At 43.7% G+C, this 133,811-nt stretch overlaps 2 protein-coding genes across 3 annotated transcripts; one reads left to right on the top strand and one right to left on the bottom strand.

The window, feature by feature from the left end:
* Window positions 1–34,548: 34,548 nt before the first annotated feature.
* On the bottom strand, window positions 34,549–82,281 carry RPRD1B (regulation of nuclear pre-mRNA domain containing 1B). Of its 2 annotated transcripts, none has more exons than XM_079128332.1 (7): window positions 81,697–82,281; window positions 76,228–76,357; window positions 68,219–68,352; window positions 60,780–60,889; window positions 59,348–59,474; window positions 55,025–55,200; window positions 34,549–37,132 (listed from the first exon to the last, which is right to left on the bottom strand). In XM_079128332.1, exons 1-7 carry the CDS (start codon window positions 81,845–81,847, stop codon window positions 36,983–36,985), a joined length of 978 nt encoding a protein of 325 aa, XP_078984458.1. In that variant the 5' UTR covers window positions 81,848–82,281; the 3' UTR covers window positions 34,549–36,982. The 2 variants fall into 2 exon arrangements, with proteins under 2 accessions (XP_078984458.1, XP_078984457.1); XM_079128331.1 differs by having other exon boundaries at window positions 60,780–60,892; window positions 81,697–82,280.
* Window positions 82,282–82,334: 53 nt separating this feature from the next.
* TTI1 (TELO2 interacting protein 1) lies at window positions 82,335–126,612 on the top strand. The gene is made up of 8 exons (XM_079128132.1): window positions 82,335–82,385; window positions 98,061–100,388; window positions 104,701–104,886; window positions 108,169–108,317; window positions 111,134–111,274; window positions 113,277–113,481; window positions 113,767–113,854; window positions 125,909–126,612. The coding sequence occupies exons 2-8, from the start codon at window positions 98,093–98,095 to the stop codon at window positions 126,090–126,092; spliced, it is 3,249 nt and encodes a 1,082-aa protein (XP_078984258.1). The 5' UTR covers window positions 82,335–82,385; window positions 98,061–98,092; the 3' UTR covers window positions 126,093–126,612.
* Window positions 126,613–133,811: the final 7,199 nt, after the last annotated feature.

The raw sequence follows: 133,811 nt of genomic DNA, 5'->3' as shown, positions 1-133,811 counted from the left end.
CTGAGAGGGCCCAGTTCCTCCCGACAAGCTCCTCTCCCCTCCACCCCTCGCCAGGGACCAGGGTTCTTGGGCCAGAGGCCTTCAAGCAGGCCCTGGCAGCCCTTCTGGAGCGTGGTTCCAAGTGGGTCCAACCTCCCACCCACTAAAAGCCTTCTACTCCCCAGCTGCTCTTGTTTACCTGGGATGCCCGCCAGCTCACCCCTCAGCCTCAAGGCATGTCCAGAACAACAGAAAGAAAGTTGACGGAGCCCAGGACGGAGGGGCTGAGGACCAAGGGCTGAGGGGGGCTCCCGGCAGCACGTCCACCGGGGGCCATGGCCGCGGCTGGGTCTGAACACACTCCTGGGCCTCCCTGCTTCCTCGTGCAGTAGACGTGGGCAGGTGCACAGAGACGCGTGCCTGAGAATCCCTGAAGCCCTGCGTTCTGTTTCCAGAGGGAAAAGAAATATCCCATCTAAAGCAGAAGTGAAAGATGACAGTATGTCTTGAAAACAGGCACTGCAATGACATGTGACACCGTGAATCTCACTTTTTGAGCAAAAGAGGCAGATTCAGAGTTCAAGGGCAGTCAGTGCTGACCCACCGTGTTAGAAGTCAGGATGGCGAGCTGAGCTGGGCGCAGTGATGTCCGCCTGTTATCCCAGCGGTGTGGGAGGCTGAGGCAGGAGGATTGCAAGTTTGACGCCAGCCTTAGCAACTTTGCAAGCCCCTCAGCAACTTATGAAACCCTGTCTCAAAATATAAAATAAAAAGGACTGGGGATGAGGTTCAGGGCTGAGCACCCCTGTGTTCAATTCTTGGTACAAAAAAAAAAAAAGAAGTCGGGATGATGTTGGCCCTGGGAAACTAAGATGTGGAGATGTAGGACAGCTCCCTCAGAGTCCCCCGCAAGCTGACAGCTGAGCAGCACTTGTGGGTGGGATGACTCTGCAGAAGGACCTCAAAAATAGAGGGAGGGCTTGTTCCCCAGGTGATTTTCTGCCTACCCCACCCCATTCCCAAGAAAAGCCTGAGCCACAGAATTGCAGAAGGGACATGCCTCCGGGATGTGCTGAGTGGCCTTGGGTAGATCTCTTTCCTTCTGGGTCTTAGTGTCCCTGCTGTCAAATGAGGGAGGAGAGGGCGGGGCACAGAGCTCGGGTGCCACTGACTTGGGCATGTGATCACACTTTCACGCCAGTTGTCCGTGATCCTGCCTGCTCCCTGCCCACCCGCTAGCAGCTTGGCAAACCCCTAATCGTAATGGAGATCTGTGCAGTTACCTCTGGGACAGCCACCTGCAGGTCGCGTTTCACAGAGGTGCTTCAAAAATGGCCAAAGCCTGGGCTGGGCCGGGGCTCAGTGGTGTTAGCACAAAAAGACCGGGCAGGACGCAAACCTCACGTGTCTTCTCAGCCCTTTATTGGGGGGAGGACGTGGTGCCGGTGGACCCACTCTCCTGGTAGAAAATGAGCCACTGAACAAAGAAAGGCACTGGGTTTATATAGGTTATTTTGAGGGTGGTCTAGTGAGCAGATGTCAGTTTTGCTTAGTCAGGAACGTGAGCCTTTCGGTCAAGGTCTGTGGACAGAGCAAGAAAGGATTTTGCTCTGAGGAGATGACGCCTCCTGGAGACTGGTTTCTTCCGAGGATGATAAACACCTCTTGGCCGGCAGCCAGCATCTGGCAACACTCATCTTGGGAGATGGAAGCTGTCAATGTGTGGCCTTCATTCTTACTCCCTTTCTTGTCCCCGGGCTTCGCTATTTTGGGAATGTTATTCTCCATATCCATTAAGTGGTGCACATTCCTAGCACTCGTGAGGCACTGGATTCGATCCTCAGCACCACATAAAAATGAATAAATAAGATAAAGGCATTGTGTCCATCTACAACTAAAAATAAATACATTAATTTTTTTAAAAAATGGCCAAAGTCCACCAGGCATCACGGTGCATGCCTCCCAGCAGCTCGGGAAGCTGAGGCAGGAGGATCACGAGTTCAAAGCCAGCCTCAGCAACTTAGTAAGGCACTAAGCAACTCAGAGAGATCCTGTCTCTCAGTACAGTACAAAAAAGGGCTGGGGATGTGGCTCAGTGGTTAAGCACTCCTGGGTTCAATTCCTGGTATAAAACAAAACAAAACAACAATAACAACAACAACAAAAAAAAAAAAAACAGAAAAATCCCAGCAAATTGGAAGGCTGACACAGGAGGATCAAGGGGGCTGGGGACATGGCTCAGGAGTATAGTACCCTTGGGTCCAATCACCAGTACCACAAACAACAAGAACTTCAGGAGAAAGGAATCTGAAGCTTAAAACATTCCAGCAATGTTGTGACTTCTTTTACATTCTCAGTAAATATTTACTTTTGTGCCCAATTTTATATTCATTGTTTTACTTTGATCTGGCCTCTCAAATTAAAATTAAAACTATGATCACACAGCTGCTTCACCAGAATGACTAAAATTTAAAGCTTAAATATATGTATATTATATTTTATGTATAACATATGTCACACTTTCGATGGGTTCCATCCAATAGGCCTATCATAAATAAGTTAAAAATAATCACGTCAAGCCAGGCACAATGGCACAAGCCTGTAATCCCTGTGGCTTGGGAGGCTGAGGCAGGAAGATCACTAGTTCAAAGCCAGCCTCAGCAACAGCAAGGCGCTAAGCAACTCAGTGAGACCCTGTCTCTAAATAAAATACAAAATAGGGCTGGGGATGTAGCTTGGTGGTTGAGTGCTCCTGAGTTCAATCCCCGGTACCCAATAAACAAATAAATAAATAATCATGTCAAAAAACATTTATTACCAAAATCTACCAAACATCAGCCCAGCTCTCATTAAGCATGCTCAGAACGCTTGCCCTGGCCCATAGGTGGGCAAAACCACTGAACACAAAACCCATTGGATAATGGAGTGCTGACTGTCTGATATCATTTGTTGAAAACTGCACTAAAAGCAAAAAACAGAACAGCATGCTTTTGCAGCGTGGTAAAGTCTAAAAGAGCAAAGTCAAGCCACTGAGTCTCACACACTCACACATACACTCACACACGCACACACATGGCGTCGGGGAAGATGTGGGACGACAGGAGCTTTCATACTTGCTAGGATAATGCAGCCCGTTGGTACAACACCTTGCCAAACAGTTTCCAGGACCTTCTGAAGCGAATGCTTGCCCACCCTGGTGAGGCCCAGGTCCCCACGAGGTGTACAAGTGCACGTCCTCCAAGAGACGCAGCAGGAATGTCATGACACCTTTCCCCAAATATCCCAAAGCTGAATACCCTGCAAGTCCAACACTGGTGGAACAGATATGCAGGTTGTGACATACTCATCCAAAGTGACACCATAGGAATGAGAAAGAAAAACTGTGGGGAGCCCCGACCCAGCTGAACCCCGGGTGCCAGACTCCAGGGTCCACACCCAACGACTACCACAGCAAGTCCCAAACCAGGCCAAACCAGCCTGGATGTCCCAAGCCGCGAGGTTTACCTTTAAGGGGTGGGTAGGGGGTGACTGGAAAGGGGTCCCGTGTGCCGGGGGCTTCTGGGCGCTGGTAATGGTCTGTCTGGAGCTGGGTGCCGGTTCACACGGATGGGTTCAGCTTGGGAAGCGTCACCGAGCCGCAGACTTGGGATCTGTGCCTTCTCTGTAGATGGGTTTACTTTGAGAGTCCACCTCAGAGTGGGGGCGCTCGGGCCCCTCAAACCCTGGCCTGCCTTGGGACCAGCAGAAGGGTGGGCCTCACCTCCTGCCGTTCCCACGGGGGGCGGGAGCAGCGGGCGGCGCCACCTCCGCGGCCACTCCAGCTCCCCACTCCAGCCGCCCCAGGAGGGGTGTGGGTGACCAGTGGAAAGAGGAGGGGGCTGCAGCCAGGAGAGGAGGGCCGGCGTCCCCCTCGCTGGGGCCTCGCGGGGGAAGGCCGACGGGAGCGGGGTGGGGAGAGGCTCCTGCGGGCGCGGACGGGAGGCGGAGGTGAGCAGGGCGCGGGAGCCGCCCCGCAGGCAGGCCAGGTTGAGCACCAGCGCTGCTGAGCACAGTGCCCGGTGCCGCCAGGCCCTGCTCCCGGGAGCCCCCACTCTGCCGACTCCCGCTCATTCCTCGCCGGGCCTGGCGGCTCTGCTCAGCTCTGACGGGCCACCCCACGCCTGACTGGCAGCAGCCCAAACCCTCAGAGCACCAACACGGTGTCCCTACAGTCCCGACTCTGGTTTTCCCTTTCCTGGGTCACTGAGAGCCTCTGAGGGCTCCCTGAGGCAGACTGGAGGCTTGACAACGCTGCGCCTTGCCTCCTCCAGGGAGGCCCTGGAGGTGAAGTGGTGGTGCTAGCCCCTTGTACAGATGAGGAAAGTGAGGTCCCACGAGATGAAGTGGCTTGGGACCAGTAAGGGGCAAAGCTGGACTTTTAACAACAATCCAGTAACCACTCCTGTGTGTCAGCCCTATGTGAGCCTCAGGGCTATGCACTGTGCATGCATCTGCCCACTGGCCCTCACAACCACCAGCAGAGGATGCTGACATCACTATCACCCCTTAGACACTGCCTGGGGCCTGGGGTTAAAGCATGTGCTCAGAACATGCAAGGCCCTAGGTGTGATCTCTAGCATGCAAAACAAAACAAAGCAAAATCCGCTTATTGAAGTCATAAGTGTGCAGAAAAATGAGCAACGTAACAGTCATGCCTAATGAATTTCCACAAACACACACACCCATCAGGCCAACACCCAGGTTAAGAAATAGAACATACACTACAACACCAAAGCACAGGTATTGAAAGAGAAGATTCAAAAATTGGACTCTGTAAAAATTTAATTTTTTTTGTGGTTCAAAGGATGCCATAAAGAAAGTGAAAAGACAATGCACAGGATGGGGAAACGCTTGCAAATCACATGTCTAGTTAGAGTTTAGGATCCAAAATATATAAAGAACTCCACAATTCAACAATAAGAAAGTAAATAAACAGATGAAAAATAAGCAAGGAATTTGAATAAACATTTCTCAAAAGAGATATGCAAATGACTATTAAGCCCATGAACAGATGTTCAGCATCATTAACCATTGAGAAATGAAAATCAAAACAACAAAGCGGGCTGGGGATATAGCTCAGTTGGTAGAGTGCTTTCCTCACAAGCACAAGACCCTGGGTTCAATCCCAAGCACCGCAAAAACAAACAAACAAACAAACAAAAAAAAGCACTTCATACCCACATGATGGCTATGATTCTAAGATAGATAATAACAAGTGTGGATGAGGATGCAGAAACACTGGAAATTTCCATATACTGCTGCTGGAAACATTAGATGGTGCAATTGCTTTGGGAAACAGTTTGGCAGTTTTTTAAAAGGTTAAACACAGAGCTACAATTTGACCCATCTCTTGGTGAATGAAAACATGTGTGCACAAAAGTCATACATGAATGTTTGTAGCAACATTAGTCAGAGCAACCCAAAAGTAGAACCCACCCAAATGTCCATCAACTGATACATGAAAACATGGTAGATCCAAACACTGGAATATTACTCCACAGTAAAAAGGAACCAAGTAATGGTATATGCTACAATGTTAAGTTATCCTCAATGAAAGAAGCCGGTTGGGAAAGACTACATATTGTATGATTCCACTTAGATAAACTTTCTAGAATAGACAAATAGTTAGAAAGCAGATTGGTAAGTAGTTGCCTGTGGTCATGGTGGTGGGGGCGGGCAGGGGGAGGAAGGGAGGGGCTGCTCATGAGAACTTCCTTTTCAGGATGATGAAAATGTTCTAAAATTAGATTCTGGTGATGGTTGCGCAAGTCTTATATATATTTGAAACCACTGGATTGCACACTGCAAGTGAGCGAGTTTTGTGAATCCACTTACCAAAGCATTTTAAAGTAGGAAGATTCTCTGTGCCTTTATTCAAGCCGTTCCCTTACCTGATGTCCCTTACCTCCTGTTTCTCTGAATGACCAGAAGTAAGTGAAGTAATTTTCTTACCTTTGAATTCAACACACTTCATTCACTCAGAGAGGACTAAGGCGCCATCATGGCCTTGGTGTTTATCACAGCTCACGTGACTAAGTACCCACCTCATCTATGCCCTCTTCTAGGAGCTTCCGAAGACAGAAGACTGCATCTTCTTACCTTCTGGGCACTCAGAACCCAGCAATGTGACCGGCACACAGTAGGCTTCCAAAAGAGGTGTGCAGAATTCATTCTAAATGTCCTTTGGATCCCATCAGACTGTCCCCAAGAAACAGTTTCTCAATGGAAAGTTCTGGACCTGACTCATAATTCATCCCTACAGAAACAGTCTAGCACTCCGCAGTTTTTTTAAAACAAAACAAAACCACAAAATGATTAAATGAAGATGACTTTGGTTTCCATCATGACGGTCCAGTTTTTGTCCATATATTTTTATTGGTGCATTATAGTCGTACACATGGTGGGATCATTGTTATATGTTCACATGTACACAAGACTGTCCAGTTTTGAAAAGAGGTGGGGCTCGCCTCTAGGCCTGGAGGAGGCGTAGGTGTTGGGTTAAACCTCAGTGTCTGGGAAGGCTTGCCTGGGATGGGAAGGTCTCTACAATGACGTGGTAAGGAGGGAGATGTAGGGGAGCTGGTCACTCCCCTATGTCCAGTCCTTGCGAGAGGGTCTAAAGAAAGTGACCTTGGTTGGAAAGTAAAAGAAGATAGAACACCTGAGAAAGCCACCTGCACGGTGGGTGTGCAAACTGTCCTATATATTCCCACATTGTGTTCTGGTCCACACCACTCAAGAGTGAGTAAGTCATAAAATGTCCAAAGCCTCTACTGAGACCTCCCACTTCTCTCCTTGGGGTCCATTCACATATGCGTGGGGCCTTTGCAGCCCTGTGGTTGAGCAGCAGGGGTGAGTGAGGACCGGTAGTCCAGGTGGGAGGGGCTAGATCTTATAACTCATATAAATCAATCATGAGAAAAGTATAAACTATCCAAAGGCTAGGACATTAAGACATTGTGAATGGTCTAAGAAGAACTGAAAAAACAAGTGAAAATATTTTTCACCAATTGGTAACAAAGAAAGCTCATAATAAAATGTGTTAATATAGGTAAATCAGTACCTAGAGGAAAATTTATAGTCTTAAATGCATACATCAGAGAAGCTAAAAATTGATAAAATAAATATTCACCCCAAGAAGTTGGAAAAATAATGTAAAAAATGTAATAAAGTTAGGAAGAAAATAATAAAAGCAAGAACAGAAGTTAATAAAATAGGGAAGCAAAGATTAAAACAGAGCTAATCCAATAAAATCCAAAATTGGTTCTTTGAAAAGACCAGTAAAACTGACAAACTCTTCAAAGAAATTGGTCTACAGAAATGAGAAATGGCACAAAAAAACCCAATGTTGGAAATAAAAATGGGACATTATTACAGATGCTGCCAACTTCATTTTATTTATTTATTTATTTATTTATCTATTTATTTAGTTTATTTTAATACTGCCAACTTTAAAGAAAAAAGAGGATGTTCTAAATAACTCTGGTTCTATACATTTGAATATCTAAGTGAAATGGACAATGTACTAGAAAGGAATATGTCAATTTGACTTAAAATAGAAAATCTAGATAATCCTTTAACAATTAAAGGCATTGTGTCAGTTGGCAAAGCCATGCCCACAAAGAAAACTTGAACCCCAGATGCCTTCGCTGGTGAGTTCTAGTTGACATTCAAACAAAACAATTTTGGTCTCTGACAATCTCTTCCGAAGAATAGAAAAAAGAGTGAATAATCCCTAGCTCATTTTATGAGACTAACATGATCCTCGTGCCAAACAGGACAAGGACATTGCAAGAAAGGAGCATCGCAGACCAATTTTATCCAAAAATAAGCATTTAAAATCCTTAATAAAATGTTAGCCAAAAAAAAAAAAAAAAAAAATCTGTCAATATATGTAAAAATAATACAACCCAAACAGGCTGATCCAGAAGCACAGGCTTGACTGGGGCTGGACTGAAACTCCGCCCACTATGCACGAGGCCCTGGGTTCAATCCCCAGCACTGAAAAAAAAATTCAATTAACATCATTCAGCACATTAACTGATTAAAGGACAAAAACTACACGAGCAGGTCAATCATAGTGATCCAGGAAATTACAAACAGAAGGGAATTTCATTAGCTTAATATAAAGGTCATACCTACTGCTCAAATAATTGATGGTAACGTATTAAAAGCTTTTCCTTTTGAGACCAGAAACAAGTATCTTGTGGATGCCCACCGCAGCAGCACCATCCAGCATTTCACTAAAGGTCTTACCCAGGGTAGTAAGGCAGGAAAAAGAAATGAAAGATGTACAATTAGGGGAAACACAAAACAGTCTTTCAAAAGCAATACAGTCATGTAGAGAGAAAACTCAAAATAATGTCTAGGTATGAAAACAGAATTAACAAGAAAATTTTAGCAGTAAATACAAAATAAATGTATTAAAATGTATCTCTATATAATAGCAATAACAAGAAATTTAAAACTTAAATATATTTATAATTGCATCAATAAATATAACAAAAGTCACAAAAGCTCTCTTGGAAAAATTGTTGCACTTTATTGAGCAACACTAAAGAAAACCTGGACTGGGGATATAGCTCAGTTGATAGAGTGTTTGCCTCACATCAACAAGGCCCTGGGTTCAATCTCCAGCACCAGGGGGGGAAAAGCCTAATTTAAAAGGGGAATATGTCAAGTTAATGGATGTTATGGTTTGAATGTGAGGTGTTCCCCAAAAGCTCACATGTGAGACAGTGCAAGAAGGTTCAGAGGAGAAATGATTGGGCTATAACACAGCCTAATCAGTGAATTAATCTCTAATGGGATTAACTGAGTGGTAACTGGAGGCAGGTGGGGTGTGGCTGGAGGAAGGGGTTCATTGGGGGCGTGGCTATGGGGTATATATTTTGTATCTGGTGAGTGGAGTCTCTTTCTGCTTTCTGATCACCATGATGCGAGCTGCTTCCCTCTGCCACCATGATGTTCAGCCTCACCTTGAGCCCCGAAGAATGGAACAGGCCTTCATTGGACCTCTACAGTTGTTCTGGGCAGGTCCTTTAGTCACAGCACTAAAAAAGCTGACTGAAACGATGGATCATTAGGTGTAACACTGGTGTAAGTTATCGATTCTTCCCAAATTGATTTATAGACTCCATTAAACCCCTATTCTGAAAGAGATTTCATGGAATTTGACAAGATGATACCCAGTCATATGGAAACGTAAGGGGTTAAGAAGTCACGATCCTCTTGGAAAACTAGATGGGAAGACTTGCTTTATCCAATATCCCGACTGGGTAGAAGTCAGTACAAACCCCACATTTGTGACATGTGACTTACAACCAAGGTGGCATTGCAAACTGGAGGGAAAAAAATCAGGGCCACAAATACAAAGCACTGATAGAAGTGAGTGCCCACATGGAAAAAATGTGAACATGGACCCCTACCTCACACTGATGTTAGAAGTCAATTCCAGGTGGACCACAGGCCAAAACGTGGCAGGTTTTAGAATATTATATAGGTGAAGATCCTCATGACCTTAGGGTGAACAAAGATTTTTTTTTTTACTTCAACACTGGATGCTGAACTCAAGGGTGTTCTACCACTAAGCAATACTCCCACTCCTTTTTTTGTTTTGTTTTTGTTTTGTACCAGGCAAACCCAGGGGTGCCTAACCACTGGGTTGTCGCTGGCTCTTTGCGGTTCCAAAATCCACGGATATTTGTCACCGCCTGCAGCAACAACTTGCACGGGTCTTATGGGTGGTGGAGTGGAAACTGAGGCACTTCTATCTTTCTCTTTAGTGCACTGCTTTCTTGCTTGTCTGTTTATAGAGGATAGAGGAGATGAGGTTTACTTGCTTTGAGAGGAGAGAGAGAGACCCTGCTTATCAGAGAGAAAGAAACTTTGCTTAAGAGAAACTTTGAGAGAAGGACAGGCTTTGCTCAGAGCCTAGAGGAAGAGACCTGCATCCTGTGAACTAAGGGTACGTCCACCCTGTGCCCCAGTGATGCGTCTCAGTTCTCCATTCCGCCATCTGCCTTCCGCCGCTGCCCCTACTCGCTGCTGTGCCGCTTTTCCCTACTAGCTGCCATCGCGCGTTTCCTAGCTGCTTTTCCCTGCGTGTGTCTTTTTCTACTGCTTTTCTGCTAATGGCTGCTGTCCGTCCCTACAAGCTGCTGTGTTCTTTCTTCTGGCTGCTGCCGCTGCTTTTCCCTACTAGCTGCTGCCGCGTGTTTTTCCCTCTGGCTGCCGCGCGTGTGTCTTCTTCTACTGCTTTTCTGCTAATGGCTGCTGTGTCTCTGTCTCGCTAGGCCTTCGCTTATATCACCTCCAGGAGGCGGAGAGCAGGGCCACGCCTCTTACGCAAAGATTAGGCGAGACGCTCGGAGCAGGCAATTAGTGCTCGAGAACACATGCGTATACATTGTGTGTGTGGACGAGAAAATCACCTGAGTGTGCTTATGTCAATTAATCTCCTCGCTGCCGACGTGATCAGGCGCCATCCCGGCACCGCCAACATGGCACAGCCCCCAACACTGGGTAACATCCCCAGACCTTTTTACTTTTTATTTTGAGACAAGGTCTCCTTAAGTCGCTTAGGGTCTCACAAAGTTGCTGAAGAGGGCCTTGAACTTGTGATTCTCTGCCTCAGCCTCCTGAGACTGGGATTACAGGTGTGTACCACCACACCAAGCCTCCAGTTCTTTTTATTTTTTCTCTTGAGACAGGGTCTGGCTAAATTGCTGAGATTGGCCTCAAATTTGCAATCCTCCTGCCTCAGCCTCCTGAGCTATTGGGATTACAGGCATGTGCACCATACCCAACCACTAAGATTTTTTAAAACAAGGCACAGAGAACATTTATTATAAAGAAAAAGATTTATATACTTGATTTCTTTAAAACTAAAAACTTCTATTTATTAATAGATCTTATAAATGCTGAAAATAGCCACAGAGTGGGAGAGAATACTGAAGGTTATTGGTATAACTGATGAAGGACAGTACCTTAAAAATCAAAAAACTAAAAAGACAACACTAATTTTAAAATGGGCTGGCATAGGCACTTCACAAAAGGGGAAATCTGAATCTGAATGCCCAATAATGTAAGAAATGTTGTTCAATCTTCTTTTTATTTTTATTTTTTTAGTACTGGGGATTGAACTCGGGGGCACTCAACCACTGAGCCACATCCCCAGCCCTATTTTGTATTCGATTTAGAGACTGGTTGTCACTGAGTTGCTTAGCACCTCACTTTTGCTGAGGCTGGCTTTGAACTTGCAATCCTCCTGTCTCAGCCTCCCAAGCCACTGGGATTACAGGCATGCACCACCGTGCCCAGCACTATTCAAACTTATAAACAGAAAAAACATAAATTGAAGTTTTAATGAACTGTAGCAACAAATAACCAATGGAAAATTATATATAGTCACGAACTGGCCAAAATGTAAAAGATTGCCGACCAAAGGCTGTGAAGGATGAGGAGCAATAGGAACTCTCAGAAGTTGGCAGGAGTATAAAATGGTACAATTTAGGAAAGTCACTTTACACTGTCTTAAAACTGAGGTCTCAAACCCCAGGAATACTGCTCTCATGCCCTCGAGAGAGCCATGAAGATGTGCACCACGATGCACGTTCAAGAGCATTCACAGAGTGGTAGAAGAGAGGAATGAGGACAGGAAGTAGGAGGGAGGCAAACCAGAAGGAAGAGGGGCCGGCTTTCAATCCAGCAGCTCCACGCACACCCTCGCCCTCACTCTGTCCGGCTTCCCCCAGGCCCAAGTCCTTAAGGATCCCAATAAGTCTAGAGAACTGTGAATCTCCTTAGTTAGTACCCGGATGCTTTGCTAGTTCACAGAGTGATTACAAGACTGTGAGAGACCCATGGTATGGGTACAGTCCACTTGCTGTTACCCAGGTAATGTCAACCTAAGGGTTCTGAGAGGGACCAGACCCCTCTGATCTGCTCTGTGCTCCATGGGGCTGAGAATCCAGCTCCTTGGACTGATGCACCCAGCATACTCCTCCCATTCTAAGGAAACCTGAGAGCCCACAGGCGTGGGCTCCTCCAGCGCCCACTTCCTCTCCCTTTGAGTGTGTGTCTGCTCTATTGTCTGCTTTCCTGAACAAACCTCCTTGCTTTCCCCGATAAATCTTTGCCTGTGTCTCACAGGACACACCCTGGAATTCCTTTCTGGGGCATAAGTCAAGAATCTGCCAAGGCTGAGTTGAAGTCCCCTTTTCTCTCCTGGGGAACTCCTCAGTCTCCATCTGGTGACAACAGCAACACTGTTCGTAACAGCCCCATATAATCCAAGTGTCCTTTAACACCAGAATGGAACAGTGAATCAAAACGCACTTTTCCTGTGGCACACCAGGTACCAATGAAGGTGGGTGCCCCACAGTCACATGCCAAAGAAGCGACTCTTCACAATACCCAACAAAAGAAGACACAAGAGAACCGGTTCCACCTAGAGGGAGACACTAAACACACCCTCTGTGCACTGCGTAGCTGAGGGATATGTGCACAAGTGATTTGTCAATCAGCTCAAGTTAGGCTGCAGTAACAGCCTCGAAGTCCCAGGAATTTAAAACAACGAAGGTTTCTTTCTTTCTCATAGTGATATGTTTGCAGGCTGCCTGCATTTTCTAGGTATTCTTTATTTGGGAAACCAGGCTAAAAAGATGTCCCTAAGTAGGACATGCCAGTACACTGCTGGGGAGAAAGAGCCACGTGGGGCAGCACTTACAGTTCCTGCTTGCGAGGCACATGTACCTTCTACTCGAGGTCACTGGCTAAGCAGGCATAAGGTCCAGCCTTATACCCGGGGACAAGAAGTACCTGGCCACCAGGAGGGGTCAGTGGACATGCAACCAATGGAGACGGGGCAGAGGTTTTTCTCCAAGGGCCTCTGGGTTGCTAAGTCCAGCAGTCACTTTGCACTGTCCTCTTGCTAATCACGACGCAGCACTGGACAAAGGTGATAGCGCTCTCTTCCCCAGCAGCGCATCTTCACTCGGCTGCCAGGTGCTGCGCTCTTCTGGTCCACCTGGCTCAGGGGCCACTTCTTCCCAGCTTCCTAGGCTGTTCCTCCTCCTCTTCCCATCCCCTACGTGACTCAAGCCCCAAACGCTCCTCTTCCTTATCCACACGCCCCGTGGTGGACTCTTCCGTTTGCGACTTCGATGCCACTGACATAGTGAGGATCCCTCCCAAACCTCTCGGCACACCAGTGGCCCACGCACCTGCCGCTGGGAGGTTCCCCAGACCCTCTGACTTCCCATGGATGAAAGCGCATCCCTGATTTTCTTTTCTAACCTGCTCCCTCTTAGATCTACTCCACCTTAGTAAGTGGCACCTCCATCCATTCAGCTGTTCAAGACAAAAACCTACCCATTATTCCCAACCAGCCACGGTTCCCTTATTTCTGCCGGATCCCTCCAGTCCTATCGACTTGGCCTCCCGGGCACAGCCTCGGCTGTGAGCTGTCATCTAAGATGTTCACGTCCCCAGAATCTCCGGCCTGCGCGGTGCAGCAGCCCCCTCGGTCTCCTTGCTGTTCCTCCTACAGCCGCTGTCCTCTCAGGGGGTCTTCCAGAGGGCGATTGTCGTGTGTCCTCGCCTAAACCATTCCACTCCTTCTACGGCCTGGCACTTCCTACGCCTCTCTTCCACTCCTGGCTGCCACCAAACTCTAACCAAAGACGGACCTTTTGGTTTTTCACATATCCAAAGCTCTTTCCCTCTCCAGGGCCCAGCGTGCAGCCGCTCTGTCTAGGATGCTGGTGTCCCAGTGACGTCTAACTGGAAAACAAGCAGTTCCAGAAACTGGCAACTCAACACGGTACTTATGTGGTTCCAGGGTTGACTGGGTCCAGCTGGCGGGTCCTGCTGCAGGTGCATGCACGTGGGGGCAGGGCTGTGGTCCTCTAAAGGTGCCACTCAGCTGCTGGGAGCTCGAGACAGCTCACTCCTGGGACTGGAAGCTGACCCTGGACATCAGCTGGGAGCCCAGCTGGCGCTGTTACTGGAATGCCCACACACACTCTGCGAAGCTTTGCCTCTCACAGCAGGACAGCTGGGTTCTGAGAGAGACAGTGGCTAGAAGCAGAGTCCCAGGAGACCAAAAGCAAAAGCTTCCTGAGAGATTCCTGGTGCCTTCCAGAAACAACGCAGCCTCACATCTGCCATATTCTATTGGCCAATGATGTCACAGGTCCCAACCAGAACCAAAACGTAGGGGAACAGACTCCTCTCCTGGTGAGGGAGTGCCAAGTCACCCTGCAAAAGGATGAAGGGCACAGAAGATATTGTCACAGCCATCTCTGGGAAAATACAATCTCCCACAGCTAATTTCTTCCTTGCTTACTTCCTCTCTCCTTTCTTCTTTTCTTTTCTTTCTTTCTTTTCTCTTTATTTTCTTGGGGTGGGGGGCAGGTTACTGGGTGGGGATTTAACCAGGTGCACTTTACCCCTGAGCCTCATTCCGAGTCCTCCAGCCCTTTTTGTTTTTTATTTTGAAACAACTTAGTTTCACTAAGTTGCTGAGGCTGGCCTCAAAAGCATGGTCCTCCTGCCTCAGACTCCTGAGTAGCTGGAATTACAGGGGGTGTTGTAGTGCTCAACCACAGCTAATTTCCTCTTGTCGTTATCTCCGCTCTGAAATGTCTCAGAGAGGTCTTCCCTACCCAGGGTATTCAGTCTGTGTCACATCTGTGTCATATTTTAATTTTTGTCATAACAATTATTCTCAACTGGACATTACCTGATATACAGATGGTCCTTGACTTATGATGGAGTTGAGTCCAGATAGATTTGTTGTTGTAAGTTGAAAATATCATAAGTAAAAAATGCATCAAGTACAGAATAGAAGACACAGAGACAGACCCACATAAATACAGGTATCTCATACTAGACAAAGGTGCCAAAAACATTCACTGGAGAAAAGATAACCTCTTCAATGAATGGTGCTGGGAAAAATGGAAACCCACATGCATGTAACAAAATGAAATGAAACCCTATCTCTCACCCTGCACAAAACTCCACTCACTATAGATCAAAGACTTAGGTGCTAGAACAGAGACCCTGGGACTACTAGAAAAAAAAGTAGACCCAAATCTTCATCATGTCGGCTTAGGACAAGACTTCCTTAACAAGACCCCTGAAGCACAAGAAGTTAAATCAAGACTCAATGAATGGAATGGACTCAACCTAAAAAGCTTCTTCTCAGCAAAAGAAATAATAATGTGAAGAGAGAGCCTATACACTGGGAGAAAATCTTTACCACACACACCTCAGATAAAGCATTAATCTCTAGGATATATAAATAACTCAAAAACTTAACACCCCCCCAAAAAAAACCTAATCAATAAATGGGCTAAGGAACTGAACAGACACTTCACAGAAGATATACAATCAACAAATACATGAAAAAATGTTCAGCATCTGTAGCAACCATAGAAATGCAAATCAAAACTAAGATTTCATCTCACTTCAATCAGAATAGCAATTTCAAGAATTCAAGCAACAGTAAACGTTGGCGAGGATGTGGAGGAAAAGGGGCTCATACATTGCTGTTGGGAATGCAAAATGGTGCGACCATTATGAAAAGCCAGTCTGGAGATTCCTCAGAGAACTTGGACTGGAACCACCATTTGACCCAGTTATCCCACTCCTCTGCATATACCCAGGACTTAAAATCAACATACTATAATGTCACAGTCACATCAATGTTTATAGCAGCTCAACTCACAATAGGTAAACTATGGAATCAACCTAGGTGCCCTTCAACAGATGAATAAAGAAAATGTGATTATATATATAGATATATATAATATATATACCTATATATATATTACACCCACATATATATGTATATGATGGAATACTACTCAGCTTTAACGAAGAATGAAATTCTGGCATTTGCTGGTAAATGGATGGAGTTGGAGAATATCATGCTAAGTGAAATAAACCAAACCCAAAAAAAACAAAGGCCGAATGTTTTCTCTGATATGCAGATGCTACTTCACAGTAAGGGGCAGGGCTGGGGAAGAATAGAATTACTTTATATTAGGTAGAGTGGAGTGAAGGGAGGGGAAGGGGTATGGGGGAAGGAATGATAGAGTGAAACAGACAGTACCTCATGTATGATTACATGACTGATGTGATCCTATGATATGTACAATCAGAAAAATGAGAGATTACACTCCATTTATGTATGATCTTTCAAAATGTATAAATGCATTCTACTGTCATGTACAACTAAATCAGAACAAATTAAATAATTTAAAAAAAAAGAATCAACCAGAAAAAAAAAAAAAAATCAAACATAGCCAAGCTACATCATCCAGCTTAGCAGTATCAGTTGTTTCCCTTAATGACTGTGTGGTTGACTAGGTGCTGAGTCCCACCGCTGCTGCCAAGGATCTTAGAGAATCATACACATACCACTGATCCAGAAAAACATCAAAATTCAAAATTTGAAGTATGGTTTCTACCGAATGTGTACTATTTTTGCATCATGATAAAATAAGTTGAGCCATGTAGGCTGGAGATTCTGGGACCTGAGTTGTGTCTGCTTTCCCCCAGATACGCCTGCGCTCCCTGAGAGCAGGGCCTGCAGCCTGCGCCAGGCTGAGTCCTTCCCTCCTCCTGAGAGGCCTGGCCCATGATAAGAGCTCAGAGACTCACTGGATGACTGAAGGAAGCTGCTGGGCAACGTCTGCGCAGGAAGGGCAGAAGCTCTTGCCAACATTCAGAGGTGAACCTTCCAGAACAGCTGCTCCACGTGAATGAGCCACCTGCTGCCGGAAGGGTTCAAGCAGGGACAGGACGGGCTGCTTCCAGGGGCGCTGGAGAGAGAATCTGGACTCCACAGAGAGGCTGGGCCTCCCACGAGCAGAGGCTCAGTTCCTCTTGGCGTCAACCAAGGGAAGCAGCTTCTCTGCTTTCTTTTGGCCCCTCTCAAAGTCAATTCAATCCTTTTGGCACTACCAGTAAATTGAGCCAGGATTTATGGCTCCGGAATTGATGCAACAATCTCTAACCTGATCTCCTGTCCCTTCAAACTCACACACCCACAACGGTTATTTCTCCTCCCTCTGCCCAACCCCACCAGCCTCGTTTTCTTAGTTCAAGTTGTCTGACAGAATAGGCCAAGCCCCGAGTGTGGGGGTGTTGGGCTGGGGGCCTCTCCACCAACGTGAACTTGAGGGGGATCACTCTGTCAGGAGCCTTCGCAGCTTGCTGCCTGGAGCAATGTTTCTCCAACACCACAGCCGCCCTATCTGAAAGCAAACCCTTCCTTGAAAATAGCAACAACACACTGAGCATTCACTACGTGCCTATCTCTGTGCTATGGGCTCTACATGTTTAACCTCCAAGAATCCCCCCCACCATAAATCCCCTACGAGGTGGAGACCACAGTTAGCTCCCAGGTCACATGGTACGTGGGGACTTGGACCAGAACATTCTCAGTTCAGACCACACATTCTGAAACACCATGCTACCTGTTTTTCTTGTTTGGTTTCATAATTCTGTTTTCCAAATAAAATGGTCCACAGGCCCTCAATGGCACAGCGGAACAGTAGAACTGCTTTGTTTAAGTCCAGCCCCTTCGCTCTCCTGCTTCATCCCAGAGCAGCTCCTGAATCACTAAAGCACCAAATCCATAATCTTCACCATGAAGGCACCAAAGAGCCAGCACACAGACTTCAGAGTCACACAGACAGATAAGCGCACAGGCTTTGGAGTCAGACAGTGCTGCAAGGTCCTGCAGCATGGCTGTAGACGTGGTTTCCTTACCAGCAAAGTGGGCTGGTAGGTAAGGTCAAGGTCATTGTGAGGACTGCAAGACAGCAAATGCAAGGGCTCACACCCAGGTGTTCCTCATGGGATGGCTTGGTTATTAGGAGTAGTCCCTCAGGCCTCCCTCTGACCCCTGAGACAGTAGAGCCAGGGCCTGGGGACATGTGCTGGGCAGCTTCGCCAGCTCTACCAGGAACTGGCCTAACAAAACAGATGCAGGGTGGTGAGGCCGTTAATAAATCTGTCAGTTTCCAGGATGCCCCCCAGCAACAAAGTCCCCTCCTCTGACAGACACCACAGGAGGGCTGAGGCCCAGCTGGCAGCAGACCCAAATGTTGTTCGTGCCACTAGGTAAGTGTAATGGAGTGTCCCTCAAGCTGGAGGCCAGAGGGAAACCTGTGCTCCAGGGTTAACCCTTCCCCTCCCAGCCCCAGGGCTGCTGCCAAGAGCACGGCTGTGGGGAGAGGCCCTGTGATGACCTATTGCTGCTGAACAAAGCACCTCAGGACTTAGCAACTTGAGACAGGAAATAATTCTTTCTTGGTTTCTGGGCGTCTGGAATCTGAATGTGGTTAACCTGGGTGGTTGTGACCCAAGAGCTTCTACAAGCCCGCAACCAAGGCCTTGGCCTTCATAACCGCCATCTCAAGGCTAGACTAGGGGAGGAGTAGATTCCAAATTCACTCATGCAGCTGTTGGCAGGCCTCAGGAGGCCCGTTTCCAGGCTCTGTCATGTGGTTTCCCAGCACTAGTAATCAAGAGTGAGCAAAAGAAGGCGCTCATGAAGGCAGCCACAGTCCTTTTATTACCCAACCTCTGCCCCCATCACCCCTGAAGTGTTCATTTTGCTAGATGATTCAAGTCAATAAGTTGACCCCACACCCAGGAGGAGGGGTCTGTAAAAGTGTGTGAAGACCAGGAAGTGGGGATCACTGGGGGCCGTCTTAGAGGTTGCTGGGCATATGGGGCCTGGCTCCTGTGAACGCACACTGACATAAAGGCTGATTCTCCCTTGGGGCACCTACCTGAGAGCCAGGCACTGGCCTCAGCATCCTGCCTGCAGTCGGCTGGTTCCACTTATCACCAACACCACAGATGACCCTCAACCCTGAATAGCTCTCCAGTGTCACCACTCACGCTTGCTGAGTGCCACCACGTGGGCCAGGCACCCATCATGTCCAGACAGGATGTCATCACCAGCCTCTGCACTGGACCTGCTGCACCTGTCAGTACTCCAGTACCCACACCATCCCTCCCCACCTTCACCTGTCTTCTGGGTATTCAGGGGAATCTTCAAAATACAGATCTGGTCCTATCTTTCCTTGCCTGAAATCTCTTAGACGCTTCCCAGGATTCTCAGCACGGAGACTCAAGTCTGGGCGGGGGATGTAACTCAGTGGTGGGGTGCTTTTCTACCAAAACCCCAAGTTTGCATCATGGATCCCACCTCTGCAGGCCAGCTGGCCCTGGGCCTTGCTGGCTTCTCTCACACTACGCAGCTCCTTGCTGGGCTCTGAACACACGTGTGTCCTGGCAAGTCTTTGCCCAGGCTTGCCTCTTCAGGCGACACTTTCCTTGTCCCCCTCGCCTGCGGGAGCCCTAATCACCCTTTGGATCTCAGCTCAGAAGTCACATCCGCAAAGGAATGGTCCCTGACCCGCCCCGATTAGGGTTGAGTCACCGTTCCTGAGCATTCTTCCTTTTGGGACAGGTCACCGAGTCTCGGTCAAGAATGCATGTGCTGAGTGGGCAGAGAGTGGATTCAGTTTTGCCAGCTGCATCCATCACCAGTTGGTGTTGAATTAAAAATAAAAATAAATGAAGTCCATGTACAAAGGCTAAGGCAGCAACTCGGAAAACATGAATCGTTAGAACTCTGGGGCTCAGACACCAGCCAACCTTCTCATTTTCAGAAGAGAAAACTGAGGCCCAAGACAGGGAAGGACCACCTGTGCTGCAGAGTCAGGGAGGTCAGAGATGAGAGGTCAGGCTGCTGATGGGACACCTGACCTGCTATTATCCATCTGTCACAGTCCACCTGCCTGTCATCGGCGAGCCTTGGCCACGGGGGTCTGACAAATGCTAACAGATCACTCTCAGCCCTAACACCTCTGCAGAGAGACTCTAGAAGCTACTGGCAAAGTCCCCCGGCTCGTCAATCCTTTTCTTAGTTCTGGAACCACCTAGCAATGCACAATCTGTCCAGAAAACAACCATTTCACCCAAAACCAAGACCATTTGAGATGGCTGGGGCCTGAGATGTCTTAGCCAATTCCAGAAGATGTAACTGAGGCCAGAGTGGGACAGGGACCTTCCTAGAGTCCCCAGGGAGCTGGTGGTCAGGCTGGGAGTAGCATTTGGGTCTCCCTGCCGCCCTCAGCTGTGCTCTGGCTCTGCACCAGGCTGCAAGCCCCGGGCTGGGATAAGCTCGAAGGTCTGCGCAGGTTCTGCTCTGGTCCAAGGCTAACAGACTCAGCAGAAAGCCACTCTCTCCTTACAGAAGTGGCTCACTGGTATTTCAAAAATATTCACATTGGTTGCCAACATTTAAAATTTGAGAGATTTTTACACAGAAATTCAGATTTCCAGATTCTCCTAGAAATAACAGATCATCTGGCGACACGAGCCGGCTTGCCGACACTTGGCTGACCTGAGGGTGCCCGTTCAGGCAGACGCACTGTCCTGTCCCAGGCTAGCCGGAGTCCCTCTTCTGAGGCCTCCCCAGCCCTGGCTGCCATGGTGTCTGCGCCCTCTTCTACTGGACCTGTAACCTGATCTGGAGGTGCTCACACAGCCTCGCGTTGATGCCTCCAGGGGCATCAACACGAGGTCAAGTGGACAGTGGGACGAGGGAGAGCTTGGTTTGGGCCTTGTCTTATCTGAGGCCATGCGCGACAAGTCACGGTGTAATGTAATTCCAGAGCTAATCAACTTTAATCGCCTCATAACCAGAGTTCTCTGTGTTTATTTTGGCCAAGACAGATAAGAAGGCCACCACTGGGAACGACTTCACAGACCTTCAGTCCACGTTGATGAAGTCCGGACCTCGTTGTATTCTGGGACCATATCTAGATGGGCCTTCTGAAGTCTCACAGGCAGCCAGAGAAAATAGCAAGAGGGTTTGGAAGTCCTACTTTGGATTCTTGGGCAGTGACAGCTTTCAGACAAATCACCATTCCATGAAACGCCAGGCGGGGCTGACTCTGACCTCGCCGGGTGCTGTCCCTACCATCCCTGTCTCAAAATCCATGGGGGGAAAGTGGGGCTGTGGGGGGTCTCATAACAACGTCAGGGTGCTAAGCACTTCATCCGGAGGCATCCTGGGAAATCTGAGCAGAGGCTCTTTATGAAGTTCTTCCCAGCGTCCAACTTTGGAACTTTAAAAGAGCAATGGCTTCGTTCCTACCACACTTATCAGCCATCCGATCTCAAAGCCAACTGAAATACGAGAGTCTGGATTACTGGATCTGGGAGGGGACTTGGACGTTCCATCTCATCCAATTCTCTACCTTAATTGAGAAGCCACTTACAGCCTGCCCTCCAAGAAGGGTCGGCCAGCCTTGGTGGGCACGACTCTTCCTGATAATGGGTCAGAAGCTTTCTCCTCTGAAACTTCTAGCTCCTGCCCATTTCACACACAATATAGGAACCATGTTCATCCCTATTTACATCTGCAGCCACGGGGCACGCCAGGCTAGCTTTCCTCTCATTGGCAGGCTGCACCCAGCCACCTCTAGCAAGCTACCTTTGGATGCCTGCACTTGTGGAGGCCTGGCCACCCTCTGGCAATTGGCCAGTGTCCCTTTTCAGCATCTTCTCACAACAGCTGTGACCTTAACAGGACACAGTTCTTGCTCCAGGCCCTCCAGGGAGGCAAAGCTGTGTTCCAGCTGTACCACACAGCAGGCTCACTCTCCCAGGAGTTTACACACCGACTGGGGTTTTATTTCCTTAACAAATATTGCTCAGTTTACTTGAGCAATATTAATTCAAGTTTACATAATCCTCTGAGATAGTTTATTATCATCATTCCCAGTGTACTGATGATGAAACCAAGACCCAGATAATTGAAGTCCCTGACCCAAGCGCTAGTCACGTGGAGGTTGGGACTTGAATGCAAATCATGAGTCTGGAGCAAATATCCTTGTGACCACCTCAGTGCTGTCCCTGCCCGCTGTTGTTGATGTTAACCACAGGAGAAGGCTTCCGGGGATATCTGGAAATACTTCCTGATAAGTCAGCTCATGCCCCGATGTCATTTGTCCAGTGTCACCAGTTCTACAGTGATAAAGCTGGAACTTCAACCAGATTCCAAATTCAGGGCTCTTTGCTTTAGCCTGGAGCTTGCTGAGTGGACTAATCTGATATAATTGAAGTGAAAATAAATCCTGCAGGATAGCAATGTCACAGAGATCCTATCCAGGGAAGTGGAATGCATTCTAACCTGGCTTTGAGCCTGGATGCATATCTCTCAGGCCTCTGTTATCCAGTAGGTCCCTGGGCCAGGGAGAGGAGGACTAAGCAACCTAAGCCTCTGAGATTCTGGAAGTGCACACTAGGAGATACACGGAGACCTCAACAATGAAAGGCTGATGTGAAGTGCGCATTACACTTAGATACACACTTCCTATAAAGGGTTTTATAAAGGGTGGGGCAGGGGTGCCATGGCTCAGTATTGGGCATTGGTCCCCTGTAGCCAGGGGGGTCTTCCTGGGGGACCGGTGCTCACTCCTGAAGCTGATCATGCTCTGTCTCTTCTCGCTGTGAGTAAGGTGCTGTTCCTTCTGTGCCACAAACGCCATTCTTGGCAACACCAGCACCTGCAAACCAAGCTGCAGATCCCAGCCCAGGGGTGCTTAACCACTGAGCCACATCCCCAGACCTTTTTATTTATTTTGAGACAGGGTCTTGCTAAGTTGCTGAGGCTGGCTTTGAACTTGCAAATCTCCTGCCTCAGCCTCCCAAGCCGTTGGGATTACAGGCATGTGCCACCATACCTGGACATACTATGCTGTCTGCTCTCCTCCACACAGTGGGACTCCTCCCTGGGGGTGAAACAGGTACCATGTCCTTGACAAAATAGTTTAAACTTTGTGGGCCACGCAGCCTGTGTCAACCACTCGACTCTGCCACTGGAGAGTGGAAGCAGCCACAGATGACATGAACATACAGGCAGGGCTGTGTTCCAGCAAAACTTCTCAAGAGTTTTCACAAAAGAAGCCCCAAGGCAGGTTGCTGGCCCCTGCACTGAGCTACAGGAAAGACACAACGCACAAACAAGTCAGGCTCTGACAGATGGCCAAACCCACCTAGGAGAACTTTGCAAACACAATTGACAAGCAATCCTTAGCCATTCATCAAATTAAATATACATATATATATATATATATATGTACATATATACTTGTACATATATATGTGTATATACTCTCTATATATACATAGATTACATATATATAAATATATAGAGAGAGATGGCAATTTTAGCCTGAGTCTGTTGCCGTAAAGACATCTTTGCACTGATCCAGTTCCGTCATCTTCACAGAGCACCCCGGGTACAGCAGAGCCCTCTGATGTGAGATACGAGGACGCTGGGACACGGACACATCCTAGAATTGACTGATAACCATCAGCTGGTGGGAGGCGCATAGCTCAATGGCAGAGTACTTGCCTAACGTGTGTGAGGCCCAAGGGCCGATCCCCAGCACTGCAAAAGATTTACCCAAAAAAAAAAAAGCAATCGACTCTCAATCCACATCTCTCATCTTTATGGAAATGAACGTCCTTTTCCTCGCTCAGCGTTCCTTCCTTCTCGTGGCTAAGAAGAACGCATTTTTTTTTTTTTTTAAAGAGTCCATTGTTTATGCCAACGTTACACCAGATAAGAGGGTGGGACAGACTTTTACTGCATAGGTTCCTTCATTGGCTATCGCTGAGAGCCATAAATCGGGAGGCAAGAGACAGTTGCAGAAACTTGGAGAATTTCTTTCTTGGGACCCATTTTCCCTCCCTGTGAAGCGAGGCTGTGCGTTTTCTATGCCTAGCATCCTCCAAAAGGCAAGGTTGGGTGACAGAAAGAAAGCTCTCTGAGACAAGAGGGACTTGGAGTTGGATCTCAGTTGCATTGCTGGAGCCGAGCGCCATGCCCTTGGGCGAGTCATGACATCTCTGAGCCCCGTTTTCCTATCTGTAAATGGGCTGTTGTGAGATCAGGGTGCCAGCAAGGTGAGGTTCTGGTGAGGGCTCACTTGTCTTGGAGACAGCCGCCCTGCTGTGTCCTCATAAGGACAGGAGTGAGGAAACAAAAACTCTTGTGTCTCTCTCCAAAGACTCTGATCCCATCAGGAGGGCTGCCTCTTCATGCTCTGATTACCTCCCACAGGTCTCATCTCCAGATGTGATCGCATTGGGAATTAGCCTTTTATCATGACTTGGGGGAGGGGCGAATACTTAGTCCTTAGTGCTGTGTCAATTATTGAGAGAACGGTATTGAAATCTCCACTATTACTGTGTACTTACCTATTTTCTTTACAGTTCTATCAGTTTTTGCATTTTGTATTTTAAAGCTCTGTTATTAAATCCTTAAATTATGTACTCTTTATTAATTCATGAAATAATTAATATCATGAAATAACCACCTTTATTACTGATAATACTCTTTCCTCTGAAATATAACTCATATATTATTATCCAGCTTTCTTTTGTCTACTGTGAGCACAACACATATATATGTATGTATATATATAGATATATATTTCCATCATTTTACTTTTAACCTGTGTATTTATATTAAAAGTTTGTTTCTAGTAGACAGTATGTACATTTTGTCTTGCTTTTTTTTCTTAATCCAATCTGTCTCTGCCTTTTAGTTGAGGTGTTTAGACTATTATATTTAGTGTGATTACTGATATGATCAGTTTTTAATTTGTCACCTTGTTATCCCAATATATTTCTCTTCTGTTCTTTACTCAATTTCCCCCCTTTTCAATCATCATCAGGAAAAACTGAATAAAATTTACAATTTTATTGCATTTCCTTTGTTGGTTTATTAACTACAACTCTTTGTTTTGGTATTTTAGTGGTTTAGAGTTCATAGCATACTTCTTTACCTTATCACATTCTAACTTCATGTAACACAACACTTCAAAAATTCGGTAAGAGCCTTATAATAGTAGACTTCCATACTTCTCTTTTGTTATTGTCACACATTTTGCAGTTTTGTACGTATGAATCCCAAAGACATTGTTCTTATTTTTGTCTAAATGGTTAATTTGATTATCTTTTAGAGAGTTTTAAATAAGAAAACATTACATATTTCCCTGTACAGGTTTTATTTTCAGGGCTTTGTTTCTTTTGTGTAGGTCTAGATTTCCATCTGGTATCATTTTTCTTCTGTCTGGGAAACTTCCTTTAACATCTCTTATTTTTCCAATCCAGTGATGATGAATTCTTTCAGATTTTATTGCTATGAAAAAGTCTTTATTTCACCTTCATTTTTGAAAAAAGTTTTTTGAGAAATATAGAATTCTAGGCTGACAATTTTTTCCTGTTAGCACTTTAATGATGCCATGCTATTTGTTCCTGGCCTACATAGTTTCTGGTGAGAAGTTTGGTGTCATTCTTATCTTTTTCTTTTGTATAGAAGGCATCTTTTTATTTATTCCCATGCTTTAGCAACTGGACCATGAGGTGTCTTCTTATGTGTATTTTTTCATATTTATTCTGCTTGAGGTTTACTGAGCTTCTTCAGCCTATAATTTTCATCAAACTTGGGGGGAATGGTAATTATTTCTTCAAATGTGTTTTATGTCTCCTTTCTCTTTCTTCTCCTTCTGGTATGTATTTTTGACACTTGGAATTGTCCCATGAGCTGTTTATTCATTTTTCAGTCTGTCCTCTCAATGCTTAATTTTAGACAAATTCTATTTCTGTGTCTTTAATTTCACTGATTTTTTCTTCTGCAGTGTCCAAATTGTTGTCAATACCAATTTAATTTTGGATATTATATTCTTCATCTCTAAAAACTTTATTTGCATTTAAAAAATAACCTTACATCTTTATATCTCCCATGTCTTTCTTCATTATATTTATGTTTCCCATAGATCTTTAAGTATGTGAGATATTTATAACTGCTGTTCTTAAGGCCTTTGTTGGCTTATTATATCATCTGTGTTACTCTGGGCCTATTGATTCACATTTCTCCTGGCTCTGGGTCATATTTTTCTACTCTATGTGGCTAGGGATTTTTCGTTGAATACCAGGCTTGGCAAATTTCACATTATTGAGGGCTGGGTTTCTCATCTTCCTTTAAATGGTACTGGACTTTGTTCTGTAATGCAGCCAAGTTACTGAGGCATGCTATCTAATTTTTCTTTATGACAGCCTGAGTACAGTCTTTACTCAGGGATTAGTTAGCCCCACTACAAAGGCTTGATATTCTAGAACATATGACCCAGTGCTGTGGGTGTTATAAGGTTTCTTTGTTCTACTTAATGGAAACCTCAACTTTTCTCAGCTGTTTGAGCTCTGGTAATTCTTTGATCTATTGCTTATTGTTTGATCTTGTGGTGTTTCACCCAACACCAATACTGACTAGAACTCATCTAAGGGTCAAGAGAACCTTCTGCAGACCTCCTGAGGTTTGCCTCTGTAAAACTACTTCCTCCATGTTATTTCTCTCTGCAAAGTCCAGCCATTGCAGTATTTCTGAACTCTGACTTCTGTCTCCTCAATTCGGTGGACCTCTGGTTCCCTCTCTCTGTGCTGCAGAGCGAAAGTGCCCCAAATAAATAAAGTGGGATGATCATAGAGCTCTTCTTTTTCTCAGGGTTTCATAGTCCTGTGCTTCCTATTGCTCAATATCTGAACGCATTTGTTTTATACATTTTGTTTGCTTTTCTAGTTGTTGATGGTAAAGGGCAGTTCCCATAGCACTGAATCTTTCATGGGTGGATTTGAAAAATTTTAATCCAGTTGTTATCATTATTGGTTTATACTTCAAAATGTCATATGTCATTTAACAAATATATGATGACTTCACCGAGGGTTAGTAGAAACATTTTTTTTAAAATTGAATTTGGAGTTAGTTCATGAATATTTTCAAGTTTTACAATTCTACCAGGAAGTCAGGCTCTGTTGATGTTTTTGTAAACCGTTGAGCTAGGCAGAGATCTTCAAAGTTCAACTGAATTCATTGAGTCATAGCCCATTATTTAAATAAACTTGTGTGTGTGTGTGTGTGTGTGTGTGTGTGTGTGTGTGTGGTACTAGGGGATTAACCCAGGCCAGGGCCTTGTGCATGCTAGGCAAGTGCTCAACCACTGAGCTCCACCTCCAGCCTTTTAAAGGAACTTTAAATCCACATTTTAAAGTGTTCAAGATTTTGAGAAGAGTTCCAACACCATTCAAGGGGAAAAAAAATATAGGCCCTTCAATAGATGATGCTGGGATGAGGAAACAAAAGCAAAAATAGATAAATGGGATATATCAAACTAAAAGCTCCTTCTGCATAGCAAAGGAAAAAACAGAGTAGAAAGACAATGGGGGAAACTATTTGCAAACTATTAACCCAACAAGGGATTATTATCCAGATTTTATAAGCAACTCAAATAATTCAAGAGCCAAAAAAAGAAAGAATGCAATTAAAAAATTGGCAAGTGATCCCAATAGATATTTCTTAAAAAAAAAAGACATACAAATGGACATGTATATGAAAAAATGCCCAACATCATTAATCATTAGGGAAATTCAATAGAAACCACAATGAGATACCATCTCACCCCACTTAGAATGGCTGTTATAAATAAATAGACAAAAAAATCATAAATGCTGGCAAAGGTATAGAGAAAGGGGAACTTCTATGCACTGTTTGGAATATAAAATGAGTACAACCATTATGGAAAGCAATATGGAGGTTCCTCAAGAAACTGAAAATACAGCTAGCATATGACCTAGCAATCCCACTACTGGACACATACATCAAAGGGAAGGAAGTCAGTATGTCAGAGATACACCGTCCAGTGATCTGGGCTGCCATGTTTATTGTAGCACTATTCAGAATAGCCACGTGTCATGGGGTGAACTTGAAATGTTCCCCAAAGCTCATGTGTTGCAGGCTTGTCCCCAGTGCAGCAGTGTTCAGAGGCGGGGCCTTTGGGGGTGATAGGCTCAGGAGCCCTCTAATGCCATCAGCGGATTAACCAGCTCATGGGCTATGATGAGGCTGTGGAAGCTTCAGGAGGCAGGGGCCAGTTGGAGGAGGTAGGCCATTAGAGCTGTGCCCTTGAAGGGTACATCTGTCCCCAGTCCCTTCCTCTGACTCTCTGCTTGCCAGCTGCAAGGAGGTGAGCAGTTTTGTTCCACCGTGCTCTTCCACGGGCCATGATCTTCTGTCTTGCCCCAGGCCCACAGCGATGGGGCCGAGTGACCATGAACTGAAACCTCAGAAAATATGAGCCAAAATAAATCTCTCCCTCTTTTGTTTTCTTGGGTATTTAGGCACAGTGACAGAAAGCTGACTAACACACCAAGATATGTGAGAAACCTAGGTGTTCATCCACGGATGAATGGACAAGATGTGGTGCTATGTGTTGGATCTACAATGTCATCCAAAGGCCCTTGTGTTGAGGGCTGGGTCCCCAGCTGGTGGCGCTGGTGGCGGAAACTTAGGAGGTGGGGCCTACTTGGAAGGCCACTGGGAGTGTGCCAGTGACGGGTATATTTTGTTCCTGGATCCTTCTTCTCTCACTCTCTGCTTCCTGGCTGCCATGAGCTGAGCAGCTTTTCTCCACCATGGCCCCTCCATGATTTTTTTCTGCCTCACCACAGGTCTTAAAGAAATGGAGCCAGCTGCCCATGGACCGAAACCTCTGAAATGTGAGCCAAAATAAGTCTTTCCTTTCACTCCCGTCCACCCAACACATGTATATTCACACAGGTGAACACACACACAGTGAAATATTACTCTGCCATTAAAAAGAATGAAATCCTGCAACTTGTGGCAACATACATGAACCTGCAAGACATTGTGATAAGTGAAATAATTCAGGCACAGAAAGATAAATACTGCATGCCCATTCCTACGCAGAAGCTAAATAGCTAGATCTCATGGAAAGAGTACAACAGTGGTTGCTAGAGCCTAGAAAGAATAAAGCAGAGAGAGAACAGGCAATGGATGGGTGCAGGGGCACAACTGGATAAGAGGAAGAACTTCTAATGTTCTATGGCACATGGCACAGTGAGATGACTGTGGCTGACATTTAATTGTGTATTTCAAAATAGCTATAGACCACTCTACTATTTTGCATATTTTGAATAGTCCCTCTCCAAAGAAATGAAAAATGTTTGAGGTGATGGTTATGTTAATTACCCTGACTTGATCATTATACGTAGTATGCATGTATCAAAATGTCACACTGTACTCCATAAATACGTACAATTATTTTGTGTCAATTAAAACTAAAAAATAGTGCTGCGGAAAAAATGGTGCTGAGACAACTGGATATGTATATGCAAAAGAAGGAGGTCGGAGTCTAACTTCATATTAGATACAAAATTGACTCAAAGTGGGTCAAAGACCTAAATATACACACAAGCTGAAAGTATAAAATCTCAGAAACAGAAGTGAATCTCTAGCCTCAGATTTTGCAATGTTTATTTGAATCGATCCCAGCCTAAGCAAAAGGAAAAAAAAAAAAAAAACAGATAAATTAGAATTCATCAAAATTAAAAATTTATGCAATTTGTGGCACTACCAAGACACTATCAAGAGAGTAAGAAGGTGGCCCACAGGGTGGGAGAAAATATTTGAAGATCGTAATTCTGATAAGGGCCTCGTATCCAGAATATACAAAGAACTTTTACAACTCACCAACCAAAAAGGTAATTAAAATATGGGCAAAGAACTTAAACAGATATTCCTCCAAAGAAGACATGCACATGAGAAAAGATGCTCAGTCAGTCCTTATCAGGGAAATGCAAATCATGACCATGAGACACCATATCACACCCACTAGCCTGGCCATTGTTATAGGTCAAATTGTGTTGCACACTCAGAAAGGTATGTGGAAGCCCTAATGTTAAGCACCTGTGAACATGACCTGATTTGGAAATGGGGTCTTTGCAGATTCAGTCACGTTAAGATGAGGTCATTAAGGATGGTCTTGATCCAATATGATTGACGTCCTTATAAGAAGGAAGTTTGGGGGGCTGGGGTTGTGGCTCAGTGGTAGAGCACTTGCCTAGCATGTGTGAGGCACTGAGTTCAATCCTTAGCACCACATATAAATAAATGAATAAAATAAAGGTTTATCAACATTTAAAAAAAAAGAAAGTGTGGACACAGACACAAAGGGAAGGTGGCTATGTGTGAAGATGGAGTGGAGATTATAGTCATGCTCCCAGAAACTAAGGCATATCTGGGGCTACTAGGAGGTGGGAGGCAAGGAAGGATCCTTCCCTAGAAGCTTCAGTGGGAACATGGCCCTGCTAACACCTCGGTCTCAGATTTCTAGTCGCCAGAAATATCTGTTATGTTAAGCCACCCAGTGTGTGGTGCTTTGTAATGGAGCCTTAGGACATTAATACAGCTATAATTTTAATAATGGAAAATAGCAAGTGTTGGTGAGTACGATGGTTAATTTTATTGCCAACTAGGCTGCCCAGCTATTTGGTTGAACATTCATGATAGTTCTGCGAAGGTGTTTTTTGAATGAGATTGATATTTAAGTCAGTGGATTCTGAATAAAGCAGGTTAACCTCCACAATCGATTAGTTGAGGATATAAATATGACAAAAGCTGACACCCCCTAGCCAAGAAAGAATTCCCCCAGAACTGCGACTCTGTGCTGAGTCGACAGCTGCCAGACTACTCCAGCTGATTTTGAACTCACCAAGCTTGCGCTGTGTGGTGTGAGCCAATTCCAGTTCCTTAAAGATCTTTCTCATACACACATGAGCTAAAAGTCTAACATCTTAGAGGAAAAACATACCGCTTCGCGACCTTGGATTTGACAATTACATATGAAACGTGGAGAAACTGGAACTTTATATGACGCTGGTGGAAATGGAAGCTAGTGCAGCCTCTGTGGAAAACTATTTGGTGGATCCTCAAAAAGTGAAATGAAATTACCACACGACCCAGCAATTCCACACTGAGGTATCTACCCCGAGAGAACTGAAGACTCATTGAAACCCAAACTTGTCTGAGCATGTTCATGGCAGCACTACTGACTACGGCCAAGAAGTAGAAACAACCCAAATGGCCCTCGACTGAGGGATTAACAATCTGTGGCATGTCCACACAACAGGCTGTCATTCAACCATAAAAAGCAGTGAAATTCTGACACACGCTGCACTGTACATAAACAAAAGAAGCCAGACACAAAAGGTGGTCAGATTACTGGTTGCCAGGTGGTGAGAGTGAGGGACAAGAGGAGTGGCTGCTTATGGATGTGGGGTTTCCAAGATGGGGATGAGAATGTTCTGGAACCTAGGTGGTGGTGAAGGTTGTGCAACATCACAAAGACACTAAATGCCACTGAATTATACATTTTAAGATGGTTAACGTGCTAAATTTGTTGTGTGTATTTTACCCTAATTTAAAAAACTCTCATGTACACAGGATGATTTATTAATTTATGAACTCATTAACAACTTAATGCTGTGGAAATGAACTTTCTAAACAATGAAAACAGAATGGTAAACCAAGAACTAAAGGTCCTAAAATATGAGTGTAACTGTTACAAAATACAAGGTTGGTGGGACTCCAGTCACAAAGCAACTCTGCGTCCTGCGGTTCCTTGAAATCCAAGGTGTGTGGGGGACAATTCTAGAAGGGAACTCGGCCCTCTCCCACTCCTCTTGGTCATCCTCTGTAATTAAAACAAAACCCCCATAGTCACACTTAGGAAATTTCAATGTGCCATCCCATAATGAAAAAGTGTTTTTTTTGCATGTGAAGCCAAAGCTTTTCTGGTCTGTTGCGGGTGGGAAGCCAGCACCAGGGGAGGGGGCCTCCCTGCCTCAGGTTTCTGACCCCTCCATGGACAGAGCAGTGGGGACGAGGAGGAGGAGCCTCCTCTGGGGCTCTCGGAGATGATGACCTCCCCCTGGCTGTGTTCTCTGCTCCTTAGCACCTCCAGCCTGCACTTTGCCTCCTCGGGGACCCCTGGCCTCTTGATCAGGCTCTGAGAACAACTCAGTATGCCCCAGAGGCCACACCCAGCTCCATCCCTTTCCCCGGCTCCCTCACCCAAGCATCTAGTCAGCCACTGGCACCTCATCCTCTGGATTTTTCCAGGCAGGAGTCCATCTAGTCCACAGGGGCACATTCTGAGACATGCTAGCAAGGCCTCTTCCCTAGCATCCAGGGAAGGGGTTGGTGGGGTCTCCAAACACACCAGTGGCTTTCCAGAGCAATTCTCACCCCAAATCCTCTTCCTCTCCCTCTTAACTCCTCACCCTTAGGTTGGGGGGCAGCGTTTAAGAGGGTTGTAGGTTTTTGATGGAAACATTAGACATGGGACAGGTATGTGGGATCTAGTACTACCTCCCTGTGCACATCAATTTTAACTTCTTGTTCCATAAGTGCATACAAGTACCTATATTCATTAACACAGCAACAGCCACCATAGAAACTCTAATTTGTCCCAGACATGGCACCAGACCCTTTTTACAAATATCTCACTTAAAGTTATTAATAGGTATGCTTGTAACTTTCTCAAAACTGAGAATTCACAAAGATAACTGACATTAGAAAATCTATGGAAGTAATCGTGCAGGTAGTGAATTTACTAATAAGAGTCTCAGTAGGAAGAAGTAACTCCAGAAGCCCAGTCGTAGAATTTCAGATCTGGTGAAGAATTCAGAGGTTAGTCAGCCCTACTCATTCCTTTAAGCTGCAGCTGAGGTCCCAAGTGTCTGTGTGACTTGCCCAAGGTCATCAGTGAGAGATCAGAAGACAGTTGTCACTTGCTGCATGTAGTTCTTTTTGCTTGTAAAAAATACTCGATAAATTGATTCATACTGGTAATTTTAATATTTATCAAACCAGTGGTAGAGATGAATTTTTAATGCAAAATAACTATTTCAGTCTGAAAAATTGAACAAACTGGGCTTTCAACACTACATAAAGCTGTATGAATCCCAACCTATTGTGCGGGAGAATAATGGATTCTTAATTGGATCTGTGCCTCAGAGTGGAAGAATGATTTTTAAATGGAAAACCCTACAGAGGAGGTGAGAAATGAGCTTTGTCAGATGAATTATTCTGGGATAAAGTAAGAGCAAAAAAGGCCATAAGATGGCTTTTTTCTTAGATATCCCAAATAGAGCCAATGCAGATGGTATGTACCTGGTGAATTGCTGTGTTCGCCCCCACCTTCCTGGTCTTGCCACTGTCTCCTGCTGCAGTCCTTATGGATCCTGGTCTTCCGGGCTTCACAAAAGCATGTACAGCAGCACTGGGACACTATTCATTATTACTGAGAAGCCAGGATGTCACCCAGAGTTCTCAAAGCCTCTGTATGCAACACAATAATCATAAGCTTTTGAGGTTGGCATGGAGCCTGGAAATATCAGCCCAATACCACATTTCATAAATTAAAAAAAAAAAAAAAGAAAATAAAAGAAAGGAAAGAAAGAAAAAGAAAGAAAGAAAGAAAGAAAAAAAGAAACCCAGAGAACAAAGTACCTAGCCCAAGGAGGTCACACAGGGAGTTAATGGCTCTAATCACAAAAGTGAAACGTTCTGACAGATTCATGAACTCTTGGGTAGCTCCATCTTTAGCTCTGAGACCTCAGTCATTCTGTAGCCTGAAGCACTAATTAAACCAGAGGAGTTATGGATTTACTATTTATAGGTAGTGAAATTAACTAGGCCATGAAACCTAGGGACACAGGAGATCTTATCCCCTCAGATTTGCATATTACAGTCAACCTTTGGATTTTAAGACAGAACATGGGTAGCTCAACTTTCCCAACGCTGGACCTGGGTGGGTTTGCAGTTAGTCTGGATGGAGCCCAGCTATGATGAAGGTGTTGGCGTCATGAAGATTCACAGGGAACCCCAATCTGGCAAACGTTGCCCTCACTCAGTGCTAAGGTCAAAACAATCCTTTGGAACCTATCAACAGCTTCAGAAAGACCTATTTCAAACCTTTTTTACTATTATCTTAGGAGTTTTAACCAATAATACCAAGTCAATATGCTTTCATTGAATGTAAAAGGGAAAAAGGAGAAAGGAAGCCTATGAAAATGTTTTTAAAGGCATGCCACTTGGATTTGCAATTAGCTCACATTTTTCTCCCTTTTACCAGTCAGAGTGGCTTTCCCTGTATTGTCAACATCAAATGGCTCTCAGGAGACCCAGTGGTATGAACAGAAATGCTAAAATCAAGAAATTTCCAATTTTTTTTCTGTGGGAGATTGGCTACATGGTTCTGGGGAAGTCATTTAACCTCTCGCCATCAGTTCCCACCTCTGTACAATGAGGATGGAACTATGTTGGCACCTCTCCTGGGTACTGTGTGGACTGGTTAATTAAAGCTAATTAAGGCCCTGGAAAGAACCAGAAAAGACTATGTAAGTGCCGAGTATTTATGTGCCACTTACAGTCACAAAAACTCCTCAGGGACAATATTCTGTGCAGACAACATATTCTCCATTGGTGATCGCTAATCACTGCTTACAAAGAAAACACTGTGTTTTCCAGAACAGGGTAAGGAAAAGAAACACTACGCAGAGTTGTTCAACAACACCATCTTTATTCAAAAATATATATCTATGAGACATTTCAGAATATACTGCTGCCACCAATGGCAGCCTATACTTCTAAATAAAGTCCTAAATTAATATACAAATTTAAGCTTTAAAAATATTCTTTAAGAAAAACAAAACAAAAGCAAAGGAAGATTGAAGACTTTCTGAGGAATATGACCTAAAGGAAAGGTCCTTTGAGGCCTATGGATGCCCTAAGTAAAGAAAACACAAGCCAAACCACCCACCCACCCCGCAGACCACCTCTTACAGACAAGGAGAAAGGTTCGCTTAAATTAAATGAAGTAAGCACACTTTGGGAGGTGAGGGGAGGAGAATAAAGATTTAAAAAACAAAAGCATTTCATTAAAACAAAACAAAACTAACTTCCTCACAGGAAGTCCACTAGTAACAGGTGTTAAGAGGCCAACACATTCATTTACATAATTGCTACAGGTTCATTTCTTGCTCTTGCTATAATAATTATGCACCAATTGGTGGATAAGAATTAACTCAGGTGGATAAAACATAGCAGTGGGCTAAATCCATCATGTAATATTTGCACCTAGCTGATCAGAGCAAATACAGTCTTTTGCCTGGTTTGTGGCTGATAAAATTTTGCTTTCTGGCGAAAGCAGAGCATCAGAAGCAGGTCTGTTCAGAACAAACTTGTACACAGGAGACTGGAGCAGCACGCCTGGGAAGGATGTGCACAAACAGCAGACTACAATTGATCTTGTAATTTCAGTGAAGTCACCTACTGCCCTGTGGCCTCTGGGAGAAAAACCTTATAGACTCATTAATTTAACAATGACGGAACAGGCATTGCCAGTAAGCCAACCACACACAGGCTGCATCCAAATCTGAAGAACGGCATCAACACTACCAGGTTCTCCAGGGTTAAACCAGGCACCTGACTCGACTCTCCCTCCTTCACGGCATGGGGCAGAGGGGCTTCTGGAAGGGAGACCTGTCATACTGTGTAAAACACAGGCTACGTTTAACATGTAAAATGACATGTGATTTTTGGTGATCCTAAAAACAGCAACTCAAAATGATGGAGATTCTCAAGCCCCCGCAATGAATTCCTTCTTACAGTTTTTGGACCTCAGCCTAGGGGCCACATTCCTATTACACTATTGGGGCAAATTGTTTTCTGCCCTTTCCAATGTCAAAGACAAGCCTGCCAAATGTAAATGATTTACAGTTTGCAGGCCTAACCTTTATGATACACAAGATAAAAATCCTCTCTACATTATTTAGTTGTAATGTCAGCTGGCATGATAATGGAATTAAAAATCAAATCAATATCCCCAACTTTCCCCTCCCCTGCTGAGGTGAGCTGTTCAATAACATCTGATGCAAACGCTCCTCCTCCTCACATGGGGACAGGGAAAGGGACATGGACATGTGCAGTGGCGTGCAGTGATAGGCAGATGGACATGCTCAGTGTCCTATTGGCAGGGGAGATGTTCAAGTTTATTCACCATATTGTGGACAACACCCACACAGTGGATTAAATGATCATTTGTGCCCTGTTCTCAAAAGGCTCAAAGCCACGCCCCTGCAGAGCTCAGACTCAGCATGCCCAGGTGTGGAGCCTTCATCTTTGGGCCCACCAGTGCCATTCCTACCAACTACCTTCACAACCAACAGGGGTCACAAGGTTCCTGTTTTTAGGAACATGGGACACTTGAGAAGTGCAGCTGGGGAAGGTTCAATGTAGGAACCACGCAAGTAACTTGCTCTGTCATCCCCACTACTGTCTCGGAACTGTGACTTTATGTCCCAGATCACCTTTGATCTCATTGTTAGATTCTCTGGTTGGGTCACAAAACGAATGTACCTAACCTTGACTGCAGAGCACTAGTAGAAGTGATTGGGGGCGGGGGGTTTGAACAATTTGGCAAATTCTTTATGACAAAGCTGCCCATCTGTTGTGCCACCAACCTTCTGGGGGAAGATGGTAGACAGGAAAGCCAACATCAGCAGAGAGAACCCCTCAGTGGAGCCTGTACCTCGCCTGGCCAAGCCCAGCTCAGAAAGGAGGTGCTGCTTCCATGACACATGCTATCACAAGGACAGGTTCTTTTGAAAGCTTCCAGAAGTACACATGATTTTCCTAACTTCTTGGTAAGAGAGAGAGTTAAGGATGGAAAAGTAACGGGCATAAAACTCGAAATGGGAGAAAGTGTCTGTGTTCTTTGCAAATACAAATCTAAACTGGACTCCACTCAGGCTCTGAACTGTGCTGAAGATGAGAGGTTGCAGAGGAGAGTCAGAAATTGGAGGCCACAGTTCCTTCTTGAGGCGGAGGGGCCAGGTGGAAGAAGAGCTAGAACCGGGGCCAGAAGGTCATTTCCAACCATGACTTGCCCTCCGCTCTCTGGCACAGACGGGAATCTGGGGCATGACACCTGTCCTAGTCAGTTGAAAAGAGGTCACCAGCAGAGGGCAGAGGGGCCAAGCCACCTGTGACGTTGGGCAGCAGCGAGAGGTCTGGCAAGCTCTGAATATGGGACTTCAGCTCCTTGCGGACCTGGGTGACTCGCGCCAGCTTCTGCTTGTATTCCTAGGAGACAGAGAAGACAATGCAGTGAGCCTCTGTGTAGCTCTCACCCTCCTGCTCTCCCAGGACCCAGCCACCCAGCTCAGCCTCATCGTGCAATAGGGTTCTCAAGTTCTCAAAGGGCAAACTTTATCAAAGAGGAAAGCAGAATGTCATGCTGGCACGAGTGGACTCAATGGTATTCAAGTTAGCAGTTGAGATTTGGGAGGAAAAGCAGCAACATTTAATATTTGCTTTCTCTTTTAACTGGTTCTCAATAGTTTTTAAAAGCCTTATAAAACAAAAGCTCAAATTTTATAATTATTCTGAAGGCTCCAACTAGCCATGGTGAGGAAAATCACTATAAAGCTACATTTTCTACGTTAGAGCTTAGAGAGGAACCCAGATTTGTCACTTTCACAAACGAGCACTACATAAGATCAAAATGCTCCACCAGCCACTACCTGTGTCCAGGACCACCTCGTTCCCTGCTGAGTAACCACAGTAAGGCCCTGACAAGGCCTGCTGAGTCTCCCACTCGTAGTTCCTCTAGACGCCGTAGTTACCTACCCCAAAGGCCCAGCATCATGAGGCCGATGCTGAGGGGAAGCACCGCCCTCGCTAACTCCATGACACAGTTAGAGGCCTTCTGAAAGCTGCTGCTGCTGCTGCCCAAACTCATTTCTCACAACTTCCCACCACTTGTTCAGGATGGCCCTTAAGCTCGGGGCTCCATTTTCTCCCAATTCTGGTGAAGCCCTGCCTCCATCCCTCCACCTGCCTGGGAAAATCCTTCCCTCATCTGAGAGCTGGATCCCAGCTGCTCCTGCCCACTCCATGCACTCCTTGCCAGGCTGCTCTGGGCTCTCCCCAGACACTGGTGATTTCCACATTCCTCTACAGCATGGCTCCCCTGATAGGAATAGGGTAGATTTTTTTCTTTCCTCAGCTCCCAGCAAAGGTATTCTTGATATAGCTGTACAGAAAACTGGGCCACGTGAGGTCTGTGGCTTAGGGACCCCTTAGGGCTTAACTTTTTCCCTTCTAGGTGTTTCTGCAAGGATAAGAAGGTTCTCAGGGCTGTACACTTGCTGTGCAGAACCTCTCCTGCATTAATGTAACCCAAAGCACTGGATGAAACTTGAAGATCTGGCAGCGCTCGGGCTGGCTCTGCTTCTGACCTGCTGTGAGACCAGGGCTGTGGTTCCCTCCTCTCCCTGTCTGAAAGGGAGGGAACTGAGCAGCCCATGCTACAGACTCTAAGTTCTGAATTCCCTGATGCCAACTCCTTTTGCACACTTGGGGAGTCAAAAGGTTTGAGGGCTTGCGTAAATTATTAGCAATGACTCCCCCATTGAACTAGTAAACCCCATAAGGCCAGGGCCAGGCTCACCTGCTTCACCCAGCACCCACCACGTGCCCTGCAGTGCCAAGTAAACTGCACGTGCCTCGCACATTTGCCAAATGAATTACTAATACATAAAACAAACATTATGTATGAGCACACCACATTCCTAGACTGGGTCAACAGTTACCTTTCATTCTTGACACTGAAAGCTGACTTCGAACATGAGGATGGAAAATGCCAAGGTTCCCTTGTCTCTTCTCATGAATATTCAAATGAGGTTAATACAAAGCATGAAGACCAACAATATCTTTCCAGACATGGATTCATTTAATAAACGTCTCCTGAATGCTGACACAAAAAAGGGTAAAAGGTACTGCTTGCCTCCCCAAATTCTCTGCCCAAAGCTCAGAAACAAAAGCTGCCTCAACCCAGTTATCACCCACAGCAACCAAGAAGACTTCACTAGAAGGAGCTCACCAAAAACTGTTTGAAAATCACCAAGTTTCTTGTGAGCTGAGGGATCTTAACCAAGGCTCTTAACACCTGTGGGACTGTCAAACTAAAAACTTACCAAGTCCATCAGCTTAAAAGCAAAGGCAGATGTCTGGATCAGACACCATCCTAAGTCCAAATAACTCACCTAGGCAACTAAAAAAATCTCACCTGCTTGGTAAGGGAGTAAGTGTGAGTGTGTGTGTGTGGGGCGGGGGGGGAGAGGGGAGTCCTGTCATGCTTGGGCTAATATTATATTCTAGACATTGGCAAAGAAATTCCTCAAGAAAGCCCTCTCTTAGGTCACTCTAAAAGCAGATGGACACTGTCCACACCTCCTCCTGCCACCGGTTGCTTTTTACAGGAGGTCTAATTTAAGAACCATCACCCAGGCCCACAAAAAGGTATCCCTAGAGAAGGGCACATATGGCCTGTCACTGACAACCATGAAAATCCATCAAGGCTGTAAAAACAACCAAAAAAGACTTACAGCCAGGAGGTTTACATACCTCAGCAAGGGTGACTTGGTATATATGCTGAATATCCAAACACAGGCAGAGACTGCCTTTAAAACATGTAGCACTTGCCTACCAGAGACAGTCAAATGGCCTAGCTTAAGGTCTTGAGGAGAGGTGAAGAGGTGAAATCCATGGCAAGCCCTGGCCAGGTGAGGCTGCAGCAGGGGATTTTGTAAGCCTTCCTAAATAGACTCAGGAGTGACTTTTAGTGTGACTCAGGTGTGATCTCCGACCTCTTCTTTTTAAAACAGATTAAAGCTTTCCAAATAAAGTCATCTATAAATGTTGCCATGGACTGCCAAAAAACAAGAGTGAATTCAAGCAAAATTATCCTCCAAGTAAAACTTCAGCCTTCACTCCTCCTGTTGCTCCGAGTCGGGTCAGAGCACTCCCTTGCTAGCTGCCTTTCCAGGTTATTCTCTTCAGTTAAGGAGACAGAGTTCAGGAAAATCCAAGATTCTCTTGCCTTTTGGCAAAGTGTGGTCTGTGAGCCGTTCCTACAAGGCTCCAAACAGTGCCCTCAGAAACTCATACACTCTCAGAAGGAATCCAGACCTCTTCCCACAATGCCACCAAAACCAACTTCACATGATGAGGTCCACCCGGAGCCTTCTGCCTCCCTGAAGTGCACCTATATCCCACAACTCTTTAGCATGTCAAGTGCCACTCCTGTAGACAAAGGAAGGAAAGGTGACCCAAGTTCCTTGTTTAGAAGGCTTTACGCTCGTGTGTGATACTTCAGTCTAACACTCATGACGCCCTGCCGGTGCGGGAACTTGAGAGGTCAGGGCCCTCGCCACTGCCATAGCACAGCGGCACTGCTGCAGCTCCTGCCGGCAGCTTCTCCCTACAGTCACTGCATCCCAACCACAGTTAGCATGGCTCCGTCCACACTTCCATCTCCGGACACCTGCCTTTCGTCAAGAGTAGAGAAGGCATACCCAGGAGTGCCCTGCCTTTCCTTTTTTGCTCAGACGCAGCGCAGACCGAGAGACGAGGCAAGTGCACCTCGGGCGGCCAACCCTGCTCACGGCAGGCCTGCGCTGGGAGCCAGGAAACAGGAAGAGTCACACCAGACCTGCCTCTGCCGCCCTGCTGCAGGAGCCTCTAGCTGGGGGCCGGCACCTGTGATGAATGGCCTAGGTGTATCTGTCTGTGGAGAAATGTTTAAATGAGGTAAGGCCCATGTGTAGTTCTGAGATAATGCCTAGAATTCAGCTTCTCGCAAAGCTTTGGAAGTCACCTCACAGACTTTCTAAACTTGCAGGAGAAAATGTGCCTGTTACATCCCTCTGCTTTCCGTGGATCCAGCTGACACTGTGAACTCACACCAGCACGGAGCACCAGGACAGCTCGCTGAGGGAACAAAGCTTACACATTCTTTGCCTTTTATGGTCACAGCAGTGAGCCAGATCTGACATACTGCAGATGAGCTCCGGGATAAGAGGGTCAGAAATGACAGGGCTGACAGGGCAATGACCTCTCTACAGGAATTTCATTTTCAAAACAAGTAAAATTATAAGCATTTCCTCAAGCAACTCATGTAAGAAAAACGCCGATCAAAATGTAAATATTGTCGAACCTACTCTCTTCCTTGCTGGGAAGTACTTACATAAAAAACCATAACAGCAATAACAGCAGGGGTGGGGCTTAACTTGGAGACTACTCTCCAGCATCCAGAATTGGACTTGCATTTCCCTTTAACGTGCCCCGTTGTGCAGTTGGACATATGGTATATAAAAATCACCCCCTGCTCGGTTACCCCCAATTAAGAGTCATAAAGAGTTATTATGCACGAAGCAGTTTATGAAGGCCCTGAATAAAGGTGACCTGCCATGCTGAATCTGAGTGGAAGACGCGCTTCGCTGGATGGAGCCTGGCGCTGCGCCTGATCGAGTAGGCCTTCCCACGCCCACCCAGCACCCTCCAGCCTGCCAGGGGTTTACCCAGAGAGACTAAGGTCCTAGGACCACACTCACAAGTCTTGGTCTCTACTTAAACAACAATTTCATGTGTTCATTCATTCATGCGCTGGCTTACTCATGTCTTTGGAAAATACAACCTATAAATGACATTTGGATAGGTAATAAGAATCCTGCTTTTTCTTCAGAGATCCATGTGGGAACGAAAACCGCCAGTGACCTGCACCTCTCTCTCAGCCAGCTCCATGCTCCACGTGACTTAGTAGCAGCTGTGACATTTCAAAATGATACAATCTGGGGTGTCACAGCAGGGCTGGAGCTGCTGAGTAAGACACTGAGAAGACACAAGGAAAAGAAGCAGTTGAGGCTCCAATCCCAATGCTCTCATGGGCTTCTTGGCTCCATGACCAAAACACACAAAGAACTTCCCAAAAGGAAAAAATGACAAAATAGTTAGAATTAGAGGGGCGTTCTCAGAGCAACCCAACCATCCATCAGAATCATCAAATGCAAATGGGCTTCTTAAACTTGGAACACCACCACAAAATGTTTTCAGGGTACTTCTTTCTTCCCAGAGGTCCCTCTACCCAAAAGGTACTTAAGACAGATTTGACTGCCGTAACAAAAACCCCAATGTGACAAAGACTGGCAAAAGCAAGGGAAGAATAAAAAGTTGTATTTCTACATATAGACTAATACAAATGAAACAAACCAAAGTAAAATCAATTTCAGGGCCAGGCAATTTTTCAAGCACTAATGTAATCATAAACCTAAACATTTAGGTTATAAAGATGTCTATAAAAGACTAAATAAAAGATATTTATTTATAAACAACTACAATGCTTACATACAATTAGGCAGTGGGGTCCCTCATTAATAAAACCAAAATATTAAAGACAAACTATAATTAATTTTTTTTCTCTAAAGTTAACCATCAAAAAGGAATGCTTGGGGCTGGGGAGATAGCTCAGTTGGTAGAGTGCTTGCCTTGTAAGCACAAGGCCCTGGGTTTGATCCCCAGCACCAAAAAAAAAAAAAAAAAAAAAAAAAAAAAAAAATGCTTTATGAAAGGAACAAAGACCCCTATAAACTGGTTTCCTTGGTGATCATTTTAATGAAAAGTCAGGTTCCTGGTGCTGTGGTGCAAACATCAAAGGCACAGACCATTCAAACTGTCTCTCCCTTCGGGCTGAACAGTGGTAGTCAAACATCCTGAAGAGCAGTTGAGAAAAGAAGAAATGAAAAAGACAGTTTTAATACAAAATCATCTTCACCAATGCTTACCGTGACTCCAAGTGCTAGTGGGTCTGCCCAAGCAGCCTACAGTTTACTCCTCTGCATTTGGATATGTCTCTTTTCATAAGCAATGAAAAGACCAATTCCTTTCCATCAACAAACTAAGTAAGAAGGAAAATACATGTGTCCTACCTCCAAAAGCCTGAGTACATCACATCCCTCCCACTGGAGGGAGGTGGCTGTGGTAAAATAGAAAAAACTCTGAGTCAGAAAATCCAAGTCTGAATCCTACTCTCCCACCGCCTATGGTGTGACTTAGGACTTTCCTGCCTCCAAGATGACACAGTATTGAAGGGTGGTCATGAGGCTTGGATGAGACCAGCACCTGCTATATGTGCAGTGTGAATGAATAGACCTAAGGGGAAAAGAACAATCGGTCCTCCCATAACCTATTATTTCATGAGCAACACTTCACCTTCCTGATTTATATGTTAAGATGAGACAGAGTAGAAGAAAAAGTATTGTTAATGGAATACAAAATTCTTCTTTCCACAAAACATTTGGGTGTGTCCTTAAAATTTAGCATATTAACTAGAAGCTTCCTTAAGGACAGAAAGGTCCTTTGGCGCCCTTTCTTTTTTAAAGATCTAGTGTCAAGACTAGAAAATAAGTCCAAGATTTTTAAACTATGTGGCATCATAGTCCAGATCCATCAAGCTACAGGCCCAGAGAGAGAAAGGAATTTGTCTGCAGAGCAAGCCCAGACCTCAAGGGAACACCTTCAAAGTGGAAGGAGTCCCCAGTGAAGTGTACTTTGGCTTGCCCAGAGGTGAAATGAGCTGCCACTGTGCCTGCCACCCCAAAACCAGAGTGCCGGACTAGGTGTCTGGAGAGGACTGAGCATGCGAGAGTGACTACACAGACAGACACAAACACAATGCAGACTAGGTGGAGCTCGGAAGGAAGAGAGCTGAGAGAATATTATAGGGGCGGGGGCACACTTGGTTGTAAGGGGTGGGGGTCTGCGGAAAGACTTCCTTTTGCAAATATGATGTGACTTAAGATATTAAAGATGAACAAATATTAAGTAGGTAAGGATAAACAGGACGAGTACTCTAGGCAGGTAGAGCGAAAGGCATATGTAAAGCCTGAGACTGAAGAAGCAACATGGATACCACCACAGAACACAGCAAGAAACACAGCTGAGGAGGCTTCCAGGGGCCAGGGCAGGAGTAGGGACTGGAGAGGGGCAAGAAGTTGGGTCAATACTTCAGAAGCAAAGAGAAGTCACTTAAATGTGTAAGCAGGGGGATGACAAGCTCAAAGCTGTATTCTCAAGACATCACAGGGGTGCTACCTGAAAGGCTCACGGGGCCTAAGAGCAAACCAATGGATCCATGAATGAAGCTCGGCAGAAGTGCAGGCGGGAGATGAGTCTGTGCTAACATGGTAGAGAGGAGGCAATGGAGAGAAGGGGGACAGAGTGAAGAAAAATAGTGGAGCAAAATCACAATGGCCTGGTGACTAACCAACTGTGGAAGAGGGCTGAGAAGTCAATCTGGCAGAAGTGGGGCAGAGAGACTGAGGAGGGCTGCGACAAGAGAAGGCTGATGTGACAGATCCAGAGGTGGGAAAAATCAGCAAGAAATATTGCATGGGGTCTAGTGTCTGGTTCTGATAACTGGCAATGCCACTCTCTGAGTGAGGTTAAAAGAAGGAAAGGACAGGAAGACAAAGGTCTGTCTCAGTAGTACACCTGAAATGTCTGGGTTACTGACAACATTAGCTTAGGTGGCAACTGAATCCGCTTTAAGTATGAGTCATCAAGGAAAAGGTCCAGCATGAGAAAGAGGTCAATGGCATACACATGCAGGACCGAGACAGAAAAGCTTCCTGAAGCACAAAAAAGTAGACTAGAACCAGCAAACGGTGGTCTACAGAAACTAGAGAAGGAAAACATAAAGGTATTTAAAAAATATACTCTTAAATGCTACTGAGGGGGACCAAAAAGAGAGGGAAACAGAAGACAGAGACTGAGAAGCTCTTTTGGTTTTTGAGATTAGGCTGCCAGATGGGGTGACTGTGGTCAGTGCTTCAGAGGAATGAGGACAAGCACTCCAAGCTGCGACGCAGCAAGGGCAAAGGGATGTGGTGTGGTTGGAAAGGGACAGTAGCATGGAGGACGTGCTTATATGAGTGTGATTACCATTTTTAGTATTAGAGTGGCAAAGTAGGCTGCGAGCTGAGAAGGACCCCCTCAAACAGTCTGCGGGAGGCTTTTTCCACAGGTAAGAAAGTCAACCTGCCCTAAAGGTCCTGTGTGCCAAGGAAAGGTGGAAATTAACGATTTCAGGTGAGGGTACCAGAAACTATTGCCCAACATGAGGGTAAAATTGTTATTTTATAAAAGAAAAAAATCACATCAAAGATAAAAGGTCACAAGGACCAATGGGCCCAGTGAAGAAATCCAGGAAAAGCCTGGCACAGGCAACACAGCTTGTCATTACTGAATCATAATCGGGGTCAACAGTTTCTTTGTGGAAATGACTTCTAGTAAGTCTATGTCCCACAGAAGAGACACAGTGAACAAAAGAAAAGGCCTTGGAGAAGCACCTTTACATCACTCCAGGCATCACAGAGAAGTGAGTGTATCATTCATAACCATGTCCAAGTCCCAGGAAGCCTTAGAAGGTTGCTGGTAAATTTTGTTGAGTTGAAATTTGCAAAGTTATTGTGCTTGAGATTCTCAAAGCAGCTAATGACTGAATTAAGTAAACAGAGTTGAGCACCCTTTTCTGCCAAGATGTTTAAAGATGAAGAACCTAAATAAGGAAGAGAATAAATAAGGAGATAGGCAAAAGAGCAGCTGGGTGGTATCATCTTTTTCGTTTTGGTACTGGGGAATGAACCCAAGGGTGTTTACCACTAATCCATGTCCCCAGTATCAACCCTTTTTATTTTAAGACAGGGTCTCATTAAGTTGCTGAGGCTGGCCTTAAACTTGTGATCCTCTTGCCTCAGCTTCCCGAGTGGCTGGGATTATAGGTGCAGGCCACTGTCTCTGGATGGTACCATCATGTTTATATGAAGCCTTCCACAGTTTTGGGGGTTCATAGATTTTGTCTGCAAAGGTTTCATTTTGACTTATGATAATAAAGGGCATTTCTGCCCTAATCACACCCACACAAAAAAGACTGTTTCTCATCTTATTTCAAGTCCTACATTTTTATAGAGAGAAAAAGATGCAAACTTAAGATTGCAATGTATGCCACCCACCAATTTCACTTTCTCCAAAATCCCTACTTGAAGGGGAGCAAAAGACCTAGTTAAAGATAGCAAGAACATTCATAAAGACTAAAATAGGTCTTTGCTCAAAATAACACATATCCACTGGGTCAAGCAGACAGTTACCTACTGGAGCTCAAATTTCTGTAACCTGAACTCTCCTCTCAAAATTATGCTCACTCAAGTCAATGTTATAATAAGTATCTGCTATTTTCCCACAGCTGTCTCAAATGTAAACAAGATCATTTAAAAGAAGAAGAGATCCCCGTTTGTCTAATTAAACTCTTCAATTTTTACTCCTTCATAAAACAAAGACTAATCCTTAACTTGGGGGGTTATATGAAAGCTTGATGAAATCCTAGAATGCCTAAGATGCTCTGAAAAAGAATGAGAGAGAACTCCTGAGGCAGGAATGCATACTGGTGGCAAAGACCCTTCAGTGGACATAAAGACCAGCAGACCTCTGCATGTGCAGAGCCACTTCTGGAAATCTACTCGAGGGAAATGACCCAAATACTGAAGGTTAGCCCAAAGACAAGAGCGCGCGCAAGATGCTCAAAACGACTACTAAACATCCAGCCACAGGCATGTAAGCAGACATTTAAAATGTTTACAAAGTTTCTGTTAAAAAGGGAAAATAATTACATTAAGTAAAATAAAGCAGGACAGAAAACTATTTGCACATTCTAATTTTAAAGAAAAAATAAAGAAAATATAAAAATTAAAAATAGTTGCTAGATTATGAAAGAGATTATGATTTTTTTTCTTCATATTTACGTTTCCTTTGATATATTGCTTTCATGGTTAGAAATAAAGAAACAACTGAATGTTAGGTAAATATGATCCAATGTCCTGGCAGGCAGGGTTACAAGGGTCCGGATGTTGTTTTAATTGTATATGTACTTTTGTGCTACACATACCAGTTGAAAGTCAGCAGAGCCATTCCAGGAAGCAGGGATTAATGCTTCCTATAATGGGCTAAGGTGTAGCTCCAGGTACACAGCTTGCTGAGGACACACAGGCCCTGGGTTTGATCCCCAGCATAGTCTCAAGGGAAAAAAAAGGAAAGGAAAGGAAGAAGAGGGAGGAAGGGAGGGAAAAGAGTTGGGCTACAAATATGAAAACAATGCTGAAGAGTTTTGAAATCATGTCACTTTTTCTTTTTTCCTTTAGTTGTCAATGGATCTTTATTTTATTTATTTATATGTGGTGCTGAGAATTGAACCCAGTGCCTCATGCATGCCAGGCAAGTGCTCTAAATCTGAGCAATAACCAGGTCTCAAGTGCTGGCAAACTATGTCCTTAGGTCGTCAAGTATGTGAAATACATTATAATGTGGCTTTCCCTACTCCTGGAGTGAAAATAAATATCCCAAAATTCATATTGTAATGAAGCGAGCGCGCGCGCACACGCGCGCACACACACACACACACACCCTGGTAGACAAAAGCTCCAGATGTAAATCTCAAGGGTCAGCAGGGACCAAAATGAACAGAAGGAATCCAAGGATCCAACATACGGCAGCTAAACTTCCTATCACAGAACCAAATGCATCAACTCTAAAAAAGTCCCCACACACTGGAGGAAGGCCTGAGGAAAAAAGACCCTCACCTCAGTGCAGGGATAAAAAGGCAGAGAGCAAGCCTCGGCCTGGTATGTGGAGAAGAGTGGAGTACAAGCCCCCACCATCGCCAGACAGGTGTGAGCAGACCGACCTGATCCAACAACTGTTCTAACTGCCCTTGTTGCTGACAGTGCCGCTGGTCCAGGGAGGAGCACTGGGTGCCAAGCAAGCGTAGTGTGAAGGGCTGGGGACATTGGGCCAGTGTTACTAGGGCCTCTCACCCCCAGGAAACACACTGGATGATCACTGGAGCTGGGGAATTCCAGTATTGATTGGTCTTTGCTGACTTCCTTTGTGTCCTTGGGCGGCTCATATAAACCCAGGCTTAGTTTTCTGATCTAACATGAGGATTAGGCCACCTGCTTTCATCTGCATTTACGCTAAGAGACAATGAGACAGTGGCTCTGATCATCATGGGAGAGAGAACTGACTCTAAAGTTGACAAAAAGGAGCTCTCTATCTCCACCTACTGCCTGTCCCATTACGGAAACAAATGCTTCTAACCATCTGCACCCTGCAGGGAGGTGGGGGATGCTGCCAAAAACAACAGACGGCCATCAGTTTGGTTTAGTACCCCATCAGCTGTAGCCAAGGAATTTCTCAAGTTGTTATAACCACAAGGCAAACAGAAATATGAAGAGTCACAAGGCAATGCTGGATTCTAGATCATTTCCCCCTTCCCAGCTGCGTTGTCAGAAGCAAAGACTCAGCTCTGGGTATTCATTAGAGCCAGGCAAGAGGTGCCAAGCTGGGGAGAAAGAGCAGCAGCCCTAAGTTCACTGAGGCACATCTACCCCCATTATCAGAGCAAGAGATGTCACTGGCACAGCTGCGGTGAGGACAGTAGGAGGGCAGGTCTCCATAGCAGAGTGGGCTCTCTCACACAGAGGTCACTGGAATGCTTTCACACAGTCATTTTAATCTCCCTACATAAGATGTCATTTTTGTGCAACAAGATTCTTGGGAATTGTTTGAAATTGTTTAATTGATTTAACTTTGGCTACTCCTCTTTGCAGGATATTTTCCTGCTGTTTATCTCACTGACTCAAGTTTAAACAAAACAATACAAACCTGATGGGAAGTTACCAGGTGTCTGGTCTGAATTCTAATCTCTCCTCTGGGTCTGAGTTGCTTTGCCAATTCTGAAATCAGGCTACATGATCTCTAAGGTTCCTTACAACTCCAATAATTCTGCAAACCACTTCACTTACTCCTATCCAAGGCCTCTGTGTCAAAGCAGAGGATTAGTGCTGACTACTGCAAGGCCACACTACTGCTCTTGATCTGTGGTCACTGATACTTATGGCACCTAGATAAGGTCTTTATGTCAAATTCAAATGCACCAGTAAGTGAAACTCTAAGATGCTCCTGAAAATCCTGCAGCAGACTTAAATAAATGGAAAGACCTCTCTTATTCATGGATCGAAAGATTTAAGATTGTTAAAATGGCAATACTCCCCCAAATGATTTACAGATTCAATACGGTCCCTATTAAAATTCCAATGGCACTCTTAGTTCTCTTCAGAAATGGCAAGGGTGATGCTCACATTTATATGGAACTGCAAGAGATCCTAAATAGCCAGAACAATACTGAAAAGAACGAAGTTTGAAGACTTGATTTAAAACTTGCTGCAAAGCTATCGTGAGTGACCGTGGTACCATCACAGGAATAGACACAGTCAATGGTACAGAATTGAGAGTCCAGAAGCAAACCTATTTATCTGTGGCCAACTCATTATTGACAAGGATGCCAAGCATTCTGCTGAAGGAAAGAACAGTCTCTTCAACAAATGCTGCTGGGGCAGATGGATAACTACATGCAAAAGAGTGAAGTTGGTCCCCTACCTCACATCATACACAAAATAAACTCAAAATGGATCAACAACCTAAATGTGAGAGAGAGCTCAAACAATAAAGCTCCTCAAAGAAAATGTAGAAATAAAACTTCATGAGCTGGAATTCAGCAATGCTTTCTTAGATGCGACACCAAAATCAAGAGGAACAAAAGAAAAAAATAGATATAGTGGAACTCATCCCACTCCCGCTCTCCCCCAAAAACCCTTAAACTTTTGTGTGTTGAAGGAGAATATTAAGAAATGGAGGGCTGAGGAGATAGGTTGGTGGTAGAGCAGTTACCAAGCATGTGCAAGGCTATACAAGTACCAGCACGAATATAAGGATGGATAGATAGATGGAAGGGGAAGGGGGAAAGGAAAGCAGGCATGCAGGCAGAAAGAAAAGAAAAGAAACCTACAGAACAAGAGAAAATATGTGCAAGCCATCTCTCTGATAAGGACATAATATCCAGAATACATAAAGAACTCTTAAAAGTCAAATAAAAACACTTTTTAAAACAATAGGCAAAGGACTTGAATATATCTGCAATGAAGATATATAAATGGTCAACCAGCACATGCAAAGATGCTCATGGTCATTAATAATTAGGGAAATGCAAATCAAAACCACCATGAGATACCACTTCACATATATTAGGTTGGCTAGAATAAAGACTGATAGTAGGTGCTGGCAAGGACGTGGAAAAATAGGAAGCCCTCTATGTACATTGCTGATGATAATATAAAATGGTGCAGTTATTGTAGAAACATGTTCCTCAAAAAGTTAAACACAGAGCTATCATATGATCTAGGGACTCCACTACTAGATACACATGCCCAAGAGAAATGAAAATGTATCCATACAAAAACTTGTACATAACTGTCTACAGCAGCATTATTCCAATAGTCAAAAAGTGGAAGGAATTCGAATGTCTAATAACAGAGAGAAAGCTCTGAACAAACTGAGGCAGATCTACATAACTATACTTGTTACTCTAATAATTATTAGCAATCAGTCATAAATAGGAATGAAGTACTGATACAAGCTATAGCATGAATAAAATTTAAAATATTATACACTAAATGAAAGAAGTCAGACAGAATTAGATAAAATATCCAGGACAGGCAAATCCATCAAGACAGAAAGGACACTAGCGGTTGCCAGCAACTGGGAGAAGTGGGGAGTAACTGCTTAATAGGGATGGAGTTTTCAATTGGGGTGATGAAAGTTGGAACTTTATAGCTGATAGCTGCATAATATTGTGAAAGTGCTAAATGCCCCTGAAATCAACATTCTTTAAAATGGCTAATTTCACATGAATTTCATCTCAACCAACAAATCTGCTGCTAGGAAGACATTCCCCAGAGCTCTTCCCTGTGTGGCAAGTAATCTACCGGCCTGCACCATGCAGCATGTGTACCACAGAAAGGATGGCCCTTCCAGTTCTAGATCACCAACAAGACCTAAATGCAAACAACTGATATGTTGAGGAGGTAAAATTGTAGGTGCCTGACCCTTCCTGATTTTTATCTTTAATGCCTGTACAAATAGGTCTCTTTCTCACATACACATATCCTTTCGTGTTCTGATGGCTCTGATGAATATACCTCCATCATGCTTTATCCAAAGTGACAAGACAGGAAGTCTCTCCAACCCAGTCAGAATAAGTAAGGCCTGTGGGCTTTAGTAGTCACTTATGATAACAGTCCCATCAACAACAAACCGTTCCTCCTTCTAAGCAGTGACATTTCAGGTTTTTCTGGCATCTTTGGCCTCTACCTTTTTGAACGAACCCTTTTTCAGAACTCCACATTCCTTAACCTCACCTCTGGGCAGCTACACAGACTTCCTTCCACATGCCTCCACTTCTAAGTTTCCTCATGTTCACGACCAAGCATTACAGATCTTCAGCTTTCCCTCTAACCTCGCCTAGAACTTCAGGGAAAGGTGGTAGGCCAATGTCAACCATGACGCCCAGGCAGAAGAGAATGGTTAAAAAAAAAAAAAATTATCAGCTCAAAATGAAACATGGTTCTACCTAAAGGAAAGAAGTAGCACAAAGGAGAAAACCCAGAGGAATTTCTATCACATAGTCACTTTTATTTCCTAACACAGTCTTTACAACCAAAAATTAAATCAGATATGTTAAGCCACTTAATGCAACCTAAAAATAACTTTTTCTTTAGAGGAAAAGTCACACCAAATGATGAATTTCAGTCATAGAACAAGTATTTATTGAGGACCAAATATGTTCCTGGCACTATGAGAGCAGTCAAAGAGCACACAGTCTAGCAAACTTTGGAAGCCTTGCTGAAGGCATATGGTATTCAGGAACAACCCATGCATTTGATAATTCACTTGCATTTTTAATAAATATCTGATCCAATCAATATATTCTTAGCATTTTTCTTGTTCTGTTTCAATTAAGACAGAATGACTTAGAATATTCTCCTCCTTTATAACACTTTTCACATTCTGTGTTAACACCTTGTTTGCTGCAGTCTCCCCTAGTGGGAAATGCATTTGCACAGAGGAAGCACATCTGCTCCTCTTTGTTCGTCACTGACTAACAGGCCGGTGACTCTATGAATGCACATGCAACCCCTTAAAGACAGAGACCCTGGTTCCCACTGGCATCTCCAGCACCTCCTTCCCACACCCTGTCTTTATCTTCCTTCACGAACCTGTCTTGATGAGTCCAGCAGCTGCCCTTTTATAAACACTTCTACAATTGCTATTTCCTTTTAAGAAAGTTTTAATGCCTGACAGGAAGTCTGAATTTACCTTAAGCCACAATCAGAATTGTCACTTGCGTTCTTAATCTCTCGACACTCAGTCAGTTTTGGATCTATGTTCACCTATGCTGTTTATACCAGAATATGATTTCCTTGAAACACAATCTCCTCCTTTGACCGTAACTGCCCCTCCTAGAGCCTAAGCTCTAGGTCAGCATATTTCCCACCTTGAAGTTTAGGAATCACTAAAAATCTAGCACAATATTCTCAAGTGAAAGCAAAAAAGAGGTGCTTATTACATGAAGCAGAATATAAACTTAAAATACAAACAAGCGCAAGCATTAACAAGTAAGAACTGGGGGGAAAAGCGTGCCAAATGCATTACTGTTTTTCCAAAGAATTCCATGTATTTACACACTGAGGGCAATGAAAGGATTAAAATGAGAAGATTTAATTAGCATTCTGATTCAGTAGTTTTAAAATAAGGACTGGCTGTGTTATAAAAATAAGGGTTAAAAAGACATATGTACTATCCCCATCAATAAGATTCTGGATGATTTGAAGAAATTCATAATATTAATGCATCTTTCAATTGCATGTCAGGTTTTACCATCATTTTGAGGATATAATGAAATAAAATCAGTCTATTACAAACAGGCGAGAGAGAATCTCAGATTCTGCAGAGCAGACTGTTCATGATTTTAGTAAGCACAGACAAAGAACTAAAGCCAGCACTGAATATCTTATATTTCAGCTAGTCATTTGCTTTCTTAAATCCAGCACATTTCGCTCTATTTTTACTATGGTTCTGCTCAAGTGGCCTAGCAGACACAGTTCCGTATGAGAACTTTTAGTTCAGACTCCTTGTTTTCCAGTGCTGGGACATTCCTGTCCTGTGTAAGGACTGGGTTTCCAATGTCATTCCACAGCATGAACTATCAGAGGAACCTGGGCTGAAAGTCTACAGAACAGACCCAAATCTCTGCTCCATTTCTGTGCCTCACATGGCACCCACCAAACCACTGGTTCTACCAAAACCAGAATGATTCCCCAAGAAATAGGAAAGTGCGACTATGTGTCAGGGTTGGGCTGGGGTGGGGGGGCAGAACAAAGAGTTACCTAGTTCTACCGAGAGTCTCCTTCTCAAAGACTCTGTCCTCTATGGTAGCTTGCCACGTTCCACCCAATAACAGCTGCTCATGATAATCAATGTCTGACAGATCAGAGAAAGCCTTAATGTGTCGCCAAGGGGCAGTTCAACAGATGGCATGGTGACTTACCACCAGAATCATTAATTACACTCTCTTATTAGTCCCAGGGCACAGTGCTAAAAACGCCTTCTCAGGGAAAGATGAGCATTTCAGATAAATGACCGTCTGGTGCTGCCTGCAAAACTCCCTTTAGGATTTCTGGTCAGCGACAATTTCTGCATTCAAGCCAGACCAATTTTACAGTTGTTTCCCATCTCCACGTTCACGCTGGCTACGGATATGGAGTCCCCACCATCACTAGCCATCTCAGCTCCCACAATCACTGCAGGTAAGGATACAGCAAAAAGTACCATCACCCATTTCCCCTCTCGAGTCAGCTAACTGTGTGGAATGACAAATATAACAGTCACAACCAGCACTAGCTCCACGTCCCCTGCCTAAGGGCAAGAGAACATGCAGGGGTGGGTTGGCTTTCCTGCTCCCTCATCTCCTGAGTGGGCTCTCAGAGTGGTTTCTTATAATATAATGTGACTGGTTTTCCAACTTAGAACTGTCCTCCCTTCACAGAACCACTGGCCACAGCTCTTTTCTATGTATCTTAAAAAGAGAAGAGTAGACACTCCTAACAAAAAGGAGGCCTGCCAGTTTCAGGCAACATAAAAATGCCCAAATGTCCACACTGCTGTCTTTGTTATCCCACGGGACTAGGTACTGTGGACTTAATTATTAAGAAGCATGGTGCATGGTGAGGAAATGCTCCTGAACTCCCTCCGGAGGGCACTCAGACCCATGCCTTCAAGCCAGGATAGCAATGAGTTCCTTCTTGACAGATTGAGAATCTAGCTCCATATACATTATAGAAGCCAGGTGTAATTACTATGGCACACCTGTATTCCCTGCGACACAGGAGGCTGAGGCAGGAGGACTGCAAGTTTGAGGCCAGTCTCGGCAACTTAGAGAGACCTGTCTCAAAACAAAAAAAGTCTGGGGATGTAGCTCAGTGGTAGAGCTGGTTCCAATCTCCAGTACCATAAAAACTAAAAAACAAACAAAAAATTACTGTGAAATTTTAGAACTGATATAAACAGAGCATGGAAGTAGATAACTTAATTGCCTTAGCACAGATATAAAAAATAAACTCCAAAATGACCCAAAAGAAAGAAATTTGTAAGCATTTCCTAAATATCACCACATAAACATTCTTTGGTTATGCTGACCCCTTTCTGTACTGCGATTTTTTTTCAATGTGAGGTTAAAACTAAAGTAATATTAAGATCCTAAATGCTGTGATGAAGAGTTCACTGTTTTCCACACTCCAATTTTTTCTTCCCTGGACACACAAAAACATGACTTTGATTTTTAAGTAGGCTCAAATACCAGTTATCTGATGGATGTTTCTATCTTTTTTTTTTTTTTCCTTTATCTGGTGATCCTAGGATTGAACCCGGGGGTACTATATCCCTAACCCTTTTTAATTTTTATATTGAGGCAGGAGCTTGCTAAGTGCCCCGGTTGGCCTTGAACTTGTGATCCTCCTTCCTCAGTCTCCCACGTAGCTAGGAATACAGGCATATATCACAGCAATCTAGTCATCTTATGAATTTTTAAAAGATAAAAATGTTAATTAAGTCATTAAAAAACAACAACAACCACCCTCCCTACAGGAAGGAAACCTTAGGCAGTCTGGGTCTGCCTTGCAACGTACTCACTTCTAGCTTTTTCTCCTTTTCTGACAACACATCTTTCTGGTTCTGGGTGTACTCCACAAGCATCCGAGCCAGCTGGCGCCTGTCTTCCAGTTCCGCCGCCAGGCGCCCGTTATATTCTGCTAGTAACAGACATGCTTCATCTACTGTTTTTGAAAGACGTTCAGCTGCCTCTTTGTCTGAGTAAAAATGAGACCAAAAAATAGAAACAACAGAAATCACACAGGTACGACTACAAACATTTCTGAGGGGAGATTTGGTTTCTGTCCCATCACACACAGTCCAAAAATAAGCCAGAACCTATGGACAAACAATGAGCTGGCTGGCAAGAAATCCAAAGGCTCTGACTCTGTCAACAAGACAGGACATTTATGAATTATCTGAAGTGAGGCAATTGTACAGGGGTGAAATCTGGCAACAATGTTTAAATGCCCATGCCTGCAAAAGCTCTCTGAACCAAATAAGCAAAAATATACTTAAGGTCATCTATGAAATACTTTTTCCTTGTCTCTGAGAAGTTCTAGTGATTTTGTCTATGTTATTTCATTAAATTTTTTTAAATATCCCTCGGAAATAAAAAAGCAAGCACTCAAAAAATTTTGGGGTGTGAAAAAACAGAAAACACATGATAAGTGAAAGTTTCAATATGTGATCAGTTGAGTTGGGCCTCAAAGTCAGGTCTCTAAATCTACCTATTCAACTATGAAATAGTTGGAATAGTAGGAATACAACTACGAAGGCCTGAAGCCTAAACTCTTTTCCTGCCTTCAGCAAAATAAAGGTTCTGATAAGGAGCAGAGGCTTTTTAAATGTTTTTGAACATGACTCACCATAGAAAGAAAATATAAAATAAACATTTTATAAAACATTACTTACACTTTCTTTGTGCTTGTGTTATTTTATTCTATTCCATTTAAAAAAAAAAAAACTCTTGGTCATTACCTAATGGACATATCTCCTATCCAATAAACAGCTCACAACCCATGCTTTGTGGAGAGGGAAAAAAGAACCTATCCTGAGGAATAAGAAAGGGTACCTGTGGAAAGAATTGGAACAAAGCCCCAACACAAGGAAATGAGAAGAAACAAAAGGAAGATTTGTATTTATAAAGAACTGCTGTAATTAACTATGTGTTGGTGATACCGAGATTAGGATTTGAAACATGTTTCTTCTTATTTTTAAAATAACTTTAAAGATCAAAACAGTAGGTAGATGCTTTGAAACAAAAAGCACCATCCTCCAAAAGTTCCATGAGACAACTAAAAAGTGGGTTCCTGGCAATACACATTGTCGCAGGCTGTCTAAGGTGAAAGACCTTGGCGTTCTTTTGAGTAACTGAGATTTAAGAATTTCAAGCACCATATATCTGTTTGGCAAACAGCTGTCTGGCTCTTAAGTGCCTTCTTAACAAGAATATTGGGAGGTAAACTGTTGAGGTGTTCCCAATTGGGCCTGCTGCCAAAGATCAGGCACTTCCACTTCCTCAGGGACAGGGATCAAAAGGATGTTATGGGTGAAAGGTACCAAGTGAGCAACCAGGACCCAAAGAGAGGGCCTCCATCATACAGGGCAAACAAGACTGACTATTCTTCCAAATCAGTGGGATGGTCTATGAACAAACTGCTGGGGGCAGCAGGCAGGCTGGTTTTAGCTTTATCATTGCTTGACTAACATTTTTTTTTTTAAAGTGGTTAATTCATCAAGATGCTTTAGTGCCTGGGGCAAAAAAAGACAAGGAAATCACTAACTTTTTAAGATTTTTAAAAAATCAATTCTCACCCTCAAGAACTGCACAAAGGAAATAAATCATTTGCCCAAACAACTGCAACTCAGAAAAATAACTCTTTATTGTTTAAGGATTTATAAAAAATTATAGTCCAAATATAGAAGCAAGATCTTGCTTACCTGTGACTGCACTCTGGCACTCTACCCTCCCTAAGGAGCCAGATGAGCACCTGGGAGCCTCCTGTGGCCAGCTCTCCACTTGCCATGGACATGTGGTATGCCATGGACATACCTCAAATGATTAAAAGACTGCTTGACAGACCCATGTTCCCTGCCTAATGGATTTCTCTCTCCTTTCTGAAGCTCTACCATCAGCATACAAATACACAGTGTGTGTTCCACCCACCTAACACTCCAGTCGTTGCCCATTTCCCTGCTCCCCTTTCACAGCAAATTCAAGGGTTGTCTCTACTTCCTGTAACTACTCCCTTTCCTCCTACACCACTAAATCCATTCCAATCAGGATTTTTTTTTTTTTGGTATGGGGGACTGAATCCAGGGGTGCTTTACCACTCTGTAGTTCCCCCTGACTCTTACTTTAGTACCATGTAAATACATGGGGCCCACCTGGATAACCCAGGACAATCTTCCCATATGCAATGTCCTTTTCCCCTTATGTGATAACATTCACAGGTTTTAGGGATTAGGAATCAGAGGGGATTTTGGAGGGGCTATTAGTCTATCTACCAAACCAAGTAAAGAAAGCATTTTCGGTAAGAGAAAACAACATACTGGGTCAATGCTACCGGGGAAAGTTAAGATAGGGCAGAGAAAATACTACAGAATATGGCAGCAAGAAAGGCATCAGCAACTCTGACAAGGTTAGGTGTAGCGGAGTAGAATCAGAGGAAATGGGAGGGCAGAAGTGGGGACAGCAGAAGCAATCCAGTCAGGGTGTTGTGTTGAAAAGAGCAGAGAAAGGTGGCAGTAGCTAGAGAAAGATATGGGATCAAGGAAAAAAACTTTTCCATCAGGAAAAATACAAAACATTATGGAACTGAGGCTCTAGTTTAGTGGTAGAATATGTTCTTAACATATGCAAAGCCCTGGGTTCACTCCCTACTGCGCACGCACACAAATGGTTTTACTATTCAGAATGATCCAGTTGGGGATGCAGGGAGTGAAGAAGAAAAAGGGAACATGGGTTGTGGAATGTCCTTGAGTGAGTGAGGAGGAGCAGGTGTAACACAGGGAGAGAACAGCATGTTTATCCAGAGAAATAAGAGGAAGTCAGCTTAGATGTGCTATTTACTCTTCCCAACTATGTTCAGCTGCACAGGTACAGGAATGGAGAAGAGGAAAAGCTGGATTTAAGAACATGACTGCCAGTGGGTAAGGAAAGGGGAAAATGAAGAGCTATTATTGTTCAATGAGAACAGAATTTGTTTCACAAAATGAAAAGACTCTGGAAACTGGCTGCAACAATGTAAAAGTACTTAACACCACTAAACTGTATACTTTTACATGTATTTTTATCATAATTAAAAATCCAAATAGGCGAAGGGTGCTGTTACCCCAGGGACCCAGGAGGCTGAGGTAGGAGGATTACAAGTTTGAGGTCAACCATAGCAAAATAGTGAGACCTGTTAAAAATAAGAAGGGAGATGGGCAGGGTGGCACACACCTATAATCCCAGAAGCTCAGGAGGCTGAGGCCCTAAGCAACTTAGTGAGGCTCTGTCTCAAAATAAAATATAAAACAGAGCTAGGGATGTGGCTCAGTGTTGAGCACCCCAGGTTCTCGAAATTAAAATTAAATAATTAATTTTTAAAAATTAAACAATGAAAAGGGTCAGGGATGGAACTCAGTGGTAGAGTGTCCCTAGGTTCAATCCCCAGTAGAAAAGATAAATAAAAAATTTAAAAAACGAAATAGGCTAGGGGTGTAGCTCAGTGATAGAGCTACAAGCTACAAGTACTTGCCTAGCAGGCAAGGTTTGATCCTCAGAACTGGAATGAAAAAAAGAATGAGGTGATTCATGCAATAAAAATTCTTAAAAGTTGGAGTTAACCAGTTTAGGGGATTTACCAGGTGACCACCGTGAAGGAGGAAAAAAGATGCTCAAAGTATGTGTGAGGGAGGATAAAGACTCTAAGTTGAGTACAGAAAATGAGGACTCAAAGGCTAAAACGCAGTGCAGGATCAATAGACTGTGGGTATTCCCAGTGAGGCTGAGCTATTGGAGCTTGAGAAGCACAGCTGGCCTTAAGGTTTTTCCACATTCTGTTCCCTTTGCCTGGTGGCACTCTCTTCCCTCTAAGAGCATCTCCGTTTGGTACCTTATTTAGAGTGCCCACAGGCTGTGGCATGCCAGCATTTCTGCAATTCTTAGAATCAGTAGTGACTGACTTGGTCAGTAGTGACTGACTGTTCCAAGAGCTTCTATGTTTAGCATATGAGCTGTTCACAAATCCCAAGATGGCAGAGCACCCAGTATCACATGGAAAATGACATAAGCATGTCCCAGGGTTTGAAGTTCTATAGGGGGACTACATTCAGGTTCCTCTTCCCTCATCTTTCACCCACATTCTACTTTCTCACCTGTTATTTTTTCCAAAAGAGAAACATCCTGCACTTCCTGGGGCAGAGAAGCAATTTTCTGTCGAACAGTAGCATCCCCTGATGCAGCATTTTCCAGATCCTGTAAAGCTTTGATCAGTTCCTCAGTCTATAAAATGAAAATACAAACAACACTACAGTGTACAGACATATGAGGTTTAAAGAAAATTAGCTACAGTTAAATGAGGTGAGGGCTAAATTTAAAATGGTCATTTTTGATTTTTAAAAAATTATTCTTAGTTCCAGAGTGTAAACAGAAGTCAATGACAGTTTATGAGAATGTACAATATTAATTTTTCTAAGTCCCTAACAGGACACAAATGAAATATCACATAACTCTTTAAGGTATAGATACCAAAAGTTCAACAATTGTGCGTTGACTAATTAAATTCTTTCTTGAGTTTGCTTTACAAAATGTCTACCACTCCCCAAATTAAATGTGTCAAACTCACACAAAGGGGACAGAGGGAAGAAAAGCAAACCGATACATATTCAGTGTATAATAAAAGGAGTTTATTAAATTGTCAGAAAAGAGAATACTGACAGGTAAGCCAGTTCATAATGACCTAAGAGTAGCTGCCTGTACAGAGTGCTAGGTGACCCAGGAAGTTGATAATTCAGGCTGCTCTCTTAAAAGATTTTGGATACAAACCTATGTCACCTAATACCATTTTCATTTAATCATTTTAACAAGATGCAAACCAGACACGTGTCCCATTTACTTAAGCTTTGAATGTATCTATGTGTAATAAGAGCTGTTTTAAACAAAACAAGAGGGGAATGGACAATAAAATCAGACAGACCTGGATTCAAATTAAGATACTGGGCAACTTACTTAAAATTGGTTCTCTTGGGCCTCATTCTCTATGGGTATAAATAGATGAAATGAACCAACCGAAGAATTCATAAGCTAACTTGTTTTATAAAGGGCCAAATAATGCAAACACATGGTTAAAGACTAACTCCCTGTTTTAATATTTAATTTGGCTATAGTGTAAAAATTTGCTCTCAGTACATAGACCATTCTAGGTATGAAAGAGCTGCTGACGTACAAAATACCACAACAGAAGACTGAAGATAAGTCAAAGCAGACTTCTGAATCTCTTTTTAACATATCATCTACTCCCCTCAACAACAATCTACTTTTGAATAACACTTTTAATTTCTAGGAGTGAAATACCACATCCAAGTACTTTATAAAACATAAACCCATCCAAGAGTCACAGCAGGCAAAGTCAGAGCAAAGCCTACTGCTGTCTGGCAGGCTTCTCTGGGTGGCATCTTGCATCAGGTGCCCCAAAACTGCCCTCTGGCAATTCCATACAATTGGCCACTAGTGCCACCTTGTGGCCATAATCTTCAACTAGAGGTTACTTCAAACCACTAAGTCCTGTTCCCTGGGGGTCAAACATACCAAGAGGGGTCCTGCAGAAGGATCTTGGGGAGAGTAGCTTCCAGGGTAGTCATCATCCTCCTCCTCCTGTATCTGCTGAAAAGTTCGCTTCAGAGATTTCTTCTCTTCTGCTGCTGGAGGAAATCAAAAAGTGACAAATTTGAGTTGTACACCCTGTCCTGGCAAGTGTCAAACGCTACGTACAATGGGCCATAGGTAAAAACAGGGCAGAAGGGTGTTTGTTTTCAGATGCCTCTTTATGCCAGTTATTCTAAGCTGATTGTAGCTCCTTATACTACTGAAAAGTCAAAAAGATCATCATCTCTTTTTGACTCTCAGAAAAAACACTACTGAAAACAATCATCTAAAAATGAAACATACCAAACTATAATATTTAATTAAAACTTCATATCTTAAGAAAAAAAATTAACAGAAGTTAAAATGGTAAGAAAGTCATTGGACAAAACAGTAAACTACACCAATGTGTGCAAGGGATCATAGAGAACTTACTGCAAATAAAATGAGATATTTCACCCTTTCCAAGGATCATTTTAGAAAACAGGAGAAATTCAACAATAAAACCATGTCAAAAATTCTAGGGCTGGGGATATAGGTCAGTTGGTAGAGTGCTTGCCTGTCAAGCACAAGGACCTAGGTTTAATCCCCAGCACTGCCAAGAAAAAAAGGAAAAAAAAAAAAAAAAAAAAAAAAAAAAGAAAAAAAAATTTTAAATACAAATACTCTTTAAACTATTCCTTTAAAATGAAACAAACCTAATTTTACCTTAAAATTTTAAAAAATAACCATTACTGAGAAATATGATTGATACTACTGGGAGAAATTACTTAAGTTACCATTTTTAGATTAACCACTTTTGAGGCTGACAGGTAACATTTTTTATTATCTGTACTGTATGCTCTTACATTATTATGATAGATGCATTAATTCTAAAATTGTTCCTATTGTATCAAATTGGGCAATATAAAATAAATGCCAAACAACTGGGAAATAAATCTAAATGACAAATTCTGGTTTAGAAAGTAAAGAAATATTGGACACCTAATATGTCTAAGACATTATAATAGCTTCTTTACATTTAATCTTTCCAATAATTCTGAGATGCCATGCCTCCATTTTAAAGGTGAGGAAAAAAAGGTTCAAAGAGGTTCAATAACTCACCTAAAGGTGTGACTCTAAAACCTATGCTTTTCCTACTGCACTCAAATTGCTAAGCACAGAATAAGTCCCCTCTCGTCTGTCAAAAAAGGGAGACACTAGCCACCTGCCTCAGAACTCTGAGTTTCACACAGAATAAACATACACCTTTTTCTTAAATCACTTCTAAGATCAAGCAAGTAGCTCCTGTCCTCTACCTTACATTAACTAACCAAACTATGTTTGAAGTGAATGTCAACTTAATACCACAAATTGTATTTTTTTAACATTTTCTTTATTCTACCAAAATTTTTTTTTAAAAAGGAAGAAGAAACAGAAACATATTCCATATAGGCAGTCCCCCAACAACAGTTCAAATTTCAGTTACCATGCATAGTAGCTCACTCTGAGCACTTGGATAAAGTGAAAAGTTCTTTAAATACTTCAGCCCCCAAAGCGTGATTAGGGGCCAATCACATGACTTCTTCAAAGTCTGTCAGTGACAGATCACTGCATATCTGTTACTCAGTTCACACACATGGCAGTGTGCTAGTAGTGCTGCCTATCCCCAGGGATAAACCCAAGAACTCAAGTGACAGTTCATAAAAATGAGTAATCCAAACAGGGAATTGGCCATGAAGATGAAAGTGCAGCAAAGAAACTAACCAAAGCTAAAGCTGAATGGCAGGAAAGAAGAAAGGGCTAGCTGTGGGAAACAAATCCACCATGCAAGACATTCAAGACTGCAGCCTGAGGAACTCAGTGAAGGCCAGCTGATCAACACAAATGAAGAATGTGGTGACACCCAAAAGGCTGGCAATGTCCTGGAAGTGATGCTGACAAAAACTTCACACTCAAAGAGATTTCAGAATGCTGAACACACAGAGGATAAAATGCGGAAAGTGGATCTATTCACCAAGGCCTAGAAAAGATGCCCGCTCTGTATCTATCATAAACTAGACAAGAAGGCAAGCATTGGTCATACTACCCTTGCTAAGTTTGTTACAAAGAAATCACACAGTAACTCTCAATGTTTCTAATTTTTCAGTTACTGCATACTAAATAACTATTATTTTACTTTGTTGTTTCTCTACCCATAGTGAGTTTTCAACTCTTTGACACACCTCCCCCCCAAAAAAAAAAAATCACAGAAAAAGCAATGGTCTCCTTGGACTATTAAGTTCACTTTGTACAGCTTCAGCTTGCGTGGTCATTTTAGTCTTGCACTATCATGCAAACCAAGGACTGCAGTATTTTTTAAATGGAATTCTATCAGGATATTGTTTAATATGAAACACCTGACAGAACTGCTCACACGCGAGGATATTGTTTAATATGAAACACCTGACAGAACTGCTCACACGCGAGTTGCTTAATGTGTAGTACAGACATATAGACATTTACCCTTTATAGCATCAAAGTGGCCATTATAATGTGAACTCATGATCAAAAATAAATTTATATTTTTGGTTTGCTTCTAAGAGCCCTCAATAAATAACTGTTAAATACACTAAAGGTAGAAAAAAATTATAACTTGAAATAATCTCCAAACTCTTTTCAAACTCTCATACAAAAAAAAAAACCCAAACCATTCCTACCACCAGACACTCTGAATCACTCAATTTTGGCAACAAGAGGCATTAGATTGGCCTTCACTTCCCACACTTCGTCTTCTTGAGGACATCTAGACCCACAGGCTGTGGTTTGCCCTAAGCCAGGGGGCTTGTAAGCGTAAGTCTGGGCCCACAAGCCAAAGCCTTCTGCCTCCACACTCTAGTGGTACAAGACTCAAACTGATAAAAATCATTTTAGGGTCATTTCTGCCCTTTGCCGTCAAGAGGGAAGAGGGTTTAGAGATGCTAAGCCTTCCAGTGTGCTTTTATTTTCAACTGGACAATCAACTGGTACTGCAAACCTAAGATTTCTGGAAATGAATTATTCATCCTTTCCCTCGACTCCTATTCCCTAAGCTACCTATTTCCATCATGAAAACTTCCACTGGCCCCACCGTCCAAGTGCAAAGCCTTGGAGACCATCAGAACCCATCCCAGAGTCCTGACTTCTATTAGATTCCACACCTGAGAGATGTTGACAAAACTCTTACCAGCTCCCCCACATGGCCTCTCACTAGCAACCTTCCCTTTTCTGTCTTACCTGACTTCTAGTGACTCATACTGTCCTCCTAAGCTGGAACCCACTTGTGGCTAATGGTGGCAGCACCATGAGCACGCCCTCAACTCCTGCTGCACTTGGGCCTCTCTTTAGAGCACTTGGCCTTGCTGATTTACGAGGTGGCAAGCCTTCCTCTCTGACAGGAACATGAAGTGTCTTATTCCTCCGCCTCCCTATAGTACCTACAAGATGGGTAACAGACCTCAGCGTACACCCTCATGAAGGGAGGAATCTCGGAGCTTGGAAAGTGCTGGTGCTATGCCAGAAATGACAGTTACAGCTAAAAAGTTAGCAGTTATGATGCCTAGAATTCCCAATTGAGCCAGACAGCCATTAAAAATAACCTAGCAAATCTGCCAGTTGCATTCCTACATCAGAATTTAGGATAAGCCTTCCACAATCAATTCAGCTTCTGACCATGGTATTTACTTACACTCCCTTTTGTACTCACTCAACTACTCCGTAGGCAGGACAGTACTATGGGTGGCCAATGTCCTGTCCTCATGTTTTGTGCTTCTCTTTTATCCTTGGACCTGTCTCCATGTCTCCAGGAGGACTTGTATTCAACTAACCCTCAAGTAATCCTGTTACCTAAGGGGATAGTGTGCCTCCAAGAGGCCTGACTGGTAGAATTTCAGATATTATGGCAGAATGCGAAACTAATCTTAAGGCAAAAAGCTGGCCTGAAAGCTCCCAAACCACCTTATAAAACAGCACCCTACCTGCAAAGATGGATTTTCTGAAGTATACAACTAAAATTTTCTGGGATTAAAACACACACACCCCTTCAGTTTTATATTACTTTTATTTGTTTTTATTTTTTTGAGACTGAATTTCACTATCTTGCCCAGGATGGTCTCCAACTCGACTTCAAGTGTCCCTCTCTACTCAGACTCCCAAGTAGCTGGCACTACCTGAACTTTATGTAGCACCCAGCTTTATATTACTTTTAGGAAAGAAACAGGAAATACTGTTGGCAACAGCTATTTCATTCTCTGTTCCCATCCTGAAAAATGATTTTTTTTGGTGGTAGTGCTAGGTATTGAACCCAGGGCCTTGTGCCTGCTAGGCAAGTACTCTACCAACTGAGCTATATCCCCAGCCCAAGGAATTTTTTTAAAAAGCACATTAGACGTTACTTGTGGAAAAGAAACTGAAACAAAGGGCTAATCCTTGAGGCATGGTTTAAAAAAGTACTCGACCCTCATCTCACTGAATTAAGAAGCCAAGTCTGAACTGGAACCCAGGGAAGCTGGGCCCAGAGCTCTGCTCTTATTGAGTATGCCCTCCAGCCTTGCACAAAATCCAGGGGACTGAAAATACTGCAAGTCCTCCTATTTGTGCTACTGGCTCATATATGGATGCTCATAATATTAGCTGACAGGGACAAATATAAATCATTATCATTGCCCCACTGTTAGGATCTTACCTGCATTATCTGAAGTAATCCTTACCAAAACCCTATGAGGTGCTACTATCAACAACCCTCTTTTATAGTGAGGAACTGAGGCTCAGAGAGGTCAAATGCTGAGCCCAAGGTCACAAGACTTTAGCAGCGACAGAGCTGAGATTCATACTCGGGAAATCTGAATACCTAAACTATGCTAATGTCCAGGCAAATTGGGTAACATGTTCATGAACTCATGTCACAACTCATGTCTCCTGATCCTTGGGCTTTCAGGAAAAAAATACAGTGTAAAGAAGGTCAGCCTTAAAATCATACAGACCTAGGTTTAAAGTTGCCACTTATCAACTATATCCCCTTCAACAAAATTATCATGTGTTCTTGAGCTTTACTATCCTCATCTGAAATATGAAAAATAATACTAAATTCAGAGTAGCTATAAAGATGAAAAATAAATTAACAAGGCAAGCAGCAGAGAAACTAATACACAACAGCTACTTGATAAATGCTGATTTTTTTTGTATCTACCTTCCCTTTTTAAATCCTTCCACAATTGCATGACACTATGTGACTCAAGTACATAATAAAGTTCTATCTAGTTGCACAACAGCTTGAGTATTCCTAAGAACAGAGAGGCAACTTTAAACACCTGGGCTTTGCACCTGTTGAGACAGGTGTATAAACTCAAGAGATCTACAGCTCTAAAACAGAATTCCTAAGCTCATGCATGCTCCTTTGCAGTAAGAATACTCAAAGTTCCACAGGAAAATTGTTATTTCAAAGGTAGACTCTATAAAGTTGTCTGAAGACAAAGAATTACCCAAGAATCAAAGCCAGAATATAAAAGAACTATTCAAATTTGGAAATGAACTTCTGGAGAACTTAATATTTTGCAAGAATTATAGTAAAACCTTCTGATAACTCAGATCAAGACGAGACAGAGTGAATTGGCTGAGACCAATACACACACTGAAACCTTCTGATACATGCTTTTTGTCTTTAAAGAATAGAAAAAGAGAAATTATCTTCAGATTTTCATTACTTCCACATGGATACTGCCTTTGTTTTTGTTAAATGTCTCGACTCTTAAAAAAAAAAAAAAAAATCAGAAACCCAGTGGAGTAATTTTCAATACCACTACTGCCATGAATCCCCCACGTTTCTGGTTGCTCCCTGGTGCAGAAGTGTTTCATGCTTCTCTCCTGCTCCATCCTATAGCACCTAGTACAGCTAGGTTTACCCAAAGCACATGTCCAAATGCTTGAACTGAAATTTGACATGGGCTTCAAGCATTCTTTTTCAGAACTCTCCTGCTTACCCAAAGGTACTTTACAAAACCAGCACTGTTTACTAAATGAACTGTAAGGCAGAGTACAGAAAAGAATGCTGGATAATTTCCCAAAGTTGTACAGACTAAATACTTCCAAAGGACACAATACCAACAGTACCAGAATCCAAATCAGGAAATATCTCGCTTTTTGGCAACGACCACCACAATGATCCTAGAACAATTTCCTAACAACTCCAAGTACAACAACAATAACCTGTAGCCTGAAAACACATGTGTCATCTTAGAAAGTCTCTAACCTTTAGTTTCACAGGAAAGTTAAAAGTTGCTATAAAATCCATATCATTTTAGACCTGGAAGAGATCACAAAGGGAACACAGAAAAGGGCTGCTGAATGAATGATATTGTCATGTGTGCTAATTACAGTAAGTTCTACAGCAGAGCATGTATGTGGTAGCAGAGAATAAGGAGGGAACGGTTACATGTGTCCAGCAAGCAAGAAAGCCACCAAAGCAAGAGGAACACACTTGGAGAATGCATTCACACAGTGAAAGTGGCAAAAGGAAATTTTTAGGCAGAGATAATCAGTAGATGCAGAGGAAGAGGTGCCAGCAGAGTATCCAGAGGGGAAATCTGGTAATTCAGAATAGCCAAAGAATAGGGTGTATGTGAGAGAATGGCAGGAGAACGATCTAGAAAAGTGGGCTAGTTCAGATTAGAAAGGTCCTCAATGCTAGTAGATCTTGGACTTGCTCCTCCAAGCAGTGAGTATATATGCAATCAGATCGGATTGGAAGCTGAGAAACATGTCATGCCAACTACAACTGTAACTAAGCAGAAGTCAAATTATTCAATAACATTTGATCATACTCTTTAAAAAAGAGAAAAAAATAACATAAGCCCTTATGAAGAACTTGGCAAAATTCTTTCTCATACACATACGCACATACACACATGCACGTGCGTGCACACACACGTACTTACTTTCCAAGGATATTCTGGGCTCAATAAAAAATAAAATCATAAGAGTACTTTCCAAACCCACATCTATATTTAATAAAACCAAGTTCTCAAAGGGCTTAGGGACTTATCCAAGATGCTGCAGTAGTTAACAGCAGGACTAGAACAAAATCTAGGTAACCACAACTCTACAACTCTGTTGCTCCTTTCCCTTGTGCAAGGAAAGTCTCTGAAAGACAGGAGAGAGCCAAGGAGGACACACAGCAGAAGTTAGGGAGTGAGAGAATCAACAGCATGAATACTAGAACCAGGCTTGCACGCTGCGAGCACTACGGAAATTCTCACCATCATTCATGATCATCTCTCTCTGAAGAATCATAAAATTGCTCGTGGTTCACAGCAACCCCCATTGCAGCTTTTCATATTTGATTCGAAAGTAGGCAAAGACCAAGAGCTGTAAACATGTGGTGATGTTTCTACCTTTGGGGGGAGGGCTCTTGGAGTCCTCCATAGACAGCTTCAGCTGCTGTATGAACTCGCCGCCATACACACTTCTTTCTTGCCAGATGTTCAGCAATCTTTCTAAAGGTTTTTTACAGCCTTCATCTGCCTCTCTGCCCAGAAAAGATGAAAAGATATATATAAGCTTAAGATTTTTTGCTTTTAATTAGGACAGATATCTTAAAAAAAAAAAAAAAATCAACACTGACTAAATGATTTACATAATTAAAAACAGAAGGAAAAAGTAAAGTACACATTGTGTTACTCGGATACCCAAAACTTGACCCGAAACTACATTCTTCCTGTGGTGAGAGGGAAAGAGAGAGCAATCACATCATGGAAGAAATCTTTTTGCCCCTTTGAAAGATGGGACATATAGGGAGAAAAAAAAAAAAATCCAATGGCCAATTTTTACAGACAGAAAATAATCAAAAATTGATCATATCAAATTCTGATAATTTACTTTTTAAAAGATGTTACTGGAATATAGTGGCAGACATTCTACTGGAAATTAAAATTGGCCAAAACTTTTAAGAATTAAAAAGATTTAACAAAAACAAATCTTTAAAACAAGAAATTCACTAACGCACGCACCAGAACCTCTGCATGTATAAACTGAATTTGTACTTATATATGCCAAGACTGACCTCAACTTTTAACTACATGCTAATTATTTTAACACTGGGCTTAGTCTGTGTTCCAAGCTCACACAGACTTGTATCACTGATAATCTTAGAACACAAGTGCAGTCCTTTATATTTATATCTGAAAGAAGAAATTAGGTAACATGTTACACTCTTGAAATGAAACACAGCTGGCACTCTGAATCTGGTACCCACCATAAAATGTCAACAGAAGAGTAAGAAAAGACTGCTTGGAAGAGAATAGAATTCCCTCATAAGCAGTGGTTCCTGTCACTGGTTCTGTCTAACGAGGCTATGTGGGTGTCGATGATCTACTGAGTAACTTTAACCAAAAAGGGACACCACAACATCTTAGGACCCCAAGTCAATTGCTCTTAATAGGGACACATCAAGAAGAAACTATACCAAGTTCAATCCTGGCAGCACTTTTGTAAAGCTTATGCTAATATTTAAAGTGAGGCAAGGTTTCAGCCTGGCCTGGCCAGACTGTATCACTTATGATTATTAGGGGCAAATTTCACTGAACTGGGATCACAGGTCTAAACTAACATAAATACAAATTAATCCTTTTTATTGAATATTTTCTTTCAAGTTAGGGACTAGGGTTAAGAATAAAGGGAAACACTTTGCTGCATTTACAGAGTTCAAAGATATGACCTACTTATCTGATATTTGTAATAAAACACTTTTTTATTAACTTCGAAATATATCGAGAAATGAGTTCTCACCGTTCCTCTGCTATGGACCGAGTCCGAGCCAGTCACCTTTTGACTGGATTACGATGACAGCCTCATTCCTGGTTTTGTTGCCTCCACCCTTGTCCTCCTCTAATCTTCTCTCATGTTTTAATAACACAACTCTAGCTGCTTGTTTAGGCAGATCACGGTTCTTTTCACTCTCCCTCATTACTAGGTGAAAGTCCTTAGAAAGTCTTCAAGGCCTTCAGCCCAGTCCATTGGTTCCAGGGCTTCATCTTCTGCCCACACCACTTTTCCAGTGAGTCCTTCCCTAACCTCACAATGATGGCCTCTGCCCTTATTAATTCTTCTCAAGACAACTTTTCTTCTCATCTACTATAGTTTGTTTACACTTTCCATTTGAATTTCCACAAAGGCAGGGATTTGTCTCCCCATCACCACTAGACACCCTAGGACAAGCACTAAGTCAATTTAACTAGCCAGAATAGGCTATTTCCTTGAGCATCATAGTAAAGCAAGATTTTATTAGGTAAGTTTCAAAGTTATAGGTACTTATTTGTTGAACTGTAAACTTTTTTTGAAAAAAACTTATGTAATCATAGTTACTTAACTTCCAGCAAACATCTTTCTGCAACATGGTCAATTCACATCAGAAATCAACTAAGTACTCACTAGCTCAATCATTGAAATGGTGTGCAGTATGGCATACCATGCTTGAAATAAGGCTTTAACTCTTGACCTCCAGGGCCTGACTCAGCAGCGCCCCATATCTTTAGCCTCATCTTTCCATGCCCCACTGGGGCTTCACATTCTAGAAGCCCTCAACTATACGTATTTTCTACTCAGAACTTGTTCCTTCTTATGCACCAGGCTTTGCTCATGGAACTCCCAAAATGAAGCAAGGAAAAAGAAAGCAGAAGTTGAGTAATTCAGTTAACTGAAGTGTATAATGCATGTGTGGAAACAGCAGAAGAATCTGGAAAGAGTGGGATTAGAGAGGACTCTGAATGCCATATTGAGCACGTGGCCTGTGGGAAATGTGAAGTCTCAGATGGGATCATATGTATGAGTTTAAAAAAAAAATTGTAACTAGTAGCACCAAATCGAAACAATTAACTGGCTAGTACTTTTACCTTAAAAATCTGTTCTCTGTAGATTCTCTGCACACTTAAAAAAAGAGATACTAATCACAAGAACAAATTCTTGAGAACTGAGTTAAGAGGATGTAATACCCACTCGCCTCCCACATCCACCATTCCTGGGGACATTTAGGATTTAAGATTAAGACTGGTTTTGAATACAGTTTCTGCCACCTTACTAAATAATGGAAACTGATGCTCAATCCTGTTATAAAAACAAAACATTTTCTTTCTTTCTTTTTGATGCCAGGGATTGAACACAGAGATGCTTAACCACTGAGCCACATCCCCAGTCCTTTTTCATTTTTTAAATTTTTGAGAAAGGGTCTTGCTAAGTTGTTTAAGGTCTCATGCAGTTGCTGAGGCTGGTTTTGAACTTGCGATCCTCCTGCGTCAGCCTCCCAAGCCTCTGGGATTACAGGTGTTCGCCACTGCACCCAGCCACAAAACATTTTCAAAGGCTTTCACTATTAAAGGATAAAGCCAAAAAGGAGGTTCTAACTTATTTCCTTACATTACAGTAAAGCAAGATTTTATTAGATGAGTTTCAAAGTTATAGGTAAAATAGTCAGAAAATGTTTTTACTGATGAGGTTTTGCAGTAACTAACTATAGTGAACTGTAAGACACTTTCGCATCTGGAACCAGACACAACTAAAGCAATTTTATAAAAGAAGGGGCACTATCTTTATAGGCTGCACCAACTTCATTCTAAATTGAGAAATCTTTAAGTTAAAAAAGACTAAAATATCTTTGCCGTTAAATCTGTGAATGAATTGGAAGATGACAAATAATTAACTATATACTTCCTACGGTCCTTATCAAGGTTTTTTATGTTGAACACTTCATATATATTTTATTTCTGATTAATTATAAATTCAATCACTGTTTACTTTTTCTAATACAGATGGCAAAACTGACCATAAAAGTAAACAAATGAGTATTACACACACAATTCCAACAAAGGTAACAGAATGCTGAAACCCACTACCTTCAGAGAGGCCTGCCGACAAGTTGGCCCTTGGTGGCCTCTGGAATTTCAGGAGTGTTCCTAATATTTCCTAACTGGTCAGTATGATTTACTGTGTCTAAACTAGTCACAAAAACAATATGGTTCCAAATGAACAACTGCTTTCTTTCTAGGAATCTGGAATTATGGCAGAGGGTGCTCTACATGACTGATCCCAGTGAAAGGTCTGGGTTGTAACTCTAGTGAGCTTCCCAGTTAGACTGCATTACACACATGCTGTCACAATTTAATGCTGGAGAATTAAGACTGTATGACTCCACTGGGAGAGGACCCTTGGAAGCTATGCCTGGAGTCCTGGAGTCTTTACTGCATGTACTTTTTCCCTTTGCTAGTTGTGCTTTGTCTCCTTTAGCTGCAATAAATCATAGTCATGAGTACTCCCAGGGCACCATTAAACCTGGGAGTGGTCTTGGAGACCCATATACAAGTACAATAAATATCATGTGTATGTATGACTTCCAAATTCATGTCTCCAGAGATGAAGTCTCTGCTGAGCTTTAACCATTTTAACCATATGCCTATCCAGCCTCACCCCTTAGACTCTCTACTATCTCAAACTTAACATGGTCAAACACATTTCTTTTCCTCCATCAAATATTTCCCCTAATCTTCAGCTCAGTTAACAGCTCCCTCAGCTACCCGCTTATATCAAAAACCTAGAAATCATCTGATTTCTCTTTTTTCCTCACTACTAGCTCCTACTCAACTCCTATACATCCTATAGATTTTACATGGGGGAAAAGTCTACCTGAAAAGTAAGCACTCAATAAACAGAAGCTAGCTTTTCTCTGCTTTAGTACTAGTCAATATCACCATAGTCTATGTCCTTCTAACTCATGTCTCTGTCCCTTCCTTAGTCTCTATGAGCCATTCTCCACACCAAGCCATTTTTAAAGAGGAATTTTTTTTGAAAAATGATTTAACATAATTTCTTTTTAAAAGATTTAAATTTTTGGTTTTTTTAATTATACATGACAGTAGAGTATAACCTGACTTATTTATACAAACATGGAATACATCTTAATCTAATTAGGATCCCAGTCTGTGGTTGTACACAATGCAGAGATTCACTGTACTATATTCATATATGTACACAGGAAAGTATGTCAGAATCATTCCACTGTTTTTCCTATTCCTGTTCCCCCCACCTGGCTTCCCTTCATTCCCTTTTGTCTAATCTACTGGACTACTCCCTGCCCCCCTTGCTGTGTGTTAGCATTCACATATCAGAAAGAACATTTGACCTTTGGTTTCTGGGGATTGGCTTATTTCACTTAGCATAATATTCTCCAAATGTCATAAAAGTCATTCTTCTCTATGGCCAAGTAATATTCCATTGTGTATGTATGTGTGTGTGTGTGTGTGTATATATATATATATATACACCAAATTTTCTTTAACCATTTATCTGTTGTAGGACACCTAGGTTGGTTCTATAGCTTAGCTATTAAGAAGGATCTTTTTAAAAATGTAGGTCTGAATATATTATTTCCCCACTTAAAATCTTAATTGACATGCCATCAGAATACAATCCTCTTCCAAGGCTCTGTGGGCATACACAACTGGTACTATCCACCTCTCTGATCCCACTTGGGTGCCAATTCTCCCTTTACTCACTGTGTTCTAACCACAATGCTTTCATTTTGTTTCTCTTAAGATGCCAAGATGATTCCTATCTTACGTTCTTTTTAATGGCTGTTCCTACTTTGCATGATTGCCTCAAATGTCATTTCCTTTCTAAATGTGGCTTCCTTTAACCATATTGCCAAAAAGAGCACCACCTATTTGGCTATGCCCACTCTCTGAAAGTGTCACGTTCATTCCATTGTCCTGGCCTGCCTGGTTCCTGCTGCTCCCCTAGGGTTTGGTGGATCAGTACTCGGCACACAGAAGACACTCAAAATGGTCTGTACAATCATCTCCAAACTAAAAAGAAAACAAGACACTCATAGGGATAAGTAGTATACAATCTGGTTAATTAAACTATTAAATCAAATCTACTCTGGTCACAGAAAAATAACATATTTTAGGCTATTCTTAGTTGACAAGGTGCATCAGGATTGAAGTAGTTGCTGGACTTTCTAATAATGCAGTGGGGAAAAGGGCCTTGAAAACATGGGCATCCTAAATAGAAGACCCACGCAGGACCTTGAAAGAACTACAAGAATGCAAAAGAAAAGAATTAGGGCTTTTACTAAGAAAGACCAGGATACATCTGACAAGATGTTTTCAAGTGCCTCCTGTATAGGTTTTGAGTTATTCTCAAGTAGAAAAGAAAAAAAATTTTTTTTGGTACTGGGGGATTGAACCCAGAGGTGCTTAACCACTGTGCCATATCCCCAATCCTTTTTTATATTTTATTTAGAGACAGGGTCTTGCTGAGTTGCTTAGCATCTCACTCAGTTGCTGAGGCTGGCTTTGAACTCATGATCCTCTTGCTTCAGCCTCCTGAGCCGATGGGATTACAGGCATGCACCAGTGTACACAGAAGAAAAGGAATTTTTAATCCTGGTATTGTCCACCCCTCTTCTCCCACCCCTTTCTACCTACTTTTTCTGGTTTGAAAGCAGCTAAAGATTATGGATCCATTTTTTAGTGTTTACTATCTCTATAGGAGATTATTTCAGCCAATTCCCTAGACTAATTTTTCCCCAATGAATCAACATTGATTAACTCAGTCAACAAATATTTACTGAATCCCTACTCTGTGCGAGGGCAGACCACAAAAACTGACCAACTCTTGGGACAACATTTACATCAAGCCTATATAAATGGTATCCCCTAAAGCTATGTAACCCAACAGCTCTACACCAGACACTTGACTAGACCCCTGGCATATAGCAAAGAACAAAAAAGGAAATGGTTCTTTCCTTCATGGAACTTATAGTTTAGTATGTTCTAGTGAACAGGCAAAGAATGCAGAAGAAGCATTATACTATTACTTTTCAACAAATTATCTTACTTTAGCTTCAAAATAATGAAGTGGTGTCCTATCCCCTCTTTTAACTAATTAGGAAACTTGGGCTGAAAAGTTAAATAATACATCCAAGGTCACTCAGACAGTTTTTGAGGCACAACCAGTGCCTAAGAAACTGAAATAAATCTCATCAAAAGAAGAAATTCCTATCTCCAATTTCAGATAGCTACTCTTAATAGTCTATTCTTGAGAATTCAGTCATTAAAATTAGTAACATTCTACTACTTCAGTATTCATGTTCATCAAAACAGCTAGCTATGTAGTTAATAAAAATCTTTTTCTATCTTTAGAAAGTTAAATGTCATTTAAAAATTTTTTTAATTTTATTCCTTTAAATTTTCAGATCCTTTAAGGAATGCCAATTTTTTTTTAATTTTTATTTTTACAGACTGCATTTTGATTCATTGTACACAAATGGGGTCCAACTTTTCACTTCTATGGTTGTGCATCATGTAGATTCACACCATTCATGTAAACATACACATACATAGGATAATTGTCTATTTCAGTCTACTATCTTTCCTTCCCCCACCCCCTCCCACCCCATTTTCCTCTACACCATCCAAAGTTCCTCCATTCTTCTCTTATGCGCCCCCCAACCCCCATGTATCATCATACACTTATCAGAGAAAACATTCGGCCTTTGGTTTTTTTGGGCTTGAGGAATGGCAAACTTAATCTCCCATTTAAGGCCTTTCACTGACACCTTAGACCCTAGAATAATTCTTGTTTGACCTACTAGTCTCTTTTCACTCTTTCCAACTTCCTTTGACAAAGATCTGTGTATTTTTATTCATTTATTTATAGACATAATAGTCTACTGAAAACCAGTTTCCTTTGCTACTCCTGGGAACATAACTTGTGCCACAGAAAGTTGTTTCTTTAAAATAAATAAAAATTATCTATAAAATCTTTAATCCAGCGTATGCTGTATTAACTGTATGTGTACTCTATGCTCCAGTCCTCTCTTCCACAAAACACATCAGTAGCAAATTTAATACAATTTGGCCAGAACACTCACCTATTTTTCCACATTAATAATTACTATTTTTGCAGTCACAGTAATGACTATTTTTAGTAAACCAGACAGCTAGACATTCAGAAGGAAGTAAACAAGAAGGCATAATTAATTTCTGCTATTGAAGATATGTTACTAAAAGACTCTTAAACTTCTTAGCTTTGTTTTTTCATCATAAATTAATGAGACAACTCAGCCAAACAAAGGAAAATACTATATTCAAGAAATAGATTAAATAAATAAATATATCAGGGGAAAAGATGTGTTTCCAGTACCATGCTGAATCTCTTTAATACATCATAATGTTTACATGACTCATAGTTCTTAGGGGTCCAGCAAAACATAAACCACAATCTGGCCTCTACAATACTACTTGTATAGAACAAAGCGGTCAATTTACACAAGTTATCACAAAAGAGAATGAAAACGTGGAAAGGCAATGCATTTAAAAACAAAACAAAACAAAAAACCCAGACAACATACCTGGCAACATGAGAAAAAGCATCCACAAGGACAGATTCAAATTCTCTAGTGAATTCAGGTCCTTTCCTTTTACTGTTCTGGATGACATCGTTCGCTAAGTACAGAAATGTAAGCTTTCTATTTGATTTAGCTGAAAACAGAAAAAAGGATAATTTAACTTACACCAAAGAAATTCTTAATTCACAATTCTTTTGCCATAGGCTATTTCTAAAGAACATTAAGACAAGCATTATCAGTCAGCATAATAATACTAGCTAGCTGAGAGGCTGAGGCAGGAGGATCACAATTTTCAGGCCAGCCTAGGTAACTTAACAAGAACCTTGTCTCAAAATTAGAAGAAAAAGGGCTAGGAGACAGCTCAATGGCAAATCACCCCGAGTTCAATTCCCAGTACCAAGAGGGGGAGGAAAAAAGAAAAGATAAACATTATCTACTCCCAGGGATCTCTGATGTAACAGGTCTGGGAGTATAATTTTAGGGGGAAATGAGAAAAGTTCAGCTTCATTTCTGTATAATTTTAACTAGGGTAATTAATAGACAATAAAAATGAAGATAACTCAAAGAAAATTCCCAAAGGATAAGCAGTCAATATTAATGTTAAAACCAAGGCTTTCAATTATTATACTGCAAAGATGAGTATTTTTAATGCACTCTTAATTATTAAATAATCTAAAATGAAAGATTAAATTAGGTTTCAATGTTAAAATACATTCTTGTAATATATGCTCCTCAACTGAGAATTTAATTTCTCTTTGATACTCCAATAACCACAGTCAATGTTGTCACCTCTACAAATTCACAGAAATCAGTAGATGCATCAAAGGCTGTTTATCTCAAATAGAAATATGCATTAATGCTACATTATTATTAAAAATTTACACACATCTGAAATCTGGGTATGCAAAATTATGGTTCCCACAAAATCCATAATTCTTCTCTGCTATATATACAAAATGTAGTATTTCCTATTACTCTATATGGTACCATATATTAAACCATAAAAACCTCATGCAATATGTCTGAGTTATAGTTGCTTGGGGGAACATTACTGAATTTCCTAGCTTCTATGCACAAAACTTCTCGACTGTGAAGTTACATCACTGCCATTTTTAGCCCCAGTTTTCTTTTAAAAGAAATAAATATGAACATAATTAGATATTTCAAAACATTAAGTTTTCTCCAATGCTAAAGTATCTCAGGAAAGCTCTGTCAACTTTTACACACCTGAATAACCTGTCCTTGCTCTATTGCTCTCAGAAATCACTTCTGTTTCTTTTGAAATGGACACAGCATGTATAAGTTCTGACACAGCAGGCATAAGATCTGACATTTTAAAATGTAACTACGGGAGATTAACCCAAGTTAAAAACAAGATTTTAAAGCACATTATAGTTTAAACTAATGCCTTAATATGCTCATAAAATTAAATATGGATATCTTGAATTGTATTAACCTTCTGGTAATAACCCAGTTTAGATGGCCAACTGATAAGAATATTGGAAACCTGGAACTATCTTTAACTGTTCCAGTTATTATTTAGGAGCAGGGCAAAAGTGTCAATAGTTAAAATACCTGCTCTTGTTACAAAGGTATGACTATGGCAAAGGCTCCTTTTTTAAAAAGCACACCTTGTTCTGGGAAGTTAAACCACCAAGCTTATAATGCTATTAAAGTTAGGGAATGCAACAGAAAACAGAACTCCAGCAAAGCAAATTTAAGTAAGTGAAGCTTTACAAATTCCCTACACTACGTTTTAAAAAAAAGTTAGAATTTAAAAAAAAAATGCTATTGTAAAATATCAATTTGAACATTCAAGATCTAATTTAATTTTCAGTATTGCAAATATTGTATCTGAAAGGTTCAAGAGCCAAGGTTTTCACTATCTACAATGCGAATTACTCTTTTTTTTTTTTTTTTTTTGCGGTACTGGGGATTTGAACCCAGGGCCTTGTGCTTGCAAGGCAAGCACTCAACCAACTGAGCTATATCCCCAGCCCGTGAATTACTCTTCATCACCTCTAAACTTAACAATGGGGATTTCCTTAGGATATAAGTGTAGCCTTCCACATTCAGCATCCTGAAATTCAACATGAGCACCCTATGTGTAAAGGTGCTATAGACAACTCTAGAGCACTAGAACACAGTAGTCAACAATACATGCAACACACACACCCCTCCACCCAACCCTGGGTGACAACTCAACTTCAGATGTCTTTCTAATGTGACAAAATAGATCCTTTCACCAAAAAGCTATGCTTATCCCAAACTGGTAGAACTAGTTGCTGAACAAAGTTAAAATAAATGACGAATCAAAACCTTTCATTTGTTTGGCTGGTTTTGATGTCTAAAGAAAGTCTTAAGTAATTTTTGGAAAAAAGCCTATTTACCTATATTCAGGCCATGATACAAAACACTATTAAAAAATTATTCATCTAAGAAGACTGTACATCAAACTATTCCATAAAGAAGGAGAGAAGTTCTACTTAGAACAGAGCCTAAAGGGATGAATTAAGAATAATTCCTGCTGGGTACAGAGGCACATGTCTATAATCCCAGTGACTTAGGAGGCTGAGACAAAAGAATCACAAGTTCAAGGCCAGCCTCAGCAACTTAGTAAGAGCCTGTCTCAAAATAAAAAATAAAAAAGGCTGAGAATGTAGCTCAGTGAGAAAGCACCTCTAGATTCAGCCCCTAGTACCCCCAAAAGAATAATTCCTTAAAAAGTGTGTGGGGGGGGAAGTAATGTGCTAGGAACAGAAGTAGTATTTAAGTGAAAAAAGTAATTTTTGTAAATCTCAAAATTTTTTGAAGACAACTCAAAGACAGTCTGTAAACATCTCAGGGAAAAATGACTTCACCATAGATCTACATAGCCACTTTTAAAGACTCAAGGTGGGCTAGAACCTACAGAGCTAGTTAATTTGAAGGTAAGGGCACAGAATCCTTTTCCACTTTAGTGTGGGAGCATTTTTAATTCATGAAAGAAGTCTGGATATTAGAGAAGGATATCAATGAAGAATAGCTTTGCAGTGTCCAATACAGTAGCCACTAACCACATGTTGCTACTAAACACTCAAATTGTAGCTAATAACACTTGGGAAATAAATTTTCAATTTTATTTATTTAAAACTTTAGTTTCTCATCACCCATTTTAATAGCCACATGTGGCAAGTGGCTACCTTGTTGGAAAGCACAAATATAACATACTGCTACTGTCATAGAAAACCATATTAGTGCTAGATACTTCACTAAAACTTGGAAATGGCAGCAGAGACCATGATTTGACCCCTAAACTTCTTTAGTTGTAGATGGACACACTGCCTTTATTTTATTTATTTATATGTGGTGCTGAGGATCGAACCCAGTTCCTCACACATACCAGGCAAGTACTCTGCCACTGCTCCACAACCCCAGACCTCCTAAACTATTTTTTTAACTGTATAACAGGCCCTATGCTAAATGCTATTGCATGACAGAAAAACCAGGTAAATTTCTTGCTCCGTGACCTAGTAAAAAAGACATAACCAAGAAAGAATGAAGTAAATGCTAATTGGTATGATGGGTGGGAAAACGTAATTAATTCTAATTAAAAAAACACATTAGGTTTGGTTGGAATCAGATGACCATCTTCACGCATTAAGTAGACTAAGACACTGAGACCGTCAAATTTTGACATCAGTTAGCCCTGAGTTCTTGTCCCAGCTATATGCCCCTGAATAAGCCTCTCAGTCTCCATGTTATCATCTATAAAATGGGGGTAATGCTCACCTACCTACAATATAAGGCTCTATCAAATGAGATTTGGGATAATGAAGCTTCATCAATGAATACACTCTCTAAATTGTTATTTTTCAGTAACTCAAAGAGGGTGGGTGAGGAATCAAGAAGGCTTCGTGAGAGAAGTGCCACCTAAGATGAACTGACAAACTTAAGATGATCAAAAGGATCCTTTCAGATGGAATTCTGCAGAAGCAATTTCATTTTTTTAAACATCTTAACAGAGTGTTGCATGCCACAGTGGGGTACATGAAGCAGACTCTAGGAACCCTAGACTCTACCTCCCAACTACCTACAGTAGTGGGAATCTACAGCGTATCATAATGGGGGAACTGGGTCTCCTGAAAGAATCCCAGAATTTGGTGTCTGAATCTCAACAGATAGAGGACTTGAAAACAACAGTCACTTAATTTTTCTTGTCTGTAAAACAGGTGGCTCACAAAGAGTAAAGAACATTTCCTATACTATAAAGTGTCCACTGCATTACAGGGTGTCCAGAAGAGAGTCATAATAGTTTCTTCTGCCTCCTGTTATGGAATTCATCAGGATATCAAATAGCAGTGTAGGCGCCCATCTTTCCCCACCAGACTGCAAGCAACTTGAAGGCAAAGACCATGCCTCATGCTGAGTAATTTACAGTCCCATATCACCATGATTTACTGAATGCCTACACTGTGCCTGACATCATACTAAATGTTCATTTGGATAATCCTGTTTACTTCTCACCACAATCGGCTTATTCGAGCCTCAGGTTTCTCCCCCATCTGAAAATTCCTACTTCATAAGGCTTTAAGAATTTTAAAAATGGCAATGTATGTAAAGGTACACTTTATCAAGTGCACCTGGCACTTGATAAAGGCACAGTACATATCAGTTATCACTGCCTTCATGTTGCAGATATGAAAGTAAGGGGCAGCCAGTTTAAGTTGCTGGGGCCAGTAAGTAGCAAAATCAAGGCTTGACTTCAAGGCAGTAGGCAGAGGCAAGCTGCAGTAAATTTAGTGTTCAGCATAGTGCCTAGAACATAACAGGCTGAGCCCAATGAATGTCAGTTCTTGAATGGGGGCCTGAAATCAATAGCAGGTGAATGAGGTTACCCAATTCATAAGGTTGTTCTTGAGGACTGAGTGTGAGGATATACGCAAAAGTCTGTAAGTACAGTGGCTGGCATGGAGTCAAGGCATCGTAAGTGGCAGGAAACCTCGTCTGTTTTACGGATGGGAAAACAGAAGCACTGGAAGATGAAGAAGAGCGCTCAGTATCACTCAGCTACTAAGTGGTTGTGTCAGGACACGATCTAGGCAGTGTGACTGCAGAACCCATTGGCTCTTACTCCAAGTACCCTGCACAGAACCTGGCACATCGCAAGACAGGCCGGTACGGGTGGCGAATGCAGCCAGAATAATAGTTACAAGTGTCAGGCGGAGCCTGAGGGAAAAAACACCTTGATAAAATGGAAATCTGGGCACCTGAGCCCTGGTCACTGGAACCTCAGACAAATACCTTATACCTTCCTAGGCCTCGGTTTCCTTCTCCCAGAAATGGGGATAACATTGTCTCCAATCTCAGAAGCACGAGCAGAGACTCAGGCCTGAAAAGCAAGGATCGATTAAGAAGCTAGAGGGGTCTGGGGAGCGGGCGGGAGAGAGGACAACCCACCGCAGGCCCAGGGGGTAGGGAGGAGGTGTTTACCTTTGCGGAGCTCGCGGTGCCACACCGAGACGATGGGTCCTGCGTGCTTGCGGTGGTGGATGAGCCACAAGGACAGGGTCTGCACGCTCTGCTGGGAGTTGCTCAGCTCCGAGAGCTTCTTCTCCAGCGCAGATTCGGAGAAGGAGGACATAGTGGCGGCGGGGAGGCCCGACAGGGAGCGGCCTGGGCCGCCCAGTACGACAGGAATAGCGTGCGGTCGGGGCCTCACCGGACAGACTGCGGGACTCTTCGCCGACTGACAGGCTGCCAGGGGCGCAAGGCGGGGGAGGGGATGGGTCTCCGCAGTAACAGCCGCCCGCGCCGCCGCCACAAGATGGCCACCCGACCTCTCACCCCCGCCGCGAGAGCGGGGTCAAAGGGCAAGGGCCGGGGTACCCAGGCACCGAGCAGCGTCGGAGCTGTAGAAAAACTTTTCTTTGGAAGCGGCGGCCTCTCTGAGCCTTGCTCAGGCCACTTCGAAGGAGCCAGACCCCGGGAACGAGGGCAGTTCCCCCAGCCCCCGGAAGGCGCTTTGACCGCTCCTGCCCGCACGCCGGCGCAGTGAGCCTCACCGGAACCCTTTCTCCCGCTCATCAGAACCTTTCTGGCGCGGTTCGGCGCGCTACTTAGCACGTCACTTCCGGCGGGGCGCAGGAGGCGGGAGAGTGAGGGAAAGACTGGAAGACGAGGTAAGGGAAGAGTGGCGGGAACGAGAGGGGAGCCCAGCAGCTGGAAGCCCTTAAAGGGGGATCCTGAGGGGACACTAAGACCGCGAGATCGTGACCTGGGTATGGGAAGGGGGCTCCTTTCTCACCTGGCAGGCCCAGGGCCGCACCTCCATACGTGTCCTGCTCTCACGCCGCCCCCCCAGAAAGCTGCTCTTTGGGTCTTCCAAGACACCCACGTGCCCTTTTCACTCCTCCACGCCTTGGCTCTTGTTCGCTCTCCAAAAATGACTTTCCCTCTCTCACCTGGTGAGCTCCTACCCAGCTTCCAGAGGACCCCTGATGTCCAGTTCTGACGTTTAGTCTGTGGCAGCACTGCCCCCGAAACACACTTCTAGGCCCTCTGCCCTTCACTGATGACTTCAGTCAAGGGAATTACATCCACCCTTGCCTTCTCTCTTGTCCTCCCAGTGCGTCCATGGACCTCGCTTACGAAGCAGTATTTGAGATATCAAACTCTTATAGTATATATATATACACATATATGTATTTTATGCATTACGTTCCAGTTATCAAATCAGATTTTTTTTTCCCCCTAACTGCTACAGGGATGGTGGTAGATCTTCATAGACAATAGAATTTTAAAATTTCCTGATCATCACTGAATTTCCTAGTTGGGGGCCTGACCCAATTTAGGAAATATTGTTCTAGTTGATACCTGTTTTTGTGCATTCTTATGTGTTGTTGTTCTTTGCTTATATACTTTTATCCCTTCTTCAAACCAGAATCATCATACTCAGAGCTAACATATCGAGAGGTTGCTATGTGCTAGACACTGTTTTCATATAGTAACTCATTTAATCCTAACAACAAAGCCATGAAGTAGGTATTATATTCTCCCTGGTTGACAAGTGAGGCTCAGAGAGGTCATGCCTACCCAAGATTCTTTAACTAAGATTTGTGGGAAGAGATTCCATCTTAGCCATCATTTTAACTCTAGCACTTGATTCATACTTGATTGTGTGAGTTAATATAAAAGAGGGGAATAACCTAAAATCATGGTCAATATCTAGTCATCATAGAGTTTTCGAGTACATATCTAGACCTTTCAGTATTAAATAATGTCATGGACCACATGCTTTTAAACCAAATCACAGGTATTCAGTGCATTACATACATTCTTCTATTTAATTCTTAGAATCCTGTGGGGTGGGGATTATTATCACTATTTGATATATGAGAAAGCATAGAAAACATGGATAAGTAACCAATCCAAGGTTGCTTGGGCATAGCTAGGAAATGGCAGAGTCAGGAGTCTATCAAGATTGATGTATCAATGTATATCCAACGTCTGATCCCAAATTCTTCACTCCTGAGGAGCACCTAAATCTGAAGCACTCTCCTAGACAAAATACCCATATCCTTGGAAGCTTGCTTTCTACTGAGGAAGACAGAAAAGTAAATACATAACTATAAAACGAGTCAGGAAATGATAAGGACATTGAATTAAACAGAGAGTAAAGGAGATTAAGACTGTGTATACACATTGGACAGATAAGAGTCTATCTGTCTATATGCTGGCAGAGAGGGCCTCACTGATCAGACCCTGAAAGAAATGAGAGAACAAACCAAAAGCTATCCTTCCAAGCAGAGGAAAAACCAACTTTAGACTATTGGTGGTTTTTTTGAGGAACAGAAAGCAGGATAGTAACCTGATGTGGACACTTGCAGGCAATAGTAAGGACGTGTGTTACTCTGAATGAAAGGTGAATCTATTTGACAATTTGGAACAGAGGAGGAACATTGTAGCTGTTAGGTAGAAAATAGTCATGATACAAGGGAGGCAGGAAGACCAGTTTGACAACTGTTGTAATAATCTAGGTAAAAGGGTGACTCAAGCCAGGTAAAAATGGTAAGAAAGGGACAGATTCTGGACGTATTTTAGGGAAGACATAACAGGATTTGCTGGATATGAAGTGTAGTGAGAGACAAGAGTTTAATAAATCACCCACGGGTGTTAGCCTGAGCAACCCTAAGAATGATGTTCCCATTTACTGAGTTGCAGAAAGAGCAGGTTTGGGGAGCACAAGCAAGAGTTTGGATTTGGACATGTCCAGTTGGAAATTTATTCAAGTACGATCACTCAGTATTCTTAGGGAATTGGTTCTAGGACACCCCCATCCCCTGGCAGATGTCAAACTCCCTCTGATAACAAATCTCATATAAAGTGGCATAGTATTTGCATATATCCTATACATGTCCTCCTGTATAGTTTAAATCATCTCAGAGTAATTTATAGTACCTAATATAATGTAATAATAGTTGTTATTTTGTATTGCTTAGGAATAATAATGGGGAAAGTCTGCATGTATAGTACAGCTGCAGGGTTTTTTCCCTTTATATTCTTTTGATCTATGGTTGAATTCGTGGATGTGGGACCTATAGAAACAGAGAACCAACTCTATAGATAGGTGTCCAAGAGGCAGTTTGGTTTATGATTCTGGAGTGCAAGGAAGAACTCTGGGCTAGAGAGAGAAATGTGGATATCATAAGGGGAAATAAGTACTGAAAAACCTGAGTCCTAGGACACATCAACATTAAGAGGTCTGGAAGATGAATATGTTATTATTATGTAACTTTTCTTCTTACGTCTTTTAACATTAATTACACTGGTTGATTTTCAAGTATTGAGCCATTCTTGCATCCTTCCAGTGAAACCATCTGGCCTGGAGATTCATATTCTCCTCTGCCCCCCAGTGGAGTTTTAAATGACAAATTTATATGTAGGTTTTGATAGTTCGTGTTTTAGCCATTTTGTCTATACAAAATGGATATGGCTTGCATCCTGAAATCCCTGCACACCTCACTTTGTCATAGTGTATAATTCTTTTTATACACACTGCTGAATTGTATTTCTCAGTAATTTGTTTAGGATTTTTACATCTGTATTCATGAGGGAAATTGATCTGTAGTTCAAAAAGTTTTGTATTATCTTTGAGTTTGGTACCAAAATAGTAGTAGCTTCATAAAAGGAATTGCAAAGTGTTTCTTCCTCTTCTTTTTCTAGAAGAGATTGTGCAGAATTTGTGTTAATTCTTTAAATGTTTGGTAGAATTTTCCAGTGAAACCATCTGGCCTGGAGATTCATATTCTCCTCTGCCCCCCCAATGGAGCTTTAAATGACAGATTTATATGTAGGTTTTGGTAGTTCGTGTTTTAGCCATTTTGTCTATACAAAATGGATATGGCTTGGATATGGTCTGAATGTTCCCCAAGTCTGCATGTGAAATGTAATTCCTCTTCTGAGGCATTAGGAAGGTAGACAATCCAACTGTGACATTTAGAGGTGAGGCCTTTGAGTAATGATTTGGATTATTTAAGTTCATTAGAGTGGAACCCCCCCCCATGATTAAAGTGGCTTTGTAACATGAGGATAAGAGCACATGTGTGGATACTCCCTGCCTCTTGCCCTGTGATGCCCTGTGCCACCTCAGGAACTCTGCCAGGAAGAAGGCTGTCACTTGATGCAACTTCTAGATCTTGCACCTCCAGAACTATGAGCCAAAATAAACCTTTTTTTGTTTTAAGTAGCTTGCCTCAGGTGTTTCCCTATAGTAACAAAAAGCAGATTAATACATTCTAAGTTGTCAAATATATTTTAAAAGTTATTGGTGGTATTCTGTATTACTCTTGAAAAATTTGAACTGATATTGGTAATTTATGATACTCCTATTTCTCCCTCTCTAACTCCTCCCCTCTCCACCAATCTTGCTAGAAGTTTGTCTATTTTATTGATGTTTTCAAAGAACCAGGTTTTTATTTCATTGATTTTCTTTATTTTCTGTGTTCAATATCATTAATTTTTGCTCTGATCTTTATTATTCCCTTTCATCTATCTACATTAGATTTATTTTGCTCTTTTTCTAGGATCTTGAGAGGTGGACTTTTGGATTTTAGTTTTGAGACCTTTTCCTTTTTCTAATATATGACTTAGTATTATAAATTTACCTCTTAGCTTGGCTGTTTCTCTTTCCACAGATTTTGATAAAATGTTATATTTTCATTTTCATTCATTTCTATGTATTTCTGTTTGTTTCTCTCAAGACTTCCTTTTTGTTCTGTAGATTATTTAGAAATGTATTGTTTAATTTCTAGATGTTTGGAGTTTTTTCCTGTTAGTTCTCTGTTAGTATGCCAACCTTGATTCAATTGCAGTTGGAGAACATTCTGTATGATTTTAATTATTTAAAATTTGTTGAAGTTTGTTTTGTGGCTGAGCATATGGCCTATCTTTGTGTATGTTCAATGGGCACTTGAATGTATATTATGCTCTTGTGTGGTGGAGTGCTCTTTAAATGTCATAGATCTTGTTGGTTTATGATGGGGTCAGGTTCTTATATCCTTGCTGATTTTCCATTCCATTGTTTTGTTGAGAGAGGGATGTCGAAGTCACTACTCATACTTGTGGATTTTTATACTTCTTTCAGTTTTTTCCATTTTTGTTTCACACACTTTGTGGCTGTTTTATGCTTATAAAAAGTATTTGCTGAGATTTTCTATTTTTTCATTTGTTTGAAACATATTCATAATTCGTGGAAATATTTTAATCATGGCTGCCTTAATATGTTTGTCAAATCTAACATCTTTGTCACTTCAGTGTTGATATGTGTTAAGATGGTATGATGAGTGATGTTTTGTTTTGTTTTTTACTGGAACCTGGACATTTCTATGTAGTGTTCAGAGACTGGATTGTATTAAAGTCTCCTGTTTGGGCTGGAAGTCCCTGATAGCGCACCTGCTCCAGTAGAAGGGTGGCCTGTTTTCTCGCTGCCGTCTGGAACTAGAAAGCCCAGGTTCCTCACTCAGCCTCCATGGCAACCAGGGAGAGCTCCCTGGTTCTGCCGTTTGAAGGTGGGTATTCAGCTTCCCACTGAGCCTCCACTTACACTGTGGTGTGGTCACCTTGTCACCACTGGGCAATGATGAAGGTCCTGACTTGTCACTAGACCTCTTCTGACACCTCCTTGGTAAGGAGAAGGGTACCTTCTCCCCCGAGTGGGCGTGGCAGTGTAGACTCCGGTGTGGCCCAACCATCCGCATATTGTGTGGGGGCCATGTGGGACTGGGAAGGGCGCATTACAGGGCCGGAGGGGTTGGAATTCCCTCCTCCTGCCGGACCTTCTCGGTCACCACCCCTGGGAGCGTTGGGAGCATCCATCACAACCTCCTGGGAGTGGAAGTCTAGACTCCTCAGTCAGCCTGTGCTGGGGTGAGTGGGGCCATTGTATGTCCCCTAGTGTCTGATGGGAGTAGAAGAGTTGTTGTCCAAACATTTATTGTCTTGCCAGGCTGCCCTGGCCCAGCCCTTCAGCTAGGGAGAGCAGTCGCTGTGGGCTTTTTGTGTCTGCACCTGCTGTTGCTGCTTCAGCTCATGGTCAGGAACTACGAGGTAGAAAGAAAACCTAGGTTGCTTGGTACCCTGTCACTCCTCAGGTCCTGGGAACCCTAACCAGTTTGCTTGCCTGTCTCTGCCTTTCAGAGTTCCCTTATGTTTGTTTTATACCTTTTGGTTCAGCTTAAGAGAAAGATAGGTGTTTCTATTCCATCTTCCAGAAGCACTTCTCTGTATCTGTGTGCGTGTGTGTGTGTGTGTGTGTGTGTAAACAGAATTTTATTCATAAAAATATTTAATTATAAATAAAGAGAATAAACATACACATGCACATGTTAGTCACTTAGAGAGCTTTATGCCAGTTTCCAGTGGCAGGGCATAAGTGGGGGTTGACGAGTCGGGATTTGGCATATGTATTTCAATGTACACTCTTTTCTAAGTTAAGAACTACTTTTGTAGAATGTCCTGCCTGCCAAAGAACTTCTTGTGTCATGAAGGGGATGGGCATGTAAGGTTCCTGTATCACAAGGCAGTTTCATAAATATTCTACAGAAGACAGGAGTAAATGAGGTACAGAGTGACTCGAGAGTGACTTCCAAGCCTCCACATTCTAGTATATGTACTTAATGTTCTGCAGAAATGTCCCCTTTGCAGGGCCAGCCCCTCTGGTGAACCTTTATCTCCCTTCTTCAAGAGCCTAGCACTGTGTATAGCACATAGTATATGCTAAAGAAACATTTCTAGGTAGAAGGAGGGGTAGGTGGAAAGTGACAAAACCTCAGAGGATGCTGAAGGCTTACTGTCTGTCCAGCTTCTTTTACTTACTAAGCAGTGAGTTGTGGGGAACCGCCTGGCAGACACTGTCCAGAGGCAGGGGAATGGGAGGGAAAGCTGCAGCACTAGAGCTGCCATTCAACGGGAAAAACTCACCTTTTTAACCAAAGACGGTAGTCCCCCAGCATACTCCGCTCTACTGCCAGGTGGAGAACTGAGCAAGGACAAGTCCCCTTTCATCACCAGGTGCCTGTGCTTGAAAAGGGAGAGCCTGTGTCGACTGCACACCTTGCAGGATTCCTGCCCCTGGCTGATCATCACATTGACCTTATACCCTTTTAAAATCATAGATTCCCAAGCATACCTGCCCGCCTTACAAGAGACTTTGATTCAGCAGATTCGGTGGGAAGTTCAGAAATCTGTACTTAAATCATTATTCCTTGATTCTGATAAACAGCCAAGCGGGACTGGGTTGATACTCAACTGGAATCACAGTTGGGAGGCTGAAGCAGGAGGATCTCAAATTTGAGGTCAGCTTGGGCAACTTAGCAAGGACCCTCAAAATAAAATAAAAAGGACTGGGGATGTAGCTCAGTGGGAGAGTGTCCCTGGGTTCAATCCCCAGCACCACCCAACCCCCACAAAAAAAAACAAACAAAAACAAGTAAGCAGGAAGGAGCATATACGGCCTTTGGACTCAGTCAGGTTGAGACGAATCCGTTGACTGACGCCTGCTTGCCTTGTGTCTGTCTAACCTCTCTGATCCTTGGGCTTCTCGGCCTGTGGATGAAGAATTTATGTACGTAAAATACCTAGCAAGTGCCTGGCATATGATGGATTTTTTTCAGGAAAAAAAAACAAAAAATATATTCTCTTCCTCCTCTTTAAGAATTTGTGTTGGCATTTCTGTGATTGCCCCCCAAAACAAATACAGTGAGATTCTCCCCTGATAGATGAGATCAATCTGCAGGAATAATTGACCCCAAGAGAAGACGAATGTAGCAATGACCTGAAGACTGCAGTTCAGACTTAGCTGGCACCAGAGTTCTACCAGAGAGAGAGCCAGATCCGGGGTTATGGCCATTCATTCAACAAATATTTATTAAGCATCTGCTCTGTGCCAGAAACAGTAAGCAAGCCAGTCAGACCAAGATCACCGCCCCCTAGAGCCCGTAATTGAGTGAAGGGAGAGAGAATAAACAGGTAGATAATGTGGTTTGATGGGTGACACTAAGTACTGGGATGGAAAATTTAAAAGGCAGAGAAAGGAGGTGGGGCATACCATGGTGGGGAGGTGAGAGGGTGGGCGTCACTCAGAAGTCACATTTGAGAGGCCAGGAGCAAACCATGGGTGACATGAGGGACCATGGGGACATGAGGGCTTTGGAGTGCAAAGCCCCCAAGCGTGTGCTTGCATCCGAATGTCACTCCAGGGTGAAGCCTGACTCGTGGGCCTTGGTAGCATCTCTGTGGTCTCTTGGCCTTTAGTAGATGCTGTGACTTTCCTCCCTTCTGGGCAGTGCTTGTGATAGGCCTTTTGCTTTGAGCCACCCTTCTGCACAAGCCCTATTCCAACAGGAATCCTCCCTCCACGAGCACTTCTCTGTTGGTGTTCATTCTATTTCCAACTCCTTTGCACTTCTTCCCCACTTCCATTTCTGGCTTGCATGGTAATAATATGTACCTTTGACGCACCATCTTATCCTGTGTCTGTAAAGTATAACACCTCATCCTATACAGACAATTCCATTTGTCTTCACCTTCCGTACTCTGTGACCTGGGGATCTTACATAGCTCATCCTGTGACAAGACAGAGAGAGGTGGGGAGTAGGGGAGAGGATTGCCTGCTGTCTACTTGCAGGTCTCTTCTGCCACCTCTGCTGGGGTACTCTAAACTAGGAGGCGTGAACAGCCAAGATCTGTTTATTCATGCTTTTTCGGTTATTATTGTTCGGCATGCTGTATCCTGGTGTCACTTTGTGGGCCAGGATGCCCCTGTTGATGTTAGCTATAGAACCGGCAAACTTTGCAGAAGTGCCACTTTAAATAATCAGGGTTGCACTTTATTGGAATAGAATCTAGGACTCCTAAGGCTCTAAATCTTCAGACAATTCCTTTTGTAATTGACGTATTGTCACACAAGTATGATTTCATGGCCATCCCATAAAGCTATATGATTGCCTTTTATAGTTATATCAACGTAGCAATGTGTTATACTGTCTTTCTTACAGAAATCTGGTTTATATATTTCTGAGCCTTAACCCATTCTTTAGAAGATCTCTGTGGTAAATCTTCATCTATATAACATTCCGTTGAGAGAATATAGCACAATATCCATTCTACTGTAGGTGGCACTTGAGTATTCTCCAATTTAGGGTGATTGTGAGGGTATATTCTAGAACACATCTTTTGAGAAACTTATGTATGCATTTCTGTTGAACATATATCAAAGAGTAGAATGGATAGATCATAGAGCACACCTGTGTGCACCTTTAGACTGACAGGTGCCACAAAAGAATTCCTGAAGTAATCATACCAGTTTACACATCCACCAGTATTGAGAGTTCTAGTTGGTTCATATCTTTGCTAATGCCTAGTATTTTCCTTTCCTTTTTTTTTTTTTTTCCTTTATTTTTTCAATTTAGCCGTTCTAAATTGAATTTTCCTGACTGATGATGTTGAGTGGCCATCTACGTGTATTAGCTTTAGTATATCTTTTGCTATGATACATCTGTTCAAGTCCTTCTCCATACTTCTTCTGAGTTGTCTTTTTCTTAATGGTTTATTTCTAAAATCTTTTATATATTCTGAATCTGAGCATTTTGTTGGATATAGAGCAGACATCTTCCTGACTTTGTAGGTTGCTTTTTTACTCTCTTAATGGTGTATTTTGATGAACGGTTCTTATTTTTATTGTTGTGTGGTTTATCGATTACAGTACTGGGGATTAAACCTAGGGCCTCATGCACGCTAGGCAAGTGCTTTACCATTGAGCTATATCTCTAGGCCCCTTTTTATATTTTATTTTGAGACATGGTCTCATTAAATTTCTTAGACTGACCTTGAATTTGTAATCGTCCCATCAACCTCCTGAGTACCTGTGGTATTCACAACCACACCTGGCCAATTTTTTTTTTTTTCTGTATCCTGTTTTTATATCCTGTTTAAGAAATCTTTACCTACTGTAAGCTCACAAAAATGTTCTTCTCTGTTTTCTTTGGAAAGCTTTCTTGTTTTCCATTTTACATTTAAACCTGATTTGAGATGAAATCTAGATAGAGAAAGCCACGCACATGCACGCACACCACACACACACACACATACACACACACACACACACACACACACACACAGAGTCTCCTTATCTGCAGTTTTGCTTTCCATGGTTTCAGTTACCTCTAGTCATCCATGGTCCAAAAGCATTATTAATCTTGACTCTGAGGAGAGATCATGCATGCATAACTTTTACTCTAGTATATTGTTACAATTGTGTGTCATGATTAACATATCATGACTGTTAATTTCTCACTATACTTAGTTTATTAATTAAACTTTATCATAGACATGTATGTATAGGAGGAAACAGTATATATAAGGTTAGGTACAATCTGTACTCAGGAATCCACTGGGGGTCTTGAAACATAACCCGCAGGATTTAGGTGACTACTCAGTATTTTTTCATGTGTATACCTAGATGATGTGGCACCTCGAAATGAAAAGACCATTCTTTCTTTGTTTCATTGTCACCTTCCTCAAGTGTGTTGACCTAGATTTGTTCTATGTGTAGTTCTATTTCCGGACTTCATTTTTCTCCATTAATCCATTTGTCTTTCTTTATGTCAATTACACACTAATTATTGAACCTTTATAGTTAATGCTGAAATGGAATAGTGTAAATTTCCTAATTTCATTCCTCTTCAGGATTGTCTTTGCTATTCGAGGTCATTTGCACTTCCATAACAATTTTAGAATCATGTTACTTTTTACAGAAGTCATACTGGGATTTTGCTTGGAATTATTTTGACTTTACCAGTGGTTCTCTTCCAGGGGCAGTATTTGGGCTCCACAGGATACTTGCCATGGCTGGAGACATTTTTCATTGTCGCCCTGGGGGAGTGCTTTTAGTGCCTGTGGATCTATGCATGGTCAAGTGCTCAAGGCCAGGAAGTGCTAAGTATCCTACACTGCACACAGCACAGCCCTCCGCCAACAAATGATTATGCAGCCCCAAATGTTAATAGTGCTACTGCTGAGAAACTGACTTAATGTAGCCCCTGTTCTGGTAGGACTTCCATCTGCCCTCCTAGTGTTTGTTTTCTGTTTGGCTAATTGATTTTGCTTTTTCCTTATTTTTGTCTTCTCCTCATTTTTGCCTTCTTTTGAACTAATCAAAAGTTGTATCCCATTTTTACTGCCTAGTGAACTTGTTAGACAGATATCCCTTTACAGTTATATTGAAGTTTATTCTACAGATTTAAACATGTGTTCATCATTTTTACATTCTATAGTCTAATGCAAATGACTTCACCATTTCCTGAAGCTACAGAGGCTTAGAACACAGCTCCTTCCCCCTGCATTTGGTGCATTTTCATTATCTCACATTTTAGTTTTACATATACTTCATCTACAAAAGACATAACATTGTTTTATACAGATCTTCTTTTATATTGACCTATTTCATTTCCTTCATTCCTACCTACAATGCCGTGCTTCTGTGTTCATTTTCCCATTTCATGTTTACCTTTAGTGTAGCTCTCATGGCAGAGAATTTCATCTGTTCTTTGTTTGTCTAAAAACATCTTTATTTTACATCCCCACTCCCTGTAGTGCTAGGACTAGAGTCCGTAGCCTCGCACATGCTAGGCAAGTGCTCTATCATTGAGCTATGCCCTCAGCCATACCTTCATTTTTCAAAAAATGAAATTCAGGGTTGGTAGTTACTTTCTTATAGTAAAGATGCCATTCTCTTGATTTCTATATTTTGTCATTTCAGTTGAAAAGTCAGTTGTCAGTCTTATTGTTCCACTGCTTTTAAGATTTTATTCTTTGTTTTTGATTTTCAGCAGAATGACTATAATGTGTCTGTGCCTCTCTTTGTATTGGTCAACTTGGGATTTGCTGAATTTCTTGAGTCTGTGGGTTGATCCCTTTAATTTGTTGTGAGCATTTTAGTTGCTTCTGCTTTATGTTCTATCTTCTGGGACTCTTATTCACAAGTGAGACCTTTCGGTGTATCCCTCCTGTTTTTTATCACCTGTGTTTGCTGTTATTTTTTCTTTGTTTGATTGAGTTTGGATATTTTTTATTGGTCTATCTTCCAAATCATTAATCATGTCTTCTGCTAAGTCCAGGTTAGCAGAAGACAAACCTGTTAAGACCTTGCCTTGGTTTCTTAATTATAGATACTTCATTTCTTTGTTTTACCATGTCCATTTGATTTTTTGTATAGATTTCAACCAATTCTGTGGTAAAATTCTTTACCCTTCTACTTACTTTATCCACATTTTCCTTTTGGGTATGTGTTTTTACTTGAAAAATTAAAAATTTTCAAACTTATTTTAAATAAAACCTTCCAAAGAATGATAGTTGTATGTAGAGAACATTAAAAAAAAAAAAAAAAGCAGTTGAGATTTATACCACCACATTTTAAACATGTTTAAAGTAAACCTGTTTGAGTGTCTCCTTAAATAAACTATAATCCTGGAACTTAATAACTATGTAATCAACTTTTAAGTATAATTATTTAGGTTCATTTGAACTCATGTTAGAGAAAAACATATGTTGGATATCTTAGATTCCAGTTGTCTAGTTCCAACTTCTAGCTTTAATATCTTCAAGTTACTTGTGAAAAAGAAGACAGCAATAAATAACATCTTAGGGTAAAAAGAGAGGTTACTTCAAAAGAAAAAAGTGTTCCTTTCTTTCTTGACAATATTAATCTTGTTTATTTTAAAGGTCTTGACTGCTAACTCCAATGTTTGGGTTACCTATGGATTTGCTTTTATTGTCTGCTTTTCCTCTTGCTTATCCAGTTCTGTGGTCTATATTCAAAAAATTCTTATTATGCATAAGACATTAAAAAGACTCAGTGGCACTAGGTAGCATTATTTTCCATCAGAGAGGGTCCTTCTTTTGTTAGGTTGAGAGGTGGGGAGCTGAACACTTCAATTTAAGGAATTAAGCTGGATCACTCTGGGTTGCAATCCTGAAAAGGCTCAAACCTTCTCTGGTTCATTCTTGTTGATGGAGGGCAATCCCCCAGGGCTGACAATTGGGAGGTTAACAGGCAATCTGTCTCCTTGGACTTGAAGACTTTCAGGGACCTCTGCCCTCCAAAGGCTTTCGGCTTAGTTCTTTAAACTGCCACTTCATGTGGATTCAAAATTTGCTAAATATCTTGAGGAAGTACCAGCCAAGTGTTATCTCCCGTTTTGTCACTCTAACTTTAAAGAACACCAAAATACCCACCGGATTCTATACCAGTAGTCTTGTATTTTGAGGTCCCTCAAGGATGCAGTTATGTCTATCCAGCCCTAACCATTGTGGATTCTGTCTCCTCAGTGACAGCCACGCCCTAACCCTGAGTCCATGCCCAGGATCAGCAAATGTACCAAGGGCAAAAAAAGCAACTGATTATTGACTCACTCTGAACATTCTCCCTTCACTAAACTATTAGTCCATGTAGTCTGTGTTGCTCTGGATACTTTAAGAAATGATTTCTGTAAAGTATTGGACCTTGCTAGTCATCAACATGAGTGTTGGCCTGCATATCCATACTATATCCTACTTGAAAGCAGAATTTGTACAGATGTTGTCAGGTGCTAGATGTTCTTCTAGGTTTAGAATTGCCCCTGACCTCAAAGAGCCCCATGTAAAGTGGGTAAGACATTTGTACAAGGAATGCAGCTTGTTACCATAATAGAGGTGCATACAGTGGTAGGAGAAAGGAGACAAATATGGAATAGCACCATCTTTTTAGAAATTGTATAATTTTACATAATTGCTGTTTAGCATTCAAGGAGTGAAACGAGAGTGATGAAGTTGGTGAGCTAGACAGGGCCTAAAGGCAAAGGGTCCTGTAAGCTAAAAGGTGTTTGTGCTTTTGTCGGGCTATGGAAAAGTAGTTGAAGATTTTAAACATGGAGAAGAGTGATCAGAAAAATCACTTAAGCATCAGTTTGAAATGTGGATTCAAGAAGGGCAAGCACACGGGACATGGGACCAGAGAGGAAACTGTTGCAGTCAGCCCACCGTGACATGTGATTATCATCATTGGTGATGAAATGGAATGAGGACCATAAGTCACAAAGGAATCACGACAGAAAAAGCAGATGAGTTCAATTTTGGACATTGTATGTTCCTATTTCATCAGTGCTGTTACAGTTTTTGTCATATCATCTGAGGAGATAATTTGGACTACCACTCTTTGGTCCCCAAGTTATCTTCATGAAACTCCTAAAGTTAGTAAGAGACACAGAGCCCAGGCCATTGCCTGCACACCAGCTTTAACAAGAGACCCTTTGATTTTGTTTGTTTTATATATTGAGCTTCCACTTAAACATTTTATTTGAAGAAAAATTTTTTCCTTGCTAAAAGGAAAAAAAAAATATCGTTTGCTTTTTCACTCATTTTCCCATCTTGGGTCTCTGTTCTGTTTGTACAGTCATTTCTCAGACATCTTCTGGTGGAATATATGGGTGATTCCTTCTCCAAATCCTTGAATATTGTTCTTCCACCTTGACAGGCAAATGTCTTGGCTGTTTATAGGTTTTAGAGGCCACCACCCTTTATTTACAATCAGAAGGTGCTATTCCACTGTCTTCTAGGATCCACTGTTTCAGATGAGGAGTTCAAAGCCAGCCTCTTTTTTCATAAGTTATTTGTTTCTTCCTGAAAGTGTGTATGGATTACACTCAGTAATCCAGTGACGGGTACCTCGTACAGGGGGTGGCGTAGCAGCCTCTGGATCATCAGTGTGAGAGCTGATGACCATGACATTTTCCTAACCTGCAATCAGGAGGATTTGAGCTTCTTCCTTTTCCTGGCTTCTTGGGACCACAGAGACCAGGAGATTTCTCCCCCAGAAGCCTCACAGAGACTGACAATGCCCTTCCTCACAAGAGTCCCTGGAGCTCAGTGGACCAGACTCTCTAGGGTTTAAAGAGTCCCATTTGTGCCCTCGAGACCCCTGTTATGGAAGAGGGGGAAAAAAATCCAATATCAGCTTTCTGTGGACTGAGCAGGTCTTGACCCACACCCACCACACACCACCTGCCTACAAGTCTTATAGCCACTGGGTTCAAGAGCACTTATTGAGTTGTGGATAGACAAGCAGCAAGGAATTTCTTGTCATTGTCTTTTCAGAAACCCTAGCGAACAGAGAAGGAAAAAGAGAAAGACCTCCAGACTAGATCATCTGTAAACCTCTATCCAGGGCCAACATTTTAGGGTTATACACATTTATGGTCTCAAGCTTCAGCTCAATTCTCAGTACCCTTGAATCACACTTTTTGTCTTCCCAGCAAGCCCTGCTTCCCCAAAGGGAATAGGAAACTTTATTTCTCTCCTCAAGCCCTGTGTTAATCCCCCTTCTTGTTCACAGTCAGCCCATGACTTTGAATTTCTCCTCACAGACAAAAGAAAGACTCTCATGTATTAAGTTGCTCAGCATCTGCTCCTACCTATAAACTCATCTCCTTTGCCTACCTTTTTTCCATCCTGCAGGAATCTCTCCTCCCATGATTTCCGTGTAGTGTACATTCCTGGTTTTCCCAACTCTCTGGGCACTCTCATCTATTTTGCATTGCCTTCAGTCTCACCCAGCTCTGATCCTTGTTCCATGTTCCCAGCTGCTAGGAGATCTTTTCATTGCATAAAGTTGATCATATAACTTCACACACTAACAGACCTCTCAATGACGAGAACAGGCAAAAGGACTCTAGTGTTGAGTCAGAATTGTGAAGGGAATAGGAATGGATTGCACAGGGACCTGAGGGAACCCCCTTGGGCGCTAGATACCTTCTCTGTCTTGCTTTGGGTAGTGCTTCTGTGGGTCTGTACGTAAAAATTCACTGAGCTATACATTAAGACAGTACGTTGTATGTTATGTAGTCCTCAACTTTAAAAAGATAAAACCTTCAGTGACGCTGCACCAGCACAGTTAAAACCCAAACTCCTTAGAGTAGCACACAGATGCCTGTTCATTCCTCCCCTGTGTTGTGGTTTGAGCTTCATCTTCTTGTGCATCCCATCCTGGCTCTTGCAGGGATATGACTCTTCCACACTCCCTTAGGACGCCATGCTGAAGGCTATCCTAATCCTTAAGAGACTGTGAGTTTACTTCCCTCACTAGATGAGAGGCTTCTGAAAATAGCAGCTATCTCTTTCCAATTTCTTTTCTCCCCTAGTGTCTTGGGCAGTGGCTGACACATAGGCCTCCTTAAGTGCCTGTTGAATGAATAAATGCAAGTTCACCTCATTTTGTTTTGAACTTGACCCTCTTTACCAAAACATTTCCTTCCTCCCACCTACAGGATGTTCCCTCAGTGAGAGGAAGATTTGCACAATGGCAGTTTTTGATACTCCCGAGGAGGCCTTTGGTGTCTTACGTCCAGTCTGTGTTCAGCTCACAAAGACCCAGACAGTGGAAAATGTGGAACATCTGCAGACACAATTACAAGCCGTGAGTGACAGTGCCCTACAGGAACTTCAGCAGTATGTCCTCTTCCCCTTGCGATTTACCCTCAAGACCCCAGGTCCCAAGAGAGAGAGCTTGATCCAGAGTGTGGTGGAGTGCCTCACGTTTGTCCTCTCTTCAACATGCGTGAAAGAGCAGGAGCTTCTCCAGGAACTCTTTTCGGAACTTTCTGCCTGTCTGTATTCGCCCAATTCCCAAAAACCTGCAGCTGTGTCAGAGGAGTTGAAATTGGCTGTGATCCGGGGACTTAGCACCTTAATGCACTCGGCTTATGGGGACATCATTCTGACTTTTTATGAGCCCTCCATCCTTCCTCGATTAGGATTTGCTGTGTCTTTGCTGTTAGGTTTGGCAGAACAAGAGAAATCAAAGCAAATTAAAATTGCTGCCTTAAAATGTTTACAAGTTCTACTCTTTCAATGTGATTGTCAAGACCATCCAAGGTCCTTGGATGAGATTGAGCAACAGCAGCTGGGGGATTTGTTTGCTTCTTTTTTACCTGGAATATCAACTGCACTGACGAGGGTTATTACAGGAGATTTTAAACAAGGTCACGGCATTGTTGTATCTTCTCTAAAGATCTTTTACAAGACAGTGTGCTTCATTATGGCTGATGAACAGCTCAGGAGAATCTCAAAGGTCCAAGCAAAACCTGCAGTGGAGCATAGAGTTGCAGAGCTAATGGTTCATAGGGAAGCAGATTGGGTGAAAAATACTGGTGACAAGTTGGCGATCCTTATTAAAAAGATAACTGAGTGCGTTTCAGTTCACCCACACTGGAAGGTGAGGTTGGAACTGGTAGAGCTTGTGGAGGCGCTTCTTTTGAAGTGCAGTCAATCACTAATTGAGTCTGCTGGTCCCCTCCTGAAGGCCTTAGTGGGCCTAGTAAATGATGAGAGTCCTGAAGTTCAGTCCCAGTGCAATAAAGTTCTGAGACATTTTGCAGATCAGAAAGTAGTGGTGGGCAACAGAGCCCTTGCTGACATCTTGTCAGAAAGTTTACATTCCCTTGCCACATCTCTTCCCCGCCTAATGAACTCCCAAGATGATCAGGGCAAATTCTCCACTCTCTCCTTGTTCCTTGGTTATCTAAAACTCTTGGGCCCAAAAGTAAACTTTGTCCTCAACTCTGTGGCCCATCTCCAGCGCCTTGCCAAAGCGCTCATCCAAGTTCTAGAACTAGATGTGGCTGATGTCAGAATTGTGGAGGAGCGGCGGTGGAATGCTGAAGACCTGGATGCCTCTCCAAATACCTCATCTGTGCGGCCACGGAACCAAGTCCAAAGGAGATACTTCCGATTCTTCACTGATGAGAGAGTGTTCCTGCTCTTACGGCAGGTTTGTCAGCTTCTTGGTTATTATGGGAACCTTTATTTGCTTGTGGATCACTTTATGGAACTGTACCACGAATCTGTGGTTTATCGGAAGCAAGCCGCCATGATCCTTAATGAACTGGTTACAGGAGCTGCTGGACTGGAGGTGGAGGATCTTCATGAAAAACACACTGAAACAAGCCCAGAGGAGCTGAGAGAGATTGTGACATCTATACTTGAAGAATATATAAACCAAGAAAACTGGTATTTGGTTACCTGTATTGAAACTGAGGAGGGAGAGGAGCTAATGAAGCAGCCATGCCTCCAGGCCATCACATCCAATGTGCACACCAACCAAGTTCTTTCCTCTCCAGCCTTCTCAAAGCCAAGTTCCACTATCTGCTCCATGAACAGCAATATCTGGCAAATATGCATCCAGTTGGAAGGGATTGGCCAGTTTGCATATGCACTAGGAGAAGACTTTCGTTTGCTCTTGATGTCAGCCCTCTATCCAGTACTGGAGAAGGCTGGAGACCAAACCTTGCTTATTAGTCAAGTGGCTACCAGAACTATGGTAGATATTTGCAACGCTTGTGGCTATGACTCCCTACAGCACCTGATCAATGAAAATTCAGATTATTTGGTGAATGGCATCTCTTTAAATCTGCGCCATCTAGCTCTGCACCCTCATACCCCAAAGGTCTTGGAAGTCATGCTGCGGAACTCAGATGCTAGCCTGCTTCCTTTGGTGGCAGATGTGGTTCAAGATGTCCTGACTACCCTGGACCAATTTTATGATAAGAGAGCTGCTTCCTTTGTCAGCGTTCTGCACGCCTTACTGACAGCATTAGGTACACTGAAGCTCTTTTTAATGCTGATTGGTGTAATAGGACTCACTATCCTAGTTTGCCTGGTCTTATTTTTTCAGTGTTTATGGTTATGCTATGAAGAACATTTGAAAGGTTGTCTCTCCGGAACCACGTGTTATGATGGGGTTCCAGTGTTTATTTTTTATATTTTCAATAATCTATCATCTATTGAGCTCTTGCTCTGAGCCAGGGATATAAACCCTATAAACTAAATATAAACATTTTTATTTCACAAATAAAAAAAGCTAAGACTCAGTGAGATCCTACTTTGCCAGGGTCACACAGTTAATAAGGGATAAAAATCAGGATTTATGACAATTTTATTCTTTCCAATATACCAAATTACTGCTGCTGATATTTAGTGTTAGCAGTATCTATGCTAATGGAGAACAGAAATAGCATGAATAATTCAGTCCACAGATGGCTAGAACAATACTGTCCAATAAAACTTTCTGCGATGATGGTAATACTCTATATCTGTTCTGTCCAATACAATAGCCACTAGCCACACGTGGCTAGTACTACTGGGAAATTGAATTTTTAATTTTGTTTAATTTTAATAGCTACATGTAGCTGGCATAGTGGTGGATGCCATAATCTCAGTGACTTAGAAGCTGAGGGCAGGAGGATTGCAAGTTTGAGACCAACCTTAGCAACTTAACCAGACCCTATCTCAAAATAAAAAAATAAAAAAGGCTGGGGATGTAGCTCAGAGGGTTTTGTCATCTGTTCCACAAAAATAATAAATTATAGCTACGTGTAGTCTCATATACCATACTAGACACAGCAGATCTAAAAATTTCCTTTGAACCTTTTAATTGAGTGAGCTGGTTTGCATTTCTCTTCTCTCTGATGCTGTAGGGTGCCTGCTGGAAATGTTAGCCACCACTAGAATGGCAAAATTTTGGACCGTAAGAAAAAGAATTCCTCAACTGGACAGTCTTTGAAAGAAAAAACAATGAGCTATGGTGCCTTTTATCCATAGAGCATATCTGCATATTTGTTTCAGCACTGCTAATAGTCTCTGAGGCAAGCGGAAAGGTCTTGGGATCTCATTTTGGTGAATGATAAGCCAAGGCCACGTAAGAAACTTTCTCATGGAAGGTGACTGGGGCAGGAACTGTGCTCTGCTCCCTAGCTGATGCTATTTCCGGTGTTCGTTCATTCATGAACATTTACAGCATAAATGTTCTTTTATTCAGTGAAGAGTGTTTGCCATGTGTCAGACACTGTGCTAAGTAATGGGAATATAGCAGTGGACAAGATGAATAAACTCAGCTGTCCTGCTACTGCAAAGGGGATGATAAACAAATCCTTAAACAAGCTCACTTCAGACTCTGGTAAGCACTGTGAAGGAACCAACTCCTGGATGCGAGAGAGTACCAGAAACAGGCTGCTTTAGGTGGAGTGGTCAGAGAGGACCTGTCAAAGTGACATGACACCAAAACCAAGACCTGAAGGATGAGAAGGGCCCATCAGCACATACAGTGCTGCCATGATGTCTGTATAATTTGTAAGAACATTAAGGCAAAGGGAACAGCAGGTGCGAAGGCCTAGAGGAAAGAAGAGGATCAGGGTGTTTGGAGAGTAGAGAAGAGGTCATTGTGGAGAGAGTAGTACAAGATGCAGTTGGAAAGGAGGGCAAATTCTGCAGGGCCTTTTAGGCCAAGGGAAGGAGTTTGGACTTTGCAATCATTCACAGTCTTACTTGGTGGCTGGCTATCACTGGGGAGGCAGCTATGAATGAGACCCACCTAGGCCAGCCCTCATGGAGCCCCTCTTGAGACTGGCTAGCTGCTTAGACATTGCAGACTGGGACTGGCTTCCCTGGGCCATATAAGCCCCACCATTACTACTTTGGGGAACTATACTCTGTTTCAATTTGAAATTTAAACAAGTATATTACCAAAAGGCCTATGAAATATATCCTTCTGGGAGTCATCTCAATTTGGGTCTTGAAAATTGAATTGCTTTAGATTGGTGATGTCTTTGGTCATATCTGAAGGAGGAAAGTTAAGAAATCCTGTCTAGTACCTTTTTTTTTTAGTTGAAGTGGAGGAAGGAAGGTATCCACTACAGAGGGAAAATGAAGATGGTCAGGAAGACCCTGGAACATCCTAAGAAAACAAGCAAGATTGGAGATAACTTTTCTGCAGGTTTTGAAACAGCCAAGAGTACACTTGAATTTTAATAGTAAGTAGTGAGGTTGGTACCGTCACTCAGGAGTCAAAGTAGCACTTGGTGTTGGCATAGTTGTTTGGCATCAGTTGTCTAACTGCTGGCCTCTGTGGAGAGGAGAGTGGCAGTGTGCTCTCACAGAACTTCTGGAAGGTCTTAAAACCCAATACCCGTTGTCGGAAATTGAGGCCCCATACACGCAGTGTTGCACACATGCAGTGACTAAAAGGTGCCATAGAGGGCTAACAGGCTAAACTCTTCACAGGAAAAGGCAGGATAGGTTGGAAAATGAGAAAATATGACAGATACTCCAGAACCTGGAGATTGTGCCACATCCACACACAGAGCTGCTCGTTCTTTCTGTGGCTGCCTCATATCCTGCTGTGGGGCTGCGCCATTCTTTATTTAACCAGCCCTTTCTTGGGAGATGTTTGGTGTTTTCTGATATTTTGCCAACACTCCCACACACACATACACACCCAAAATAAAATTGCTGTGAATATCTTTATAGGTCAATATATCAGTAAATTCCTGAAAGAAGTGCTAGTTTAAAGGGTATTACAATTAGATTTTTGATTGAGAGTATCAAATTGCTCTCCTAAGCGGTTGTACCAATTTAAACTCCATCAGCAATGTAAAAGAGTGCCAATTTTGCCACGCCCTCACCCACACTGTATTTACCAAGCTTTTGATCTCTGCTAGTGCAATAGGAGAAAAATAGCACCTTATTGTAGTTTTAATTTGCATTAAGAGAGGTTGAGCTTCTTTTCATATGTTTAAAAGCCATTAGTGAGCAAAGACATTTTAACATCTGGCACTAGCCTAGAATCTAGAAATAATCTTTGCAGTGAGTCCTGTCCTGGCGGTGTAATTGCTGGATCCAGGCTTTAACTACTTAGGAGCCAATCCCTTCAAGTGTACTAAATACCTGATTTACACCTGGGAATGGGGCATTGAAGAAACGTGGTAATCGATTATTCTGGATAGGAACCTCCAAATACTGGATCAAAGGCCGTCATTTCAAGTTCTTGCTGTCTGCTCCTTGGCCTGTCATTTCTGTCTGCTGTCACTCTGGCTCTGTGCAAATGTTCCTTGATGAAAAGGAGATTAGCAGGTGCTAAAGGTCATGACAGTCTCTTTCCCTGCTATCTGCAAAAGGAAGGCTCTGGACCAGAGCAGTGATTTCCAGGCTATGGGATGTTTGTTTTTATTTTATTAAGGATTGAGTCTTTTTTGAAATGAAGCTTTTGAGCAACCTTAATGTTTAAAAAATGGTTGAAATTAAAGTTGCTGTGGTTGAAGAAGGAATGGAGACCCTAGGACACACCACCACCATTAACCTACTGCCTCTTGGTGTCCTCCCTGTTGTGATTCCTGAGACATCACCACACCATTTGAAAACCCCTGGAGTCAGTGATGTTGGTTTGTCCTGTGAGAATGCATCGGAGGCACTGGAGCATCACTGAAGAAGGGAAAGCTTTGGAGAAAAATGGCCAAAGCAGTGGGTAGTGGAAATACAGGTGGGACTGTCTCCTACCGAGCAGCGTATCTGTATTCAGAACTTTATCACTTGTACACCTTCTCCAGTCTTGTGTATTGTTTCATTCAGCATGTATTTTGAGCACCCACCCTATGCTAGCCATATTGGAGTAACCTCTAATGGAAGAGTCAGGCGCCAAGCATTACCCACAAAATAAATACATGGTTGCAAACTGTGATGAGTTGATATGAAGGGAAACACGTGGTGCTGTATAAAACATTGGATAAGGGACCTGAGCTAGGGTGAGGAGGGAAGGGATGACTGTACTGTGCAGGTTCTAATTGTACTGAGACATGAAAAGTGATTTGGAATTAGAGGTAAAGTAAGGGGGAAAGTAAAGTATTTCAGGCAGAAGCGACATATGCAAAATTTCTCATGGAGGAAAATGCTTGACGCATTGGAAGAACTGGAAGATGGTAAGTTATCAGGCAACTGGAATGACAGAAAATGATGTTGCAGAGGCAGGCAGGGAGGGCCTAGACGTGGGGCATACAGGCCATGGCAAAGAGCTTTTTCTACTTATGAGTGCTAATGCCTGTTATTAATGACCAAGGTGATCTTTACAACACTCTGCAGCCCAGTGGTTCCCAGACGCAGGAGATGCTCAGCAAAGTTTAGAGGAGGAGAGAAGTCATTCGTGCCAAACACCAGCACCCCTTGAGAACAGCACTACAGCCGAGCACGTTGAACAGTTTGTGCTGAACTACCTCAAAGAGAAGGATGTGGCAGAGGGAAATGTCTCAGATTTTGACAATGAAGAAGGTAATTACTATGTATTTTGGCTTAACTAGTTCTTTCTCTTTGAAACAAATTATAAAAATCATGAAACATCATTCCTGAAAGTTTGAAAATAAGCTGTCATTCATAAGCACACCATACCAATACAACCATTATATTTTGTGTAATCTTTTTCCATTCTTTTTTGTTACAGACCTATCTGCAGGTGCTTGTTTGGCAGTCCTGGGGAGGGAACCCAAGGCGCCGTGCATGCTGGGATGCTCTGCCACCAAGCCAGCCCTCAGCACCCTGCAGCCCTCGTTTAAATGCAGCATACCCTTTTTGTGCTTAGTTATATGCAGTGCTCCATGTTGCTATGGAGTTTTCATAATTAATGTTTTAATAGCTGCCACTAAGTATCCATTCCCCCTTGGGAAGTTTAGGTTGCTTCTAGCTTTCTCTGTAATAAATAGAACTGCAGTGGATGATTCTGTGCATGTGATCTTTTCCTTTTTGCATATCTCTTTATAAATTCCCAGAAGTGGGATTTCTGGGTCAAGGATATGAACCTTATTTAATGCTTGCCAAATTGCCTTCCAAAAAGGTTGTATTAATTTATACCTTTCCTTCAGCAGTGTAGGACTGATACTCATTTCACCGCAACCTCGCCAACATTGGCTTTTACCAATTTTGCTTTTTCCTAAATTACAAGGTAACCTTGAATATATTTCTATATGCTTCTTTCCTGACATTCTTCTCTTATGCCCATTGTCTATTTGAATGCTTTATCTATTTACTTATTGGTAGGAAGAGAGTCCAGTGTTTTTCTTACCTATTTATATGATAAAGGAAAAGAGAGTTCAGGCTAGTAGCAGCTCTGGCCTCTTGTTTTATTCACAAACTCAATCTGGAGCTTCAGGTCACAGAAGGATTAATAAATTATTAGAATCTCCTCTGCAAATATAAAATGCCAAGTCATAATGAGCTTGGTGGTCTCGGAACTATCCTAAATCGAACTGAGTCCCAAATTAGTTTGTTAGGTTGAAATTGAGCAGATTTCTTTTTTTTTTCTCCCCCCTCCCCCCGCTTTCCTCCCTGCCTCCAACTTCCCTTCCTTCCATCTATACTGTGAGATTTTGGTGAACTGAAGCCAATACTTCAGGATAACAGGAGCTTGATGCACTAACTACAGCAAATTTCTTCTAAACAGAAAGGCATCACAGAGCACAGATAGTGATCTATGCAGAGTTGAGTCATTGCTGTCCCCAAGGACAGAGTTTTCTGATGAGAAATCTGTCAGGCTTTTTCTTCTTAGGTTTGCTTCTTGATCAAACCAATCCTTTTTGTGAACTATACTCTTTACTCAAACCTAGGATCCCTGAAGAAGGGAAGGTATCTTGATCCTTCGTAATCAGGATTTGCCGTTCTCGTTTAAATTTTAAGCATTGTCAGGAACGCTCTTTGTTCACAATTAGGATCTTCTGGTTCAGGTGGATGCTGGCTAGGAGCAGACAGAATGAATCAAACCCTCTTCCAAAACCAGAAAATCCACATCCCTCAAATACATTCTGCAGTAGGTGAATTTCAAACAACAAACCCTCCTCTGGGAAAAAAGCGTAGCCGTAGCATTTTTAGAATTACCATTCATCAAGTGCACATCCCATGCTTGGCATTATGAAGAATGTTCAGCTTGATGTTGGTTTGACATGAGCATTTTGTTTTAACCACATAAAAGCACCTATCTAAGGTCCCTTCCTCCAAGAAATCCCAGCATTCTACAAATGGATTTTCATTTATCTTTTCAGCATCTCTTAGAGAAAGGTGCAGCCTCTACTATGGGATTCTATTTTTCCAGCAGAGGAAACTGAAATGGGAAAAAATCAAGGGAGCAGTACTCAGCTCAGTGGAAATGAGTACAGCTCGTAATAATAGTGGTTTAGGGACGGGATGAAGCTGTAAGTAGACAGGAAAATTTTTCAGGAAAGGGATTTTGGCCTAGATTTCATGCAACCCAAGTCTTTCTGGTGTTGTTTTAACTTATACACTTACATCTGTTTCATACAATGCAGCACTCTAGGCAGTGAGAGAATGGTAATAGCTGGTGACATTATGTCATTTAAACCTCTAACAAGCAGATGAGATATATATATATGCTTTTCCCCTTTTATCTGGGTGAGGTAATGTAGGATGGGAGAAATTGCTAATAGCTTGTAGAAGCAAAACTTGCCCCAGTCCCCTCTGGCCAAACCCCATGTACTCTGTATTGCACCAAGCCAACCTGGTACCAGTTCGTACCAAGATGAGTAAGGCTTGATGCTGGCATCAGAAGCTCTCCCAGCTGGTGGGAAAGATACATGCCGACCCCCTCCAGGCAAAGGACGAACCAAAAGGAAGAAGAGGGCAAAGGGCAGAGAAAGCCCAGCTCCAGGGCTCCAAATCAGAACTGTGCCCTCATATGGTTTTATTTAAATATTTATTCATTGAAATTTAGAAAAGACCAGAGGTATAGGAAAATAATTTAAATCACCCATTATCTCACAACCCTGCTATGAATATTTTGTCATGTTCCTTCCCATAGTATTCATACTGCATGCACATTTTAATATCATGCTTTTTCTCTTTTTAACAAGAAATTATTTCATTTGTCATTAAAATCCTTGCATTTCCCCCTTGTCATTAAAACTCTCGCTAATCATAAATTTTAAAGACCTTGTAACTTACCACTGTTAGACTGTACTGTGGTTTATGTAGCATGTGTGTCTTAGTCTATTGGTGCTGGTCGAACATGGGACCTGAGACTGGGTAATTTATAAAGATCAGAAATTTGTTTTCTCACAGTTCTGAGGCTGAAAAGTCCAACATCAAGCTGCTGGCAGCTCAATTATCTGGTAAAGGCTGCTCTCTGCTTCCAAGTTGGTGCCTTGTTGTATCCTCCCTAGGGAGGAACACTTATTCTCATTGGCAAGAAGCAGAAAGGCAGGTATGCTGCAGGAAACCTCTTTTATAAGGTTCTTGATCCTGTTCACACGGAGAGGAGTCCTCATGGCCACCTCTTGATACCATCACATTGGCCTTTGAATTTCGACACCTAAACTTTGGAGGCAACACATTTAAACCATACAAGAGTTTTTCCCAGTTTTTAGCTGATTGTTAATGCTGTTGCAGGCATCCTAACTTGTACAGTATGACCCAAATTTCAGATGGTTTCCTTAAGATCTGCTCCTAGATGTTTTCCTCTAAGTCTTGTTCCTGAGTCTAAAGCTCCAGATCAAACTGGATTTGGGCACCTCTCAAAAACCACTGTCACCAATCATGCTGTTTTTCCAGAGGAGTTATCAGACCCTCCCAAGGTGGACGAGAATGACACCCTTCCAGATGCGGAGCCGCCACTGCCAGTGCAGATCCAAATAGCCAGGGACGTGATGGAACGCTGCATCCACTTGTCATCGGATAAAAGTCTGAAAATCCGCTTGAAGGTCAGTGTGCAGCCCCTTCTCTGCATTCACAGAGCAGCAGGACTGAAGTGTATCTGGCTGGCAGTGACTATGTGGTGAATAAGGGACTTCCCTTATCTCCTGGTCCATGTGTGGTGGCTAAGAGAGGGCATCAAGAGGAATTTATCTGAGGGATGACACTTTCACATCTTTCTACGTCAGCTCAGATGCCAAGAGTCCCCTACATTAAAAACCACAAAGTCTTGAGGATTCATTGAATCTCCAAAGGAAACAAAGTCATTGCTTTAAAAGGATATCATTTTCTGAGCTGACGCAGTGCTGGATGAAGGTTTAAATACTTTAAAGTGGTCATTTTGCAAACCTGACCCTTATCTCCGCTTCTGTTTCTGTTTTCCTCCTGGGAAAAGCCCCAACACTTTTCATAAAACTACACGCTTGTTTGTTGACAGTTTCCCAAGTGAATACCCCATCCGCAAAGACTTAGAATTTCTAATAGTGACTCAATCACAGGGCCTGGGGTGAGGTGCTAGCGGTGGCCAGGCCTTCAGAATCATTTCAGAGATCTTATAGCCAAAGGAAAGCATCATTCTCCCCCACCCCAACCTGTGGGGAGGAACAACTGGCTTAGTGACTCGCTCTAGCACTGAGAGCACATTGGCTTGCTGGGTGGTGGCAAAGGTAGGAAACCCTGATCCACAGGTGGTCTCAGGCTCTGAGTCTGTTTTATAGAACTTGTTTGGTCTTCCTGAGTACTTCCCATTAGCACTCACGTATTTCATTCAGCAAGCGCTTTTCAAGTGTGTGTTATACACAAAGCTTCAATGTAGGTGTTTAATACATTCAGCAAACTCCCCTGAACATCCTTCAAGCTCTTCCCTTTAATGGAGGCTTTGAGGCATTCAGAGTGTCTGTGCTGGAGTCAGACATAGACACCGCAGTTCAGCTCTTGGCTTTGCCCCTCACTAGCTGTGTGACCTCCAGGAAGGCAATTCACCATGTTAAGTCGTCGTGTCTTTGTAAAATGGAAATGAGGAATCCTGCTTCACAGGTTGTTTATTATAAAGATAAAACAATTAGTGTGAGGTATGGCATGTACGTTCACTAGATGCTAGCAGCACTTGTGAAGGTCAAGCAGCGGCTATATTGAAGGGCATGATCCCTTTCTTCATGAAACTTCGTGTTGTCGTGGGGTAGTACCCAAACACATCCAAGTCCAGGAGAAATACTGTGAAGGCAATAAGCAGTTTCTATGTCAGAAAACAGTAACTTAGTCAAATGTGTATTGGGAACCTACTCTACCACAAACCCTGTTGAGTATGACAGAGCTTACGTTCTCGTTTAGACTAGGTCATCCAGGAAGCCCTCTCTGAAGTGGTAATATTCTAAAGGTTGAGGAGCCATTATGCAAAGGGGCAAAAGCAGGGAGAATACCATTTCAGCCAGAGGGGGACAAGTGCACCTTGAAATTAGCGAAACATGATGTAAATTGTCCCGTTCCTGACAGAACTCAGCGCAGAGCCAGTCAGTGATGCCAAGCCTTTCTGCTTCACTACTCTGCTCCCCTCTGTACTGCTGAGCTCTCTGCTCCTCCTGCCTAACCAGTCCTGTCCCATGGGCAGGGCCTCTTCTCCTTCTGTTCCAGTCTCAGCGTGGAGCAGCATGTGGTAGGCTCCCCGTAAGGCCTGTGGGCGGACCTCACTCTGCCCCTCTGCTCAGCCATGCGCCTCAAGTGCACTGCGGGGACTGCCTACCCTTGGGAAGCCCGCGTCAGACTGACCACAGCCTGTAGCACTGTCACAGGTCTTCTGTGTTGAGGGAGCTTGGAGATGTGAGAGATCAGGAAACACATTCTCAAGGAAGGTAAAAGGTCAGATTCATCTAGGTTAACGCCAGGCCTTCCTTACGAGGTCGGCTGTACCTCAGCTGCCTGCTCGGCTCTCCAGGCATCCTAGCGCGACTTGAATCCACACGGCGCTGGGCTCGCACCCCTCCAACGCTGCCGTCTCATTCTGTGGACCCGCCCTTCTCCTGCTGCTGTGCCTGAGCCCGAACGGCTCCATTCCATACCTCTTTCTCGCCCCTTTATGCGGTCCTCCTGCAGCTTAAGCTGTTCCAGTGTCAAAGCAGATCTCGAGTCTTTTCTGCCTCTGCTGCCATTCTGTGGCAACGTGCCTTTGCCTCTCTCCTGTGGACTTGTGCTATGGCCTCCTGAAGGGCCCCTTCACTTCCCTCTCCCCTTCAAACCCCTTCTCCACTCAGCAACTAGAATGACCTTAAAACGTGAATCTTATCATGTCACTTTCCTGCTCAAAACGTTTAGATGACTCCCCACTGCATTTAGTACAAAATAAAAGATTCTTAACTTGACCCCCTTGTGGTCCAGCCCTCAGTCGTGTGCCATAAGACCTGTCTCTTCTCAGCACAGAAGCGCAGGGTCTTCCTCCCTATGGTGCCAGCAGTAGAAACACACCACCCTGCACAGGACAAATGCCTGCTCATCTCTTAGGTCTTGTTTTAGGAGCTATTCCTCGGAGAGGCCTTCCCAGCAGCCTCTGTGCTTTAGTTCTTCCCTTCCGCCCTTTACCTTCCGCTTTGACACAATGAATAATCTTCTTTTTATTTGGTTGTTATCTAATTAATGTCTTAGTTGACCATAAAGCCTGTGAAAGCAAGGAAGCCTGTATATTGCGTCCCTGTGTGTCTCCCTAGTACCCAGCCAGGCCTGTAGTCAATAGTCACTCAATACTTTTCTCAGTCTTACTCTTAAAATGGTAACTCAAGCCAGGCCTCTGGTTTCAAACCTTTACCATCTAATGAAATCATGTCTTTTCTTCCAGGTCTTGGATGTGCTGGATTTGTGTGTGGTGGTTCTGCAGACACACAAGAACCAGCTCCTTCCCTTGGCTCATCGGGCCTGGCCCTCCCTGGTGCACCGACTCACAAATGATGACCCCCTGGCAGTGCTCAGAGCCTTCAAGGTACTGCACTGATATCCCCTGTCTGTCATGGGAATTTTAAGCACAGAGCTCTTCAGGTTCTTCTGCATCTCTTCTCTTTCTGTTGATTGCATGTCACAGACCTTAAAGAAAGTGTAGAAAAATAAGAAAAGGACAGAAAAGAAAAGTCACTTTCCTTTTGAATTTGAATCAGGATGAACTAGTAAAGCAAAAGGCCACCAGTATTTATTGAGCATCTCCTGTGTGCCAGGTAGCGGGCCCGGCACTTCCCCACACATGAGCTCATCTCAAGTCCGTCAGGGTAAGTGTATAGCCTCCTCTTTTAACAGATTAGAAAACAGTCTCAGAGAAGTTAGTGTCTCAAGATCATGCAGCTTGTAAGCAATGGACCCAGATCCGTGGGCTCATGCTCATGTTCCTTGCTCTGCACAAGGGTTCCTGGTTTGGGGGTGAAGGGGCGGGGTTCTAGCATGGTCATCTCTGAACCACTTTGGGTTAAGCCCATGACCACCCATTTCAGGTGGGGCTTGGGAATATCTATCCCATCCTTCTCATACGGTTGTCAACGATAAAATGAGACTCTGATGGAGTGCTTTAAGCAGCTGAAAACCCTGTGTAGATGTAAGGTATTATTCTCCTTAGTTTGGCTTATATGAGCACATGTATTTTAGCTTATTTATTTATATCCTTCTTTGTTCTAAAAAGCACTTATGACATTCTACAGAGATACATTTACTGTGGCAAGCTATCATAAATTAGAAGCAGGAGAGCAAAAAGAAACAAAGAAAAAACATGTGTGGGGAGTCGAAGGAAGCTGAGAATGCAATTAATGTACTGGGCCAAAGTAGTAAAACTCAAATCCCAGTTTACATTCAAAACACATAAAGTTGTTAATATTTTTTTCCAAAGCAACATGCATACAATGGTGTGTGTGTGTGCGGTGTGTGTGTGGTATGTGGTGTGGTGTGGTGTGTGTGTGTGTGCGGTGTGTGTGTGTGGTATGCGGTGTGGTGTGGTGTGTGTGTGTGCGGTGTGTGTGTGTGGCAGGGGGAAGGAGAAAGATTGGGGGGAGGTGTTACTAAATCTTATTCAGATGCATCATTTTCCTTTATGAAAATTAATAGCTTATCTGAAATGACAGCAAGTGTATAAAAATGAAAAAATATCCAGATGTGTGCACTGAAACTGAGGCTGCTCTCCACACACAAGCACACCGATGACACCTGAGGTCGGCAAAAGCTTAGGCAGTCCAGCCGAGGGACCTGAAATGGGTGCCGTATTCTCTGCAAAGTGGGCAGCCGCTCTGTGCGCTGGTTATGCCTTACTTGCCAATTTTTAAAGAAATTCCTCTTCTCCTGTATACTCAGTCTTGTGCAGCAGGGCAAAACGTTTCAATACGTTCTGCTAGAGAAAGTTTAAAACGAGACATGCAAAGAAACTGCCTGTTGTGGAAGATAGAATGAGGGTGATGTACATAAGAGATTGTGCAGCCAAACGGAAGGAACGCGGAGTCGACTCCAGCCACAGAGCCGGCGTTGGCTCAGCCAGGGACCTTGCCCGGTCCTGCCCAGCCGACGCCTACCCGTGACAGCAGCTGAGCCCCAGCGTTTGTGTCTGCTCAGCTAGCTAGAGTTAAAAGCACACGTCTTTTCTCAAGGGATGTTAAAAAGATTCCAGAGATGATCTATGTGAACTGCTTTAAGCTCTCTCTCTCTCTCTCTCTTTTTTTTAAACAGAAAGGGAGGAAAAATCAAGATATTAATCATATTATTCATCCAACCCAAGATTCCTCTGAATTATTCTCCATGTAATCTGTATTTATGGATTGAAGCAGCCATGCCTTGGGAGCAGAGACCTCCAAATTCATAACTGTCAAAATTACAAACCATGGGCAAGGAATTAACAGCAATAATTCTTTTTTTTTTTCAAGTACAGACCTAGATGGAATTGAATTACCAGGCATTCTTTAGTGCTCTTGCTGCCGTGGCGATTTCAGTCAGTAGGTTGGGGACTGTTTCTGCAGGTTTTACAGACGCTGGGAGGCAAGTGTGGTGATTTTCTACGGAACCGGTTCTGCAAAGATGTCTTGCCAAAGCTGGCTGGCTCCTTAGTCACCCAGGCGCCCATCAGTGCCAGGGCTGGACCAGTTTACTCACACACGCTGGCCTTCAAGTTGCAGCTGGCTGTCTTACAGGGCCTGGGCCCCCTCTGCCAGCGACTGGACCTAGGTGGGTACCGACACATGTCACTGGAACGCAGAGCCTGCAGCGCCCCTGCTTTGCACTCTGCCTGGTCCTGCCGTGCTCCCTTGCCTCCCCGCGTGTGCACCTGCTTCCGTCTTGCTTTGGCCGCATGGGTCTGTTTACCTTAATGCCGTCCTGGTTTGCAGGATGGATTATAGAGCTCAGGGAGCCTTGCCTCCCTTTGCCCATCTTCCCAGGCAGCAGTTGGTTGCTGCTTGTCCCAAATGAAGTCTGAGGGTCAATGCTTTGTTTTGTTTTTCCTCTCTGCAGGTGAGGGTGACCTGAATAAAGTAGCTGATGCCTGCTTGATTTACCTCAGCACCAAACAGCCCGTGAAATTACAAGAGGCTGCCAGGAGGTACGTCTGCTTGATCACCCGCATCTCTTTACGTTTGTTCTAAATTATAGATGATTTGCTAATGGCAAGCAGAGTTGAGGCATCTCTGCTGTTTTCTCCTTCTCCTTGCCAGGTTAAGATGATTTCTTTAGCTGTGCCAACTCTAAAAATGGTATTTTTACTAGATGCCTTTCTCTTTGCAAGTAACCTTTTCCTCTGCTGCAGTGTCAGCATCAATTCCATAGGGGCAAAAAGCAGAATGACCATGTGGTAGAGGGGACCTGCCATCCTCCTGGCTAGAGGGTGATTTCACCTCTATGCTCTGTTCCTGGTGACCAAGTGACCCTGTCACCTTTCCATGCCTTGGTTCCCTCCAGTGCAGGGTGAAAGCTCCAGGTGACTAATCTGCCATCCCCAGACTCCAGAAGGGTCTGGGATGATGGGAAATTGCGTGTGAGATTGGCCAAGTGTGCGAGCAGCCCACGTGTGCCTGTTTCTAGAGTCCATGGCATCTTGTTCTAGCAGAAGTCTGGGACCCAAACAACAGCAAGAACAACTGCACGGGCCTTTTCTGAGTCTGAAATTACATGATTCTGATTTCTAAGAGTCTTGACCATGCTTATTAGAGCAGGGCTGTACTGCCTCTAGTAGAAGCTATTTCTAGTTCCATGAGTACTAAGTGATTTTTCTCCTACGCTGAAACTCTGAGCACAGCAGCTTGAGAGCATCCCCAGCCTGAGAGTCCGTGCTCTCTGGCCTCCTTCCCCAGCTTTTCTTCCATTTAGGAGCAACAGCGTTCTCGAAGTGTTGCCTGGTGCCTGCTGGGCCTGGACTATCTGGCCTGTCAGCTCCATGTCCCTGAGCAGAGTCTCTCCTCCTTCCTGGGCTCCTGGGGACAGTGCCCTGAGCATCCTTGGTGGGGCAGTAGTCACCCCATTGCTTCTCTGCCTGGAAGGGGGAGAGCCAGCTTGCTCCCTCATAACCTTGCACTCCCCAGGAGTGACAGGATATCTCTTTGAATTGAGTTATTGTCTTTGCAGTTTTTGCTTTTGATTTCCCCAGTAGCCTTTTTTCTTTCTGTCCTGTTCCTATCACATCACTTAGGCCGGAATCAGTGATGATTTCTGGAGCACAGGGGTGCGTCACGTCCCAAGGAGCTTCCTGTCCCTGGCATTCGTATTCCTTAAAGAACCAACTGAGGGCGAACCTGGTCCTCTCTGGCAGTATCCCAAAGCTAATGATGCTGTGATTTGAAGTGCAGCCTAAGAATGGAATGAATTGATCATAAAGTACATTTTTTTGACTGCCTGTTACAACCAGGAGTGACACAGCTCTGACTTCACCTTCCCTGTTCCATCCTGCTTTCCTACACCCACCACATTGCGTCTTTCAAGTTTAGAGCTATTAAACAAACTAATATTCACAATTCATTATTTTTTCATTTCTGATTCTCTTTTCCACTGCAGAACGCAGTTGGACCCAGGATCGGACCTTGCTGAGGTGGCATCTGGCGCCTCTGGGGAGGAGTGTGGTCAGGCCACTGCTGCAGCTCTCTGCTTGCTCCACAGCATTCCATTCAGGTTCAAGTCAGATGCCCTCCCTCTGCAGCAGGGGAGGAAGAAGCAGGCTTGATTACTTCACACACATCGCCTGCAAACTTATTTTGAAGTCAGGGGAAAAATCAGTGTTGTCCTTGATCAAGAGCTGATTTGGCATCTTGATTCAGAAATTAATAAGCTCTCTAAATGGGAGGAGAGTCTGAGACAATAGGAAACTGGGTGTCTGTGAGCTGAATTACCGCCTGCAGAGAGGGAGATGGCGGGCTCATTAGTGCTGGAACAATCACACCCGCTGGTACTGATGAGCTGGGCCCCCAAGCAAGATGGAGTCCCCACCACCCAGCAGCTTGTCTTTAGTTCTTTCCTTCGCTCCCCACATACATTATCAAGGGTGAAGCCTGTCTGCCTTCTTGCAAAGTCTCTTAAAACTGCTTCTCTCTTTCTCCAAGCACAGTGTAGGCCAGGCACCGTCACCCCTTAGCTGAACAACCACAGAAGCCTCTGTGCTGGTCCCCTGTCTTCGCTCTTGCCCCTCCTCAGTATTCTCCACACATCCATCAGTGAAGAAGAGAAAACCGTGTGTTCAGGAAGCCCTGTGGTTGGGGGTTTACAGAAAGCCAAGCTCTGCTTAGTATTCAGAAGAACCAGTCAAAGTGCTATCCAGAGATGACTGGCTCCCTGGGACCTAGTGCAGTCCCCACCCCACTCCTCTGCCTGCTGGAGGGCTGAGGGGACCATGAGAGCAGGTGCTGCTCTGAGGCACAGAGATGGATGAGCGCTGTGGTCTGTGGGCCCCTCTGGCAGGTGGGGTTAGGACCTCATATAGGGGTGGAGGCAGACTTGGCCACTCCACGGAGAGCCTCAGCTTGTGCATTACAGCTAGGTTTCTCCTACTCTTGTTTGCTTTTCCTGGCTTCAAAGAATGACCAAGCCTGTGTTTGCTTTTTTAATTTGTCATATTAAATATAGCCTTTGTGGCAGGCTTTTACGTCCAGGCTGTAAACTCTGGAAATGGAAATTGATCAGGGGGTGGTTGATATAACCAAGGCTGTAAATGCTAAGAACAGAGATGCCATTCTAGTTTAATGCTTTTATCTAGTGAATGTGCCTTGTAAGGAGGGGGCATAAATCTTGCAACTTGGGGGAGGTGGGGGGTGGGGTATAACCTTGCTGCTTGTTACCACCAGGTGTCACTGTTAACTGGAGATGCAAAACAAAAACAAAAACAACCAGCTCCCCAAAGTCCATCCAGTTAAATAACTTCAGTGGATAACAAATGAGCAAATCATATATAGGGTGTGGGAGGAGGGGTCAGTATACCAGGAGCTGTAAATAAGGCAGAGTCCCTAAGGGCAAGCATTGGATTTCAAATAACAGGTCAGATTAGCCACACCCTCTTCTCAGCCCAGTGCAGAGGCACACTTAACTGATTTAAATTCCCAGGTGGCCCCAGAAGCCTTCAGGATATCTCCCAGCATGCAGTGGGTCTCCACAGTTCTGTGCTTTTCTGACCAGGGAACTTTTCCCTTCCACACATGAAAGGAATTTGAGATGAAAGAATAAACCCCAAATTTCTGTTTCTTCTTTAAGCCAGTACATGCACTCGGCCAGGCTGAAGTCCGTTAGAGCCATACTCCTTGGGCCAGCCTCTGAGAGCCCCTGTCTTGCAGTGAGGTCTTATATCATCCAGTAAGACTCACCCTGGACCACAAGGAAGTAAACCTAGGCAATATCTATTTTTATAAAGATTAAGTCCATGCCCAGCACATCTCAGGATCAAGGAACAAAACCTTTAGACTGCTTGTTTCTCTTCCAAGTTCTGCGCCCACCTGCCAACCCCGGAGCCCGGCTAGGGATGCAGGGCACCAACAGGTAGTGACCAGCTGGTGCACCTTCTGGTCATGCAGGTACTGGATGCTGCTGTTGCTATAGTCCTTGATATGGTGGAGGAGGGGGCATTGCCCTTTCAGCTTCCTCTGCCCAGCCATTGTGTATGAGAGCAGAGGGCACCAGTCTTGGAGATGGACAAACCTAGGTTCAAATCTTACCAGCCTTATGACCTTGAACGAATGGTTTAGTCTCCTGCATTTTATTTCCATCCTCCATAAACAGGGGGTGACAGTAACATCCTCTTCTTAGGGTCTTGGTGTGGACATCTTGCTTTGATGCTCTGGATATCCACTCAGTGCTCGCTCATTCTGCACATTGTCGAGCAGATTGTATGTGCCAGGCACCATTCTCGACTTCTCGACACTGAAAGTAGAGGGAATGGACAGGCCTGTGCCCTCACCATGCTTATGTTCTAAAATACACACACACACACACACACACACACACACACACACAGGGGCCGGCTGTAGGTATAAATTTATCAAATATACGTTATATGTATATTACACACATATCTACTTGAATGCAGTGTTACTTGCCAGCCTGCTGAGTCTTTACTGAAACCTGAGCAGGGTTTTCACCTCAGAAAGGTCTTTTTCATGTTAATTGTGCCACCTCTTCCCACCCCCTCTGCGTGAGAGTGTGACAGGTTTGAAGGTTCATTTCCTGACTGACTTCCCTGCTCTCTTTTTAACAGTAGGATCCCAGCCCATCAAAGAACCAGCCAGTGCCTTCAAACCGGGACAAACACAGACTGGCACAGGCTCCTCCATTTCATCCCCGTCAGAGCCCAACTCCTGTCTTCACCCACACGTAGGCCTATTATATTTGAACAGATCAGGAGCCACAGAGGTGATCCGTTGGTTCAGCTGAGCTCGGAAGGAGTAGCTTATTCCCTTAAATGGTGTGGGCAGTTTGTTTGAGGTTGGGCTACCAAACTGTTTCCCCTTCAGATTGCACCCAGCATGGAAATGAGGGCACTTCTATTATTTTTCCTTTTGACACTTGATTAATAGTTGACAAATCCAGACCAAGTAGTTGGCTTTCCTATTATCCATCTTTCAACAGGCCTTGCTGCTTTTCTTTCCAAGGCCCATTGTTCTAAAAATACACTCAGATCTGAAGCTGTTCACTGTGCGCATATAGGCATGATTTCATGGTGTCAAAGAGAAGAGACATCTGCCATGCAGATTACAAACAGAGTGGGTTGCTGGGTTTCAGATCTAAAGGCAGGGACCTCAGTGCTGCTTAAATCAGATGTTACCAGTCCTGTCCCTGCTTCCTCGGTGCTGTCATGTGACTGATGATCGACCACCCAGTGGGGTGTATTTGCAGATATACATGCAGTGCTGGGTTGGGAACAGGATGCCCTTGATGGCAGATCTTGCCTGCTGGCTGTGCTGCTTCACAAAGTGGATTTTGAGGTTATCAAAATCCTGGGCAGACGGCAGGGTAGCCATTTGTTCCCTTTGCCTGTCTGTTGTCTGTCTTGGACACCTAAGAGGCTGTCAGAATGTAATAATCTCAGTACCAGGCAAAGTAGCAGGGAAATGGCCCAAGTATCATCTTATGTGGGAATTTATTTGAAAAACTGGCAGGAGGGTGCTGGGGTTGAACCCAGGGTCTTGCTCGTGCGAGGCATGCGCTCCAGCACTGTGCTATACACTGGCCATACAGTAAATGCAGCCCACACATTCGCTACAGCCTCTTAGGTGCTCAAAACAGACAGTTTTTACTGGATCTCTTATTATGAGCCAAGAACTGTGTTGAGAGTTGAAGATTTCAAAGATGAATACCAAGTTAGAGCTGGCCTCACATTGCCGTTCAATAGCAAGGTAAGCATGGGCAAGTTAATTTACTTCTCAAAGTCTGGGCTTCCTAATCTATAAGATGAAATAATCATATCACTTTCTACCTGATACAATTATTATAAGGTTCATATATTCATTTTTTAAACACAAAAATAATACCACAGAGTAAAACAGTCAATAAATAGTAGTTATTAATCATTATTTAAACTTCCTCCTTAATTCCAAAAATGACTTGAGACATCTTTAAACTAAGTGTATGCAGTAAAGAAAAAAGGAAACAAGCAAAGGACTTTTTAAAAGGAAAAGGGATATGAGCAAAAGTAAGATGGAGCCAGCGTCAAGGTGGGTGCGTAGAGTGCAGAGCCTGCGCCCCGCCAGAGCGGGACTTGAAGTGGCTTCACACTTCCTAACGGACAGCAGAGGGAAGTGTCATCTGTGGCGCAGCTTCCAGTGAACACTGGAAAAGAGCTTAGAAAGAGAAAGCTCAGTCAGAAGCACAGCTCTCCTTGTCACTGAACCTTGGGAAGATGCCTCCATGGGTCATCTCGGAAGAGCACAGGGTGCCGTTGTGACTAATGTCCTCAGCACCCTTGCAGCAAATACAGAAAGAGCCATTTCTTGAGGCATCTGAAGACTTGGCACCAAAACACAGCTGACAGGAAAACGGTTCTGGGAGGAGGGGGCAAATTATTCAGGCCGCTGCCTGGACGCCTGTGTGTTGGGGAGGGGCGGAAGCTGCTGCGGCCTGTGCGCGGCTAGCCCGTGCCAAAGCCCGAGTCAGTCAGTGCCCAGAAGCACCGCCATTGGGTCTAGGCTGGGGAAGCCTGGAGGTTGGGGAGCTGACCAGATGGAAGGGGCTGCTTTTAAATCCAGCCCAGTGGGATTTAAAACCTAGGTTCTGGCCTAGTCAATTGTCTGTAACAGATTGGGCCTCTCAGCGCCATGTCCTTTTAAATATGCACAAAGCAATGGAGTCATTCCACTGCATTTATGACACTTTGTCTTGTGGTACTTTGGGGGCACAATTAGCATCATGCACTTCTACTGGTGTTTGTGGTTTTAAATCCTGTCCTTGTTGCATTTAAATATTTTTAATATGGGTCTCTGTGTGGGTACGTGTGTTGGAGTTAGATCGATAGATGAATGGTCTTGAACACGTAAATATAGTTAAGTCTGAAGAGTATGTATAGCTGCAGAGGTAATTGGTAGTATTTATTTGGAAAGTAAATCGTTGCTTCCAGTCATAATCCTCCATTTCCAACATTTAGAAACAAAAAACGACCTCCGTGCAGGGGAAGATAGCTAAATTGAATAGCAAGAAAGGACAGGCTTGAAATACTGGTTAACCAATGAACCGAGACCCATTAGAGTAAATTACTGAGTATGGAAACTTAGCCCCACTGCTTGCTGGCTAGGACACGTCGGCACCCCGAGCATCCATTTGTTTAAATAGCAACACACAACCTCATTTGCAGCATCGTGTGCACCGAGTAACGGGAGAAGAGGTGGCCGGAGGAAAGAGGGCGTGGAGGCCATTCCGCCAGCGCAGGAATGACAGGCATGCTCAGGTAGCGCTGTGGCCATGCCTGCTTTCTGACAAGCGTGTGTCTTTTCTGATCGCACTCCCTCGCACCAGTATAGAGATAGCCTGTGTCAGGTTCCTAAGGAGACAGCCCTAAATAAGTTCTTTAGAAGCCCCAAATAAATAAATAAATAAACAGATCACAGAGCCGCAAGTTCTTTACCACTGGCATTTACCCTGACAGCTCATGAGAGCATTTTATAAATCCAGAAAGAGACAAGGAACAGCAGACCCCTCAAGCAAATAATTGACAGAGAAAGAATAGCCTGCCGCCCAGGAGAGCCGGAAGCCCCACATTTCAGTTACAGTTTGTTTAGCCTTCGTGGGCCTCGATTGGCTGGTGGTTTTCTGGAGTTCCCGTTGAGCAGATGTTGTCTAGACAGAAGTGGTGAGGACACACTTCGTACTGTGTGCTTCTGCAGCAGAGGGATTGCTTTTTGGTTGCACCACGTCGTGGGAAGGGGTGAACCCAGCGTTCATGATGGAAAACCGCTATGGACCCTTTGAGGGAAGAGCTGGAAGGCACCTTTGAACTGATCTGATCCACACCTCTCTTTACAGAGGAGCAGTTGGCCATGTCCCCTCCTCAGGACTCCTTCCCTGGCTCCACCCACATGCTTCCTAGGATGGCCCTCGCCATATTGCAACATGGACGCCTCTGATCTGTCAGCCTTCCCAGCCAGACAGGGCAGTGAGACCAGAGCCTCTGTCCATCCGTCTTTGTATCTGAAGACCTGGCACAGAGCCTGGGCTGGACCAGGTGCTAGTAAATATTTGATGAACCATGAAGAGATGAGACCCAAACCCAGCTGTAGATTCCAGGAGCCCATTTCCTACCTCCCCAGGCCACCTCACTCCAGCTTGCTCATTCAGTAGCCCAATACCGATCCTGAAGGAATAAGCCGCTCTGCTGGTTGGGCATCTGGAGTTTATAGGTACTTAGTGATACCCGTCAGTTGTAGATAGGGCTGAAGTGCAGGGAAATGGCTGCCTGCATGAAGCAAAATTCAATAAAACCGCATTTTAAGTGAAAAATCAGTATAAACACCAGGCTTCTTTGCCATGGAAACAGAGGTTGCTTAGAAACTGCCTAACGGCGAGTTCTAAATTTTTTAAAGTCAAGTTATCATTTAAGCTACATGGCCCTACAGGTTATTGAGAGATAATCACTGGCCTCGGGACACGCGGAGTCATGAGGCTCAGCTGAGCGCCTCCCTGTGCTCTGGGGACCTGGTAATCTCTTGATAACTGTGCTCCCCAGAGCCACTCGTTTGGGCCTGGGGGAAGGATAAAGAAATTTTTGTTCATCAGTTAAATAGTGTACATATATTTTTAAAAAGTGTTTCTCTTTCGGTTTGAAAAAAGATGGAACTGGTCATTTGGCATGTTCAGCAGACATCTCTGCCGGTCTCGAGATGTATTGGAACATTTTCCAGGCTGTTACCCCAGTCACTTCAAAGCAGAAGCCTTTGTCTTCTGGCTTTCGATTATGTAGCAAGGGCCTCCCAGGACTTCAGCTTTTGCTTTGGGCTCTTTACCCTGGGAGCCCCTTTCCCCAGCTCAGGCTGGCCGGGAACAGGCCCCAGAACAAAGTGGGAGCCGAATTTGGGACAAAGCCTGGCTGCTGAGTGCTCAGACTAGACCTCCTGGTTCTCAGACTCAGCTCCCAGGAGTTAAAGCCAAAGAGGGTCCTGGTTCCGAATTTGTCGGTGTTTAGAGTTCAGCAGGCCACGCGCCTCTCACCCAGCAAGAGCGCAGCTGTGCCTGCCAGCCATCTGCTTGCATGGCACGGTGTTTGTGCCCCACCTCAGGCATGTGGAGGGCAGAGAATACTGCATTTGTTTCTTCCTGAAAATAATAGGTGAAATTAGAACCCCATTGTCTAAGAATTGGGACCCCCATCAAGTGAGCGTGGAGGGGTTATGAGTGAAACAAAAGAGAAGTGTCTTGCCCTTGCGGAGAGTCTGGGAGTAATCCCTGGCGTGGCAGTGCTGCTGGAGTTGGTCGTGATAATTATTCCTTCGACACACACAGTCTTTCTCTCTTTCTGGAAGGAGTGTGTTTTCATTACACACTTCAAAGTGTCCCCCGCTCCTCTCCTCAGAGCCTCAGAACAAACCCAGGGAGGGTGGGCCGGGTGTGGCTATCCTCCTTTGGAGGAAGAGGAAACAGGTTCAGAAGGCAAAGTAATTTGCTTCAAGCCTCAGAGGCAGGGGAAGGAGCTTGCGTTACTGCCTGCCATTCTGGGGTATCTACCCCTTTAAGAGCCAAGAAATGAGACCCAAAATGATTCTTCCAAGAGTTTGGCTCTTACCGAATAAAAAAGGTGAACTTTGTGCATTTTCTTCTTTGCTTCCTGTTAGCATTTTATTTGGAGATCTCTCCGGGCAGAAAGAGGCTTTTTGCTGTTTCCTTTTCTGCCAAAGAATACAACATCCACATTTAGCATTTTGAAAAGGGCTCAGAAAATGAGCATTGCCACCTTTTCATGGCACGAGTCAGAGAGCACTGTGACTGGACTGGGCGGTGGCACCATTCACCGGGTGTTGCCCAGATACAAACATCCCTTGAAGCAGGAGTGCCACGCTGGAGCTTGAGACCTGTTCCAGTTCTCGACGGGGAAAAAATCAAATGAAAGCATTTGCATTCTCACAGTCTTTGGCACCAGGGAAAACTGTCAGCTGTGTCACGTGTAAATAGAAATCTGCCTCCCGTTTTGGGTGCGTTTTTTTATTTCCCTTGCCACTCTAATTATCAAAGATATTTTTGTTTTTAAACAAAAATTGTCTCCCACGCAGGCCCCATCTCCTTTCTGCGGTGAAGTGGAAACAATGAATTAGAATATTCTAATCACTTCTCCAGCAAACAGTGTGCAGGTTATAAACACACGATTATCCTAAGCACAGGAAACTTAAAATTATTGGGGTACAGAACAGGAACAGGAAATTTTTAAGTGGCCCCTCGCCTCCCAACCTGCCTCCCTTAGTAACCTCCGTCACATCCTTCTGTTAAGCCCGAGGAAGAAAGCAAAACTGGCTTCACAGGATAAGACCTGAGTCCCCAAAGGGCACAGGTTTTTCAGATTAATAAAATTAAGAACTAGAAATTTAGTTTTGGTTGGCAAGCCTTTAATGCCTGATTTGATGCCCAAAAGGATGCTAGAGGCTCCCAGGAATAACTGTCAAAAATAAGAAGGCAGTGGCGAGGGGGGAGTAAAATGTGATCCATCAAATGGTACTATATAGAGTTGTCCCTTGGTATGCATGGGTGGGTTGGTTCCCGGACCCCCCCACATTTGCCAAAAACCAAGAATGTCAAGACCCTTGTATAAAATGGCACAGTATTCGCATAAAACCTACACACATCGTCTCACCTTACATCAGCTCCTGATTACTTACGATACCTTACACCGTGTGAATGCTGTGTGAATGTTTGTCACACGGTGTTGTCTAGGGGATGGTGACAAGGAAGAAAGGCCATGGGTGTTCTGTACAGATGCAGTGTGTTTTCCAAATAGTTTCAGTCCGTGGTTGGTTGACCCCGTGGGTGGAGCCCGTGGGTACAGAAGGCCGACTGTAGCTTGAGTTGGTAAGAGGGACTCTCATGCTTAGGGCGTGATCTGCTTCCTTCTTCATCAAAACCCTGAGGAGGTGAGAACAGCGAGTCCAAGAAAAGGGTGAGTTCCTGCAGCTCCTTAGCTAGCAATGTCACGGCACGGACCTGTTAATGTTCCTTTGCTTTTATTTATCCGTACCCATACATGACTGCACAGTACTGGGGGTTGAACGCAGGGGTGCTCCACCACTGAGCCACACCCCATCCCTTTTTATTTTTTTATTTTGGGACAGGATCTTGCTAAGTTGCCAAGGCTGACATGGAACTTGTGCTCCTCCTGCCTCAGCCTCCTAAGTCACTGGGGTCACAGATGTGCGCCACCATGCCTGGCCCCTTATTCCTTTCTTAATGAAAAGCAACTAATTTCTCCTTCATATCCTTTTACAGAATATAAATATTCCAGAGAAGGATGTCACCTTAAGTCATTAGTGAGCCACTGAGTAAGTCAAAAAGTCACATGAAAATAAGAACCTGTTTAATCATTGAATGTTTACCGAATGCTTATCATGTGCCATGCCAGGTGGCCAGGAACAGCAGCGAACAGGACAGCCATGGTCCCTGCCCTTGAGGAGCTTATATTGTGAGGAAGGGAGATGGTCATAGATAAGCCATTAGCACGTATGGAAAGGTTGTGTGAATGAAAAGGAAGGGACAGCCATCTGGACAGAGCAGGAAGGCAGCCCCTGCAGCAGGGGATGCACAGGCCAAGGCAGCAGGCCAGCAGGGGGGTCCTCCTCCCTCCTGGGATTGAACAGCCAGATTCCAAGTTGTCATGTGGGCCTCTCAGCCAGGTGTGTGAGGACTGTCCGCCACAGTGGCCCTGGGTGCAGTTGATGGTTCAGAAGTAGGAGGTGAGCAGATAAGAGGCAAGGGCCAGGTAACCTCATAACCTTGACCTTGGTGGGTTGGTGGTGGCTCAGGCCCTTGGGCACTTGTGAGTAGGGCATCAGTACCTGGTTCCTGATGGAGGTCACAGACAGGCCTCTGCTGGTTCTGTCCCTTCGCCAGCCTGCAAAGAGTCGTGCGTTCTTTTGGATCTAATTCCCGTGGGCTCCTCTCAGGGGAGCCCGAGTGTGTATGTGTTGAAACCACCAAGAATCTGGGACTCTTCATGGCCAGAAAGGGTCCAGCTGCACAATTCAGCAAGAACCTGGAGACCAAGAGGCTTGTCCGGGGGCCCAGGCAGGGAGCCCCACTCTGGGTCTGACTCACATGCTTCCCTCTGCAGTCCCCCATCCTGCCTGAGCCCTTCAGACCTTGTAATGAGGGGTGGGCCCTGTCATTTTTCTTTTCAAAATGCCAGCTTCAGACTCCAAAACTTAACCTGTGTCTTTGCCAAGAGCTCGTTGGATGTCAATACTGTCTGCTCGGCCTAATTACTATTTTACTCTTGTCAGTGAATATGAAGCTGTTTACCTTGATTCCTGTTAGGCTTTGGGACCGTCCTGATGTTTCTGTCTTAGGAACTAAAGTGGGTTCCTTGTGCTGTTGAAGTGGTTTGATAGGATTGATTTCTTCTCAGTCCCGTAAATAGCCGCTGGGGTGAAGGCAGCACACTCCACCCCACCACCTGGGCTTCCCTCCTGGACTCACCCCTCACTCCTGCCTCTCCCAACAGCGTCTTCCTGCACCTGATGAAAGTGGACCCGGACTCCACCTGGTTCCTCCTGAATGACCTTTACTGCCCCCTGCCACTCACGCCACCCCACGCCAGCCTCCACCCTGTGCTGCTGCGTGGGGCCTCCGTACAGCAGAGCCCCTACGCCACCAACGTGCTGCAGCTGCTCCGGGAGCTGCGGTGACCTGCCCTCCTCCCCTGCTGCCAGAAGGTGGGCCAACCCACCCCTGCTGGAGGCCGTTGGGCAGCAGCAGAGAAGCCTGTGAAGGTGGATCAGACAGCCAATCAATTTATAAATGATCGATCACACAACTGCCTAAAAATTGGATTGAAGGAAAGTAGCCAACTGTTACTTAATATTTCATACCTCGTGTTTGCAGATGACATTGTCTGTCAGCTCTAAGGGTTTAACTCTGCTGCCTGCCACCTCCATGGCCCCATCTGCCTCCCAGACCCCCGCCATACACACAACCCTAAGTATGTAACGATGCTGGGACCGAAGTGCACGGGATGTGTCCTCTGAACCCCTGAGAGTGGCATTTAGGACCCCACATCTAAGAACCTTCAGAGTACAGCTCTGCCACCACAGACAGGTCTCCATGTACACCTCCGCCCTCAAATGAGGAGCTGGAACTCATTTGTTGTACCTAACCTATTCTTTGGAAGAAAAGAAAATAAAGGATGAAAGTATGATCAAGAGCTCACTTTGAAGTTTGTTATTTAAATTGGGTGTTTTGTTTTTTTTTTAAATAAGATCATGTTCTTGAATGGCTAATATGGAACCATGGTATAAAATCCAAGGAGTCCTAAGCAGTCCTAAGCAACAACAGAAAGATCCCCTTCCCCAGCCTCCCTCCCTAGGGCCACCACTCAGGATGGTTCTGTGGATATTAAGTGAGAGATTAATTTCTTAATTTTCCACTGTGGATAATAGTACACAGAAACCCAGGGACCCAGAACAGCTCACTGGTTACCAGCATGTGGCCAGTCTTGCTTTGTCTACCTCAACCCATTTACCCACCACCATGACACCCTTAGTTATTTTTAAGGATATTTTCAGATGTCTCACCCAAAGTTAAAATGTATAACCACAATACCATTATCATTAAAAAAATTAACAGCAATCCTTTGGTATTGTCAAATATTCTTCACTTGGGGTCTGAATTTCCCTGGCACGTTTGAAACTGAATTGAAGTAAGTTCTGTACATCCAGTGATCAATGTGAATGTGTCTCTAAATAGAGCTCTCAATTTGTAGATTCCCCCTCCACTTCTCTTCTCCTTGTAAATTTCCTGGAAAGGAAACAAGGTCATCTGTCCCACAGCTTTCCCCACAGTCTGGGTTTGCAGACTGCGTGGCAGGCGGCCTTTCACAGACTCCTCCTGTTCCCCGTGCTTCCTGTAAATTGGGAGGCAGAGCAAGACTCTCGCCTCAGGTTGGGTATTTTCCTCTTGGCTTTGTTTTCTGGACTAGTACTCCAAAGATGGCCTTCCGCTCTTCCATCAGGAGGTCTGGAACATCCCGTTCCTTCTGCTGGTATAGCCACGGATGCGTGTGCTGCACCATCTCGGCTCACTCATCGTCAGGGATAGCCAGATACTGGTTTCTAGTTCCACCACGCTGGCTTGATTTAGCCAGTACTTGTGTAAAGGGAACCTTTCGATGCTCACTCATGTGGTAACCGGGAGCTGCTGTTTATTAGAAAAGGCTAAGAGAAATACTTGATTTTTCTTCTAGCTGAGGAATTTAACAGATTAAGTAAATTGAGATGCCCAGCAAGGCCAGGAGTGTAACTCAGAGGTAGAGCACTTGTCTAGCATGTGTAAGGCTCAGGGATCAGTCCCTAGAACTGCCAAAAAAATTAAAGCCTCAGTACACAGGCACGTGCATGTTGGAAGATCCTGGGGCGCTGAGCGTTCCCTCGCCGGACATGTGGGGAAGCACCAGCTAGGTGCCTTGTGTGACGTAGGAAATCCCCAAGCTCTGCAGAAACCCAGAGGTGGTTGGCGTGGGCGCACCTCGGAGTCAGGGTTCTCAGCCGTTTCTGGAGAGGCCCTTGGATTTGCTTTTAGTGTCTGCCCTCCAGAGCAGTGACATGTCCAGCTGGGGAGGTGGCAGCAGCAGGTTCTCGTGTGGCCCTACCAGTGAGTCCCTGGAGGAGAGTGCCTCCGCTCTGGTTATCCAGTTGGAAAAGTGGAGGGATTGGGCGGAGGGTGTGCTCTCAATCTTTTGGGTCTGGGCCTCTCCAGGCATCTGATGAATTCTGAGGACCCAGTCCCTAGAAACACACTCCCAGTTCACTCCCATCACCCGCCAGAGGACACTGCATTCTCCAAGGCTATACCCCAGACACCATGGCCTCTGCTGGGCCTGCTTAGCTGACCTCACAGTTCTATTGCAATTCCAGAGACTTCACCATGACCCAGAGAGAGCCCACGTTAAGAGCCCCACAAGTGCTCGCTGTCATTTAGCTGTCTCCCAGCTTTGAAGTTCAGGGATGACCTCCCCCGGGAAAGGAAGAGAAGGGCCCTCTAATTGATGGGGTCGTGAAAGGATTCAGTGTTACTCCTGACTCCACTGGGGACACAAACTCAGTCTCTAATGGCAAATGAGAAAACAGATCGTCACGTCGCTGCTCCCTGCAAGATTTAAGTGGCCAACCTTCCCAGAGTGGCTGGTGTGGCAAGCCACGGTGTGTTCCCAGAGGCAGGGGCAGATGCACAGGCGCATCCTGACACCTGGGCTTGCCTGGGAGAGCTGTCCCGGAGATCATGGGCACAGGGGGCTTTGCTGTGGTCTTCCAAATTCCCACCTCTTCCTCAAAGAGTTAAGAAATCCTGGGCTGAGCTGCCTTTTGATTCCTGCAGGCAGATTGTTGCACTCAATTAAAAAAAAAAAAAAAAAAAAAAAAAAAAAGCTAATTAGCACACCTCTCCAGTTATTATTATATTCAGGCAACTTTAATTCTGAACCTGTCCCACTGACTCAGAGTAGTCCTCGTTAGCATGGACATCGCAGAGTGATCCTTCCCCTCTGTTGCGACTTGTGGGGACAGTGAGGGCTGCTCCTTCCTTCAGGAGACACCAGCACCAGCACAGCTGTGGCTGGACTTCGGGTAGGAACAGGCAGAACCTGAAAGGCCTTGAATTCTGCAGGCAGTGGAAGATTCCCAGAGGATTCAGGAACTTGTAGAGCTGGATCCAAGGAGGAGTTGGAGTTCATCGGAGATGGATTTGATTTCTGACCACCACTGAGTCACTGTGTGATTTTGGGCAAGTCATCTTACCTCTTCTTTTTTTTTAGTTGAGATGGACTCGATCCTTTATTTTTTATTTATTTATATGTGGTGCTAAGGATCAAACCCAGTGCCTCATACATGCGAGGCAAGCGCTCTGCTGCTGAGCTACATCCCAGCCCCCAGTCATCTTACTTCTGAGCTTGATTTTCCTCATCTCTGAAGCAGAGCTGCTGCCTCTGCCTCTGTGGGCAGCTACGTCCGGAGACAGAAATGCCATGATTCATAGCTCATCTATCCCAGGGCCCGGGGCTCCAGCAGCATTCTTTCCACCTGCTTCCCAGCCTGTAGTCCAAGACTTTATTAAGGATACCCCTCCAGACAGTGGTAGTTGAGGGAGTTTATGGTTCAGTCCCTCATGAAACACCCCAGAACTAAAGGGAGCTGCAGAGGCTTCTGGGAGGAGGTAGTCAGAGAGTCTAAAAGTGTTCAGACAAGGAAAATAAATACGCTTAAAGGCTTGTACCCTGGCTACTAGTGTCTGTACTCGTCCCACCAGAAGTGACAGGAGACCCAACCCAAACTGGTGGGAGCAAAACGAAGTGTCTTGCACACAGAACCAAGAGGCCAGCTGGCTCCAGACCCCTCAGCCTGTCTCCGTCTCGATGCCACTTTCCCTGGTTCAGCCTTCTTTCTCTAGCAGCCCCTCTCCATGAAGTGTCTGCAATAGCCACCAACAGTTCCAGGCTTATATTCTTCCCTACTAACACAACTGGAGCCTGGTGCAGCACATACACTGTAACCCCAGCTACTGAGGAAGCTGAGGGATGAGTCGCCAGTGTGAAGCCAGCCATGACAACTTAGCGAGACATTTATCTCAAAATAAAAAATAAACAGGGTTGGGGATGTAAAGTTTAGTGGTAAAGCACCCTAGGGTCAATCCCCAGTACCACAAAAATAGATGAATAAATAAGAACAACTAGGAGACTGTGTGCCTCCTTCTGAGAGCCCCAGCTAACGTCCTAGGATTTGCTTTCATCAGCTCAGCCAGTCCTTTGCCGGGCCCCAGGTCAAACATTGTCCACCCTACAACAGGTGCTGCCAGCCTCCCCATAAAGGCTGGTAGTGAATCTGTTAGGCTCCACTGGCCCTGGGTCACTGGGTCACCTTTGCTTTTTTGCAACCTTTTTCAAAATGTAAAAATCATTCTTAGCTCAAAAGTTTCATAAGTCTATTGACAGTTCCCCCTTCCCAGAACTGTCAATCACTAGCTTCCGGTGGACAGCATCTTCACAGACAGGCCTAGAGGCAGGGGGTCAGTTCTCCACATTTAAGTCAGGACTCTGGCTTCCCCAAAGGAAGGGCTGAATTTGGTTACTAGGAAAAGAGATGCCAGGGTGGGGAGAGGGAAATTGTCAAGTGGCCTTCACCACCCCGCCTCTGTGACCGGTGACACGTGCACCCTGGGAATCTGGAAGGTGTGGTCAGGGGATTTGGGGAGCGGAGGCCACATTTACAGGGGGTCCTTGAATGCCAATCTAAAAATCCCAGCCTTAAGGGATCAAGAAGTAGCCTTGGAAGATTCTGGAACAGGAGAGTAATGTATTGAAAGCAGCATTTTAGGAATATTCATCTCGTGGCAGCCGACGGGAGAAACTGGAAGGAAGAGAGACTAGCAATGAAATTGTGTTTCTGAAAGTCCCAGGACGAGAAAATGTGCCTCTTCCATCAACCCCAAACTGTTTGACATGCCGTGGTTCATGAGCAACTTGAGGCACATAAATATGTGCTTTAAAGTTTAAAAGTAAGAAGTGAGATGAATGGAACCTCTGATGAAGCTCCATCCGGAGCTCGGAGGAGCCCAGAAATGATTTTCCGCATCTCCTGCTGTGATGAACAATGCAGGGTCCCTCTCCCTTTGTGTGGCTCGCCCCAGTCCTCTGCGTCGGGCTTGATTGGAAGCCAAGTGCCCGGATTGCCTTTCCTCCAGAGTAAGGAAGAGAGGCCAAATTTCGGAAAATAATTCTGAGTGATGGCGGACTCTGCCCGAGCGTTGATTGCTTTATAAATGGCATTCTTCTCCCTGCGTCCCCCGCCCCCACCCCACCACCACTGAAGTTTGGAGGCAGCAGCTTTTCAAATTACGCTTGAAAAGCAGCCTGATTTCCCACAGGAATCATCTCCTAGATTAGGAGCCGTTCTACCTTTTCCGACAGTTTTACCCAGAGTACAAAGCCTGTCTGCAGAGGACGAGGTGGGAGCCGTGCCTTCCTCGCTTTAGGGTGTCCAGCACCCTCTGTTGATGGCAATGTCTCTGGCGGCACCAGAGCCAGGCATCCGGGGCTGCCTGCTCTTGCAGCAGCGAAGGGTTAAAAATCACTGGAAAAATAGCTGCCGCCACCACCCCCTTCCCTTTTCCCTCCTTATGTAATTTGCCATTCTTTGTGCACAACAGCTCCTGGGTCTCCACCTGCTCTCTCAATCAGTACCCTCACGTCCCCAGCTTCCTCCCACACAGGCGGGCTCAGAAGTCAGGAGAGCACCTTTCAGAATCTCTGGGGCCCGTTTCCAAGGGAAAAGATGGGGGCAGGGGACTGGAAAAGAAGTAGAGGAGAAGAGTCCGAAGTTTTTTCTTGAAATAAAACACTGTGCCTTCCCTGCGACACAGGTGTGTGGTGGAGACAGACCTCGGCACACCCACTCCCCCCTCCCTCCATTGGTGCCATCTTCACATCCCCAATGGTGGCTCTCATTCCACCCTGATCACTGCCCCAGGTCCCCAGAGGAGGTCAGTGAGGCCAAAAATAGGAATCAAACTGTGCCACAGCTCACAGTTGACCTTGAGCACTCTGCCTCTCAAGCCTCGGTCACCCTGTCTGCTAGGTGAAAGGTTTGGACCCCTGAAACATCTGTGATTGGCTGGTAGTGTTGGCAGATGTGTAATGGTATACGCTTTTTGGAGGCCAATTGGGCAATTCACACATGCAAACAAAGATGCACACGTACACACTATTTACTGTGACACTCTTCCTAATTTACAAAAACTCACATATGTTGCATGTCCTGTATGTGCCAAGCATCGGGCTTAATGCTTTACATTAATATCTCAAAGACTGGAGGCAAAATATAGAAAATAACCATGGGATTTAACCATCCATCTAGGAGAGTCTAAAACGCCCCTCCTCTCCTTCCCCCCAACCCAGAAACTCTGCTGAACTGTACTGAGGAGCTGTATATCAAAAGCCAGGAACTGTTGCTGTGAACTATTTCCTAAATGTACATATAAAATTCAAAGGAAAGTGAGAGACGGGGGTGGAGGAGAGAGGGGGTGGGCTGGTTTAATGGCGTTTGGTCCATCCATATAATAAATTGCTGAGCTGCACTTTTAAAGAATAAAACAGTAAAAGCTATCAGAGTTTTAAATGCACATACACATGGACTCAGCAATCCTGCTTTTAGGAATTTACTTGCCCTTGTGCAAAGATGATGAATAAGGTGCTTGCAATACATTGTGATACATTGTTTGCATTAATAAAAGATTGCAAACAACCTCCAAGTCCATCCAGAGAAAACTGGCTAAGGAAGGGCCCCCCAGACATGTGTAGTGTACCCTGTAGCCTTTCCAAAGAACGAGGTCAATCTCGGGGAGTGGCTCCAAGACACAGTGAAGGAGAAGACAAGCAGACAGATGCTGTTGTTTTCGGGGGAGGGGAGGACATGTGTGGAATCTCTCTCCGGACACCCAGGTGGCAGCCTCCGCGAAGAGGAACCCGCTCAACCATGAGAAGTCTTATCACAGAGTTCCCTTTATATGCTCGACTTTTTCCTTTTTTGTCCCATGCATGTGTAACTTACAAAATATTTTATCGTTAAAAAGAGCATTTGAGTCTATAATTCTTTGCAAACTTACATTTGGTGGCAGGAGCCTGTTGTCATCTGGGACCCCTCCTTTGAGCTTTGCATTTCTCAAGGGGAACCAGGGCTGGGGTGGGAGACAGTGCTTAATCCAAACAAGCAAAGGGGTCTTGGAGAGGATGCCTTTCGGTGGAGGGGGTGTGCCCTGCACTGCAGGCAGCCACCTTGGCTCCTTCGGGTATGCAGGAAGATGATCTTCCACCCACACTGGCTCATCTGGGCCGGAGGGAGGAAGGTCAGGCCTTGGAGGTTTTCCTGACTGTCTGGGCCGAATTCAGGGCTCTTGTGCTCCCTGGGGACTGCGCGCTGCCCTCTGGCCCCCCACCCCCGCCTCTGTAGCAGCTCAGGGAGGAGGTGTGTTCACAAGAAGTCTTCAGCACCATGGACAGTGACACATTGTGCCCCTGCCTCCTAGTTGACCTCACACAGGACTGCGCATCCGGTGCTTGACCTAAAGGCATTGAGAGTAAAGGCTGGATTCCAACCTGTGGCTGCTAACATGACACGATCGATTACTACATCAGGGTTCATGGAACAGGATCCAAACTGCTGGTTGGAAACTTCATTTCGACAAACAATGTTTGAGGCTTCCTGTGTGCCAGGCCCTGAGATTAAAAGATATAAATACTGCCTCCCAGGAGCTAGGCTCAGAGAAGAAGCACACAAGACAAGAAAGTGTGAGAAGTCAGCAACAGAAGTCTGCACCGGAGGAGAGGTGGGCAGCAGCTCAGAGCAAGGGCTCTGGAGACAGAT

Source organism: Sciurus vulgaris, assembly GCF_902686455.1.
Source record: "Sciurus vulgaris genome assembly, chromosome: 2".
NCBI classification, from domain to species: domain Eukaryota; kingdom Metazoa; phylum Chordata; class Mammalia; order Rodentia; family Sciuridae; genus Sciurus; species Sciurus vulgaris.
This window is presented reverse-complemented; position numbering and strand designations above follow the sequence as displayed.

Coding starts and splice junctions, on each gene's coding strand:
- RPRD1B (XM_079128331.1), bottom strand. CDS start 81,847: ATGTCCTCCTTCTCCGAATCTGCGCTGGAGAAGAAGCTCTCGGAGCTG. Junction 76,358..81,696: donor GCACCGCGAGCTCCGCAAAG/GTAAACACCTCC, acceptor TTCTGTTTTCAG/CTAAATCAAATAGAAAGCTT. Junction 55,201..59,347: donor TCTTTTGGAAAAAATAACAG/GTGAGAAAGTAG, acceptor ATTTTTACTCAG/ACAAAGAGGCAGCTGAACGT.
- TTI1 (XM_079128132.1), top strand. CDS start 98,093: ATGGCAGTTTTTGATACTCCCGAGGAGGCCTTTGGTGTCTTACGTCCA. Junction 104,887..108,168: donor AGATTTTGACAATGAAGAAG/GTAATTACTATG, acceptor CTGTTTTTCCAG/AGGAGTTATCAGACCCTCCC. Junction 108,318..111,133: donor GTCTGAAAATCCGCTTGAAG/GTCAGTGTGCAG, acceptor CTTTTCTTCCAG/GTCTTGGATGTGCTGGATTT.